At 47.6% G+C, this 128,287-nt stretch overlaps 2 protein-coding genes across 5 annotated transcripts; one reads left to right on the forward strand and one right to left on the reverse strand.

Moving 5' to 3' along the window:
- Window positions 1–4,365: 4,365 nt before the first annotated feature.
- On the reverse strand, window positions 4,366–51,523 carry PSMA7 (proteasome 20S subunit alpha 7). Its single transcript, XM_068119084.2, has 7 exons — window positions 51,030–51,523; window positions 40,801–40,927; window positions 22,374–22,498; window positions 18,680–18,802; window positions 5,574–5,693; window positions 5,204–5,266; window positions 4,366–4,569 (listed from the first exon to the last, which is right to left on the reverse strand). The coding sequence occupies exons 1-7, from the start codon at window positions 51,129–51,131 to the stop codon at window positions 4,471–4,473; spliced, it is 759 nt and encodes a 252-aa protein (XP_067975185.1). The 5' UTR covers window positions 51,132–51,523; the 3' UTR covers window positions 4,366–4,470.
- A 4-nt stretch (window positions 51,524–51,527) lies between these two features.
- On the forward strand, window positions 51,528–119,772 carry MTG2 (mitochondrial ribosome associated GTPase 2). 4 transcript variants are annotated; one of them, XM_078781034.1, is made up of 8 exons: window positions 51,528–51,664; window positions 76,111–76,205; window positions 77,413–77,514; window positions 89,752–89,899; window positions 90,048–90,163; window positions 110,491–110,709; window positions 118,688–118,826; window positions 118,951–119,772. In XM_078781034.1, the coding sequence occupies exons 2-8, from the start codon at window positions 76,137–76,139 to the stop codon at window positions 119,301–119,303; spliced, it is 1,146 nt and encodes a 381-aa protein (XP_078637160.1). In that variant the 5' UTR covers window positions 51,528–51,664; window positions 76,111–76,136; the 3' UTR covers window positions 119,304–119,772. The 4 variants fall into 4 exon arrangements, with proteins under 4 accessions (XP_078637160.1, XP_078637162.1, XP_067975182.2 ...); XM_078781036.1 differs by lacking the exon at window positions 76,111–76,205 and adding an exon at window positions 76,206–76,291; XM_068119081.2 differs by having other exon boundaries at window positions 51,588–51,668.
- The last annotated feature ends 8,515 nt before the right edge of the window (window positions 119,773–128,287 follow it).

The following is a 128,287-nucleotide window of genomic DNA, read 5'->3' on the forward strand; positions in this document are numbered from 1 at the left end:
CAAATGATACAAAGTTCAAACGACACATCCTCACGCTGTCGCTTGAGGCTGGCAATAGGTTCCATGGTTGGCCTGAGGGGAGAAACAGAAACCAAACTAAGCACCAGGCACGCATGTTCTGACCATGAAAACTACAACGTTGTATGATATACTGCAACAGCCCTTAAATGATCGAATAAGCGCAGGCAGTGTTGGCCCGGGTTTTAATCTTATTCTCAAAGACACAAAGTAAAGCTTCTTCAAGACAAAACATCTAACCGATATCACTAATTCATTAGTGGTAGATACATTAGGCACTCATCGTCAATGCCCATGCCCTGCCTGTCTTTTTGCTACTGTTAGGTAAATGTACATGTATGTAGGCCTGCCTATGATGTGAGATGTCAAGCATACATTACACATTTGTATGTACATGTATCTCACCAAAGAAGAATGCATTCCTTTACTTTCATTTGATTTTATATTTCATTTTTTAACAATCTTAAAAAGACCCTTACCTGTACTCCTGAAATGTTTAATGCCTGATGCCTAGGGTACGAACTAGATGGCTTATGCTAGGCTATTAGATTCATTCTTCATCATTAAGGGTCTATTGAAGAACACCCTGCTCTGTCTGAATGGAAATGATTTGACAAACATGGCAAATGCATTGGGGTCAGAAAGATGAAGCCACTTTCACTGTTGAGTGAAAGGGATGGTTTCAAGTGCAAGTAACTGTTACGTCATTGCAAGACTTTCGCACTCATTGACCTTTGACCTATGTTGTTTACCGGTGACATTTAGATTCTGTCTTTATAAAATCTATCTCTAGACCATCAATAGGAGCATAAAAACTCTGCCCCATTGTGCATTTAGAGGTTAAACTGCAAGCAAATTACGCAAAAACTAATTGTCGCCCCTTACAGAGATAAAGGCAAATGAGCATAGATGTGTCCTCACGTTTTCCTTTAAAAATAAGATTTTGAAAAGCTTTAGCAACCTTACTAGACAAAATATTGTAAAATAATTGAAATGTACAGATAGGGGATGTAAAATAAAGCATTTTTTCAAAAAAATTGAATTTTGCACTCATTGACCTTTGACCTTGATTAGTGACCTAATTACGCATTTTTGGGCTTGGCAAACAACAGATTCATATTCAGCATGAAAAACTACCCCAGAAAAAGTGGTTTGTTTGCTTTTACTCAAAAATGCCTCAATCATTCTATAAAGGCACATTTTCAGATTTTTTGACTAGGCTATAAGGATCTTTTCCCAGTAGTTGAATCTGCGTTGCATTAATGAAATAAGAGTAGGTCCCAAAGTTCCCTTCAAAAGCGGTGCGAGTGGTTTTCTACCTCCCCACAAGACGCCATTGCCCATGTGCTTCATCTCAGAGAAGAAGGGGGAGGAGCCGCCAGATCACGGGCGTGGCACACCGACGCACCACCTGAGGCGAGGCGAGCGAGCCCCCACCAGCCAACCAGGGCTGACGAAGGACCATCGCGGGCGTGGCTCCATGAAGCGCGCATTGATTTGCAACACGCGTAATATAAGCGCGGGCGCGAAGCCTTTTTAAGGGTCGGGTGAGAAGGTGCGGTTGAGGAGTTGGAAGGAGAAGGCAGAGAGAGACGTGATCCAGAGTTGGGTGAGAAGGTGCGGTTGTGAGTCAAGTGAGAAGGAGATAAACGAGAATCGACTTGAGTTGGAGACAGCGCTTGGTGGGGTCTGGCTGTGAGAGACGGAGCTGCTTCAGAAAGCCCCTACCGCATGAAACGAATACGTGCTCGCTGCCTGCCGGGGTTTCCCGCCACGACACGAGTCGACTCCTGGAGCCGGACCTCGACGGCACCGTCTGCCTGGGCCTTCTCATCCTTTCTTCCAGTGACTCCTGCCTGCTATTCCCTTGTCGTGTAAGTCTGTTGTCTGTCCTGTTTGTTGTCCTGGGGAATAATATAAGATTGTTTTAAGGTTTGCCCTGTGTATCTGCTTTTTCCTCCTTGTAAATGCCCTTCTTTCGTTTCCTCTTTTAGTATAGAAATAAACCTGTGTTCTTCCTTTACCCTTGTTGGTTATTTGGCTTCCTCTCATCTGGTCGCTTTAGTCTTTTCCCCATTGAGTACCTGTGGCGCGATTTTGGCCAACGCTCAGGATCGGGTTAGTCAATTGCTAACGGCTCGAGCCGCGGATTGCTAAACCGCTCGGCAAATACCATCTTGTCCGTGGTTCGAGCGGCACTCGTCTCCCTGCTTTGCGGAGGGATTGGTAAAGGTATTCGGGAGAACAGCTTGACCAAAAACCCTGATCAATTCCACCCCGCAAAAGAGCGTTACAAGTACAAGGACGAGAGACGGCCAGCTTAACAGGGCAAGGGGATTAACCCCCCCCCCCCCCTTGCTAAGGGGAGTGCCGTCTCTGGGATCCGTAACAATTGGTAGTCAGGAGTTGGGATCTGTAAACTGGGACTAAATTCGGTTAGACCAAATTTTGGACACCAATTGTGCTTTTGGCCGTAACAATTGGTGTCGGGGAGTGTGATTTGAAGCCCGAACCAAATTTTAATCCATCGAAAAAAAAATGGTCAAAATTACGAGCAGCCAAAATTTATTATAATATCCAAATTATAATCGTGCCATGGATGATCGAGGCGGTCGGATGTCGGTGGGGGAGATAGAAGAGGGGTTAGAAGCAACCCAGGACCCTAGGGAAGAGGTGGGAATAATGGAGGAGGAGAGCAATGAGGGTGCGGTAGCGGGGGTTGCAGGTGCACAAGATGGCGGCGCCTCGCACATGGTCGCGGCAGCCGAGCCCGAGATGCCAGGGTACATGCGAGCCTTCATGGCGCGATGCATGAAAGCACTAGGGGAAATAAAAAACGAAACCCGGGAAACGAAATAAATGATGATGGGGAGGGACATAGACCGCATGTCAGGCGGGAAAAGCACATTGGTACGCGACGAGGTAACGCGACTTGAGAAGCGCGGGGGAAGCGAGTGTGAGCAAAGCGCAGGTAACTGGACCGGGGTAGAAATCGCGACCCGGGGTATGGGGAAGCCGGCGACCGCCGAGGTAGAAAAGGAAATTTTATTCGGACCAGCGGTCGCCGAGGGAAAGAAAAAAGAAATTCAAATCGAATCAATAGTGGTGGAAATTGGAATTGGAGAGACCGCAGACGTAGAAGTGCACTGGCGGGGTGAAGGAATGGAAATTGCACAAAGTCTGGATTCGCATCGTGATGCTGTGCTTATTAACCAAATGGAAAGTTTGCAGGTGTTGGAGCGAGGAGGAAGAAGCGCACAGGTGAGTTGGTCTGTGTTTGGTGCAAAAAGAATTTTCGCGTGCTTGGGATCAAGGCGTAACCTGGGCGCTCGTAAAAGGTCCGTGGTGCGCGTTATGGATGGCAATGGCACGCGTGTGAGGAAAAAGTGTGCGTCGAAGAGTGAGTGTGTTACAAAGTGTGGGAGTGATCCCGAGTGCGAGCGAGAATGCACGTCGGAGGGTATGTGCGAAACCGAGTGTACGGAGTGTGACACGGAGCGAGTTGGTGGTGGCGCGGGTGCGGGAGAGCACATCGGAGCACGTGATGGGGAGTGTTACAGAGGATGTAACCGGAGAGTGTGCGCAAGAGTTGGCGCGAGAGTGTGCGGTGATGATTGGGTGTGCAGAAGAGTACACACCCGTGGTGAGTGTTACGGAGGACGTAATGGGGGAAGAAAGGTGTGGAACGAAAGCCCCTACTGCGTGAATTAAGTAGTGACATTGTACAAGTAGTAGGGATGTAGAATAGGTTAGAATCTAACCTATTCTATGTCCCCACTACTTGTACAATGTCACTTGTACAATAAACCGCACCACAAACACACTGCATCATCTGATCTACCTGGTTTTCCCTCTAACTTAGTGCTTCCCATCTTCCCTTATACTATTGCACATCCCACGTCATTAACATCCATCTAACCATCTAACATAATAATGATATAACTACGAAGAGGTCCTATGGTTCGCTACGTGTTGTTCATGGACTAACTAGGGTGCGATCTTTAACAAGCCAATTGATGGGAATATTTACAGCGGAACATTTATAAGGGACACATTTACTAAAATTTACTAGTGAAGGTTCTAAAAACCGTAACAATACACACACACACACACACACACACACACACACACACACACACACACACACACACACACACACACACACACACACACACACACACACACACACACACACACACACACACACACACACACACACACACACACACACACACACACACACGAGACTTGCATGAAAACCAAGTTGGAGGCTTATGTTAGAATACGTCATCCTCTTATCAGAGAAGCAAGCACACTCATTTGAGCAAGTTCTGAATGCAAGGCAAATCCTGATTCAAATGTTTATTTTGGTACAAATAAGGAAATATTCACTGTAACATAACCAGTGAACAGTGCAGGCCCCCCCCCAAAGAAAACATATCAACTTGTACTTCATGCTGAGGCCTTTTTCTGTTTCTTCTTCTCTGCCTCTTCTTCCTTCTCCTTCTCTATCTCCGCCACAAACTTTTCTATCTCTGCTGCACCCAGAAGCTGAAAAAAGGAAACAGATTATCAACTTAAAATGAAAGTAATCACCTGATAATAAAAATTTAAAAAGGTAATCATATGTTGGACAGAATTAACTGAAAAGTTTGTTGGTATAATCTTTATTTTTATTTTTATGAAGACCATCCAAATACCTTTACACAGCGTTTGTCTAAGGTGGAAAAGACTCTGGGGGTGGGAGGTGGGGATGAAGTTGCTACCTCTGTCGTAAGGCCTTTAGTCCCACTGACAAGTTTAGACAAGTAACGACTGAATGCATCGCAGTCAGACAGACAGAGACACCAAATTGAGTATTTTAGTACGAGAACGTGAACATCACAACAGATGCACAGGGTAAACAAACAAAAAACATTGCTTCCCAATTGTCCTGGTTTCCCAGGTAATGATCGTTTTAGAATTGCAATTGCATCATGAAACTGCTTTACACACGATCGTCGATATCGTTTCCCAATTGATCATTGCGGGAGCATGCTTACACGTGGATATATTTAATTGCTGCGAGAACATTTCACATGATGACAATGATCTCATCTTGGCATAACGAGTCAGTAACGGTAATGTGTGTGGAGTACTAAAATGGAGGCGAGATAACACCGTGGAACTTGTGAAGGACAAGTACCTTTACACTTTCATTTCTCTGCATCACAGCAAGCTCCATGTTCTTCCCTCCAGACTGCACAACCTACACAAAGACAAACTCCGCATCAATATGCTCTCTTTAGCAATGTGAAATTTGAGTTGAAACAACCATCACATATCATTGAGAGATGGGATGGCATCGGGGTTGACATCCCAAACATGCTCGTCGACAAGCCAACATGTAGGACAACAAATTGGGGAAACCTAATGAAGTTTGTGGAATGAGCCATTCAAGTCCCAGAAATCACCAAGACAACAGCGCCTTCATTGCTACAAAACAAGGGTACCATGTCATTACTAGCACAAGGATGTACACAATATGCAGGATGTTAAGACCACACTCACTGTACCTCAAGAAGAGCACGAATTGCCAGCTTTATAGTGCTATCATAGGTCTCAATGGCCTCGTCAGAGTAGTTCTTCTCCAAAAATTCCCTTACGGTCTTGGCACTGCGTCCAATGGCATTTGCCTGCCCACGTGATACCAAAGATAAGGTGTGAAACAACAATGATCAAAACAGCCACTTTATACTGAGGGGGAGAAAATGCTCTGTTATGTAGTACGTTGGCAAGGCAAGCACGATAGGCCGCAAAGAAGAGCTTTTACTGCACATCAAGCTGTTCACAAAGCGTGAAGAAGGAGAGTCAACAAAGGGTGGGCACAGGGCGATGGCACAATCATAATCATTTACACTTTGAAAATCAAACAACTACATTAAACTTTTGGACAAACAGCATCAGCAGTGTAATCAACATTAACAGTTAGTGTTGTACAAGCAAAATTGGTGTTACTAACGTGGGATGCCTTAAGAGCTTTCCTGCAAAAGGAGGTGATCGGCACCGGCCGATGATGGTGCCGAAATTCAAAAAAAAAGAATATATATAAACTGAACATCAAAATAAACTTATCACTTTCATTTTTTGAAATGTGCAGCTTTACAAACCTGTTTCTTCAATTGTAATGGCTGATTATGTAACGGGAACTTCACTTCAATCACCTGGTTGATCAACAATGGCATGCTTAAGTGGTTCTGTATAGGGATCTTTCCCATTAAATAATGACCCTCATAATGAAATCCTTCAGTTCTCGTGGTTAGACATTAATTTACTGCTGTCTATTGGCAAGAGTCCCTGGTGTTGGGCTAGCGGCTAGGGTGCCGGCTTAGGATCCTGGGTTCGAATCCCGGTCAATCGCTGAATTAACGCCAGGGGGGTTGACTCAGCCTGTCATCCTTCCGAGGTCGGCAAATTGAGTACCAGCTCACTGGTAATTCCCTGCTTGTCGTTAAAGGCGGCAAAAAGGGTTGGCGTCAGGAAGGGCATCCGGCCGTAAAACATTGCTTCAAAAAGGGGACCGAAAAACAACAACAACCACAGTTCCCGAAAAAGGCCAACCCCCGCTTGCGGGGAAAAATGGCCTCTAAAGGTGGTTTTTTTTGGGTTTTTTTTGTCTATTGGCACTCTACGGGAACTGAGTTTTGGGAAATGAGTGGCGTGCTGACGAGGAGGTGAGTGTCGTTGAAGCTGAAGGGAAAGGTGTATGCTGCATGTGTGAGAAGTGTTATGATTTATGGGAGCGAGACATGGGTAATGAACGTAGAGCAGCAACGAAGGCTGGAAAGGGTGGAAATGCGAATGGTTCGGTGGATGTGCGGAGTATCGTTGAGAGAGAGAAAGACAAATGATGAATTGCGAAAGATGATGGAAATAGAGCCTGTGATTGATGCTGTGAAGAGAAACAGGTTGAGATGGTTTGGTCATGTGTTGAGGAAGGATGAAAGTGACTGGTTGAGAAGAGTGATGGAAATGAATGTAGAAGGAAGTAGAGGACGGGGAAGACCGAGAAAGACTTGGCTAAAGATGATGGAAGAAGAAATGCGGGCAAGGGGGTTAACAAGGAGAGATCCAGAAAATAGGGCAAAATGGAGAAGATTGTCATGGGGACCGCAAGGCTAACCCCCGCTCTTGCAGGGAAAATGGCCTTAAAATGCATGTTGTTGTTGTGTTGTTGTCTATGGTCACTCAAGAGGCTTCTGACAGGGAAACAACAAGAAATGGAACAGTGAATGATGGTCCATGAAGAGGAAGACCACGGGTGACCACCCCAAACAAAGACTGCTGGATTGTGCAGCAGCATCTTCATGATCGTTTTCTTTTTTTCTTTTTGTATACAACATCGAGGCTCGTGAAAGAGCTAGCATCAATCACATAAAGGGACAAACGGACACACATTACATACAATAAAGGGAGCGGGAGACAAGATGGGGAGAGAGAGGGAAGCACACAAGTACAACAGCAGAGAACAGGGACAAGGGAAGATCCGTGGGAGAGAGAGAGAGAGAGCTTGGGGGGAGGAGGCATGGGAAGGCGGGGGAGGAGGGGTGGGAAAGGTATAAAACACATAGACACTGCTAGAACTTCCAGGAAAGAAAAGTCGGGATTTCCCCCCCCCAAAAAAGTGGATCTGTGGTGAATTAACTGGGGCACAAGAGATCAAGGTTTTGGATGGGGGAAGACAAGAGATGGTGGTGAACAGCTGTTTTAAAGACCTGGAGGGAGGAGTGGGATTAAAGAGAGTGAGGAAGTTTGTTTCAGAAGCAGGAGTAAAGAGGAATGAAGAAGTGAAGGTGAGCAGAGGGTCTTGATTTTGGCAATTTCACCAGAAGAGGGTTGCTGGCAGATCTTGTGCGACCTGTAGAAATATTTGGGGGACATAGCACAGATAGAGCTGGGGGAGCGAGGCCAGATAGGAGTCAGTGGAAGACAGAAAGACCACCTACCTGCCTGCGGTGAGTGAGTGAAAGGCCCTCGGAGTTGGCTTCATCGCAGGAGATTCCAATGATTCTGAAAGCTTTGGTTTCAACAGTGTTAAGACGAGCTAGGTGTGAGGCAGGAGGACCAGCCGCCCAGAGGGGAGAACACTATTCCATTGAGCTGCTGCTGAAAGCCTTGTATGTGGTGAGGAGCTCAGGTGTGCCAAGGAAGGACTTCGCATGACGGAGGATGCCCAGATGGCGACTGGCTTTCGAGGCCAGCTTGGAAATGTGGTTTTCGCAGGAAAGATAATGGCAGATAGTGAGACACAAAAAGCTCAGAACTTCTTGGAGAGGATTGTTGAGAAAGTAGATGGGAGGGTTTTCCAGTCGTCCTTTTCGGAGAGATATAGTAAGAGTGTGAGATTTGTCAGGATTGAAAGACATGTTCCACTTGTTTGACCAGTCTGTGATTTTGTCCAGGTCTGCAGAGAGTGAGTAAGCTGCAGACTGCCAATCTGAGGGATGAGGAATGGAGCGGTAGAGAGTTGAGTCATCAGAAAAGAGATAGAGAGGATTTTCAAGACAGTCAGTGAGATCATTGATGAAGACCAGAAAAAGCACAGGGCCCAGAACACTGCCATGGGGAACTCCAGCCTGAACAGGAAGGGGAGATGAGAGAAACCTATTCAAGGCCACACGTTGACTACGACTAGAGAGGAAGTCCGCAAACCATGCGTGGAGATTTCCATGGATACCATAGGAGGAGAGTTTGGTGAGCAGAGCGGGGTGGCAGATCGTATCGAAGGCACGTGATATGTCAAGGGAGACCGCTTTAAATTCCTGTTTGGCATTGAGGACCTCCATCCATTGTTGAGACAGCAGAAGCAGCATGTCCAGAGTAGAGTGACCTGGGCTGAAACCAAATTGATCGTCAGAGATCAAGCCATTGGAGAAGAGGAAAGATTTGATATCCGAAGCAATGATGGATTCCATGACTTTGCTGATAATTGGGGGAAGGCTGATTGGTCTGTAGTTGCAAGGATCTGTTTTTGCACCTTTTTTTTTTCCCCTGCCCTGCGACGCAAACTGCTGCGGTGACAAAAGGTCGCCACAACAACCGCATCAGTTTATCTACTGTGCGAAGGCGCTTGAGAAGTCGGGGCCTGGTGGCAAGATGGCCTTGCAGAGGTCCAGTGTTGAACCCAGTGCATCGGCGGAACAGACTAAGAAGATGTCTGCGGCATCACCGCTGGACACAGTAACGGTGGAGTGCAGTCTTGTTCAGCGATGAGTCCAGATTTTGCCTCCATGCTGCTGATGGGCGTCAATGGGTATGGCGCAGAGGTGGGGAAAGGTATGCATAATGCTGTATTCGCCAGATCCATCGTTGGGGAGGACCCAGTGTGATGTTATGGACCGGCATTTCCACCCGTTTCAGGACACCTCTGGTCGTCATCGAAGGCAATCTCACTAGTCAGCGTTATGTCAATTAAGTTTTGAGACCTCATCTGCTGCCATTTCTCCAGGCTCATCCTGACATCGCAGTTTTCCAGCAGGACAACGCTCGACCCCATGCTGCTCACCTGACCACCAACTTCCTCCAGGAACAGGGTGTTGAAGTGATGCCTTGGATGCCTTATTCCCCTGACCTAAATCCCATTGAGCATTCATGGGATGAGCTTGGTCGACGTCTTGCATCGAGGACATCAACGGCTGTCAATCGGCAAATGCTCATTCAAGGCTTGCAGGAGTGGGACAGACTTCCCCAGGACCGCATCAGATGCCTGGTACAGAGCATGCGTCGGAGGTGTACAGCCTGCATCACAGCTCAGCAAGGACACACACAATATTGAAGACTGCTGTCATTCTGTCCTCGACTGTTAGGAGTGTTGTGTCCATTCCTGTGTCATTTTGTTTTGACTGTATTCAGGTGCCCACCTTAGTGTTGCAGTGCTGTAACTTTTGTTGCACCCCAAGTGATGTTCATGCTTTTTGTTTTTTATGATTGAAGCAACCTCTTGTTTATTGACATGTGTTTAGTAAAGATAGCTGAACTTTACCTCTATGTTCAAATATTTTTCATTTTTGCATGGAGGATTTCAATGAGTGTCCTTCTAAAGATTTGATAAGTTTCTTTTGATGTTGAGTATATATGTACTGTATATGTATATATGCACGCAATAAAAATACTTTACTTCTCGTGATGCAGCTTGATGACCAAAGGGTTCCTGGTTTTCAGGATAAAAGACCAATAATTGAAGGATTTTGGACTGGTTTTTAACAACATCCAGTACACCCACTCCCCATGGAAGTAGGAGGAAGGGTCCTCTCTGGGGTATATCGATTGCAGTATATTTAGGCTCAGGTCCGGTTGTTTGAGGGGGATGCGATAAGCAGAGAATGTCTCGAGCATGTCAGGATTCCATTCAGATTTATTCAGTTTCTTCAGAACAACAGTAGAGACTGCTTAAAAAGGTAATCACACTTATTTGTGCTTTATAATATTTATAAAAGCCCTATAATAAAATTTACCTCCATAAGGGAGTTGAGGGCAATAGCACACGTCACAAAAACCCCTTTCTGAGGAGGGGATATTGGTTTGTAATAACATTAGAAATGGCCTTGGTAAAACACCACGATAAGCCTTAACATGGCGTTTGTCCAAGAAGGAAAAACCCCTTAGGAAAGGGGGGGAAGGGGGAAGTAGCGATCTTGTAAAAAGGCACCATATGTTATTTATACACCTTAACATAAGAGTTCATCCAAGGTGGAAATCTTCCTTGGGGAGTGGGGCAAATGAAGTCGCTACAACCTCCATGTGACCCTTAATCCTCCTGCCAAGTTTAGTTGAGGTTGGGTAACTCATGGCAGAAGGTATGGCGCTCAGACACAGACAGACAGCAAATTGCGTATTTTAGTATGAGAAGATGTAGGGCGCAGACCCCACTGAAGATTTTTTGTTTTATACATTTTCTCATTTAAAAAATGACGAGTAGCAGACTAACTGGAAAGAAATGCTGCTGTTTGCAAGTGCACGCTACTTTTCTGTGTTTGGAGTGAATAGTATTTTGTGTTAAATTAATTTGTTAATTCAAGTTCAACAATTTTGTGTAATTCTCATTTTTAAGCGGTGAAGCTGCTTCAACATTTGGTTATGTCCTTCCTTCCATCTGTCAAAAATGAAGAGGAAGAGCCTTTCTATCCCACTGTGTTTAATTCTAAACGGTTCTAAAGGGTAATTCTAAAAAGTTATAAAGGTTAAATCTAAAGTAAAGGGTTTCATTCGTTTCTAAACTGTGCCTTTTTCATATTAAAAAAATGCCAAACTGAACCGCTTTCTTCAGACCTGGGTGCGATTTTCTATGATGAAATTGTTTAATCAAATGCACATAAAAAATTTTAAAAACCACCTTTAGAGGCCATTTTTCCCCGCAAGCGGGGGTTGGCCTTTTTCGGGAACTGTGGTTGTTGTTGTTTTTCAGTCCCCTTTTTGAAGCAATGTTTTACGGCCGGATGCCCTTCCTGACGCCAACCCTTTTTGCCGCCTTTAACGACAAGCAGGGAATTACCAGTGAACTGGTACTCAATTAGCCGACCTCGGAAGGATGACAGGCTGAGTCAACCCCCCTGGCGTTAATTCAGCGATTGACCGGGATTCGAACCCAGGATCCTAGGATCCTAAGCCGGCACCCTAGCCGCTAGCCCAACACCAGGGACTCTAATCGGTATTATATCGATCAGCGCCGCACACCGCTGCTCTCTAAATATCGGTATCGCCAATATAAGTATCTCACAATATAAGTCCCCACCCCTGGGGTAAAATCCAAAAGATCATTAGATTTCATGCGTCCCCCAATGTTGATTACATATACAGTAAAATTTTCATTTAAAATGGGAGAGGGGTCAAAAATAAAAAATGACACCGCTCTTACACCTTCTTGCTATGTGGTGATGGAATTTCTGCCCAACAGTTTAGGAGGAGATAGCGTGACGATCAGACAACAGGCACACAAAAAGACACTAGTACAATACGATGTGTCTTGGCTTCCAAATCTCGTCTCAAAGCCCTCACTCCCTACACCTCCCCTACCTGCTCACATCCAAATGATCCTGGATACCGTGTCTTTCTCACTTAAGAAAGTATATGTAGATGGTAATGAAAGTAGAGCAGCAACGAAGGCTGGAAATGGTGGAAATGCGAATGGTTCGGTGCATGTGCGGAGTATCGTTGAGAGAGAGGAAGACAAATGATGAATTGCGAAAGATGATGGGAATAGAGCCTGTGATGGATGCTGTGAAGAGGAACAGGTTGAGATGGTTTGGTCATGTGTTGAGGAAGGATGAAAGTGACTGGTTGAGAAGAGTGATGGAAATGAATGAAGAAGGAAGTAGAGGACGGGGAAGACCGAGAAAGACTTGGCTAAAGGTGGTGGAAGAAGTAATGTGGGCAAGGGGGTTAAACAAGGGGAGATGCAGAAAATAGGGCAAGATGGAGAAGATTGTCATGGGGACTGCAAGGCTAACCCCCGCTCTAGCAGGGAAAATGGCCTTTAAATGCTTGTTGTGTTGTGTCTCACTTAAGAAGGTGGTGAGGTTTCTAGCAAAACTACACTCTAATTCCGTGACAGGCCCAGAAGGCATCACTGCATGTCCTAAAAAGCTGCACTGCTGCATTTGCTCATCCACTTTTTTCTCTGTTCACTCGATCATTCTCTCTGGGGCAGTTTCTGTCTGTCTGGAAGATAGCAATCATCACTGCAATATACAAACATGGTGCAAAACCAGATCCTCTTTATAGCTACAGGCCTATGAGCTCGCCTCCAATTATGAGCAAAGTCATGGAATCTATGATTGCAAATGACATTATGATGACACTCTTTTCTCCCAGGGCCTGATCACACAGATCATCAGTTCGGTTACAGACGCAGTCATTCTACCCTGGACAGACTGCTTAAACTCTTCCAACAATTACTCCGTGTCTCTCGATATATCTTGAGAATTTAAAGTGACCTCACAACACCAGGCTTGAATGAGACGACACAGAAAACTCCACAAAAGTGCAACTGATATTCTGTGAAATAGCAGTCGAGGGTCAAAAAGACTGGAATATGCAGTCGGCTCAAATCAAAAGCAAAACCAGTTAGTCTTTACATTGCCATGTCTTTATTTGGCAAATCCGAAATTCTCAAAGTTGACAAAGCCTTTGTCTGAAGTTCCAAGGCATACTTCTCTCCTTTGTAGGAGCATACCTCCACTTCACAAATGTATCTCTCCTTTGGATGTTGCGGAGTTCAAAGCTTTCAAAATTATTGCCATTCATGTCAGGAGGATGTAGGCTAGTGGCCAAATTAAAAAAGGGGCCTAAAATGTGAGAAACCCCTACCCACGGTAGAACAAGTCACAACCTATTTTTTCTTGAAGAGGGATGTTTGGGGAGTTAGAAAATCATGGTTGTGAACCTGAGATCATTGCACAACATTTTGAAAATCACGTTTACATATGTACCACTGCAGACTGCAAAAATGGATTTAATCGCCACAGATTTTGGCTCATTTTGGCTCATATATTTGTTAATACTGGTGCTACAAACACAAATTTGGTACCAAAATGTGCGGAATGATGACATATATATCTGTAAAAACCATTTGTGATGTAACAAAGGCTTTTGTGTGACCTACAGGCAAAAATAGTGGAATTTTGCGCAATAAATCAGCTTCGGGTTTACCAATAAATATCAACAAAACAATTAATTTCTTCATAAGTATTTGAGTTGTATTACTACATATTACATCAAAATAACCCTCTATCATTCTCCTTTTTAGAAATATAACTCATAAAGATAAATCCGTTGAATTAATAGAGTTATTACCGAAACCATATGTCACCCACCCTAAAAGTAACCGACATTGATTAATTTATAATACATGTATATGCATTAACCAAACAAGAATGATTTTAAATCCAGTTGCAGAAAATCAATTTTGAGCTTGATTGCCTTTTTCTAAAACTACTGATATATACTTATCTTTAATTATTTCATTTCAGATGCTTGTGCTGACAATTGATCTGCAATTATGGATCTGGAACCACCTGTTGTGAAGCGTCGTAAAATTGACACTGACCACTGCATCATATGCTTTAAACCCCTCAACCCTAAAAAGCAAGAAGTTGTAACGAACCCAACATTTAATGGTTTGAGTGCAATCTTCAAAGCAAGTCAAATCAGAAAAGATGACGTTTATGAAAGTATCTGGCCTTTGCAACAAGACATATTGAGTCTTGATTTGAAAGTATCATTCCACAAATCGTGTCGGGCCAAGTATACCAGCAAGTCAAATATCTCCACATCCAACCCCAGTGAGAGTGACCAGCAACCATGCGCGTCTGCGGCAACAGAACACACAAGAATCAGCAGAAATGAAACAGCTGGGTCTGACATCAGGACTAACTGCTTCATTTGTGGAAAATCCAACACTTCCAGAAACAAGCTTACACCGGTATCTACAGGAACTGGACAGTCCACCAGAGAAAAAGTTCTGGCAGCAGCTGACAAAAGACAAGACAATAAAATACACATGTGCATGCTTGCCTTTCCAGATTTGTTCACCTATGATGCCAAGTACCACAGGTTATGCTATTCACACTATATTTCAGAACGGAACATCACTGCTGCAATTCGTAAATCAGGAGAGGAAACAATGGGCACATTACATGATGAAGCTTTTGATGATCTGAAATGTTATCTGGAACAAACTGTGTTCTCCAAAACTAAGACAGTGACACCCCTCGTTCACCTGAAAGATGAATACGTTGGATATTTGGTTTCACTGGGTACCACGAATGCAGAACAGTATAAAACTTGGAAGTTGAAGGAGCGATTAACTAAATATTATGGTGACCAAATAGTCTGTGTAACATTTGATGGCCACACTGACATCATATGCTCTTCTTCTGTGACCTTAGGTGATGCCCTGAGAAAAGCCACGATTCTGCAGAGCATGACTGATGAACCAGAATATGAAGACATCCCGTCTGATGTACCATCAGCCATAGATAGTGAAATGCATACTTTGCATGCTGCAGCTGGTATCCTGAGGAAGCACATGGCTGATATCGAGCATGTTGGAAATATGTATGCACCTGTCGAGGAAACAGATATTCAGCACTGTGCAGAATTCGTTCCTAATACACTCTACGACTTTATTCAGTAGTGCACCAGTGAGAAATCACACACGAATGTAACCAGCTGTAGTGATGAAGGTGTTATGAAGAACAACCTGAGGACGATCGCCATTTGTCACAATATAATATCACAGAGCCGTCGAGTGTACTCCACAATAACGCTTGGTTTAGCCTTGCAGGTGCATCATGAATTGGGAAGCAAGCATCTCATTGACATGCTTCATTAATTAGGACACTTTGTGTCCTATGATGAGGTGAGACGTTTCCTCACGTCTGTGGCTGTTGATCAAACTGCCTCGGAGGGTATTTACATGTCAAAACCCATGAAAACCAACAAACGAGATAAATTGATGGTGGATTCAGAAGTACTTTTCCGGCGGCTGCTTGCTGTCTCAAAGAAACACGATGTCAGTTTGGAACAAGTCCTGACACATGAACTGGCTCCTGTGCCACCGTCCCTCTTCAACAATGATGGGACAATGCGAAAAACCAACAAGGAGGATCTGGCAAAGAAGTTAGAAGCTAATTGCGAGGATGTCCAGGTGCTCGAACCCTCTGACCAACATGATACTGCTTATGTCATTGATGGGATGGCACTACTTCAGGCACTTGATGAAGCCCAGTTTGACACATTTGACGATCTCGGACGTACCATAATGCAGAAGATTCAGTCACTGCTTGCTAGTAACCAAGGTGTGACATTAGTTACATTGGTTTTTGACAGGTATGATGTACCACTCTCTATCAAGCAGCTGGAAAGAGAACGTCGCACTGGTGGAGAGTCAACACCCAGATATGTCACCGATGGACAACGCACAGTTCCAAACTACAGGAAGTTCCTGAAGAACACCACAAACAAATCAGCGCTTGCCGATTTCCTCTGCAGTTACTTGACAGTAGCCGCCCAATTGCAGCTTGAGGAAAACCAATCTGTCACACTGGCAGGAGGCTTTAACGATGGCCTGCTAGTTAAAGTTGTGGATCATAGAGGCATCCGGGAACTACCTGAATTGTTCAGCACACATGAGGAGGCTGGCACACGGCTCCTGCTACATGCTATCCATCTCGCCAGAGCACACTCAAGGGTCATTGTACGATGTGATGACACTGACGTGTTGGTCCTACTCATCTATTACTGTGGGAAAGGCATGTTTGGGGACACCAAAGTGTACATGAATGCAGGTCACTGTACAAAAACAACGAATCGTCAGAGATTCATTCCTGTCAACAGAATAACGGACGACATCGGTCAGGATACGTCAAGTTGCTTGCCAGCATCACATGCTATAAGTGGCTGTGACACAACCTCCTCGCTGTTCAAAGTCGGGAAACGCACTGCATATTCGAAACTCAAGCAAAACATTGCACACTTGGCACCACTGTCACGGTTAGGCCAAACCAGAGATACAACCAATGTCGGCAGCACTGCCACAAAATATGCTCTGTCGTTGTATGGTTCAAAGTCAAGTCACACACTCGACCAACTTCGTTATGTTTATGCCTGCACAAGTGACAAACCAGCATCTCTCTTCCCACCAACAGACGATGCTTTCGAACAACATCTGAAAGCAAGCAAATTACCAGGTGGCGATATGGGCCCACAGCCATGTAGCGAAGCCTGTACTTTGGAACCCCGATGGTAATGGATGGCAGGTCAGAGACAACAAACTTGAGCCTGTCATGTTCCAAAAGGATGCAGCCCCAAGGGAGGTTCGAGATCTCACGCATCTCTACTGCACCGACGATGACTGTAGGCAGAGCAGAACATGTCATTGTATCTCTGCAGGACTGACCTGCACTGAATTCTGCTCGTGTAGTGCAGACGATTGTCCAAATGTTGATGATTCTGTTGTCTTTGACGACGGCACTGATGAAGAGCGTGACTGAACTTTTAAATGTATTACATGTATTACTTCATGTAATAGATGTACATAAGTTACAGTGCATGTTATGAATTCATTATCGTCATATGTGAAATAGCTTATATCAACATGATGTCTATAAAAGTCACTTTCACAATTGTGTCAGAATCGTAAGTCAATTCTTCATGTTGCATATCTGCTTCGGGATTTCTATCGGTTAGCATCAGTGGGGCGACATATGATTTCAGTTATAACTATATCATTTCAGTGACAATTATATCATTAGATATATTTTTCAAAGGGTAAATAAACTTGGATTATGTTGATGTAACAAGTATGACTGCAAGTCCAATATTTTTGAAGTAATTAATGTTTTTGTTGATATTTATTGGTAAACCCAAAGCTGATTTGTTGAGTAAAATTCCACTATTTTTGCCTGTAGGTCACACAAAAGCCTTTGTTACATCACAAATGGTTTTTACAGATATATATGTCATCATTCCGCACATTTTGGTACCAAATTTGTGTTTGTAGCACCAGTATTAACAAATATATGAGCCAATATGAGCCAAAATCTGTGGCGATTAAATCAATTTTTGCAGTCTGCAGTGGTACATATGTAAACGTGATTTTCAAAATGTTGTGCAATGATCTCAGGTTCACAACCATGATTTTCTAACTCCCCAAACATCCCTCTTCAAGAAAAAATAGGTTGTGACTTGTTCTACCTTGGGTAGGGGTATGCCACCCAAAACCTCATTTGGCCACTAGCCTAATGAGGCAAAATACCTGTTGCTCTTTCAATGCAGACAGGTTGTTGGCCCCTCAATTTTCCACCAACCACATTGGGTTGAGCTCTGCCTGCTCTTTCAACTCTTTCCCTTCACAACCTTCCCAGATGTAAACGTACTTCTCGTAACTTCGCGATGCAACTTTTCAAACTCGACGTTAATGCTCACCCCCACCACCTTGTTCCTATTTTCTCTTACCAATAGAAATGCCTACCTGAGACAGTCAAATCCAAATCCTCCCTCCAAGGCTTCATTGTGGCAGCCAAATACAATCATTCATCCAATTTCTTGTTCTAGCTGCTCCCCATATGATAACATTATACCCTGTCATTCTGTTCTTCCATGAGCCTCGACCTCATATACAAAAAAAAATAAAATAACACCTACAATACTAGAACGGCACTCGGTGGAGCGCATGCCTTCGCCAGGCTGAACAGTTTACGTTTTGTAGCCTACTGCTAGGCCGGATCTGCATCCAGACCTGAACCAAAATCTAATCGGCTTTTTATTGTTACCTACCCAAATAATCCACCATGTCCCCCCCGCCCCCCCCCCCCCAACCACCCCAAACTCGTCCACGTTTTAAGATGTTGTGCAAATATATCGTTTTTTGCAATATCTCTTGATGGTGAAGAATCACTTTTTTTTAAATCTCGTATGCGGATCCAGATCCAGATAATCACCAGAATCTAAACAAATTGTCCTCGTTATACACCCAACATACCCACCAAGTTTAATCCAAAACTTTTTGAGATACCCTTCTCACAAACAGAAAAGGGGGTGGTATACATAACCTCCATCCACCTTCAGTGGCGGAGGTAACTAAGTAACAAATGATTGAGTGAAAGCAGTTGGCAGTCAGTACCTTCCATGCATGATATGTCCCAGAAGGGTCAGTTTGGTAGAGACGTGGCGTTCCATCATAATCAAATCCCACAAGGAGAGCAGAGATGCCAAATGGACGACGGCCATTACTCTGAGTATATCGCTGAAATAAGACAAAGAACAATTCCAAACCAAAGTTAACATTGGAAAAAAATGTTTTGCAAGGACTGTATTAATCAGATGTCAAAAAAACTGCATGTTCATAAATGCTAAAAATAGGGGAAATACCACTGGTGCTCGCCTGGTGGAATAAACAGTATACTACACTGACTAAAGGTATTTTAAACCAATTTCAATGGTTTCTCGAAGACAGTGCAGCATGTAAAATCATACTAACATAATCACAAGACTTCAACCAAACAAAGAAAAAAATAACTACTTTGGGGGGTAGTTATTTTTATCTACCCCTAATAACCCCCAATAACCCCAAGTTAGTTAAAAATAACTAACTATAATAATAAATAAAAATAACCCCCCCCCCCCCCCAATATATTTTATTAATATCCCCTTTTATTTCCCTCATTTCTCCCTCCAATCGTTCACTGTTGATATTCATTTCATTTCCTCTTTCATTTCATTGATTATTTGTTCTTTCATTCCCCTCATTTCCATTAGTAATTGAACCAAGACCTGGTCGGGCATCACACCTGTTCCCCGCGTCTCAGACTCCAACATTACGGGGGAGGGAGTTCAAACGCTCAGGATGGGTGAGGTTCCAGCCCTACCCTCGTAAAAATGTACCCCCAGCCCGCTTTCTTGCGCTTCGGAACCTTCGAGCTGCTGCTCCATTTCATACACATCCACCATTACGTGACAAGGAGCTTCTCCGCACGATGTCCAGAGGAAACACGATGTGGACCCAGTCCACCACCGTCGATGCTGTGCCTTGTAGTTCCAAACCGCTGTTTCTCACAAGCACTTTCTCAAGAGCACACACGAACCAAAGACCACACGCCCGCGACCAAGCCGGAACAAGAAGGAAATGCGACTACCTCCAACCAGCGCCAGGACAGAGAGAGAGACAAAATGGCGAGACCTCGTTCTTTTTTTTCCCAGTTCTCGAATGTTCCACGATGACGTCACACTGTCTATCCAATCACCGAGCGCAACTCAATCACGAAGGCCGGGGCGTGGCCTCCCTGTTACGATTCTTTGGGTGGTGGAGTCAAATCTCTCTTAGGGAATGTTCGATGACGTCGAAGGCCGTGAGACGGGATTTGACTGGCTCGATCGCCAAATGTGCCTGGTTTGTCGGCATTGTGAGTGAATGAGTCCATTTGCAGTGCGATCGTTGTAGTTATTGTAATTGCGGCCCTTTTTGATGCAATAACAGCGAAGGGAAAAATCACAGGGCAATTACACACTGGGGTTTATCCTTAAGCCCTACCTAATTAGCATAGCTTCACCCCTCGTATGGAGACACATATACAACCTTACCCGGACAGTTTAGGCTATGAGCCAAGGGGTTGGTCAGTACCATACAGATGGAGTAAGGCTCATTGTGATTTTTAGCAAGACATATGTCCCTAGATATGAAAAAAAAGTGATAGCAGTGTATAACTCTCGGCCATCTCTGTGTTATCACCCAAAATATTATTATAGGCTATGAGCCAAGGGGGTTGGTCGGTACCATACAGATGGAGTAAGGCTCATTGTGATTTTTAGCAAGATATATGTCCCTAGATATGAAAAAAAAGTGATAGCAGTGTATAACTCTCGGCCATCTCTGTGTTATCACCCGAAATATTATTATACGCCTGCTTCGCTTCGCCAAAAAATGTGATATTTGCTAAAATTGGAATAAATATGTTTTTAAGGACCACAGAGTGCCAATAATTTGCATACTGGATGCCAACTAATATAGTAATAGAAATATAGAACATTTGTGGGGGTTATTTATCAAAATATTGATATAATGACAAAAAATATGTTAAATTTAGTGAAAAAGTGGTCGAAATCGCTTCGAGTTCAGAATTCACATTGTACATTTTTGTCAATATTTCAAAAATGAAAACTCCCAGAGTAACATTTGACCCCTCAAAATCTTTGCAAGGAGGAACCACTGCATTGGAATACTGTATATCATTACTTTGTAATATGGTGGTTGTTTGGGGCACATATTTTGGCAAAGTTCAAAATATGTTCAACCATACCCCCTAATTTTGATATTTTGGAACGAAACATAACTTTTGAACATTTTAGGTTTATTCGTCTACTACTTTTGGTATCTCTGTGTAATTTTTGGTATTAGCTAGTATCCTAAAGTAGGTTTGTAACATCAGCTACATTATATTTCACAATGCATGCAAACCTGCTCCACACTCTAGGTTTATCATGATCTCTCGAACAAATACGATCTAGATCTCGATCTCGGCACTCTGTGGTCCTTAAAAACATATTTATTCCAATTTTAGCAAATATCACATTTTTTGGCGAAGCGAAGCAGGCGTATAATAATATTTCGGGTGATAACACAGAGATGGCCGAGAGTTATACACTGCTATCACTTTTTTTTCATATCTAGGGACATATATCTTGCTAAAAATCACAATGAGCCTTACTCCATCTGTATGGTACCGACCAGTCAATTTGGGGGGTCTGGCTCATAGCCTAGTTGGCCTACTTATATACATCGAGGTGGGTTCTTCGCGGCATACAGAGCATTTTAATCTACACGATTCTATACTTCATTAAGGTATTTCATCCATACCCCAAAAACATAACTGTATATATATGTACGTGCACACACACACACACACACACACACACACACACACACACACACACACACACACACACACACACACACACACACGAAGGCGGAAGTGGCGACTCAGAAACAGACATTTTGGCAGGAAAGAGGAGAGCTCCTGAACATTCGCTGTGACACATTTTATCGATCACAATAAATTACCATACATTTGCACTGACATTCATGAATAAATATCTATCCCATTTTACTCCCAAGACCAGATACATAACATGAGTGAGTGAGTGGTTAGAAAGCGCAGTTATATATTAGATACCGTGTTTACAAGATTATAAGTTAACAAAATGAGACGTTTTTATTTCAGTGTGCCTTCACATTTAAAAGTAAAGTCGAGAGACAATAGAGAGGCATAGTGCCATGTCTCCCTGGAAGAGAAAGAGAAAGGCAGTGGAGGAATGAATAGAACACACTTCATCAGAATAAATAAAGAGGAGCAATTCATCACTTGTATCACTGATCTCATTTTATGATTTTTTTTTTCTAACATTTTAATTAAAATGTCTATAAGTTAGAATTTGTGTGAACTTTAAATAAAGATGCACCTTACATTTGTAAGTATAGTGCATTTACTTTTTCTGAAGAAAATTTGACAGGGGCTTGAGATTTGGTGGCACTTTAGCATTGAGCAAATACGGTATTTCTCCGTGTCGATATGCCCCACTCTCTCCCCATATATCTACGTCTCTCAATATCCCTTTCCCCGAATCTCATCAACAGGGGATCACAACCATTTTTGATAACCATAGAAACATTCTCTTCAGAAAGGTCACAATTTTTGAACAATGGGTAACACAGCAAGGACTAACAAGATACAACAACAACTACAGGCATTTTAAGGCCATTTCCCTGCTCGAGCGGGGGTGAGCCAAGGACTAACAAAATATGTTATGATTATCACAAGTACCTGCTTGAGGCCAGCAATGTAGCGAGTAATATACTCCACAGTGACTGGATCTTCCACAGTAAGTCTGTGGCTCTGGCATTCGATCCGCGCTCGGTTTATCACGATACGTGCATCTGCTGTCAATCCTGTGTAACAGCCAAAAGAGGGAATGTATTTTTTTTTTCTCATGAATTATGCTTCAAGTGCACTCATGCACAACAAAACAATATTATATGGCAAAAGGCTGCTTCAACCCCACACTTCTAGAACAAAGGAAATCAGATGTTGATTGCGAATACAAATATTTTTTTTTCATTCAACACTATTTTTCCTGGGTACATGGATATTAAAGCGAGACTCGGTGGCGTTCCAGTTGGATCAGCCGTTCTGAGTCTGGGAAGTTTTATTCAACCCTGGTCAAGTTACACCAAAAACTTCTTTAAAATGGAACGTGCCGATTTAACGCCCGATGCTGAGCATTTGGTGGATAAAGCACGGGCAAATCCCATCACATGGGGTGATAAGATTTCACCTTAAAAACCCCCCAGTGACAGCGGAACAAGAAGAATCACCACAAGATGGCACCGTCAGCACCCAAGGTGTTTCAGAGTGTTACTTGCCCCCTCCACTCCCCTTTCCCATGAGAAGACCAGTGATTGCGTTTAACTAAGTGTGGCCTGGTGTGTACACATGTATGTGCGCATTTGTGCTACTACCCTTTGAGGGTCTGACCACATCAAAGCGAAAAACCATGTTGGAAAAAGATGACAACATGCAGACAAACTCTGTTCATCATCCAAAGCAGAACTTCAGATGGCACCTGACCACACACACACTGCCATGGTGCTACAGTGAGCTCTGTTTGTTATCAACCCAAAGCTCTGGAACAATCTTCCTATCGATGAGACATTTAAATCGAAGACTTAAAACATCTATTTTTTTTTAAGAGGAATTTTTAAAGAGGGAGAAAAGAGGAACACTCACAAAATAATATATATTTTAAATTGACAGTAAGGTGTAAAATACATTTACTAAACTAGAAAGCATCTGAAAATGCAAGGATTTATGCAGCCTTGACGTTTGACCTTTAGATCTAAAAAAACAAACAAAAAAACAAACAAACAAAAAACAATCGGCTTCTTGCTTTTGATTGGTGAACCAATTCAATTACCCGTTATGCAAATTCATAAAATTCCAAGTCATTCGATGAACATTGTCGATTTTGTGATGCTGACCTTTGACCAAATTATTAATTAGTCTTCTCCATAGTCTCATAATAAAGCTTTAGAAAATTTGGTGATAAAACTCAAGTGGTTAATCGAAATTTCAGGTCAATTGGATGAAAATTGAGGATTTTAGGTGATGCCAACCTTTGACCTTTTGCCAAAATTTTTAATTTTGCTTCTCTATATTATCAACACAAACCTTTGTTGAACATTTGATGACAACAGCTCAAATAGTAAAAAAAAGTTACGGCCCAGACAAACACAGAGAGACAGACAGACAGACATACAGACAGACACACAGAAGTGACTGCAAAACCCCGTCTCACGCTGCGCGGGCGCCTGTACCATTACAGGTACAGTCACCTGTAATGTACCATTACAGTCACCAGTCACCAGTCCGGTAATGTACCAGTCACCTGTAATGTACCCCCTGTACCATTACAGGTACAGTCACGCGCGACTGTACCTGTAATGAATCTACTTTTTGTGTGGATGCAATGGATAAACTTAGGTACGATTTTAGTGCTTTTTACATATTAATCATTTTAGGGCTACGTCATTTTATGCCTCCGCCAACGAAGTCGCCGGACGCATTATGTTTTCAGATTGTGCATCCAGCTGGTATGTACGAGGGTTGCCCAAAAAGTTTTGCAACACTTTCTATACTTAAGTCAAAATCAACAGGAAATGTCTGCATCTTATTCTGTGGTTAATTTTGAATGTCCCGCTTACTACTGTAACGCCGCAGAACAATAAGTTTTCTAGCACATGTGCAGTGGGTCGTCAAAATGGCGGAGTGTGGTGATGAGCGTTTAAAACAACGGCCCATTATTGCATTTCTTGTGGCGGAGAAGGGATCAGTAACGAACATTCACAGGCGGTTAAAATGATTACGGAGTCAACGCTGTTGATAAAAGCACTGTTAGTCGTTAGGCTTCACGAATTGCGGGTTCTGAGAAAGGCCAAGCTGAGCTCAGTGACGCGTCTCGCTCTAGCCAGCCAACAACAGCAGTTACTTCGGCGTTGCTTCAACGTGCTGATGAACTCATTCGAAAGGACCGACGGATTACAACCAGAAGGCTTGCAACTGAGCTCTCAGTATCCAAGGGAAGTGTGAACAACATTATTGATGCCTTTGGATGTTCAAAAGTGTGTGCACGTTGGGTTCCACGAAGCCTAACCGACGATCACAAAACTTTGCGGAAAGAGGTGTGTTCAGATTTGCTCTCCCGTTGCGAGGCTGATGGTGAAAGCTTTTTGTCACGGATCGTCACTGGGGATGAAACATGGATCCATAACTTTGAACCAGAGACCAAAAGACAGTCAATGGAATGGCATCATCCAACTTCTCCTCAAAAGAAGAAGTTTAAGGTTACCACTTCAGCAGGGAAATTCATGGCCACTGTTTTATGGGATGCAGTAGGGGTGATTTTGGGAGACAATATGCCACATGGTCAAACCATTAACTCAGATCTGTGCATTCAAATTCTTTAAAAATTGCAGAAGCGTTTTAGGAGAGTTCGACCTCACAAAAATGTTGCTGACATCCTCATTCAACACGACAACACACGACCACACACAAGTTTGAAAACACTAGAAGCAATCCCAAAACTCAGATGCATCGGAAGATGGTTCCCCACCCACCTGAGAGCCCAGATCTTGCTCCTTCAGATTTCCACCCCTTTTAGTAGGGTTGGTAGAGGGGGTTAGCGTGCACCCCATGAAATCAATTTCTAAAGGACATTTTTATATTGGAAAAAATGTGTAGAAAACGATTTGCTTTGTTAAAAAGTCGTCAGGGTGTCCCACGTGCCATTTTTATGCAAATTAAGCCGCCATTATGGATAAATCTGTTATTCACCATATCTCCGCCAATATTACAGATAACTGAAAAAACAAGGTGTCTAGACCCATATTTTGAGGGTCAAAGATCATTATAAGACCAGTCTTGAAGTGACCACATGTGTCCTTGGCATGTAAAATATGCAAATTAGTGCCGCCATCAAACACATAGGGTGTTTGAGGGTTATTGATGGAAACGCATGTAATTTCACAAATAGTGTTATTTTAAAATGTTTATTATTATGGTCGTCTTATTATTGGTGACTAGGCCTACTCTTTCTCATTCCAGAGTAACAGTTGTGGTAGAAGTGGCCATAAGTCATCATGCCCAAACGAAAACGTGATGGGAGTGCTGATCCTGCAGTCCCCCAAAGCACCTGCAAAACACCCTCTCCACCTACATGCATGCTTCATGTGCTATCCATGTCTGATCATGGCCCTTTTACAACCCTGAGTAAAATCAAAGGAACTGCAAGTGAAAAACTACAGCACCTTCATAGGATCCGGGACCGACGTCTCCGCCAGTCACATGAGTCCCCCTATCGTATGCAATCAGTGTGCGAACAGATCCCCACAACTCTCCCCAATGACCTGGAAAGTACTGGGCATCACCGTCAGTGTTATCAGCGTTTTACTGGCAACCTGCATCTTCTGGGAGATGAGATCGAACCAGAAGCATCAACCTCGCTAGTGCATTCACCCCGTAAACATTCCGATGGATCCGTCTTCCCACCAGAGTGAATTTTCTGTGAGAAAGTAGAGATCAAGGGTGTTGATCGCAAAACTGAGCGAGCTGAAAACTTCTCATCTTGGAAGAACAAAGAAAATGCATGGGAGCAAATTGAATCATGGGCCGAGAAAATGGGTCTATTTCGACTCCATCGACTGGTGAAAAACACAGACCTCTTTGCTGTTGAGGCCAAACACCATCCATCATGCTTGAGATCCTTACGCACATCATTCGCTAACTACGAGCGCGGGATTAACAGAGCAAAAAAACCAAAGTATACTGAGCACGCTCACATGTCAGCCGCCCATGAGAAGGCACTCATCTCAGTACGGGAGCACATTCAAACTCATGTCGTCCAGCAGAATGAGGTCCTACGGCTATCTTCCTTGCGCTTGCTATATATTGAAGAACTGAAACGGAATGGGTACGAGAATGAGAACTATCGCTCTGAAAAACTACTAAAACGCCCACAAAATGACCCAATCAAGGATCATGTCTCCTTCATGAAGGTCGATCATGACAAATTTGATGCCATTTCATTCTGGCTCGTGTACAGTTCGAATATCTCTGTTATTGATGCTCTTGCACGAGCTTACACTCTCGGAAGCACAGACAAATACCAAAACGCCGCTCTCCTTCTTCGTGGTAATATTCTACAGGCTTTCAGGGAGTCCCAAAGCCTACCTTGGCCGCCAACATCCGACGACATGGAGCTCAGTTCTGATAAGCTTCTACCTTCAGACCTCGTCGGGTTCCTCAGCATGGTTATGTCCCCAAGGAAGATATGGAGACGAGCGAAAAGATGAAGCGCCTGGTATTCTCCATCGGGCAAGACACATGCCGTGCAGTGTCAGAGGGAAAATGGAAGTTACCAAAACACATGCTTCTCTGTGTGACTGTCAGGCACTTGTTCTGTAGCAAGCAGCTCACCAAGATATTGCACAGGCTTGGCCACTCCGGGACCTACCATTTTGGTTTGGAGATGGAAACCGCCCTGGCCAAGGCCCTAGATGAAGTCTCAACCTATCTGACGCCCCAAATCGTGACGGGAGAGGGCAACGTGGTATTTCATTGTGAGTGGGACAACTTGAATAAAATCACTACGAATGTGCACGGCAGCAACATTGTCAACAGTGCTGGGGGAATCATGGTGCAGGAGGTCAAGCCTGGGACCCAGAGCCCCAATGTCTGAACGATGCCTAAAATGGACAAGTCGCAACAGCGTAGCCTGAAAGTTGATACACCAAAGTCGTGATTCTTCTGTGGATGTTGTCCGAGCCAAGCTGCTCCGCAAGATGGTAGGCGAGAACGAGAAACTCACTTCCAAGTCTAAGGTCGACCTGGCTCGCCTTCCTCCCTGCCAGTCCGCTTTGAAGCCGCATGTCCAGCGTGTGAATCACCGCGTCTGCTTGTACAAACGAGCTGACGTACCCATTTTGGAAAAGCCTAAACCCTACGATCAGGGGCAAGGATGGATGAGGACTGACGAAGGAGTGTTGGAACCATTGTGGTCATGTGGCCAGGTGCTACCAACGTCACCGGTTGATCTGCTGGACACTATTGATCATGAAGAGGAAGAGGATGATGATGAGGAGGAGGGAGAAGAGGACGAATTTGACTGACAGTTTTGATGAAAGCGATGATGAGTGAAGCATGTGATAGTGGAGAACACTGAAATTTCGGTCGAGATAGAGCGTCAATTCAAATTTTCGATAATTCTGGCACTCTTCATTTCCATGTTAACATGCCAAGGACACATGTGGTCATTTCAAGACTGGTCTAATGATATTTGACCCTCAAAACATAGGTCTGGACACCTTATTTGTTCAGTTATCTGTAATATTGGGGGCGATATGGTAAAAAATAGATTTTTCAGAAATGGCGGCACTAATTTGCTTATTTTACATGTCAAGGACACATGTGGTCACTTCAAGACTGGTCTTATAATGATCTTTGACCCTCAAAATATGGGTTTAGACACCTTGTAGTAGTTTAGACTACAGTCTGCCAATTCCCTATCATTATCCGAGCCCTCCCTCGGCTAGCTTCGGTGCCCAATGGAGGAAACCATTGCTGGCACCTCCATGTGCCTATCACTGCCATCCCCCTAAAATAATGCTCATGGGCCCTGGCCGTGTGAGGAATGGTGACACCACCATCCCCCCACGTGGGGGGTACACTACTCTCATCCGTCTGCTACACTTCGAGCCTCTCCATCTATGGAGGTACGTCGTCACAGCTCGACCTTGAGGGGCCGAGCGATCCATGCAGGTGGTTGGTCTCCTGTATGGGATGTCCGTCCGGCATTTCCGATCCAGGGGAGGAGGTATGGATGGGCCGAGGTGCAGGGCTCCATCCCTGTGCGGGGCCTTGCGGTACCACGCACGGTGACCCAACCTGCCACGGTCGGAGCCCCGCACCCACTAGGGTGCGCGGCTCCGAAATCTCCTACCTCCCCTTGAACCTCGCCAATTGCCTTTGCCGCCACAGCCCAGCACCAACCATAAGGTGCGGGGGCCAGCACGAATTGTGCACACCGGTCCTTCTGAGACCAACGCGGCACCGATCCCTGCTGCACAACACTCACAGGGGGATCGCATCTGCTATCCGTCTCACTAAACGCTACCCCGGTCGGTGTCGATGCTTGAGCCGCGTCCTCACACCTCGCGACCCACTCCACATTCGCACACCCAGGTGTCCCCACGCCTCCCATACACTCCGATACTGCACACTCTCCTTCCACATTCTCTGGTGTGCATTCTCCCTCACACTCCGTACTCGTACCTGCACACCTAGGCGCACTCACGCCTTTCACATACTTCAGTACACACTTTTCCCCGCACAGTCTGGTGTGCATTCTCCCCCGTACTCCGTACTCGTACTCGTACTCTCTGGTGCACACCACTCAGGCGCACTCGCACCTTTCACGCTCCTCAGTATCGCACACCCTGCCACACACACTTTCGTTACACACTCCGTAACACCCCCAGGGTGTGCACTCCTGCACACACTCTGCAACACGCTCTGGTGTGCACTCCTGCACACACTCAATCACCGCACACCCTGGCACACACTTTTCTCACTCACGCTTTGGCGCACACTCTCTCTCGTATCGCTTCGGCGCACACTCTCTCGCATACTTCGTGCCAGTCGCCCTCGTACACCGCACAATGGGCCTTCCGCGAACGCCCGGGTCTCGACTCTGTCCCAAGCGTGCCAAGAACCGGTTAGCGCCAAACACATTCGCGCCATTTTTTCCACTCACCTCGGGGTCCTTCTTCTCCGGCTTTTTCGCCAGCACCTGTAAACCTTTATTGGGGTTAGCAAGCATGGCATCATGGTGCAAATACAGACTTTGCGCGGATTCCATTTCCTTCTCCCCGATTCTACCGTCTCTTCGGCCCCAATTATTTCTTTTTCCTCGACAATCGTCGGCCCCCCCGCAATTTTATTTTCCAATTTGATGATCGTCGGCTTTCCTGCAAGTCGTGTCGAGATTCCCATAGCCCACACTGTCAACTTGGCTAACCTTTGCTCAAGCTCTCTCCGTGCGTTCCCCGTATCGCTTCATCTCGTCGCGTGCCACCGCAAACTTCTCGCTCAACATGCGTCCAATGTCCTCCCCTTCCTCTTCCATGTCCCTTCTGTATTCCTCCTTTCTTGACTCTTCTATCTTTTTTTCCATTTCCCGGGTTGATTTGTCCCCCAATTCTTTCATTTGGCCACCCATTGTGCTTTCCAACTCTTCCATGTTACACCTTGATTCGATTAGTTCGGTGTCCATTTTTCCACTCATCTTTTCCCTTTCACACCTCCTTTCTCTCATTTCCCTGATTTCGTTTTCCAACCCTTCCTTCATTTTTTTCGTTTGTGCTAAGATTTGTGTCATGAGTAACTGCATGTTGGAACTACTTGCACAACGGGTTTGGCCTCCGCCGCCGCCACGTGCGAGGTGCCGCCATTTCCGTTACCAGTTGCCGTACCCTTTTCAGCTTCCTCCACTACCGGCTGTCTCTGCAGGTCCTGAGTCATTAATTTCTCTTCTTCTACCCCCACCGGCATTCGACCGCCTTGGCCAGCCATGGTACGAATATAATTTGGCTTTTAACACTAAATTCCGTTCGCTCGTAATTTGGAGCCAATTCGTCCAAATTTTTTTTATTAGGGTTCAAATCCCACTCCCGGACACCAAATTGTTGCGGCCAATATGTACAATTTGGTGTCCAAATTTTTTTCCAGGGTTCCAAATTCCACTCCTGACAACCAAATTGTTGCGGTTTTGCGAAGCCCGTTCCCTTACAAAGGGGAGATTAAGCCCCTTTTTCTCTCTGGGTCTTCGAACCACGAGACTGAGTCGCCACTTCCGGGCAGACGTGGAAAAGGGTCTTGGGACAATTTCGCATGTACCTAAGTACCCACGCCGCCGCGGAAGTGGGGATCGAGTCTCGCACAAACCACGCCTAATTGAGTACACCCGAGCGGACGGCGTACCACGTGGTCCGTGCTGTTACCTTGCTATTGGAACCCGATCAGAGCGATCTAATTCGTACCATGCCAAGTCAATGATGGAGAGACAAAAGCGGTCGAATCAAAGGAAGAACAGATTTAATTATTATTTCCACAATGTACATTGGTAGAAGAAGAGACACAGGGCAGTCTTAACTTATTTACCCAGACAATGGGCCCACTCACACACACAGGGAGATGAAGGAAGAATGTTCATGCGCCGAACGCGCTGGCTTTGGTCCTCCAGGAACAGCTCACCCGGCGTGGCCCTCTGGCGGTCACCGCACGTATCCCGGCGAAGGCAGGCGGGTAAAATCCTCGCGGCGCGTATCTCGGCAGAGGCAGGCAGAAGGCAATATGCGCGTCTATGGCCCGGCACGGCTGTCTTTCACAGCGCAATTAATACAACTGCGCGGAGCGCGGGGAGCAGGGCAAAGTTTGTATACCAACGTTCGTACCAACTGAGAACTCTCGTATATGGCCCCGACTGATAACTCGTCTGCCTTATAACTCAACTCATTTGCCCCGTAACTCAACTCAACTGATTTGCCCTGCACGCATCGCATAACTCAACGGAGGAGTGAACACAGCGCATCCCTTCTCACAACTCGTAACTCATGCGCATCTCCCCTCATAACTTAGTGCTCCGAACCGACTGATGGGCTTGCCTCATAACTGAGGTGGGGGCTCTGGGCACAGGACTATATCGTCCCGCCCTGGCCCGACTCAAATGTTCCAAACCCCGCCTTTTGCCGCAGTGGTAAGTCACTCCCCTCGAGCCCTGATTGGCGGCTCGCGCTTAACGTTGCTCCTCCTCCGCCTTCCTTTGGCCTTGATCGACTTGTTCAGGCCGGCCTCGTGGTATTTCGTGCCAAAACCTAAAGCATCGAGGCATCGTAAAGGACCTAACTCTCATTGTCCTACTCAACGCAAAACTAAACACAGGAAAGGTCTACGCTTACATTTACTATGAAATAACTGAGCTTTAAACGAGGCTATGTGTTGTAGTGTAATAAACTATGAGGGAAAATTAACCTTTATTATAAAAACACAAAACCGCAACACTATATTTATATATGATATGACTTTTCATACACCCATATACACATATGTATTAAAAAGATTTAATACATAGAACTTATAAGAATGATGTATAACCCTCACTGATTTGAACTTTCTCTGACCCTGTTTTTCTCTTAGAGATTGAGAAAGAACCAATGTCCTCAGTCACGCTAAGGCATATTATCTGTAAGAAGCAGTAGGCTTTGTTTATTTTGTAAGATGTTTGAAATCTCTGTTTTCTCATTACTTGACATATGTTGCCGAGAGAGGTGAAGATAACAAGGAAAGGCTGACCCAAGGAGTTGGAGACTCACGCAATGCTTGCTATCTTTCTGAACCTTACCTAACCTCCCTCTTTGTTCTTTGACCATAAATAGCCATGCTGCTGACGATCGGGAAGCTATTGGTTCAGTTGTAATGTATTAAATGTAGTGTGTTGACCTTTGTTGAATGTAGAGTAGTGATTTCGTTTTATTCGTGTATGTGTAACTCGAATGGAAGTGTTTTCTGTAAATGCCTTTGGTACCAGTGAATCAAGAACTCACATGTGTCATTAAATCAGTATATTGTCTTCTGAAACGAGTTTGGACATTTAATTCTCTTGAGTCTTATCAAATCATTGAAGGCCAATATTAAATTAATTAAAAATCCACGACAGTATGCAGTCATGAATTAATTCAAACTTTCATAGTGGGCAACTTATCTCCGGTAACCAGTTCTTAATCCATAACACTTCAGAAGGTTACCGATGGTGCATGTTCAAACCATCTGGTCCAGCTGAGTTGTACAGGTTGAAGTCCGACCATGCCAGTCGCGTTGCAAGTCCTCCCGGTGAGCTTGATCTCAGCGAAGCAAGCATGTCAATCCTGTGCCCCCAAACAAAGCTGAGTGACGTCGAATACAGAAAAGAATGCTGTTAAAGGACCCAATGCGTACCAGCTGCTGAACAATGGGGAGAGAGGAGTGAGGATGAAGGAGGAGTGAGATCAGGCAACACTCTCAGTGCTGTCGCGACGTGACCAGAGAGGAGTTTCTTGTCTGGATGTTGTCTCCACGACACAAGGCAGCATTCGGCGTATAACAGCCAGTAGGTAAGATGACCAGCATCAACAGGGATGCAGCTGGTTCGTGAACTAGGCATTGGAGTGTGGAACCAGTCATGGTCTACATGCAATACTCATGTCCCTCTTCACTGGATACTGGTTTGAATATAGACTTTGCCAGGATGAAATGCACACAGGCGATCCCTCTCTCAGCAACCTGCCTCACTCCTGCCCCGGCAAGGAGAGTTTTCCATCTGGTGTTTCATCTCCCTCTCTCCCTTCTCCTGCTCTCCTGAATCTCCAGCTCTCCGTGACTATTTTACATGTTTCACCCAAAGCCGATGACCAGTCCGAGCCGCCCTCTGGCATCTGTGCTTGCATCCCCCAATCCAGTGTAGAGGTCTGCGGCCATGATTCAGTTCAGCGTGTCCCATAAAAAAACATCTTTTCCCCGTCGATCTCTCTTTCTTGTGCGAGTACAATTTGAACCTTAGCCTCAACACAGCCCTGTTCTCTGCTCCTTGGACAATGAGCACACACTTTATTTTCCTTATCAGCAGCACATTTTGGCAGTTATCTGGCCAAAGTCTGTTTGGCCTTGAGATCCCTCGACTCCACAGCAGCCCAGCTCCACTTGACTGCTGGGTCGGAGGCTGACATGGATTAAACAAAGTGCCTTTTATTTAATTTCAGGTATCCCTCTTTAATCACAGTACAATTGACTGAACTGCACCCGTTTCATTTCAAACCACATTTTTCATTTAAAATGGTATATTATTTCATAACACTGTAGACAGAGACACAGACTGCTTAACACCACTTTATGATTCACGTGCGGGATAAAAAAAATGCAAACAAAGATCATCTAACTATAATTCACCAAATGTCCATCGTTCGAAGGTACCGCAAAAACGGCTGAACCGATCGCAACGATATTTTGGGTGGGTAATCCTGGGATCCCCCAGAGTAAAATAGACTATATTGTTTTTCCAATTTCAGCTTTGGCCTCCAGCATTTTCAGCGTTGGACTCCCGCATAACGTTCGCTTCGCATCGCAGTGACTGCGAGCACTAACATGGCGGCTGTAAGATTAACGTGTATGTACATCTGATTACTTGATAAACGTAGCAGAAAAAACAAATAGTTTGGGCAATGGGCTCTCCAATATTCGATGTGATCACGGTTTGAATTACGTTACGTAACGTTTGTGACAATGTTTTCATTGTGACAATGTTTGTGTTTACGGTAGTGTTTGACGTGACGGTGTGAACGTAATTTTGAAATGCTTTTCGTTTTTATTTTCGTAATCGTTTAATGAACGTTTAATGTTTAATGAACGTTTAATGAGAGTAAGAATAATGTTTAATGATCATTAAATGAATGAATGAATGAATGAATGTAATGAATAATGCCATGGCATCACGTTGGCAGCAGTGACAATATAAAAATGTTTGCCAAGAACTTCAAAGAGAGAAAAGGAACTTTTATCACCCATGTCATCTATCCTGAAGTTCTAAGCTGAAGAAGAGGTACAAAATCATTCCATTTTTTTTTCCTAAAGAAAAGCGTACAGTTGATATCACGATTTGAAACACGATGGAATAATGTTTACCGATACGAACAGTGATTTTCTTTTTTTATTGAAGTTTTTAAAATACCATTTAGATTTTGATGATTTGCGTGTGATATTTAATGGATGTTTATATAAATCGTTTAAATAATCATTTGCACCTCCCAAAAGGTACCCGCCCTTAGGGCGGGTACCGTTGCTAGTATAAATTATTACGTGTGTGAAGCGAAAAGCGGGGCTAGGCATCTGTATTTTCTACAAATTTGCGTTCAGCATTTAAAAGGATAGAGCTTGGACAATCCTCATTGGTTGGGATCCATGGGGAGGGGGAAAAGCCCGGCTGAGTATGGTGAGGAAAGCAGCGCCATTGTCGGTACCAGAGTATCCCGGGAAGTGAAGGCAGTGAAGGCTCACTGGCTGTGTTAAGTGTTTGTGTGTGTCTGTGTCTGTGTCTGTGTCTGTGTCTGTGTCTGTGTGTGCGCGCGTGCGTCAGCTCCATTAGGAGCCTTAGGCAATGTATAAAAATAAAAAATTAAATATTTGGTTCACTTTGTCTACAAACATCAACTTCTGATCGAGGCACAACCTGATTTCAATTGAATGTTATATTTTGAACACGAGTCGGAAAACGAACCTGTAGTTTAGCTGTACGTACTGTATTTTGACTCTGAAATCTTCCAGATCGCACGTGTGCAGAGGGGAGTGAGATAATTTATTACCTCCACCACCGAAGGTGGATGGAGGTTATGTTTTCACCCATGTCTGTCTGTTTGTCTCTCTGTTTGTTTGTTTGTCAACAATATATCTCAAAAAGTTGTGGACGGAATTGGACGAAATTTGGCAGAGGTAGCCTATGTGACAAGGACGAAATGATTAGATTTTGGCTCAGGTCCGAATCCAGATCCGGCCATTCAGTGGAATACAAAACATAAACTGTTCAGCCTGGTGGAGGTATGCGCTCCACCGAGTGCCGTTCTAGTCAAGTCTGTCTCACTGTTTGACAGACAAACAAAATTGAAAACCATCGCCAACAGGAACCTTGCTGTTTTTAAGGACATCATAAAGGGCACAAACAGGCATGCATAACTAATGTAACATGTTAAATAAGGTGGTGTATAAAACACCAAGTGGCGTATAAAACGCCAAGTGGCGTATAAAACGCCAAGTGGCGTATAAAACGCCAAGTAGCGTATAAAACGCCAAGTGGCGTATAAAACGCCAAGTGGCGTATAAAACGCCAAGTGGCGTATAAAACGCTAAGGTGGTGTGTAAAACGCTAAGGTGGTGTGTAAAACGCTAAGGTGGTGTATAAAACGCTAAGGTGGTGTATAAAACGCAAAGGTGGTGTATAAAACGCTTAGTGGTGTATAAAACGCTTAGTGGTGTATAAAACGCTTAGTGGTGTATAAAACGCTTAGTGGTGTATAAAATGTTAAGGTGGTGTATAAAACGCTAAGGTGGTGTATAAAACGCTAAGGTGGTGTATAAAACGCTAAGGTGGTGTATAAAACGCTAAGGTAGGTATAAAACGCTAAGGTGGTGTATAAAACGCTAAGGTAGGTATAAAACGCTAAGGTGGTGTATAAAACGCTAAGGTGGTGTATAAAACGCTAAGGTGGTGTATAAAACGCTAAGGTGGTGTATAAAACGCTTAGTGGTGTATAAAACGCTAAGGTGGTGTATAAAACGCTAAGGTGGTGTATAAAACGCTAAGGTGGTGTATAAAACGCTAAGGTGGTGTATAAAACGCTAAGGTGGTGTATAAAACGCTAAGGTGGTGTATAAAACGCTAAGGTGGTGTATAAAACGCTAAGGTGGTGTATAAAACGCTAAGGTGGTGTATAAAACGCTAAGGTGGTGTATAAAACGCTAAGGTGGTGTATAAAACGCTAAGGTCATGTATTAAACGCTAAGGTGGTGTATAAAACGCTAAGGTGGTGTATAAAACGCTAAGGTGGTGTATAAAGCGCTAAGGTGGTGTATAAAACGCTAAGGTGGTGTATAAAACGCTAAGCTGGTGTATAAAACGCTAAGGTGGTGTATAAAACGCTAAGGTGGTGTATAAAACGCTAAGGTGGTGTATAAAACGTTAAGTGGTGTATAAAACGCAAAAGTGGTGTATAAAACGCTAAGGTGGTGTATAAAACGCTAAGTTGTGTATAAAACGCTAAGTGGTGTATAAAACGCTAAGTTGTGTATAAAACGCTAAGTGGTGTATAAAACGCTAAGCTGTTCGCCCCGCCCCCATTATCTCCTTGCCATCCACCTTTTGCCCTGTCCACGTGACTCGTGGTGGTCCCTCTCGGCTCTCCCCCCGTTGGTACTTTGTGCATATAAGATTGTTTACGGTTCTGTTTTAATATTATTTAAATATGTATAAACTTTCCCCTTCAGTGTTATATTACAACACGCTGTTTTTCTTCCTATTTAAAAGGCTTTTTTCAAATTCTTCTCCATCTCATTCCATGTCAAAAAAAAGAAATTCAATCTCTTAGACGTCTCCCTCACTACATGGTCTAAATTCACATTCATTCCATTCCACCCCTCCTCCATCGTTCTGAATCGGATTGCTAACTTGAAAATCACAACAAACCCAATTTGTTATCAATGTTCGTCTTTCATTAATCATCCACTTTCGAAACTCCCCTCTTGCCCCTCCCCTCCAAATCCCCCCCTTGCACCTCCACTCCTAAACTCCCCCCTTGCCCCTCCCCTCCTAAACTCTCCCCTCACTCCTCCCCTTCAAAACTCCCCCCCAACCCCTCCCATTCAAATCTCCCCCCATACCATTCCCCTCCAATTCTCCCTCCTCCCCCCTCCTCCTCAAAGCTGCCTCCTCCCCACTTCGTCTCCCTTCTATCTCATACCTCCACCCCCCCCCCCAACCTTCTACTTTCCTCTGCCCCCCCCCCCCCTCAAACAACCCCTCACTGTGCCTCATCCCTTCACCATCAAACCTTTCATCCTCCTCATCCTTCCCTTTCTTGGAACTCTTCTGTAATCTCTGACACACTATCAACTGCTATCCCTAACTCCCCCTCTCATCCCTCATCTTACCCTACTCCTCCCCTCCCCTGTCCTGTACCCGATGCTCCCCCTCTCTCTTCATTAACGGTATGGACCTCAAACATCCAGGGCCTTCGCTCAAACCTGACTGATCTCTCCATACAGGTTGCTTCTGACAATCCAGACTTGATCTGCTTAACAGAGACTTTCCTCCTTCAAGATGTCTCTGATTCCTTAATATCTCTTCCTGGTTACTCCCTCCTCCGGTATGATAGACCTGAGCCTCGTCCTGGTGGTGGGGTGTCTATCTTTATCAAAAACTCTCTTCCTCACTCTCCTTGCACTGCCCTCTCTCCTCCTCACCCCCAGGAATACCTCTGGCTACGGCTTCCTCTCCGATCCCACCTTTTGTTCATATGTGTTCTGTACCGTCCTCCAAACAGTGATGACTCCATTTACATTTCACTGTCTGACAACATGGACCAACTTCTATCCACTCATCCCAACTCTCTCTTCCTCATATGTGGTGACTTCAACTGTCATCATGCCAGCTGGTTGGGTGTGGGTTCCTCTCTCACCAGTCATGGCACCTCAGCAAAGGACTTCTGTGACTCACTGGGATTGACACAATCTGTCAATTTCCCAACCCGGATCTCAGCCAATGGAGTATCTTCTCTTCTAGACTTGGTTATGACTAACTTCCCTGCTAATGTCTGCTGCTCTTCTTCTGCTCCAATCGGTTCTTCTGATCATGTGCTTGTCAAAGTGGACATCTCTCTGGCCATTCTCAGAGAGCCTCCTCAGCGTCGACGAGTCTGGCATTTCACTCAGGCCGACTGGGACGGTCTTCAAGCAGCCATCAATCGTCTGGATTGGTCTCCCATCTCCACTGCCTCTGACATCAATTCTTCCTGGGAATTCTTCCAAAGCAAACTGCTCTCTCTCATGCACAGATTTATCCCATCTCGTCTTCAGTTGTCTTACCCTTCATCCCGTCCATGGTACACTGAATCTTGTGGTGAGGCAGTTGCCCTGAAACAACTTGCCTTTGCCTCTTGGAAGGCAAATCCAACTGAAGGCAATCTCAGTTCCTTCCACCAAGCTCGGAACAAGTGTGTGTCTACCCTCAGGAGTGCCAGGAAGCACTATCTCTCCACACTCAAGAATGAACTCTCAAACCTGTCTCCTTCCTCCAAATCCTGGTGGCGTCTGGTCAAATCCGTTTCTGGTTTTTGTTCCCCCTCCATCCCCTCCCTTACCTCAAATGGCCACACAGTTGACATCGCACGTGACAAAGCCGAATGCCTCAACTCTGTGTTTGCCTCAAAATCTTGTGTCCCAAACCCATCCCTCTCTGTTCCCACCCTTCCCAGTCGAACCCAACTGCTCCTGGACTCTGTGTCCTTCTCTCCTGACAAAGTGGAGGAGTTTTTGTCTAACCTCGACTCCGATTCTGCAACTGGACCAGACGGCATCAGCCCACGGGTCCTAAAATCCTGCTCTGCTGCTCTATCTCACCCTCTCTCTGTCCTTTTCACCCTCTTTTGCTCAAGGTCATCTGCCAGCATCCTGGAAATCAGCAAACATTACCGCTTTACACAAAAAAGGTGCAAAAACAGATCCATGCAACTACAGACAATTCAGCCTGCTCCCAATTATCAGCAAAGTCATGGAATCCATCATTGCTTCGAATATCCCTCATCCCTCAGATCGGCAGTCTGCAGCCTCCTCACTCTCTGCAGACCTGGACAAAATCACAGACTGGTCAAACAAGTGGAACATGTCTTTCAATCCTGACAAATCTCACACTCTTACAATGTCTCTCCGAAAGGACCGACTGGACAACCCTCCCATCTACTTTCTCAACAATCCTCTCCAAGAAGTTCTGTCGCTCAAGCTTTTGGGTCTCACTATCTGCCATGATCTTTCTTGGGAAAACCACATTTCCAAGCTGGCCTCCAAAGCCAGTCGCCGACTGGGCATCCTCCGTCGTGCGAAGTCCTTCCTCAGCACACCTGAGCTCCTCACCACATACAAGGCTTTCATCCGCAGCTCAATGGAATACTGTTCCCCCCTATGGGCCGGTGCTCCTGCCTCACACCGAGCTCGGCTTCACGCTGTCGAAACCAAAGCTTTCAGAATTATTGGAATCTCCCGCGATGAAGCTATCTCTGAGGGCCTTTCACTCACTCACCGCAGGCAGGTAGGTGGTCTTTCTGTCTTCTACCGACTCCTCTCCGGCCTTGCACCCCCAGCTCTCTCTCTGTGCTCTGTCCCCCAAATATTCCTACAGGTCGCACAAGATCTGCCAGCAACCCTCTGATGGTTAAACTGCCGAAATCTCGGCTCTCTGCTCACCTTCACTCTTTCATTCCTCTTTTCTCCCGCCTCTGGAACAAACTCCCTCACTCCCTTCAATCCCACTCGTCCCTCCAGGTCTTTAAAACAGCTGTTCACCACCATCTCTTATCTTCCCCCATCCAAAACCTTGATCTTTTCTACCCCCGCTAATTCACCCCAGATCCACCTTGTTTGAAATTCCAACTTCTTTCCTGGAAGTCCTGGCAGTGTCCATATTATGTTTTATACCTCTCCCACCCCCCTCCCCCTTCCCATGCCCCTCCCCCCCCCCAATGCCCTCTCCCTCTCACAGATCTCTCGATGTCTCCATGTCTCTCGGTCCCTGTTCTCAAAATAATATTGTGTTTGTATCCTTCCTCCTCTCTCCCCATCTTGTCTACCGCTCCCGATGTTATATGTTTTATGTGTCGGTTTGTCTTTCTGTGTGATTAATGTTCGCTCTTTCACGAGGCTCGATCTTGTATACAAAAAAAAAAGAAAAAAAAAGAAGAAAAAAAAAGTGGTGTATCAAACGCTAAGGTGGTGTATAAAACGCTAAGGTGGTGTATAAAACGCTAAGTGGTGTATAAAACGCTAAGTGGTGTATAAAACGCTAAAGTGGTGTATAAAACGCTAAGGTGGTGTATAAAACACTAAAGTGGTGTATAAAACGCTAAAGTGGTGTATAAAACGCTAAGGTGGTGTATAAAACGCTTAGTGGTGTATAAAACGCTAAGGTGGTGTATAAAACGCTAAGGTGGTGTATAAAACGCTAAGGTGGTGTATAAAACGCTAAGGTGGTGTATAAAACGCTGCATCAGCATTGTTAAACTTCCCGGAATTTTTTTTTTCTACAACCTATAAAGTCTTTTATTTCAATTGAATTATATACTTGAACACGAGAACACAAATAGCCTTTTTGGCACTTTCAAAAGCCTTCAGTTTAGCGGTACTTGGACAAAATATTACAGCATTTTACATTGCCTTGCCCAATCAAATTTGCTGCTCGGCGACCCCGCCGCACATGTCCTTTTTTCTCAAGACTGCACGGGCTAAGGTGTGCTATGAACTCTCTATGTATGCAATGTCAGTAAATGCAAAATGTTTGAGCATGGTTGCGTACCTGCAAATGCCATGCAGACGTGCTCATCCAGGGCACATATCTTACGTACAGTCCGCTCTTCCTGCAATTTTGCCACCGATTTCTTCTCTACAGCCAACACAACCAATTCTTTTCCACGAATCCCAACCTGAAATGCAACCAATACCACATGGGTACGGGGTTCGGGTGAAGGGCAGAAGAGAATTGAAGAATTAGGTGACAAAGAAAGCACTTGGGTTAATTGACTGGTGAATACAATCGTACACTACTATGGGCAACCGCTGGGAGGGGTGCACTCTCTGGAGCGCCGAAGCATCATGAGCATCCATAGCCCTGTGATGGGTAATTACATGGTCAAGCTGATACGCAAGGCTGGTGGACATATTGGCCTTCACTGCAGAGCCGTCTATTCTGAACAATCCACAACCCAATATGATGTTCAAGGCCTTCGCAAAGAAGACCGTGGTATACAGCTCCCCACTGTCGGCTGCTGCAAAAGCTTCCCATCTTGATCCTCTGAAAGAGGTCAAATCCAAGGTCCTTTTTGTTGTTGGCCTCTCTTTGCAGGAGGCCGAGTCTCAGGGTCTGTTTCTCGATAACAGGGTGTTGGCCTATGTTATGTGCCACTTCCTTTATGGTCTTATTCCATCCATCCTCTATTTCCTCCACTCATTCTAAGCCAATCCAATCACCGCAAAGTCACACACATTTCCAGAAATGTTAATCAAGTTACTCGTTACTCCTATTAAAGTCCAAGCTTGATGCTTACCTCCTCCTTCTAAGACCCCCAAATAATATCTGTCCCCCAAATAGTCCTGCAGGTCGCACAAGATCTGCCAGCATCCCTGTTCTGGTGAAACTGCCAAAATCAAGACTCTCTATTCACCTTCACTCTTTCATTCCTCTTTTTTCCCACCTTTGGGAACAAACTCCCTCACTCTCTTCAATCCCACTCCTCCCTCCAGGTGTTTAAAACAGCTGTTCCGTTTTCCTTCCTGAAACTCCTAGTAGTGTCTATCTTGTTTATCCTGTGTACCCTGCCCCAGCCCTCTCGCTTCCACAGATCTCTCGATGTCCCCGTTCTCTACTGTTGTTGTGCTTCCCTCCCCCTCACCCTCTTGTCTCCCTCTCCCTTTATTATATGGTCTATGTATGGTTTATGCGTTGTCTCTTATATGATTGCATTATATACAACGTTTCATTTTAAAATGTGGCTGTAGCGGCTGCCGCTGGGTTTTCACAATCGCCTTGCACCTATCAAGGACGCGGAGCGATCACCATGCCGGGCTCGTCCAGGATGCCCGGGCAGGCCCGCGCTCAACTTGCCAGGCCTCGGTCGGGACGCCCGGGCATGCCCGGGCGTGCCCGGGCAGGCTCGCCCTCAACTTGCCAGGCCGCAGCCAGGACGCTGGGCCACGCCCCCTGGCGCCGGGCCTGGGCAAACGCTCCGGGTTAATAGGTATATATATTGCCGCCCGATAAACGGGTTTTCAGAGTGCCTGAGTGTTTGATTTGATTAAAGCAACTCGGATGAATTCCAGCTTTTTGTCGCGTCCATTCTTCCGATCGACGTGGGAGCCCCAGCTCCTTCATTGGTGACCTACCGACATGGACACGGCAGTCGCCCTTAAACTGCCTACCTTCTGGGAGGCTCACGCGGCGGTTTGGTTCGCACAGGCGGAGTCCCTGTTCGCCCTGCGAGGCATCACGGCCGACGACACCCGCTTCCACCATGTGGTAGCTGCGCTCGGTTCGGCTACCGCGGCCCGCGCCCTGAGCCTCCTCGAGAGCCCGCCAGCCGCTGACAAATACGGCGCGATTAAGAAGCTTCTCCTCGATGCTTTCGCCCTCCCATCGGCGGAACGCGCACGGCGCCTGCTCGAACTGCCTGAGCTCGGCGACACGCGCCCTTCCGAGCGAATGGACTACATGCTTTCACTGCTCGGCGAGCACTCTCCGGCATTCCTGTTCCGGGAGCTGTTCCTCCGTCAGCTGCCTAACCCGGTACGCCTCGCCCTGGCAAGCACGACGATCACAGATCCCCGGGCCCTTGCCAGAGAAGCCGACAAGATCTCCGCCGCAGGTCAGCGCATCGCAGCGGCGACATGGGACCCACCGCCGTCCGACGCAACACCCATGGCGCCCGAGCACCCGGCACGGTCGACGGCCGAACTGCCGACGCAATTGGCGGCCGCTACACCGAGCCGACCACCTCCAGCACGACGACCGGGGCCTCCACCTGACCAAGCGTGGTGTTACTATCATGCCAGGTTCGGACAGAAGGCCCGGACATGCCGACCCCCGTGCACCTTCGGCAGGCCGGGAAACGGCCGGGCCGGCGTTCATTACCAGCCATGAGCGCCGGCCACACGGGCAACTTACTGTTCATCACGGATAAAGCGTCCGGTCGGCGCTTCCTGTGCGACACCGGCGCCCAACTGAGCGTCATACCCGCCTCTGACCAGGACAGGCAATCCGCGGTTTGCGGCCCCTCCTTGGTTGCGGCCAACGGATCGACCATCCGCACCTTCGGCCCGCGCAACGTCACCCTCTGCTTCGGCGGCCAACACTTTGCTTGGACGTTTGTAACCGTAAACGTGCCCATGGCTCTGCTAGGCGCCGACTTCCTCTGCGCACACGGACTGCTAGTGGACGTCCAACGGCGTCGTTTAATCAACGCCGAAACCTTCAGCTCCCTGGGATGCACATTGAGCAGCTCCGCGCCGACCGAGCTGGCATGCACCGTCCCGGCGGCGAACGAGTTTGCTCGCCTGCTCACGGAGTTCCCGGCCCTCACGCGGCCGACGTTTTCGGCCGTCGCAGTACGGCATGGGATCGAGCACCACATACCAACCACGGGCCCGCCGGTCTACGCCAGGGCCCGCCGCCTCGACCCAGCCAAGCTCGCCGTAGCGAAGGCCGAATTCGACGCGTTGGAGCACCTCGGCATCGTGCGGCGCTCCGATAGCGCGTGGGCCTCGCCACTGCACATCGTGCCAAAGCCGGGGGGTGGATGGCGCCCGTGTGGCGACTACCGCCGTCTCAATGACGCTAGCACCCCCGACAGGTACCCGATCCCGCATATCCAAGACTTCTCCGCCCGTCTGGCGGGACGGGTCATTTTTTCGAAAATTGATCTCATACGGGGATATCACCAGGTACCTGTCAGGGCGGCCGACGTCCCTAAAACGGCAGTCATCACGCCGTTCGGCTTATTCGAATTCTTGCGGATGCCGTTTGGTCTCAAGAACGCGGCTCAGGCGTTCCAGCGCTTGATGGACGGCGTGCTGCGTGACCTGCCGTTCCTTTTCGTTTACCTGGACGACATCCTCGTCGCCAGCACGTCCCGGGCCGAGCACCTCCTCCACCTCCGAACACTGTTCGGGCGCCTCAGCGAGCACGGCCTCATCGTCAACCCGGCCAAATGCCACTTCGGCACGACGGCCGGTGATTTTTTGGGCCACCACATCACCAAGAACGGGGCCGTGCCGCTGCCAACCAAGGTCGAGGCCATCACCACGTTCCCGCGTCCCCGCACCATAAAGGCCCTGCACGAATTCCTGGGAATGGTGAATTTTTATCACCGCTTCGTGCCCCGCGCTGCTCAACTCATGCGGCCCCTCTACGAAGCCCTCCGGGGCAAGCCGGCCAAGCACGACATCGCCTGGTCCGCAGCAATGGATGCGGCCTTCCAACGCTCAAAGCGGGCCCTCGCCGACGCAACACTGCTCGCTCACCCGGTGCTCAACGCTCCCATCGCCCTCACCACGGATGCCTCCGACTACGCGGTGGGCGCCGTACATGAGCAATGGGTGAACGGGGTTTGGCAGCCACTCGCTTTTTTCAGCCGGCAGCTCCGGCCGAACGAGCTCAAATACAGCACGTTTGACCGGGAGCTCCTCGGTCTACACCTGGCCGTCCGCCATTTCCGCCACCTCCTGGAGGGCCGACCTTTCACGGCGTTCGTCGACCACAAGCCGTTGGTTTACGCCATGGCCAAGGTCACGGAGCCATGGTCGGCCCGCCAACAGCGCCACCTCTCCGCCGTGTCGGAGTTTACCACGGACATCCGGCACGTCGCCGGCAAAAACAACGCCGTGGCCGACTGTCTTTCCCGGGCCAGCGCGAACGCGGTCCGCCTGGGCGTGGATTTTGCGCTTATGGCGGCGGACCAAACCACCGACACCACGGTGCAAGCCCTCCGGGCGGCGGACACGGGCCTCCGCCTGGCCGACATCCCCTGCGCGGACACTGTCCTGCTCTGCGACGTCTCCCAAGGCCAGCCTCGCCCCATCGTGCCCGTCACCTGGCAACGCCGCATCTTCGCCTCCCTCCACGGCCTTTCCCACCCGGGCCGGAAAGCTTCCCAGAAGCTGGTGTCGGCGCGTTTCGTCTGGCACGGCCTTCGTCGGGACGTCCGCGATTGGACCAGCACCTGCACGGCCTGCCAACGGGCCAAGGTCCACCGACACACCCAGGCCCCGCTGGCACCTTTCACCGTGCCCGAACGACGTTTCGACCACGTCAACGTGGATCTGGTGGGCCCCCTCCCCCCGTCACAGGGGTTCACACACCTGCTCACCATGGTGGACAGGACCACCAGGTGGCCGGAGGCCGTTCCCCTCGTCTCCACCACCACCGCCGACGTGGCGCAGGCTTTCATCGCCACCTGGGTCGCCCGCTTCGGCGCACCGGCGGACATCTCGTCAGACCGCGGACCACAGTTCACCTCCGAGCTGTGGGGCGCGGTCGCCCGCAACCTGGGGGTCAAGCTCCACCGTACTACGGCCTACCACCCCCAAGCAAACGGGTTGTGCGAGCGATTCCACCGCTCCATGAAGGCCGCGCTCATGGCCGGCCTTCAAGACGGCGGTTGGGCCGACCGGCTGCCGTGGGTCCTTTTGGGCCTTCGCACGGCCCCCAAGGAGGACCTCCAGGCATCCACCGCCGAGCTTGTCTATGGCCAGGCGCTACGCGTCCCAGGCGAATTCGTGCCCGACACTACCAGTCCCTGGTCCGCAGCTCACCAGCGCTCGGACCTCCAGGAGGCCGCCCGACGGTTTGCCCCCGTGCCAACATCCCACCACGGTGACCCCCAGTCCTACGTCCCCCCAGCACTCCGCACAGCGGAGTATGTTTTTGTGCGTCACGACGCACATCGGTGGCCACTCCAGCCGCCGTACGACGGGCCCTTCCGGGTGCTGCAACGGGACGACAAGTCGTTCGTCATCGACATCGGCGGCAGGTCGGACCGGATTGCGGTGGACCGCCTCAAGCCGGCGCACGTGGACGTCGACCACCCACCACGGGTGGCCCTTCCGCCGCGGCGAGGCCGCCCCCCGTCCACGGTGCCCCCCACTCGACCGCCCACCACCTCACCGGACCCCCTCCCACGACCCGCCAGGGGTCGCTTCGGCCGGGTCATCAGGACCCCCCTCAAATTGACCCTGCCGGTGCAAGTCGATTCTGGGGGGACGTGTGTAGCGGCTGCCGCTGGGTTTTCACAATCGCCTTGCACCTATCAAGGACGCGGAGCGATCACCATGCCGGGCTCGTCCAGGACGCCCGGGCAGGCCCGCGCTCAACTTGCCAGGCCTCGGTCGGGACGCCCGGGCAGGCTCGCCCTCAACTTGCCAGGCCGCAGCCAGGACGCTGGGCCACGCCCCCTGGCGCCGGGCCTGGGCAAACGCTCCGGGTTAATAGGTATATATATTGCCGCCCGATAAACGGGTTTTCAGAGTGCCTGAGTGTTTGATTTGATTAAAGCAACTCGGATGAATTCCAGCTTTTTGTCGCGTCCATTCTTCCGATCGACGTGGGAGCCCCAGCTCCTTCATGGCCATAATTGCATTTTCCAATATTTGCGCTTCTGACCAGGAGGCTGGGGCCAAAATAACACTGTTCTTGCACATTCTTGCCATGTGAACACAATTGCCACATTTGGTGAATTTCCACACAAACATTTAGGAGATAGTGTGACCGACAGATGGACATACGACAATACCCCCTGTATTTTTTTCAAAAAACATGGGGATGATCACAGGTCGCACGTGCTAGTTTTCTGTTGTTTATGAACGACCTGAGCATATGCAGATCACAGAGTATAAATCGATGGCAATACAAACATTTACAACCCTGCAACAATCGTAACAACTATTCATCCATTCAGGATGCCCGAGTCCAAGTAGCAGAGTGATCTCAGTGACGCCATCTTCCTTTCAAACAAGATAAACGCAAGACCCTTCATGTTGGGAAAGATGCCGTCAACGAGTTACAAGATGGAAACGGAGTTGAGCTTGAAAATGTTGTCGAAAAGGATCTAGACATCACAATCGACAATCCATCATTTGATTAGGTCTCCTCTGAAGTCACCAAGGTGACCCAGATGCAGTACAGTAGTTGTGCTGATAAATACAGTAGTTGTGGAGTATCGTTGAGGGAGAGGAAGACAAATGATGACTTGCAAAAGATGATGGGAATGGAGCCTATGATGGATGCTGTGAAGAGGAACAGGTTGAGATGGTTTGGTCACGTGTTGAGGAAGGATGAAAGTGACTGGTTGAGAAGAGTGATGGAAATGAATGTAGAAGGAAGTAGAGGACGGGGAAGACCGAGAAAGACTTGGCTAAAGATGATGGAAGAAGAAATGCGAGCAAGGGGGTTAACAAGGTGAGATGCAGAAAATAGGGCAAAATCGAGAAGATTGTCATGGGGACCGCAAGGCTAACCCCCGCTCTTGCAGGGAAAATGGCCTTAAAATGCCTGTTGTTGTTTGTTGTTGTATTTGTGCTGATAAAACTACCTTCACAACCTTGGATGAAGTTGCACTACCATTGCTTTTCAGGTCTGTTGTCCAACCCAGATTGGAGTATGGCAACCTGACATGGCATCCTAGATACGTAGCCGACAGCAACAAACAAGAAACAATAGGTACAAAGGAGTGCAACCAAACTAGTCCCGACCACATGTCATCTCCTCTACCAAGAGAGATGGAGACACCTGAACATGTACTCTCTACAATACCGATGCAGATGGTGACAATATGCAGGTTTTCCAGATCATGCAACGACTGGACCACATCAATCCCCACAACTTCTTCACTCCTGCAGCAATCAACGCCACCGCGGGTCATAATAAACGCTACCGCGGGTCATAATAAACGCTACCGCAGGTCATAATAAACGCTACCGCGGGTCATAATAAACGCTACCGCGGGTCAGAATAAACGCTACCGCGGGTCAGAATAAACACTAACACGGGTCAGAATAAACGCTACCGCGGATCAGAATAAACGCTACCGCGGGTCAATTAATATAATATAATATTGTTGCGGTTTTGAGAACCCACACAGGTAACATCATTAAAGGCTAAAGGTTGCGCCCCATAGCTAGTCCACATGCAACACGTAGGTCACCTTAGAACGTTAGTTATTTCATAGTATGTGTTTAGGATAAGGCTATTTCCAATAGTTGCATCTACGTTGTGTAAAACAAATAAGAGTAGGCTCCGTCCATTTTGCAGCCTCCCTCCACCCGACTCCATTGCGCCTATCCTGTCTGCGCCCCATTGCCCCTCGCAGTTTGTTACGCTTTGGCTGCCAGCAGCGTTTGCTGCTCTTGCTCGCTCAAACCAGCCCAAAGGCCACGAGGTAAAGCCCGAAAAGGGGGGCGGAGCGCAAGGGTGGGGGTGTGGCCACGTCAAGCAGCCATCAAGGGCGGAGCCGGTAAGACCCCATCAACCAACCAGGGCTCGCGGGAGATCGCCTGCCAGGGTGGTGGCGAGAGATTCGAGAGGGTTCGCTGGGCGTGGCAATAAAACCCTTCGCGCTAGGCCCCCACCTCAGTTATGAGCCGGGGTCCTCTGCTGAATGAGTTTGAGGAGAGACGCGCCATGGCAAGCATTTGGAAAGGATTGATTGCATTTTACAAAGGGCTGGCGAAGGACTGTAGCGTTGTGAAGGACTTGTGAGGGGAGCCAAGCCTTGGCATTCGGGCAGAAGGACGTTGGTGGAAGGTGCTTCGGTAACATCATTGGGGGAGCGGCGCATTGTACATAGCGATACCGGGAGCGCGTATAAAGGCGCCGGTACAACTATAACGTACGCAATATAATCGCCACTTACCGATCCCCCGATATCTAATTGTCCGCCTTGCGCCTACGCCACGCGGAGAGCTGCATGCCATCTTCCATCACCTGCACGGTACGAGTCGGGGACCAGACGAGCTGTGGACGCCATCTTTGGACCCTCAACCCAACCATCTACAAACCCCGTGTGAGTGAGCCTGAGAGTGAGTGAGTGTGAACGGGCCCGTGTCCAGGGATAAGTATAAGACTGTATGAGGCTGCCCTGTGTATCTGCTTCTTCCTCTTCATTGTACATTGCTCTTTCTCTTCCTCTTCTTCCTGTGTAAATAGTTAATAAAGCAATCTGTTCTTCCTGTCTTTCCTGATTCGACCGTCTTAGTGATTTCTCCATTGGGTAAGCGTGGCACGACCATAACCGCTCCAATCGGGTTAGTTCCTGATAACGGCCCGAATCGCGGCTCGCTTCGCTCGGCGTGTCCACTAACGCCATGGTTCGGGTGGGGTTATTTCCTTGCTTCACGGGCGGTGTTAGTACTTAGGTAATATAACTAATTCGACCAAAAACCCTATTTAACACCGACGGGAAGGAACGTGATAGCCCCGGATCACGTCGGCTAGTAAAAAGGACAAGGGGATTAATCCCCCCTTGATAAGGGCAAGGCCGATGTTGGAGATCCGCAACAATATATAATATATAATATAATAATATATTATATAATATATATAATATATAATAATATATAACATATAATATAATCAATAATATAATAAGTCAATAATATATATAGAATATAGAATGATCGTTTTAAGGCCATTTTCCCCGCTAGAGCGGGGGTTAGCCTTGGGCGCCCCATGACAATCATGATTCCCTGTTTGAGGCAATGTTTTTTTTTATGGCTGGATGCCCTTCCTGATGCCAACCCTTGATCACGCTCTTACGATGCGCAGGGATACGGTGTACCTATTCTAAGCCGGGGTACACACCGGGATCATTCATCCCAGCAAGCTGGTACTCAATTTGCCGACCTCGGAAGGATGACAGGCTGAGTCAACCCCCCTGGCGTTAATTCAGCGATCGACCGGGATTCGAACCCAGGATCCTCGGATCCAAAGCCGGCACCCTAACTGCTAAGCAAACACCAGGCTTATTAATAATATATAATATAATATAATATATAATATAATCAATACCAGGGGTCGTCCCCTCCGCCAGGGGTCGTCCCCTCCGCCAGGGGTCGTCCCCTCCGCCAGGGGTCGTCCCCTCCGCCAGGGGTCGTCCCCTCCGCCAGGGGTCGTCCCCTCCGCCAGGGGTCGTCCCCTCCGCCAGGGGTCGTCCCCTCCGCCAGGGGTCGTCCCCTCCGCCAGGGGTCGTCCCCTCCGCCAGGGGTCGTCCCCTCCGCCAGGGGTCGCCCTCTCCGCCAGGGGTCGTCCTCTCCGCCAGGGGTCGTCCTCTCCGCCAGGGGTCGTCGTCGTCCGCCAGGGGTCAACTCCACCAGCGGTCAACCTATGAAGGTATTCAAACGCAGACAGACGTAAACTACCTCTCAGAAACGGCTTCTTTAGCCGAAATGTTATCGAGTGTTGGACCAGCCCAACATACCTGGTGGAGTCGATACCTGCAAGAACCTTGAAAAAGGAAATCAAACAAAATGTGTTTAAACCCACCAGCTACCAACCAATACGGACGTGTACACACTGATTCATAATCATCCATCTACCGCATACCATACATCCATGACCATGATGACATAACACAATTTAAATTCAACTGAAGTAAACACGAAAAATTCATCAACAACCCTGTGACCGACGCCTCGGTTTACGTGCGAACGTAATAAACAGATGGCCACAAATCAAAAATCGCTATTCCAAAGGTACAAATCGAAAAATTGCTCTATTGCGCAGTCATGACTCATTACATTATACATGCGAAAAATATATAAAGCTCAATTTTCGAACCACAATTCTGTCCAAGGACGGCAATAAAATGCAAGACATGACACAGCACGATTCAATGGACGTTGACGAGAGCGTTTGCCTAGATGTTGTGCGGAAACTTGAGAGCAGCCCTCGGATGGTAATCTAACCGAGACCAAGAAAGACAGTAGGCCGAAGACAGGCCGTAACAATATTGTCAGAAATAAAAACGCAATCAGAAGACGTACCGCCGTGGATCCTTTCTTTACAGCTTCCTGCGCATATTCAACCTGAAAGAGATGCCCGTCCGGCGAAAATACCGTGATGGCACGGTCATAACGAGCTGTCATGGCGCACCAGGCACCGGGGATCCTCCTCGTCTGTATGAGCTATGAGATGATGAGATCCTGACTTAATCAGATGTGAGGAATGAAAAAGATACGTCTTTCATGAAACACACAACTCGCTCCTTCATGAAATATTTTAACAATATGAACACTATGCCAGAAATGGAACGGACTATTCTTAAAAAAATAATGAATGGAAAAAAGTCGAAGTAGCAAACAACGTGTCAAGTTGTTATACACCGCACTATTCTTGTTACATTTCTCTCAGAAAAACAAATCACGAACATGGATATTATTTCGATAAAGACGAGACAAAAAAACATTCTAACATGTACAAAACTGATAAGTAAAGCACATGTGTAAAAAGATATGTATATATATATATATTTATCTATAAGTAGATGAGAGTTGCAACTTGCAAATGCGACTTCCTTTCGCCGTGATCGATCGTGTACCATAACCATACTGAGGGCTCAAGTACTTCGTGAGGATACACATTGTGCTGCAAGTCTTTGGTTTAAAATCTCATTACACGTGTAAGTACGTACTTCACATTACGATGTAATAAACACAATAGGTTGTCCACAAGTGCACTGTACATTTACAATGACGTTTTCCTCGTACACACGTTTTGTCGTTTACTGCATGGTATTACATGTACAGTACCTTTATTAATAACTAGCAGAGTAACCATCACATTGGGTGTTTCGACTTTATGCATCACTTGCTGAAAAAAGTACAGTCTGTGTTTTGCAAGAAGATTATATATGTAGTAGCTGGAAACCCGTGGTAAAAATACCGCAATGGAAAAGTAAACATAGGGGCAATACCCTTGGTGCTCACCTGGTAGAATAAACAGTATACTGCACCGACTAAAGGTATTTTAAACCAATTTCAATGTTTGCTAGAAGACAGGGGAGCATGTAGAATCATACTAACACAATCATGACTTTAAACAAACAAAGGAAAAAAAATGCCTATTTTGGGGGCAACCCCCCTCCCCCAACCCCATATACCTCCAAACACCCCAATCTTTCTAATGCCTTTATCAAACATTGGTACGTCATGGGTGATTACGGTTGTGGTGAAGTTTCATCGAAATTACGTGTGTAGTTTCTGAGAAGAAAGCAAATACCTATTTTGGGGGGCAACCCCTCTCCCCCAACCCCATATACCTCCAAACACCCCAATCTTTCTAATGCCTTGATCAAACATTGGTACGTCATGGGTGATTACGGTTGTGGTGAAGTTTCATCGAAATTACGTGTGTAGTTTCTGAGAAGAAAGCAAATACCTATTTTGGGGGGCAACCCCTCTCCCCAAACCCCATATACCTCCAAAGACCCCAATTTTTCTAATGCCTTGATCAAACATTGGTACGTCATGGGTGATTACGGTTGTGGTGAAGTTTCATCGAAATTACGTGTGTAGTTTCTGAGAAGAAAGCAAATACCTATTTTGGGGGGCAACCCCTCTCCCCTAACCCCATATACCTCCAAAGACCCCAATTTTTCTAATGCCTTGATCAAACATTGGTACGTCATGGGTGATTACGGTTGTGGTGAAGTTTCATCGAAATTACGTGTGTAGTTTCTGAGAAGAAAGCAAATACCTATTTTGGGGGGCAACCCCTCTCCCCCAACCCCATATTTTTTTTTTTTTTTTTTTTTTTTTTTTTTTTGTATACAAGATCGAGGCTCGTGAAAGAGCGAACATTAATCACACAGAAAGACAAACCGACACATAAAACATATAACATCGGGAGCGGTAGACAAGATGGGGAGAGAGGGGGAAGGACACAAACACAACATTTGAGAGCAGGGACCGAGAGACATGGAGACATCGAGAGAACTGTGGGAGGGAGAGGGCTTTGGGGGGGGGGCGTGGGAAGGGGGCGGTGGGAGAGGTATAAAACATATGGACACTGCCAGGACTTCCAGGAAAGAAGTTGGAATTTCAAACAAGGTGGATCTGGGGTGAATTAGCGGGGGTAGAAAAGATCAAGGTTTTGGATGGGGGAACATAAGAGATGGTGGTGAACAGCTGTTTTAAAGACCTGGAGGGAGGAGTGGGATTGAAGGGAGTGAGGGAGTTTGTTCCAGAGGCGGGAGAAAAGAGGAATGAAAGAGTGAAGGTGAGCAGAGAGCCGAGATTTCGGCAGTTTAACCATCAGAGGGTTGCTGGCAGATCTTGTGCGACCTGTAGGAATATTTGGGGGACAGAGCACAGAGAGAGCTGGGGGTGCAAGGCCGGAGAGGAGTCGGTAGAAGACAGAAAGACCACCTACCTGCCTGCGGTGAGTGAGTGAAAGGCCCTCAGAGATAGCTTTATCGCGGGAGATTCCAATAATTCTGAAAGCTTTGGTTTCAACAGCGTGAAGCCGAGCTAGGTGTGAGGCAGGAGCACCGGCCCATAGGGGAGAACAGTATTCCATTGAGCTGCGGATGAAAGCCTTGTATGTGGTGAGGAGCTCAGGTGTGCCGAGGAAGGACTTCGCACGACGGAGGATGCCCAGTCGGCGACTGGCTTTGGAGGCCAGCTTGGAAATGTGGTTTTCCCAAGAAAGATCATGGCAGATAGTGAGACCCAAAATCTTGAGCGACAGAACTTCTTGGAGAGGATTGTTGAGAAAGTAGATGGGAGGGTTGTCCAGTCCTCCAAATATACCTCCAAAGACCCCAATTTTTCTAATGCCATTGGTACGTCATGGTACGTCATGATCAAACATTGGTACGTCATAGGTGATTAAGGTTGTGGTGAAGTTTCATCGAAATTGCGTGTGTAGTTTCTGAGAAGAAAGCAAATACCTATTTTGGGGGTCAACCCCTCTCCCCCAACCCCATATACCTCCAAAGACCCCAATTTTTCTAATGCCATTGGTACGTCATGGTACGTCATGATCAAACATTGGTACGTCATAGGTGATTAAGGTTGTGGTGAAGTTTCTTCGAAATTGCGTGTGTAGTTTCTGAGAAGAAAGCAAATACCTATTTTGGGGGGCAACTCCCACGCACACCCCCTTGGACCCCGATTTTCAGCTCACCTGGAACATAGTTCTTTGGAGCTTATGGGATGGCGCGTCATCCATCCGTCAGTCTGTAAACACTTTCAAATTCTTCTCCGAAACTGTTGATAACACTGGTCAACAGCCAAATTGGTTCTGACTCATTTTCAACTGTTTATAGCTAATTTGGTGCCCACGAATCCGCATCCGACCTTAAAATTTCGCTATCACCTAACCTTGACGTAGTACATCATAAGTGTGGAAAAAAAAATCTTTAGAGCATGCGAGTTTCTTGATTGTCTCAATAAGTCTATTTATTGTCACAAAAAATAATATGAATTAAAGTTTTTATTTACATCACATAAAAAAATGTAAATCTCCAAAAATAATATGAACTTTAAAAAATATCACAAAAAATAATATGAACGTAAAGTTTTTATTTACATCACATTAAATGTGTTTCTGAACTTTACTTTTGCGTTTGTAGGAGCAATCACTTTCACGCTGTAAAGTCCAACAGTAGTCGCCCGTCATGTTTGGATTGAATCGGCCTCGATATCAAGTCTCCATGATGGCAATTTCCTGGTGAAACCTTTCTCCATGTTCATCACTGACATCGCCAAGATTTTGTGGAAAGAAGTCCAGATGAGAATGGAAGAAATGTACTTATCTTGAGTGACATTCGAGCACCGAGCGCCTGGTAACTCTTCAACATCTTGTCCACAAGCTCTTCATCATTTGGTGCTCGAAATTTTCCAAGGTAATTGTTAGCAAGAGCCACAAAGCTATCCCAAGCAACGCTTTACAGCTCAGATAGTCTCGTTACGAAGTCCTGATTGGTGAGTACAAGACGAATTTGAGGACCATTGGAAACACCCGCCTTTACTTTGGCCTCAGATGCAATGCCTTGGAACTTCATTAGCAAGTAGTGGAAGCCAGCACCGTCTTGATCCATGGCCTTCACAAAGTTCTTCATCAAACCAAGTTTCAAATGAAGTGGTGGTAAGAATACCTTCTCAGGGTCAACAAGAGGTTTGTGAAGACGGTTGAACCTTCCAGTCATATCTTTCTGTCGCACCGGCCATTCCTTTTGTGTGCAATGCTTAGCGTCTGCTCTGCTGTCCCATAAACAAAGAAAACACATGTGCTTTGTGTAACCTTGCTGAAGTCCTAGAAACAAGCTGATCACCTTCAGGTCCCCACAGATGTGCCATTGATGTGTTTTGTAGTCTATAGCAGCCAACAGCGTCCTCATCGTTTCATAACTTTCATTCATTTCATGGGCACGTGCAATTGGAACAGAAGGAAGCTCATTTCCATTATGGAGAAGGACTGCTTTAAGTGTGTCTTCCCTGAATCTATGAACAACCTCCATTCTTCTCTTTGATAAAGACGAGACTTACAAAGGTGTTCCATTAACGACAACATCATGACAGTAACAAAGCTTGTCGGCCATCTTGAAATACATTGAGAGCTCCACATGTCTGAGGCGGAAACTGGTGGTACGAACTCCATCTTGCAGTAGGTTCCATTGCTTGAGTCGAGATCCAAGGATTTCACTTTTCTCCTTGGGAAGGTTAAGGTCCCTTATAAGGTCATGCAGCTCTACCTGACTGATAAGGTGGGGCTCCCTGCTTTTTGAATCTTCTTGAAAGCCGGCATCCATGCAACTGTCCTCCTCACTAGATTCTGATTCGCTTGTGCTATTTAAAGTAGGATTTGGAACTGGCAGCTCAGGGCAATGGAGTACTGGCTTGAGAGCAGAAGGTACGTTAGGATACTTGATCTTAGACGGGGTTTTCACTGAATACCCTTTGGTGTTAGTGAGGCAGAAATAGCAGTCAGAACAGTGATCCTTTGGTTCACGCCAAACCATTGGTATGGTGAAAGGCATACCGGATGGACGTTTACCACACATCCATTCATTCAAGTGGTTTACACAGGCCTTGCATGCTATGTGGGGTGCCCACTTCTTGTCTTGATCACCAACAGGGCATTTGAAGTAATTTTTGTACGCTCCTTTAACACTCCTTGTAATTGGTTTCTTCAAGCTTTTAGGTGTAAAGAGCCCACAGATGTAGCAAAAAGTGTCCGATGCATTCATACAGTGACGGCGCTCCATTGCAATCCAAGACAGATCAGGTAGTAGTATGTACAATCTGAAATGAGATGTATGTTTAACTAAGCTTTTAGTGTGTGTGGGTGGGTGTGTGGGTGTGTGTTTGTGTATATACGGTTGCGGTTCTGAGAATGTACATATATGATTAATAACGGTTAAAGGTTTGCCCCCATAGTTAGTCCACATGCAACACGTAGGCCACCTTAGAATGTTAGTTATGTCATAGTATATGTGAGAATAAGGCCATTTCCAATAGTGATACCTGCGTTGTGTAAAATAAATAAGAGTAGGTCCCGTTCATTTTGCGGCCCACCCTCTAAATCGACCTCGTTGGGCAGCATCCATTTCGCGCCCTGATTCAGCTAATCCACCTCCTTTTCCAGCAGCGTTCGCTGCTCTTGGGCTTTCGCTCGAAACCAGCCAAATGCCATGAGGTAGGCCTGGAAAAGGGGGAGGAGCGCGAGGTCGGGGTGTGGCCACGTCAAGCAGATGTCAAGGGCGGAGCCGGTAAGAGCCAACAACCAACCAGGGCTCGGGTGGAATGGCGTGAGGGGCGTGGTAAGAGCGCGGCTGGCAAATTCCACAGGGTTCGCTGGGCGGCGATATATAAACGCGCACACAAAGCCCTTCCACAGGACTGGCACGATTCGCGCATTACAAAGGACTTGAGGACTGCCCTTGTGAAAGAACTGCACTCGTAAAGGACTGGCCAGAAGGAATCTATGAGCACTCGTTGGAAGTGTGGCTTATTGAGGACGGTGCAAAGAGGCCTCATGAGGAAAACGCATTACGGAGCGCGTTCGAGCTGCCGATTATCATGTACACGGTTGAGCCGCGAGTGCATTTATTACATACGCGACCGTGGTCGCCAGTAACCACCAGCCTATCTTTCGCCGCATTCCGCCCTGTAATTGTCCGCCCCGCGCCAAACGACACGAGGCGAGTTCCTGGCCGCTGCCGCCTGACCATCTGCTTCGCGGTACGAGTCGGGGACTGGAGTGAGCTGCCTGGACGCCATCATCCCTGGACCGCCTCTCATGGGCCTGCTCGCCCATTTCTCCACAAGGCACCAGATGCCGAATCGGCACTATAGTTTCTCGGCCGTCTGCTAACTGGACGTGCGCATATTCGGGATTCACGTCCAGCACGTTTACACGGTCCACAAACGGTTCATATTTGCTCTGGCGGACAGTACGTTTTAGTAAAGCCGGTCCAGGCTCGGCTAACCACGAGGGTAGGGGCTGACCGCTGGAGCTACGACGTTGGTACTTGAATAGTCGCTCGTGAGGGGTAGCGTTAGCGGTGGTGCACAAAAGACTCCTGATAGCATGCAGTGCTTCAGGAAGCACCCTTTCCCACATGCTCGGGGGCAGACCACGGGTATGCAAGGCCATCTTACCTGCCCTCCAGGTAATCCCGTTGAAACGCTCGATTTTTCCCGTTCCCTTGTGGATTGTAGGCGGTGGTATGGCTCAAAGCGATCCCACGCTCGAGGGGAAATAGTTTGATCTCCTGTGACATAAAAGCCGTCCCGCGATCGCTGTGTATGAATGCCGGATATCCAAACATCAAGAACAGTTGCCGGAAGCAATGGATAACGGCAAGGGACGACGTGTCCGAGCACGGGAATGTGAACGGGAATCGAGAATATTCGTCCACTATTGTCAGCATGTAGCGATTAGGCCCCCCCACTGGGCAGAGGCCCCTTGAAATTGATATTCAGTCGCTCCCACGGTCACCCAGCGTGTGAGTGTACCTATAGGTGGCTTGTAGAAGGTCGGCTTTAATGCAGCGCAAATCTGACAAGTCTTACATAACTGACGTATATCATCCACCGAGAAAGGCAGGTTGCGACTTCTAACAAAGTGGGCCATTCGTGCGATGCCCGGATGACTTTGCGTGTATTGACCATAGTTCGTTGACTGTCATTCCGGCGCAGATGGGCCGAGACATAGCTTCGGCTGCATGGTTGTCTTTACCTGGCCTGTACACAATTTCAAAGCAATAGTCAGCCAGTTATATGCACCAGCAAGCGATCTTCTCGTTCTTAATCCTTTGAGAATGTTTCCTGTCGTACATGAACGAAACTGACTGTTGATCAGTGATTACTGTGAATCGCTTCCGCAAGAGGAAATGGCGCCATCTACGGACCGATTCCACCACCGGCGCAAGCCTCCTTTTCGATGGAGGAGTAGCGTCGCTCACTGTCGTGAGAAGAAGTTAGAGAGTGTGAGAAGAATGCTACCGGTCGCCCCCCCCCCCCCTTGACTCAGTGTTGCGGCTACGGCGCAATCTGATGCATCTGTTTCCACCACAAAGGGGACCATCTCGTCAATGGAAGTCAACAGTGCTGGCGACATCACTTTTGAGTTGCCGAAAAGCCGTTTGAGCTGCCATGTCAGTGGAAATGTTTTGCACTTGACAAGCGGTCTTATCTTCTCTGAGAACCTTGAGACCCACTGACTGTAATGCGCAAATAAGCCCATACCTTGCTTCAGAGCCACTTAATCGATGCGAGGGGCAAGGTCGAGTTGAGCCTGCAGCCGAGCCGGATCGGGCCTTATCTCCCTTCCAGTCACCGTGTAGCCCAAGGGATTTATGGTTTTCACAGAATAGCTGCATTTTGACTCATTGAAGGTCAACCGGTATTTACGGGCCACTTCCAAAAAGCGCCGCAGGTTTGAGTCATGGTCCTTCTGATTCCAGCCGTAACGGTCACGTTGTCTACATAAACAAAAACTTATTTCACTTGCTCTTTTGCCCAAATCTAGTCTATAGCTTGTTGAAAGCATGCAACGCCGTTCGTAACACTGAGTGGTATTCTACGGAATTGGTACAGCCGCTGTCCAGACTTTAAGGCTGTGTGGGGTCGATCGGCTGCCCGTATCGGAATCTGATGATACGCCCTTCGGAGGTCAAGAGTGCTAAATACTCTATATTTAGATACCGCCCGAACCATGACATCCATATGGGGGAGCGGGTACGCATAGAGTTGTAACGATTAATCATTTGTGAGTAGTCCACGACCATCTGTTTGCAATGATTTGGGCTGTTTACGACCAACACATGTGCTCGCCATGGAGAACGGCTGGGTTTGATGATGCCTTCGAGCAAAAGGTGTTTAGTTTCTTCGGCTATAAAGATTACATCTGGCTGGGAATACCGTCTAAATTTAATGGTGACGGTCGGCAATTAGCTGTTAAGCTCGGGAATAGTTGAGGCAGTTCGACCATTATCTCTGCCAGGCCGCACACCAGTGCCGGCCCGGAGCCCACGGAGAGAGTGTGAATCCCGCCGAATTGCATCTCTAATCGCCTATGCCGATTCAGAAATTTGTGCCCAAGAAGGACGTCCGAGCAGAGGTTAGGGAGCACCAACAACTTAACATCGGAGTAAGTCACGTTATTAGTCGCAACACATAATCCGCGCGCGAGCTGCCACAGGGCTCCCAAGGCCATGTGGAGTCGCTGAGTCGCAGCAATGGTGGGCCACCCTTGACGCTCGACAAGATGATGGCTGATGTCGCTCCGATCGCTTCACGTGTCGATCAGCGCTTCCACAGACTGGCCGTTGATCTCCACCGGAACCACAGCATGTGCGAGGCTGATCGGAGATCTTCTAGTTCCCACGGACATGCGCACTCCCACAAGTGTCGCCCGTGTAGTTTTGGCTGATCGGCAGACCTCAGCAAAGTGCCCTCGTTTCCCGCAATTGTGGCAAGTCGTCTCCCTTGCAGGACACAATGAGCGAGGGTGACGGCGGTTCCCTCAAAAGTAGCATTTAGCTGTAGACCCAGCAGGTGCGGCTGCGGTGCTCGGCTCGCTCTCCTCGTCATCAGAGCTCTCTGTGGGGTGCTCAGTGCACGGCAGCACCCACGGGCGCTCGCTCAGTGCTCGCTTCAGAATCGCCACGGTCATTCACGTGGGCGGTAGCACAGGCAGTTACGAAGGGCCGGCCATAAGTTTCAGATATGGCTTGGGCCGACTGCAGAACACGGGCTTGGTTGAAAGCCATTTTGAAATCCAGCGTATCGTTCTCGAGAAGACGTTGCCGGATCGCAGGAGACTGAAGCCCGGCAATTAAGGCATCGCGAACCAGGTCATCCATCGTCTCCACGGCCGTGCAGTCCTGAATCGCGCAGTCCCGGCCGAGCTGCCATAAAACCTGGCCGTATTGATCCAGGGATTCCATACTTTCTTGTCTGTGCGTTGCCAAGAGGTGCCGAGCGTATATGGTGCTGCGAGGTTTGATAAAAGTGCTTTCAAGCCGTCCACAGCAGCGGCGTACATCTCACAGTGAGAAACATATCTATAGATGACATGTGACACGTTGCTGGACTGAACATCGAGTTTCTGCGCTTCCGAAATGTCCGGAACCAATGCTGTAAAAAGCCTCAGGGAGTTGAGCCAGTGGGTCAGCTGGTCGGCCGCGTCACTCGCATTCGGATCCCCACAGAAGCGTTCAGGTCTTATCAGCTTCTCCATACTCCTTGGTTGTTCCAGAAGTCTAATACAATAAATTGCAGTGACAATAAGACTCCAAGACCTCACTTCGAAATATGAGGCTTTATTGTATTCGACCTGGCATTCACCTACATAAACACAGCAGTCATCGTATTAGCTCTACAAAGCAAATGGATACACATCGAAACCATTAATAAGATGGTCTAAGCCGGTGGTTCTCAAACTTTTTTGGACTACCGCCCCGTTCTGCCCTCTTGGACCGGCCCAATGCCCCCCTTGTCCTATCGTTCGTGGTCGGACACCCAGAATTTATGTAGATAGGAAGCAAAAATAACAGAAGCCAAATATTTTCTGAATATTTTACTTTATTTTACTTTACTTTTTATTTTATTTTGCACGACCTACAATGTTTCAGCAGAACAGGTCCAGGTGAGGCAAACTGGGAATCTGTTATCACAGGCCCAAATATCGTTAGTGTGAAGGTTGGGCCTGGTGACTCGCTGCAAGATTCCGAATGTCTGGCTCCATCTCAGTGAGGTAGAGACGCAGATCGCCCCTCTTGGTAATGTCAAGGCGGTTTCGATACTTGGTCAGCAGCACCATCACGGCGCTGAACCCTCTTTCAACGAGGTATGATGTGGGGAACGCCATCAGCAGCAGTTCTGCCTCTATCCACATTGCGGGGTATTCGCCCCGCTCCAGAATCCAGAATTTGCCGTATTCATGCTGCGATTCATCATCATCATTGTGGAGGTTGATAATGTCGTCCTGTAATTCGCTCTTCACATCTTGAATGTCACATTTGAATGGGTTGATCACCCATGCTGGCACCCACAGTTCTAACATGTCTCTGAAACGCTGCTCCATATCTCCACGAATCGTCTAAAGGTGATTGCAATAAAAGAGCAGCTCTTCATCAGAAACAGCATTTTCCTTTGCTGTTTCTTCGCAAAGGAAACTTTGCGAAGATATTTGATGACATCACATATGATGACACCGGGGAAAGTGGTACACATCTCTGCGGCCGAGGGTTTCCCTGTGCAGAGTCGCCTTGGTTACGAACGCGCCGATCACTTTCTTTGCTTTAATCAGCGTCATATGGTCACCCTGGAGTTGTTTGTTGACATCATTCAGTATACTGAATATGTCCATGAGGTAAGCCACATCATGCGCAATCGCATTCACTTTCTCCGATAGCTCCGTATCAATTTCCGACAGAAACCCGACCACTGTTGAGAAGAGGGCATGGAAACGGGTCAAAGAAGCGCCTTTGGACAACCAACAAACTTTGGTGTGCAACAGGAGCCGCGCGAATGCCTCATCGTTCTCCTGGCAAAGCTGACAAAACAGCTGATCATGCAGAGATGACACCTTGATTTTATTCACTGCTTTGATTACTGTTTGGAGTGATGTATGAAGTCTGGTGCTGAGAGCTTTTGCTACAAGATGCTGGCGGTGCACGACACAGTGAATGGCGAACACGGACTGTACCTGGTTCTTCAGAAGCGCAATAAAACCACGCTGGCGGCCAACGATCGCTGGTGAACTGTCCGTCGCGCAAGCGAGAATGTTCTCCATCGGTATGTTCTTATCAGTAAAGTACTTCTCCAACGTTTGGAAGATGGAAGAACCCTTCGTATCGGTCTGGAGAGAGCGGGCAAACAACATTTCTTCCACCATTTCCTGATCACGGATGAAGCGAATGTAGCAGAGTAACAGAGCTTCACTGTCACGCAAAGTGGACTCATCCAGCTGGATGGCAAAGTGTGTGCTTCAGCTCACTACACAGCTTATCTTCTACATATGATGACATTTCATCAATCCGCCTGGCCACGGAATCATTGGTGAGCACAATCGACGAGAGAACTGGATTCGGATCCTGGCCCATAACGGTTTTTATCACTTCTCCAACAGCTGGTTTGATCAACTGTTCGCCGATTGAATACGGTTTTCCAGATCTGGCGATGAGCAATGACAGCTTATACGACGCTTCCAGTCCTTTATCTACGAGCTTTTGGCTCCTTTGAACATCGTCGTTACCGTCGTTACCGTTACCGTCACCCCAAATCCACTTTTTTGAAATACCAACTTCTGTCCTGGAAGTTCTTGGTGTCCTTGTGTTTTATACTTCTCCCACCCCCCCCCCCCTCCCCTTCCCGCACCTCCTCCCCCCAAGCCCTCTTACTCCCACACATCTCCCTGCTCTCAAATGTTGTGTTTGTGTGCTTCCCCTTCTCTCCCCATCTTGTCTTCCACTCCCTCCTTTTATATATTTTGTTTGTCTGGTTGATTTGTTTGTGAAATAAATGTTAGCTCTTTCACGAGCCTCGATTCAGTATACAAAATTTTTTTTTTAAATCGTGGATTGCTTCTCAAATTTCTCTTTCAGCGATTGGAAATAGCTGACCTCTGCGCGAGCCTTATCACTGTGCTTTTTACTCAGGTGCTCGCTCAGTCGAGATGGTTTCATTGGACTGCGTGATACCACACAAACACATCGGTAACTGTTTGTTCGTTGGAGATGGAATGAATCCATACTTGATGTATTCAACGGAATATTGACGACACATTTTCTTTGCCGACATCTTGAAGCCGTCCGGGCGTGAAGCTTTTTTGAATAACAAAATCAACACGCCAAAATGTCGAAAGACTAACACCAGCACTAACACTGACTGTTCATACCTTCCCAAATGTCTGTGCTGGCAAGGCCAGGCTGTAAAGTTGAACCAGGCACGTTGAATAGTCCAGCACGAATAGAGTGTATTATATCCCGCATAAAATGATTCTTGCAAGCCGATTGGTTGAAATGGCACCACGTCACAAAAATTAGTGTTGTACTATTGGCCGCATTGGCGGCCAATAATATTTCGCTGGTGTCATACACTATCATGTTTGTTGCATGAGCATGTGTGAATGATCGTTTTAAGGCCATTTTTCCCCGCTAGAGCGGGGGTTAGCTTTGCGGGCCCCATGACGATCATGGTTCCCTGTTTGAGGCAATGTTTTTATGGCCGGATGCCCTTCCTGACGCCAACCCTTGGTCACGCTCTTACGATGCGCAGGGATACGGTGTACCTATTCTAAATCGGGGTACACACCGTGGTCATCCATCCCAGCAAGCTGGTACTCAATTTGCCGACCTCGGAAGGATGACAGGCTGAGTCAACCCCCCTGGCGTTAATTCAGCAATCGACCGGGATTCGAACCCAGGATCCTAGGATCCCAAGCCGGCACCCTAACCGCTAAGCCAACACCAGGCTCTTATTTCAACTAAGCTAAAGTGTTTCAACTAAGCTTAACGCCAAGCCTATAAGCATGTATGGACAAGAAAATACCTACACGACATCAGTGAATATGTGATCATAAAAACCATGCGAAGGGGGAAAGAAAGTGGTCGTTGATTGGATGGCCAATTTGCCTAATGGCGCCGTCTCCAAATCGCCGCTGCTCCTCTAAATCGCCAGTGCCCCCCAAATCATTGCCAGCGCCCCCCTACCGCCCGTGGACTCTCGAGCGCCCCCCTGAAAGTTCCCAGCGCCCACTGGGGCAGGCGGTATGGACCACTTTGAGAACCTATAGTCTAAGCAATCTAAATCACGAGTCAAAGCCTGTAATAAATTCTCACCATGATCTCTCAGAATTAATAGCAGCACTCGGCAGTGTTAATCCTTTCCGCTGGTTAAGTACTTAGCCGCTTACATCAGCAGGTCTCTGCCCATAGCAGACAGTTGTGTTTATTCCGCTCGCGCAACACGCCCCCTTCTTCTTCCGATTTCATCACAACACAACAAATATCATTTGTGCCAAATTTGGTCGCAATCACATCAGCAGTTTCGGAGAAGAAGTTTTAAGTGTTTACGGACGGACGGACTGACGGATGTACCATCGCATAAGTTCCCCTGAACTTTGTTCCAGGTGAGCTAAAAAATAAATATATAATGCAGTTTCTTCCTTTGTACACACTTTTGCCCTTCCATTGCTTTGGTAAAGGTTTATCTTTTTCTTATCTGTCCATAAAACATTGTTCCAGAACTCACTGGCTCACCTCTGTACTTCTTCGCAAATGGTAATCTGGCCTTTCTATTTTTGGTGCTGATGACAGGTTTGCATTTTGTGATATATCAATCCTTTGTAATTCTGCTGTTGAAGTTTTCTGTGAAGGGTAGATTGTGAAACTTTCACCCCTGCACTCTGGAGGTTGTTGGTGATGTCACTGACAGGTGTTTTAGGGCTTTTCTTCACAGCTCTAATGATTTTTATCTCACCTGGAACGAAGTTCAGTGGAGCTTATGTGATGGCGCATCATCTGTCTGTCAATCCATCCGTCCATCCATAAACACTTGCAGCTTCTTCTCCGAAACCGCTGATGGGATTGCGACCAAATTTGGAACAAATTATATTTGTTATGTTGTGACTAAAGTTTGTTCACGGCATTAAAAAAAATTGGGGACTAAGGGGGCCAACCAGGGGTCAAAGTGGATCCAGGTTTGACCCCCTAAAATATGAATTTGCTTTTTCCTCTGAAACTACACACACTATTTAGATGAAACTTGACCACAACCTTCATCACCCGTGATGGACCGAAGTTTGTTCACGGCACGAAGAAAATAGAGGTCTGAGGGGGCCTACTGGGAGTCAAAGTGGGTCAAGGTCTGACCCCCCCAACATAGATATTTGCTTTCTTCTCTGACTACGCACACGATTTCGATGAAACATGACCACAACCTTCACCACCCATGCTGTACCAAAGTTTGTTCACGGCATTTAAAAAATTTGCCCCTTCGGGGATCTATCGGGGGGTTGCCCCCAAAATAGGTATTTCCTTTCTTCTCAGAAACTACACATGCAATTCTGATGAAACTTTTTTCTTTTTTTTAATATAAGATCGATGCTCGTGTAAGACCTAACGTTAATCACAAAAAAACAAACTGACATAAAACATGACAAAGGGAAAGGGAGACAATACGGGGAGAGAGAGGAAAGCACACAAGTACAACAGTAGAGAACAGGGACATCGGGAGATCTATGGGAGGGAGAGAGCTTGTGGGGGGGAGGCATGGGAAAGGGGTGGGGGGGCAGGTGGGAGAGGTATAAAACACATGGACACTGCTGGGGCACTGCAGGAAAGAAGTCGGTATTTCAAAAAAGTGGATCTGGGGTGAATTAACGGGGGTAGAAAAGATCAAGGTTTTGGATGGGGGAAGATAAGAGATGGTGGTGAACAGCTGTGTTAAAGACGTGGAGGGAGGAGTGGGATTGAAGAGAGTGAGGGAGTTTGTTCCAGAGGCGGGAGAAAAGAAGAATGAATGAATGAATGAGTGAAGGTGAGCGGAGAGTCTCGATTTTAGCAGTTTCACTGTAAGAGGGTTGCTGGCAGATCTTGTGCGACCTGCAGGAATATTTGGGGGACAGAGCACAGACAGAGCTGGGGGGGCTAGCCCGGAGAGGAGTCGGTCGAAGACAAAGACCACCAACCTGCCTGCAGTGAGTGAGTGAAAGGCCTTTGGAGTTAGCTCCTTTGCCGAAGATTCCAATGATTCTGAAAGCTTTGGTTTCAACAGCGTGAAGCCGAGCTAGGCGTGAGGCAGAAGCACCAGCCCAGAGGGGAGAACAGTACTCCATTGAGCTGTGGATGAATAATAATAATAATAATAATTCATTTATTTTGTATAGCGCTTTTCCAGAAGCCCAAAGGCGCTTTGACAGAGTGGAAAACATAATGCATAACAATACATGAAAACAACAATTGCAAAAAGACAAGAATCAAGAAAACAAACAGCAGCGATATACGGCATATATATAAGACAAGAATCAAAAAGACAAGACAAGAATCAATAGGGAAATATTTAAAGCAAAAGGAGGGAGAAGGAGAAGAGATAGTCAGGGGTTAAATGCTGTGGGTTGAATGTTGAATGCAGCGTTGAACAGGTGGGTCTTTAGTGATGTTTTGAATGTGGTGAGTGAGGAGGAGTCTCTGATGGTGTGAGGTAGTGAGTTCCAGAGGGTGGGAGCAGCGATGGAGAAGGCCCTGTCCCCCCAGGATCTGAATTTGGTCCGGATGGAGGGGGTCAGGAGGTTGGTACCAGCAGAGCGGAGGTTGCGGGTGGGAGTGTGTCTGGAGAGGAGGTCAGCCAGGTAGGATGGGGCCAGGTTATGGAGGGCTTTGTATGTCAAGAGGAGGATTTTGTACTGGATTCTCTGGGGGATGGGGAGCCAGTGAAGCTTGTAAAGGACGGGGGTGATGTGGTCACGGGTCCGGGAATGAGTGAGTAGACGGGCAGCGGAGTTCTGAATGTATTGGAGTTTATTGGTGATTTTTGAGGGTGAACCATAGAGGAGGCTATTGCAGTAGTCCAGACGGGAGGTGATGAAGGCGTGGATGAGGGTTTCTGCAGCCGTGGAGGAGAGGGATGAGCGGAGACGGGCAATGTTTTTCAGGTGAAAGAAGGCTGACTTTGTGATCTGTTTAGTGTATTTGTCGAAGGAAAGGGTTTGGTCAAAGATGACGCCAAGATTCCGGATGTGAGGGGAGGTGGATACTGGGATACCGTCGATGTTGAGGGCAAAGTTATGGGTGGATTTTGTGAGCGTTTTTGGGCCAATGATGATTATTTCAGATTTATCACAGTTAAGCTTGAGGAAGTTGATTTGAAGCCAGGATTTTATTTCAGTGATGCAGTTTGTCAGGATAGAGTGGGTGTCGGTGGAGACGGACTTGGTGGAGATGAAAAGCTGGATGTCATCGGCGAAGCAGTGGAATTGGAGACCATGACGGCGGATTAAGTGACCGAGCGGGGACAGGTAAAGGATGAAGAGGAGGGGGCCAAGAACTGAACCTTGGGGGACACCTTGGGGGAGGGGAGCAGTGGGGGATTTGCAGTTATTGATGGAGATGAACTGGCATCTGTCAGAGAGGTATGATTTAATCCAAGAGAGGGCAGTGCCGGTGACGTTAAAGGTGGATTCAAGTCGGGTGAGGAGGATAGTGTGATCGATGGTGTCAAAGGCAGCGCTGAGGTCGAGGAGGACGAGAATGTTGAGGTTGCCAGCGTCAGAGGAGAGGAGAAGGTCGTTGGTGATTTTGAGGAGAGCAGTTTCAGTACTGTGGTTGGAGCGGAATCCGGATTGGAATGTTTCATACAAGTTATTGGCAGAGAGATGATGTTTGAGTTGAGTGGCTACAGCGCGTTCCAAAACTTTTGACAGAAAGGGTAGGTTGGAGATGGGTCTGAAGTTGTTTAGGGTGTCAGGGTTTAGACCAGGTTTTTTTAGAATGGGGGTAACAGCAGCAATTTTGAGGGAAGGTGGGACGATGCCTGTAGACAGGGAGGAGTTTATTGTTGCAATGATAAGTGGAGAGAGAGCAGGGAGGGAGGCTTTGACAAAGCTGGAGGGGATGGGGTCAAGAGTGCAGGTGGCAGTTTTCATTCCTATGAGGAGTTCAGAGAGGTCAGTAGGAGAGATTGGGGAGAACCGAGACAGGGGATGGCAGGACAAGGGGGGGCAGGTGGTTGGAGGGGGAGCGGGTGCGGCGGTGGTCAAGCTGTTGTAGATGTTGTCAATTTTGCGTTGGAAGAAAGAGAGGAAGGAGATGCAGTTGTCTACTGTGAATGACTGGGTGGTGGTGTTCAGGGGGCGGAGGAGTTTGTTTATTGTCGAGAAGAGTGCTTTTGGGTTTCCGGAGCCAGAGTGGATAATTTGAGAGTAGTAGGCAGAGCGGGCGCGGGAGAGGGCATCTTTGTAGTGTTGTATGTGGTCCTTGTAGGCTTGGGAGTGAACTGTGAGACCCGTTTTATTGCGGAGTCTTTCAAGTTGGCGAGCACGAGTTTTCATCAGGTGGAGTTCAGGGGTAAACCAGGGAGCAGAATGGGTGAAAGAAACTGTTTTGGTTTTTACAGGCGCAAGCTGGTCAAGGCAGGAGGAGAGAGTGTGGTTGTAGTAGTCAGTGAGGTCGGAAGGGGTGTGGAGGTCAATGAAGGGAGAAGTGGACATTTTTTCAGAGAGGGTGGATGAGAATGAGGTAGGTGAAAGAGCGTTTAGCTTACGGAAGTTGATTGTGCGATAATGCCTTGGTGTTGGGGCGGGGATGTTGATGGTCAGAGTGATGGCTAAGTGGTCAGAGAGGGTGAGGTCGGAGCCATAGAGATGGTGCAAATTTAATCCAGTGGAGCAGACAAGGTCCAAAATGTGACCACGGATATGGGTAGGAAAGTCGACATGTTGAGTGAGGTTAAAGCAGGTGAGTAAATCAGTGAAGTCAGTGGTTATTGTGGAGTCAGTGGAGTCCATGTGGATATTGAAATCACCAAGGAGGAGGATTGAGGGGGAGAGGGAACATAGCTGGGTCAGAAAGTAGGAGAAGTCAGACAGGAATGATGGGTGTGGTTTGGGAGGGCGGTAGACGACAGCCATGACTGACTGCGTGTGACCAGAGAGTTTTAAAGCCAGGTGTTCAAATGATGGAGCAGATGAGATGGAGATGAGGTTGGTCTTGATGTCTTGACGGTGGATAACGGCAATTCCACCACCTCGGCCCTCCGAGCGTGGTTTATTGACGTAGGAATATCCATTGGGTGTGGTGAGGTTGAGTGTGTAGTAGTCCAGAGGTTGTTGCCAGGTTTCGGTGAGACAGAGAAAGTCCAGTTTGTTATCCAGGATGTATTCGTTCAGGATGAGGCATTTATTGTTGAGGGACCGGGTGTTGAACAGGGTGAGCTTGATGTTGTTTTGAACAGCAGGGATGAATTCAGGTGATTTAGCCAGGGTTCGTAGGCAAGAGGTGCGATCGTGTGGGTTGCTGTGACCAGGTGCGCTGGGACGAAGAGTGAGAGTGCGCTGAGCCGACCAGAGGACGGGGATGGAGTGACCTGATTGCAAATAAACAAACTTGCGACCGGAGCCACGGTGAATGTACCTGGGTCGTCGGAGGAGTCCATTTGATTTGATGGCAGAGATGCATGATGGGGTGGAGCGGGTATTGAGCAGAAGAAGCCTTGCGGCGGAGTACTTCAGAGCCATGCCAGGCAGGAGCGAAGGGACGAGTACGAGGCCAAGGTCGAGGAGGCAAAGCGGCAAACGCAGCGGCAAACGCAGCGGCAAACGCAGCGGCAAACGACTGCAGCCGCTAATCAAGACCACAGCGGCAAACAAGGCCACAAGGCCACCGGCAAACAAGGCCACGGCCACAATCAACGGGAGCGGGCCTTTCGAATTCCGTATTCCGTACCATCAAAAGCAGATTCCGTTATCCAGCCGGAGAACACGCGGCACGTGCGGGTGTGAAAAGGCAGGACAGGTGTGAGATGTCAGGTCAGAAAGGTAGAAGCAGACCCTGTACATCCATCCAGTCGGAGAAGCGGCGAATATGCAACGCCAGCGTCCTCTCGCAACAGAACCCGGAACCATTGTATGTGGTGCAATGAAAGCCTGTATGTGGTGAGCTTAGGTGTGCCAAGGAAGGACTTCGCATGACGGAGAATGCCCAGACGGTGACTGGCTTTGGAGGCCAGCTTGGAAATGTGGTTTTCCCAGGAAAGATCATGGCAGATCGTGAGACCCAAAAGCTCGAGTGACAGAACTTCATGGAGAGAATTGTTGAGAAAGTACATTTTTAGGGTTGTCCAGATGGTCTTTTCAGAGAGACAAAGTGAGTGAGATTTGTCAGGATTGAAAGACATGTTCCACTTGTTTGACAAATTTGTGATTTTGACCAGGTCTGCAGAGAGTGAGGAGGCTGCAGACCGCCAAACTGAGGGATGAGGTATGGAGCGGCAGAGAGTGGAGTCATCAGCAAAGAGATAGAGAGGATGTTCCAGAGAGTCGGAGAGATCATTGATGAAGACCAAAAAAAGCACAGGACCCACAACACTGGCTTGAGGAACTCCAGCCTGAACAGGAAGGGGAGATGAGAGAAATCCATTCAGGGTCACACGTTGACTGACCATAGAGGAAGTCCGCAAGCCATGCATGGAGATTTCCATGGATACCATAGGAGGAGAGTTTGGTGAGCAGAGCGGGGTGCCACACCGTATCGAAGGCACATGATATGTCAAGGGAGACGGCTCTGATTTCCTGTTTGGCATTGAAGACCTCCATCCATTGTTGAGACAGCAGAAGCAGCACGTGCAGAGTAGAATTACCTGGTCTGAATCGAAATTTATGATCTGAGATCAAGCCATTGGAGAAGAGGAAGGATTTGATGTCAGAAGCGATGATTGATTCCATGACCTTGCTGATGATTGGGAGCAGGCTGATTGCTCTGTAGTTGCAAGGATCTGTTTTTGCTCCTTTTTGTGGCAGATGACCTTGAGCAAAAGAGAGGGTAAAGAGAACAGAGAGAGGGTGAGATAGAGTGGCAGAGTTTGATTTTAGGACCCGTTGGCTGATGCCGTCTGGTCCATTTGCAGAATCAGTCGAGGTTTGACAAAAACTTCACCTTGTCGGGAGAGAAGGACACAGAGTCCAGGAGCAGCTGGGTTTGACTGGGTAACGTGGGTACAGAGAGAGATGGTTTGGGACACAAGATTTTGAGGTAAACAGAGTTGAGGCAATCGGCTTTTTCACGTGCAGTGTCAGCTGTGTAGCCATTTGAGGTAAGGGATGGGATGGAGGGGGAACAAACGCCAGAAACAGATTTGACCAGACGCCACCAGGATTTGGAAGAGGGAGACAGGTTTGAGAGTTCAGTCTTGAGAGTGGAGAGATATTGTTTCCTGCCACTCCTGAGGGTAGACACACACTTGTTCCGGGCTTTGTGAAAGGAACGGAGATTGCCTTCCGTTGGATTAGCCTTCCAAGAGGCAAAGGCAAGTTGTTTCAGGGCAACTTCCTCACCACAAGATTTGATGTACCATGGATGGGAGGAAGGGTATGACGACTGAAGACGAGATGGGATAAATCTGTGCATGAGAGAGAGCAGTTTACTTTGTAAGAATTCCCAGGAAGAGTGGATGTCAGAGGCAGTAGAGATGGGAGACCAGTCCAGATGATTAATGGCTGCTTGAAGACCGTGCCAGTCAGCCTGAGTGAAATGCCAGACTCGTTGGCGCTGAGGAGGCTCTCTGAGAATGGCCAGAGAGATATCCACTTCAACAAGCACATGATCAGATGAACCAATTGGAGCAGAAGAAGAGCAGCAGACATTTGCAGGGAAGTTTGTCATAACCATGTCTCGAAGAGAAGATACTCCATTGACTGAGATCCGGGTCGAGAAATTGAAAGATTGTGTCAGTCCCAGTGAGTCGCAGAAGTCCTTTGCTGAGGTGCCATGGCAGGTGAGAGAGATACCCACACCCAGCCAGCTGGCATGATGGCAGTTGAAGTCGCCACATATGAGGAAGAGAGAGTTGGGATGAGTGGATAGAAGTTGGTCCATGTTGTCAGACAGCGAGATGTAAATGGAGTCATCACTGTTTGGAGGACGGTGCAGAACACGTATGAACTAAAGGTGGGAGTGGAGAGTTAGCCATAGCCAGAAGCACTCCTGGGGGTGAGGTGCAGAGAGGGCAGCTCAAGGAGAGTGAGGAAGAGTTTTTCATAAAGATAGCAACCCCACCTCCAGGATGAGGCTCAGGTCTGTCATACCGGAGGAGGGAGTAACCAGGAAGAGATATTAAGGAATCGGAGAACACAACTTGACCTTGACCTTAATCTTGACTTAACCACAACCTTAATCACCCGTGTTGTACCACAGTTTGTTCCTGGCATTTAAAAAAAAAAAAAAAAAAAAAAAAATCAGAGTCTGAGGTGGTCTATGGAGTGTTGTCCCCCAAAATAGGTATTGTTTTGTTTTTGTTTAAAATCTGATGATTATGTTAGTTTGATTCTATATGCTGCCCTGTCTTTTAGCAACCATCGAAATAGGTTTTAAATACTTCTCGTCAGTGCAGTATACTGTTTATTCCACCAGGTAAGCACCAGGGGTATTATTGCCCCTTTGTTTCTGTCATCAACAGCAGTTGTTTTCCTTGGCCGACCTGGCCATTGTCTGTCGCTAAGTCCATGAGAGTGGTTTCTTTATTTTTCAAGTCCAGGAAGGGCACAGCAGAGTCCAGGAAGGCTGCAAAGAAAGAGGTAGCAAAGGCGCAGGAGGCATGTAGGAAAATGTTCGGAGAACGCTTGGATTCGGAAGAGGGTCAGAAAGCAGTATTCAGGATTGCAAAGCAGATAGCGAAAGAGAGGTGTGATGTGATGGGGGTGAGCTGCTTGAAGGATGAAGTGGGTTAAATCGTCGTCGACCCAGATGGAATTAAAGGAAGATGGAAAAGATATATGGAAATGCTGTTGAATACAGAGAATGAATGGGATGGCAACATAGAGAGTAACCTAGTTTTACGACCGGCAGAGAAGATAACTGAGAAGGAAGTTGAGGAAGCGATAAAAGCAATTAAGGGTAGAAAAGCGGGAGGGCCGACGGGAGTTGTGGGAGATATGTTGAAGGCAGCAGGAAGTTGGGGTGTGAAGAGAATGACAGAGATCTGTAATCTGGTGGTGAAAGAAGGCCGCATTCCAGTGGATTGGGAACTGAGTATCCTCGTCCCTCTATACAAGGGGAAAGGTGACCCTCTGGAGTGTGGCTCGTACCGAGCGATAAAGTTATTGGAGCATGGAATGAAGGTATTGGAAAGGGTGTTGGAGAGGAGGATAAGGAAGAAAGTGAAGATCGACGAAATGCAGTTTGGATTTATGCCAGGAAGAGGAACGACAGATGCGCTTTTCATTGTGAGGCAGTTGCAGGAGAAGTACATGGAAAAGAGGAAGAAGTTGTTTCTTGGGTTTGTTGATCTGGAGAAAGCATTCGATAGGGTTCCACGCAAAGTATTGACATGGTATTGAGGAAGTTAGGAGTGGAGGAATGGTTGATCAGAGTAGTGAAGGCAATGTACAAAAGAGCGCGCACAGCTGTAAGGACGAAGGACGGGAACAGTGGTGAGTTTGAGGTGAAGGTGGGAGTGCATCAGGGGTCGGTACTAAGTCCACTACTATTTGTAGCTGTGATGGAGGTGCTGGCTCAGAACGTAAAGGAGGATTTACCATGGGAGTTGTTGTATGCAGATGATCTGGTGTTGATTGCGGAAAGTATGGATGGACTGAAGGAAAAGATGAACAAGTGGAAGGAATGTGTGGAGACAAAAGGTCTGAAGGTGAATATCGGAAAGACGAAGGTGATGGTAAGTGGTAAAGCATGTGGTGAGGTGGAAAGAACTGGGAAGTGGCCCTGTGCTGTGTGTCGGAAGGGTGTCGGAGTGAACTCTATTCAATGTACAATGTGCGCTGAGTGGGTTCATCAAAAATGTAGTGGTTTGAGAGGGTCATTAACCAGTGTGGCAGCTACATTCAAATGTAAGATGTGCACAGAGGGAGCTGCAGATGGAGGAAATGTTGAGTTGGATCTTGGAGACGGTGTGAAGCTGGAAGGTGTGAAAACATTTTGCTACCTCGTGGACATGCTGAATGGAGAAGGTGGATCAGACTCGGCAACGGTTGCTCGAGTGAGATGTGCATGGAAGAAGTTTCGGGAACTGAGTGGCGTGCTGATGATGAAGGGAGTGTCGTTGAAGCTGAAGGGAAAGGTGTATGCTGCATGTGTGAGAAGTGTTATGATTTATGGGAGCGAGACATGGGTAATGAACGTAGAGCAGCAACGAAGGTTGGAAAGGGTGGAAATACGAATGGTTCGATGGATGTGCAGAGTATCGTTGAGAGAGAGGAAGACAAATGATGAATTGCGAAAGATGATGGGAATAGAGCCTGTAATTGATGCTGTGAAGAGGAACAGGTTGAGATGGTTTGGTCATGTGTTGAGGAAGGATGAAAGTGACTGGTTGAGAAGAGTGATCGAAATGAATGTGGAAGGAAGTAGGGGACGGGGAAGACCGAGAAAGACTTGGCTAAAGATGGTGGAAGAAGAAATGCGGGCAAGGGGGTTAACAAGGAGAGATGCAGAAAATAGGGCAAGATGGAGAAGATTGTCATGGGGACCGCAAGGCTAACCCCTGCTCTAGTAGGGAAAATGGCCTTTAAAATGCATGTTGTTGTTGTTGTTGTTGTTGTTGTTGTTGTTGTTGTACACCCTCCCGAGAATTGTTCCAAAAGGGTTGCCCAAACAGACTATACAGTCAAATATTTTATGTGCTGTGGGTTGAAGATTACATTTTGTCCAGGCACTGCTCCTGCACTGTAATTCATGGTTAGCCAATAGGATGACTAGCCAATCAAACTGCATAGCAGATCTCATTGGTGCCTTCCACATAGCCACTATCTTCCTTCAATGGACATGGACTAAAGTTTGGGAAATCTGGGTGTCGGATGCTCGCGCATTGCCATTTATCACTAGCAATAAAATTAAAGAAAAAGTCATTTCACTTTTGCTATTTGCCTATCATGCACATCACCAACAGAGTGCCATTTTGAGTGTTGCATTGTAAGTTTTGGTTGTTCTTGATCGCCAATGTGGCCGTTTGGTTACGTGACGAGGTGGTTTGCACCGGGCAAGGTGGTTTGCACCATAAAATTGCACCGGGCATCATTTCTGGCGATAATTTGCAATTCATAATGGAGGCTACAACTTCTCTGTCTCCTAGAATGCATTTTGATTGCTCACCTTCGAGAAACCCATGAGGACCATCTTCGGTGCATCCGTGGTAGCTCACAATATACATCCCTTATTAGCTACGAGAAGGAGTATCCGGCGTTGCCCGGGAATGTTCTATTTCTGTTGGCATTAAAAATAATCTTCTTTTTTTTGTCTATTTACTTGTGGTTGCCAAAAACACTTCCCTGCACCCACTGAGGAAAATTTATATTATTTATATTTAACATTATGACACACACACACACACACACAATCTTGAAAAGATCCCTTGGAACAAAACTCTGAAAAATTTGAACAGTTTGGTCCATGAACCATGATCCCTTACCGAGGTGGAGATGGACACTTTGCGTCCTGGGAGGACTCCTGTCCCCTCCTGAAACCCGCAAATGGAGGTGACAACCAATGACACACACACTAATCGGGTATAATTTAATATTACCTTTCACATAGCTACAAAAGCTCAAGCACTATAGAGCGATTTATATATTTTTTTTTTTTATCCAAAAAACGAACTATTTTCTTTCAAATTTTTCAAAAAAAAATTTCCCATAAAACACTCCCCAGCACTCTGAACCTCTGAAAGGTTTGATGAAGATCCGTTTAGCCATCTCTGAGAAAAATGGCAACACACACACAGACAAATGGCCCTTTTATAGTATAGTATAGAATATAATGTTGATCCTCAAATCAAGCTGAGCACCTTGTTTAAAAAAAAAAGAAAAACATTTTTGCTATAAAAACCATGTTTATTATTTGTATTTCTAATAGTATTGTACTGATGTCATTATTCTCCCATCCACAAGGATATGCTGTGAGTATTTGAGGGCAAATGGCATCACTGCGCAGGCTGTTTGGTGTTGGGTGTTGTTATATTCCTGCTGCTGCATCTCCAAAACAGGTATGGATCGATCTTGCTGCTCCTATTCCTGTGACTTGACTTGACCACCTGAAGTCCACTGCAGGATGAAGGCCTTTCTCAACATGGTCCGTTTTGTTTTTATTTAATGCAATTTGAATATAACAGAATGGAACGTGCAGGCTGAATGAATATACCATTGTGGGAAGGGATGAGTAGCTAATACAAATGTGATCTGATTTATTGATAAAATCGTAGAATGCATGGGTGAGATGCCTTGTTATGCCTTGTATTTTTGTGTTTAAGTTTTCAGGTTGGCATTTTTTTTCGGGTTGTCCATCCAGCTGAGACCCCGAAGACCCAATAGACCCAAAATACCCATTAGACTCCAATACTGAAGATCCCCAACACCCTTAAGACCACTTTTACCTTTAAGACCTATTCAATACTTTAGACCTTTAAATCCCTCCACCCTTCTGACCTTTAGAGCGCATACCTCCGCCGGGATTAACAACCTATATTTTGTATCCCAGTTAGCCTGCTGTTGGCTTAGTGGTTCGGGTGCCGGCTTGGGATCCTAGGATCCTGGGTTCGAATCCCGGTCGATCACTGAATTAACACCAGGGGGGTTGACTCAGCCTGTCATCCTTCCGAGGTCGGCAAATTGAGTACCAGCTTGCTGGGATGAATGATCCCGGTGTGTACCCCGGTTTCGAATAGGTACACCGTATCCCTGCTCATCGTAAGAGGTGACTAAGGGTTGGCGTCAGGAAGGGCATCCGGCCATAAAAACTGCCTCAAAAAGGGAACCATGAGGTCATGGGGCCCGCAAGGCTAACCCCCACTTTAGCGGGGAAAAATGGCCTCAAAAACGATCATTCATTCATTCATTCATTTTGTATCCCGTTGTTAGGCCGGATCTGATTCCAGACCTGAACCAAAATGTAATCGGCTTATTCTTCTCACCAACACAACTCATCCACCTAGTTTTGTCCTAACTCATCCATAACTTTTTGAGATATCCTGCTCACAAACAGACAGACAGACAAGCAGACATGGGTGAAAATATAACCTTTGCCCACCTTTGTTGGCAAAGGCAATGGAGGGAGTGTATCGGCAATGTGTAACATTTACATGTTGGCACAATTTGAAAAAAATTGCCATCATTTTAGACACCATAGATATAGCAACAACACTTTATCAGCCAAAAATGTCTCATTGTTCTGTTTTGTTTACTCCAACTGTTTAGATGCCCTTGAGACTTTGTTGCAAGATACATGGATCAACACACCCAAAGATGGGGAGAATTCAAACGGTCAAAAGGAAGCCAAACTTGACTGAGAAACAGCTGGTATGTGCAAGGTTTCAAAAAGACTGATTGTTTTTGGGCCTTGACTTGCAACACAAATGCTCAGATGCATGAGGGAGATTGGATTTCCCAGGTCCTTCCAGTTGTGCATCTAAAAGATCCCTTTGTTCTGTAATTGGGGGAAAAAAACCTTTTGGGCCTTTATGTAACTAGGGCATTGCCCGTACGTGGGTGCCCGTTCCTTGCCAAAAAAAAAAAAAAACGCTACCCGTACGCTCTACCCCGCCCGTACGCCCGTAAACAAAAAAAACAACGCTCTTCGCTTCCGCCCTTCGCTCTGACTGAATTGGGAGAAATAATGCGCATAAGAAATCGAATTACGTACCGTAATGGCGGGCAGCTCGTAACGCGCTCAGCTCCGCTCGTCTCACATCGGCCACGCCTACGCAACAAAGCGTTCTGTGATTGGCTGCCGGAAGTGAAGTCGTCACTGTCCGGAAGTTCGCAAATCGCAGTTACGATGAATCGTTTTAATTTAATCGCAGTTTGAATTCGTTTTAAAACATAGTTTAACGGCAACATAGTTTTCCAACGTGAAATAAATGAATACGCTGTCAAATGTGCCGTCCGAGGCAGAGTCTGATCGCCACGTTCGGCACACGTGATAGCTCGCTGCTCTCTGATTGGTTGAAGCGTTTTTTGGACATAGCTCGGTAAGTACTTGTCCGATTAATTTCAAACCTTGAAAAGGCACATCCTCGGGTCCCCAGCAATATACCTGGCAAGTTTCAAGTATATGGGACCGGTAGTTGTCGAGAAATCGTTGTCGCATACATACACACACACATACACACAGAGATTAATGGAATTATAGATAGACTAGGGCATGCCCGTACTATATATATGCCCGTACTATATATCTATCTAAAATTATATCCCCCCCCCTCTATTTACATGAAATGGTTTGGTCCATTCGCAACGCCAAAGCGAACGGCGAACGGCTTGCGAGTACAGTGACAATCCCCCCCCCTCTATTTACATGAAATGGTTTCGTCCATTCGCAACGACCACAGAACCCCCCCCCTCTATTTACATGGAATGGTTTGGTCCATTCGCAACGCCAAAGCGAACGGCGAACGGCTAAATCGCCATAGCTCGGTAAGTACTTGTCCGATTAATTTCAAACCTTGAAAAGGCACATCCTCGGGTCCCCAGCAATATACCTGGCAAGTTTCAAGTATATCGGACCGGTAGTTGTCGAGAAATCGTTGTCGCATACATACACACACACATACACACAGAGATTAGTGGAATTATAGATAGATAATATTCTTACAGAATCGGTGGCCGGGTCACGAGTGGCTTCTTGGACTCGCTTCCCATCCTTTGAGCCTGAAGCCAACGAGCCGCAGATAACTCCGCAGCATGATTGGTTGCTAAGCAACCATGGACGCCATCTGAGACGATTAATTTAGGTAGGGTCCTCACAATCAGATTCCCGTGTTGCCTTCCCGGCAAATTGATCTCCCCAGATAAGGAACCATGCTCTTGACACCCCACTACTGCAAATCAAGAATGGCCGAGCAATTCCGTAAGTGGGATATTGAAGGAGCTGGGGCTCCCACGTCGATCGGAAGAATGGACGCGACAAAAAGCTAGAATTCATCCGAGTTGCTTTAATGAAATCAAACACTCAGGCACACTGAAAACCCGTTTATCGGGCAGCAATATATATACCAATTATCCCGGAGCGTTTGCCCAGGCCCGGCGCCAGGGGGCGTGGCCCAGCGTCCTGGCTGCGGCCTGGCAAGTTGAGGGCGAGCCTGCCCGGGCATGCCCGGGCGTCCCGACCGAGGCCTGGCAAGTTGAGCGCGGGCCTGCCCGGGCGTCCTGGACGAGCCCGGCATGGTGATCGCTCCGCGTCCTTGATAGGTGCAAGGCGATTGTGAAAACCCAGCGGCAGCCGCTACACACGTCCCCCCAGAATCGACTTGCACCGGCAGGGTCAATTTGAGGGGGGTCCTGATGACCCGGCCGAAGCGACCCCTGGCGGGTCGTGGGAGGGGGTCCGGTGAGGTGGTGGGCGGTCGAGTGGGGGGCACCGTGGACGGGGGGCGGCCTCGCCGCGGCGGAAGGGCCACCCGTGGTGGGTGGTCGACGTCCACGTGCGCCGGCTTGAGGCGGTCCACCGCAATCCGGTCCGACCTGCCGCCGATGTCGATGACGAACGACTTGTCGTCCCGTCGCAGCACCCGGAAGGGCCCGTCGTACGGCGGCTGGAGTGGCCACCGATGTGCGTCGTGACGCACAAAAACATACTCCGCTGTGCGGAGTGCTGGGGGGACGTAGGACTGGGGGCCACCGTGGCGGGATGTTGGCACGGGGGCAAACCGTCGGGCGGCCTCCTGGAGGTCCGAGCGCTGGTGAGCTGCGGACCAGGGACTGGTAGCGTCGGGCACGAATTCGCCCGGGACGCGTAGCGCCTGGCCATAGACAAGCTCGGCGGTGGATGCCTGGAGGTCCTCCTTGGGGGCCGTGCGAAGGCCCAAAAGGACCCACGGCAGCCGCTCGGCCCAACCACCGTCTTGAAGGCCGGCCATGAGCGCGGCCTTCATGGAGCGGTGGAATCGCTCGCACAACCCGTTTGCTTGGGGGTGGTAGGCCGTAGTACGGTGGAGCTTGACCCCCAGGTTGCGGGCGACCGCGCCCCACAGCTCGGAGGTGAACTGTGGTCCGCGGTCTGACGAGATGTCCGCCGGTGCGCCGAAGCGGGCGACCCAGGTGGCGATGAAAGCCTGCGCCACGTCGGCGGTGGTGGTGGAGACGAGGGGAACGGCCTCCGGCCACCTGGTGGTCCTGTCCACCATGGTGAGCAGGTGTGTGAACCCCCGTGACGGGGGGAGGGGGCCCACCAGATCCACGTTGACGTGGTCGAAACGTCGTTCGGACACGGCGAAAGGTGCCAGCGGGGCCTGGGTGTGTCGGTGGACCTTGGCCCGTTGGCAGGCCGTGCAGGTGCTGGTCCAATCGCGGACGTCCCGACGAAGGCCGTGCCAGACGAAACGCGCCGACACCAGCTTCTGGGAAGCTTTCCGGCCCGGGTGGGAAAGGCCGTGGAGGGAGGCGAAGATGCGGCGTTGCCAGGTGACGGGCACGATGGGGCGAGGCTGGCCTTGGGAGACGTCGCAGAGCAGGACAGTGTCCGCGCAGGGGATGTCGGCCAGGCGGAGGCCCGTGTCCGCCGCCCGGAGGGCTTGCACCGTGGTGTCGGTGGTTTGGTCCGCCGCCATAAGCGCAAAATCCACGCCCAGGTGGACCGCGTTCGCGCTGGCCCGGGAAAGACAGTCGGCCACGGCGTTGTTTTTGCCGGCGACGTGCCGGATGTCCGTGGTAAACTCCGACACGGCGGAGAGGTGGCGCTGTTGGCGGGCCGACCATGGCTCCGTGACCTTGGCCATGGCGTAAACCAACGGCTTGTGGTCGACGAACGCCGTGAAAGGTCGGCCCTCCAGGAGGTGGCGGAAATGGCGGACGGCCAGGTGTAGACCGAGGAGCTCCCGGTCAAACGTGCTGTATTTGAGCTCGTTCGGCCGGAGCTGCCGGCTGAAAAAAGCGAGTGGCTGCCAAACCCCGTTCACCCATTGCTCATGTACGGCGCCCACCGCGTAGTCGGAGGCATCCGTGGTGAGGGCGATGGGAGCGTTGAGCACCGGGTGAGCGAGCAGTGTTGCGTCGGCGAGGGCCCGCTTTGAGCGTTGGAAGGCCGCATCCATTGCTGCGGACCAGGCGATGTCGTGCTTGGCCGGCTTGCCCCGGAGGGCTTCGTAGAGGGGCCGCATGAGTTGAGCAGCGCGGGGCACGAAGCGGTGATAAAAATTCACCATTCCCAGGAATTCCTGCAGGGCCTTTATGGTGCGGGGACGCGGGAACGTGGTGATGGCCTCGACCTTGGTTGGCAGCGGCACGGCCCCGTTCTTGGTGATGTGGTGGCCCAAAAAATCAACGGCCGTCGTGCCGAAGTGGCATTTGGCCGGGTTGACGATGAGGCCGTGCTCGCTGAGGCGCCCGAACAGTGTTCGGAGGTGGAGGAGGTGCTCGGCCCGGGACGTGCTGGCGACGAGGATGTCGTCCAGGTAAACGAAAAGGAACGGCAGGTCACGCAGCACGCCGTCCATCAAGCGCTGGAACGCCTGAGCCGCGTTCTTGAGACCAAACGGCATCCGCAAGAATTCGAATAAGCCGAACGGCATGATGACTGCCGTTTTAGGGACGTCGGCCGCCCTGACAGGTACCTGGTGATATCCCCGTATGAGATCAATTTTCGAAAAAATGACCCGTCCCGCCAGACGGGCGGAGAAGTCTTGGATATGCGGGATCGGGTACCTGTCGGGGGTGGTAGCGTCATTGAGACGGCGGTAGTCGCCACACGGGCGCCATCCACCCCCCGGCTTTGGCACGATGTGCAGTGGCGAGGCCCACGCGCTATCGGAGCGCCGCACGATGCCGAGGTGCTCCAACGTGTCGAATTCGGCCTTCGCTACGGCGAGCTTGGCTGGGTCGAGGCGGCGGGCCCTGGCGTAGACCGGCGGGCCCGTGGTTGGTATGTGGTGCTCGATCCCATGCCGTACTGCGACGGCCGAAAACGTCGGCCGCGTGAGGGCCGGGAACTCCGTGAGCAGGCGAGCAAACTCGTTCGCCGCCGGGACGGTGCATGCCAGCTCGGTCGGCGCGGAGCTGCTCAATGTGCATACCAGGGAGCTGAAGGTTTCAGCGTTGATTAAACGACGCCGTTGGACGTCCACCAGCAGTCCGTGTGCGCAGAGGAAGTCGGCGCCTAGCAGAGCCATGGGCACGTTGGCGGTTACAAACGTCCAAGCAAAGCGTTGGCCGCCGAAGCAGAGGGTGACGTTGCGCGGGCCGAAGGTGCGGATAGTCGATCCGTTGGCCGCAACCAAGGAGGGGCCGCAAACCGCGGATTGCCTGTCCTGGTCGGAGGCGGGTATGACGCTCAGTTGGGCGCCGGTGTCGCACAGGAAGCGCCGTCCGGACGCTTTATCCGTGATGAACAGTAAGTTGCCCGTGTGGCCGGCGCTCATGGCTGGTAATGAACGCCGGCCCGGCCGTTTCCCGGCCTGCCGAAGGTGCACGGGGGTCGGCATGTCCGGGCCTTCTGTCCGAACCTGGCATGATAGTAACACCACGCTTGGTCAGGTGGAGGCCTCGGTCGTCGTGCTGGAGGTGGTCGGCTCGGTAGAGCGGCCGCCAATTGCGTCGGCAGTTCGGCCGTCGACCGTGCCGGGTGCTCGGGCGCCATGGGTGTTGCGTCGGACGGCGGTGGGTCCCATGTCGCCGCTGCGATGCGCTGTCCTGCGGCGGAGATCTTGTCGGCTTCTCTGGCAAGGGCCCGGGGATCTGTGATCGTCGTGCTTGCCAGGGCGAGGCGTACCGGGTTAGGCAGCTGACGGAGGAACAGCTCCCGGAACAGGAATGCCGGAGAGTGCTCGCCGAGCAGTGAAAGCATGTAGTCCATTCGCTCGGAAGGGCGCGTGTCGCCGAGGTCAGGCAGTTCGAGCAGGCGCCGTGCGCGTTCCGCCGATGGGAGGGCGAAAGCATCGAGGAGCAGCTTCTTAATCGCGCCGTATTTGTCAGCGGCTGGCGGGCTTTCGAGGAGGCTCAGGGCGCGGGCCGCGGTAGCCGACCCGAGCGCAGCTACCACATGGTGGAAGCGGGTGTCGTCGGCCGTGACGCCTCGCAGGGCGAACAGGGACTCCGCCTGCGCGAACCAAACCGCCGCGTGAGCCTCCCAGAAGGTAGGCAGTTTAAGGGCGACTGCCGTGTCCATGTCGATAGGTCACCAATGAAGGAGCTGGGGCTCCCACGTCGATCGGGAGAATGGACGCGACAAAAAGCTAGAATTCATCCGAGTTGCTTTAATGAAATCAAACACTCAGGCACACTGAAAACCCGTTTATCGGGCAGCAATATATATACCAATTATCCCGGAGCGTTTGCCCAGGCCCGGCGCCAGGGGGCGTGGCCCAGCGTCCTGGCTGCGGCCTGGCAAGTTGAGGGCGAGCCTGCCCGGGCATGCCCGGGCATGCCTGGGCGTCCCGACCGAGGCCTGGCAAGTTGAGCGTGGGCCTGCCCGGGCGTCCTGGACGAGCCCGGCATGGTGATCGCTCCGCGTCCTTGATAGGTGCAAGGCGATTGTGAAAACCCAGCGGCAGCCACTACAATATCAGCTAATCAATGATCATACCGAAACGGCAAGGCAAAACTCCCATCCACTATTTTCATACACTGTCTAACCAATGGAGGAAAAGATAATCAAGCTTTTTATGTTGAAGGCTCCAAGCACGGACTATATAGTCCTCATCGAGGCCAGGCCTAAATAAAAGAGCTGCATTGATAGAAAAGTGAAGAAAGAGAGAATAGTCAGAGTTTTTGAGAAAGTGAAAAATTTGCTTTTTGAAAAGGGGAAGGTCATAAGTATTTGGAAAGGCATTGGAAGGTGAAGAGTTTCCAGAGTTTGGTCGTGGAAGGGAAGAAACAAACATCATAATGGCCCACCCTTGAGTTGCCAATAAAAATAAAATAAAAAAAACACCTTTAGAGGCCATTTTTCCCCGCAAAGTAGGGGTTGGCCTTTTTCGGGGACCGTGGTTGTTGTTGTTTTTGGGTCCCCTTTTTGAAGCAATGTTTTACGGCCGGATGCCCTTCCTGACGCCAACCCTTTTTGCCGCCTTTTTACGACACACAGGGAATTACCAGTGAACTGGTACTCAAAGTTGAGTTGCCAATAGCCACACAATAATCATGAGATGTAGTTGCTTGTCGAGTATTCCGTTGTCTCGCTAATGGCGAAGGTACGTAAGCAGCAAGTTCTTGGGAGCAGAAACCGAAGTAATATCTGTCGAAAATAGAAAGAGATCCAACTTTGCGGCGTATTTCGAGTGGGTCGAGTTTTGAGGTCAGATTGGGAGAGTTGATAAGTCAGATTACTTTGGATTCAATTCTGTCCAGGAAGTATGTGGAGCTAGAACCTCCCCAGATGTGAGAGCAGTAATCCATACAAGGACGAATCAATCCTTTATATAGTTGAAGCAACTGTTGAGGGGAAAAGAATGTTCGACATCTAAACAGGACTCCCAGTTAGAGGCAGACTTCGCTATTTACGTGATGTGTGGATTCCAGAATTCGTTTGATGCAAGTGTAAAACTTAGTAGGTTTATTGTATCAATTTAGCAAAGGACACATATTTACAGGCAAAACAGTTATGCATGGAGCAAAAACAGTGTCACAAAGAAAGATTTTACAAATATACACACAAGTCCCTTAGTCGGTCAACTTACCATGAATCTCCACACACAGGCAACCCAGACACTCCGGGGAAACGAGATATGCAAGAGGGAGATAAAGAGGGCAGGGTTTGGTGGTGACCCCTCGCCCACCGTATGTAAGCCTGTGGGCCCACGTCGGTCCTATTGTGAAAAGGGGGAGAACGAGAAAGAAGAGATGGTGAAGGTGTGTGTGGTGTGTCGTGTGGGGAGATGCGGTGAATGCTTCATAATGCAACAGAATAGATAGCAGAGCAGAGAAATTGTGAATGTGAGTCAGTAACCCAGCCCTGAATGGCTTGAGGGTGCAATTGTTGATTTCTCTCATGTGGTCCAAGTGAACGAATTAGAAATAGGGACAGAACGAGACCGATTGTGCGAGTCAGTGTGTCAGTCAGCACGTCAAGGGAAAAACTCCGCAGATTGTCATCTCTTGCTCTGTTGCACCTGCCCAAAATGCTCCCAGCGACTCGTCTTTGCAGAGGCAACGGCTCGCTCTTTGCAGGTTCAGCTCGACTCCACAATGTTCTCTGGACATTAAAACAACATCTTCGATGTTCCCTGGATACAAAAACAGCTAGCAGTCCTCGGATGCTCGGGATTATAACGTCATCCCGGGCATGATCTGGCACCTTGTGCACCTTGGTGTTCACGGACTTTCCAATGGTGCACGCCTGCTGCCATGCGGCTCTCATTGGCTGAGCTCCTGGCTCAGCGATGCCGTCAACTGGCAACCCCGCCCATATGTGGTCCTTCGTTCGGCTGCTTCAGCTCTGCTATGTTGTTGAGGAGATTCGCATTCCCGATCTGTTGGATTTGAAATGAAATGTGGGTTGTGAAAGAGTAGTGTTGTATGTTGAAATGGGTGTATGGATGTGCTTAAATGAGGATGGGAGGGGGGGGGGGGGGATAGAGAAGACAGAGAGGAGACAGAGAGGAGACAGACAGACTTTTGAGGGCCTTTTATAACAAAAGTATAAAAATAAACAAGTAATAAACAATTCCAGTCAATGTAAGTCGATACATCAAGGAAATGAAATCCATGCGATATTAATTAAGGCAGCAAAGATAATTGATCTCCCTCCAACTTACACAAGACTTCAACTTTGCACCATTTCTGAATTAAGTGATTATACTGAGAAATCTCTCGGTTAAAAATGAAATTCCGTTTTAAGACGGGCAAGGCAAACACAGAGCCTTTAAACGCTAACAAAGCACTGAATTCTTGTGAACGAACTCCCGACGCCATTCTCTTCCACGTAATGTATATCGTGAGTTTTGCTTCAGCAAGCAGGAAATTTACAATTTGAAATCCGACATTCTCGTAAGATAGACATCGAGTACACAACATGATGGAAAGAAAAACAAAAAACAAATTTCTGGAAAATACATTTCAAGAGTTGAAAAAGTGGAGCCAGCCTTTGGCATCCAAAATAAGCATGGAAAATGTCCTCGGAGTGATGGCAAAAAAGGCATTCATCAGATTATTTTTTTTGTATACTGAATCGAGGCTCGTGAAAGAGCTAACATTTACTTCACAAACAAATCAACCAGACAAACAAAATGTTTAAAAAGAGGGAGCGGAAGACAACATGGGGAGAGAAGTGGAAGCACACAAACACAGCATTTGAGAGCAGGGAGATGTGTGGGAGGGAGAGGGCTTGGGGGGAGGAGGCGTGGGAAGGGATGGAGAAGTATAAAACACAGGGACACCAAGGACTTCCAGGACAGAAGTTGGTATTTCAAAAAGTGGAATTGGGGTGAAATTAGCGGGGGTAGATGACACGAGGTTCAGTCTTTTGACTGTGGGTGTCTTCTGATACCTCAGGGAGATGGATGCCCCTGCCTTGCATAACTCCAGGTGTGGGCAAGGTGGAGTACCTGTTGGACCCCCTTACCAGGGTAACCGTCTGCAGTTTAATGGCTCTGCACATCTGGTGGATGAGAGTCCAGTCGACTCCAACAGCACGGGCGTAAGAGGTTGAATTCCCCAACGGCCCCAGCAGAGAAACAGAGAGGAGTGGTGACCCCCGTCTATACCACACACTTACCTGTGTGTACCAGCCATAGAAAGGCAATGCCATCATTGCCCAAGGAAACTCAAAATCATCATCAACATCATCATCATCAGTCTTTGGCTTTTGCGGTTGGCAGAAATACCATGAAGACATTGCACGTACAGAGCAGCCTTTGTGCAGGCTCATAGAGGCTTTGTGGAGGGAGCACCGGAAAAAAGAAAAATCAGGGAAGTCAGGGTGCATTGTACCTGCATATTGAACATTATGTGATGGTGGCCACGATAAATTAAAAGAGTTGAACACTTTAACAATTGAACGAAGAAGTTGTCCAATTAGTCGAGCTGAGGTAACATTGCAAACTTCCAAAATCTGGTGAGGGGTCTGCCATCCAGAATAAGTATGGTTAACAAAGTCCTTGACAAGGAAAAAACCAGATTCAATAAAGGATTGAATTAGGGACCTACTTTGGCAGTCATGACAAAATAGGCTGTTGTAGAAAACGGGTTCACACATTAGGTTCCAAAATTGATACGTATCCTTGTTTCATACTGGAAGGAGGCACTGACCGGCATTCACGAGACTTCGATAGAAGGAGGGCAGCAAGGAGATGTCTATTCGCTGCAGATCGAGTAGAAAGAGCTCAGGGCCACACCTGAGCTTACCAGCTTGCTACAACAAGCAAGAAGCCAGGGGCCGCCAAGACACGACTTCCTTGTACAGAAGTTGGCGCAAGGTGGTTAGTCGAAAAGCCAGTATTTTACTGGTCATGTCCACAAGTCCTTGACCCCCTTTATCCAGAGGGACACTGAGAAGATCAGCTCGAAGCCGGTGCATGCCGTTCCAGAAAAAATTAACAAGGATACGCTGCAAGTTAATGACTAGCGATTTGGGCGGTTGTAAGACAGCCATCCGATGCCAGAGTTTGGAAGCAGCCAAGTTATTAATTATCAGCACTCGACCTCTATAAGACAGTAGGCTGGACAATCTTTTCCAACGATTAAGGATATGGGAGATGTGATCAACCATCTGATCCCTGTTTTTTTAGGAGAAGGTCGCATTCCCAAGAAACACACCGAGATGTTTAACACCATCATACCTCCACTGCAAAGCATTAGGCAGGGAAGGTGGGATAAATAACCCAGAAGGACCAAGACACAAGGCTTTACTCTTACTCCAATTGACAGTAGCAGAAGATGCCAGATTGAATTCATGTAGAACACTTGAGGGCAACAATGTGAGACTGAGTGTTAACAATCAAACACAGATCGTCAGCATACGCAAGCACTTTAACAGGATTAGCAAGAGGTGTCACCAATAAATCAGCTTGTGGCGTAAATGAATCGGCAAGGGTTAAATGGAGAGTGAATACAGGTACGCGGAGAGAGCAACCTTGTCGAATACCTCGCTGAACAGGAAAAGGTGAACACAAACTGTTGTTGACGTTCACTGAACTAAAATTGTTGTGATACAGCAGTTTAATGCAAGAAGTAAAGTAAGGAACAATCCCCTTCAAAACTTCAAATAAATACGAATGGTCAACGATTGTCATCCTGTACGATTAGTACCAAGTAAATTGTTGCTGCATCAGATGTTGCAATCTCCAAATGTCAGTTAACTTGAATCTTGAGATTGAAATGAAGCGAAAGAGAGATCGAAACGAACTGTCTGCATGTGGCTCAGCTCCATTCCTATCAAGGGAGGGGGGGGGGGGGGGATCTAGTGTGCAATTAAAATATCATCCAAGACATAGAAAGTGATCAGGGGGAACACCAGCAAGATACGAGTCGCGACAGTCAAAAAAAGGAAGCTCTTTCAGCATTTGTACTTGGTGCGTACACGTTGACTATTGTGAAAAGCTGCTGACCAACAGAGAAAGTCAGGGAATCGAAATATCCCTTCACAATTTCTTTAAAGGAAACCAAAGTTAGAGGAAGAGATTGCCGAAAAAAGATGGCTATCCCAGCAATTGGGCTTGATAGATCACTAAAGAACCGGTGCCCTTTGAGGAACAACTCCCACTCAGCTGAAGAACCTTTGGTAGAATGAGTTTCTTGCAATAACAAGATGTGAACCTTGTTACACACAATTATCAACCTTGTTTTATTTATATTTAAATATATATATATATATACATATATATATATATATATATATATATATATATATATATATATATATATATATATATATATATATATATATATATATATATATATACATGATCAAGGCACCTCCTAGCTTTAATGGTAAGCACCAGCCACGGATTATGTCTCACACGGTAAAAACCGCATAACCCGCAAGGAACCAACAGCTTGTCTGCCACACAGACCATCGTTCCCGCCAGTGCAAACCAAAACCAGGGGGTGCGGTGCGATCGGCAGAGATAATAATCAACGACATAACAGCGTGACGAGCGCTGTCCCGATCTCCTGTGGACCGAAATCCTAGACGAAAGCGTCACCTCCATCCCGGAGGCCTCAGCCCAGCCACTCTGTCAACAGACAGAGATTTATTCTTTGGTCCCCTTTGGCTAAACATCAAATAGAGCCGCCAATCCAGATTTCGGGCTTATTCACCCTCATCAGGACGGCATACTGCAAACAATAAATCTGTCTATTGACAGAGTGGCCGGGCTGAGGCCTCCAAGACGGAGTTGACGCTTTGGTCTCCGACTTCGGTCCACAGGAGATCGTGACAACGCTCGTCACGGTGTGTGTGTGTACGTGTGTGTACGTATGTACTTTTTTTTCTTTTTCTTTTTTTTTTTAGGATAATCCCTGCTGAGATTGATTGACTATGCTACTCCGCTTAACTTAAAGTTCACATATTATGAAAATATTCCCAGTTTCCCTGTAATTTTCTACCCACCATCACTTCCTCTACTGCATCTGTTTCTTTCCCATTCACTCGTCGTTGTCTACCAGTCTAAATACTTTGTAGATGAGCGGGAGGTATTGGTCTGTGGTGGCCTTGGTGGAGATGGAGCCTGCTGCTTTCACAGTGAACCCAAAAAGGAGAGAGGAGGTCCGGACGGTGGGAATGGTGGGAATGGGGGTCACGTGATTTTTCAAGGTAAGCAGGGCTGGTGTCATCAACCAAAGAGGTCGTCCTTTCACCCATGAGAATCCCAGCGTATGTGTGTATCATCCCTCTGCAACAAGCATTCCATTGTGATGACCATATGGTCATGGTGTCTATCTTGTGCGTCTTTCTTTCCTAGTTGATGCAAACGCACATTCCTTGGTGGGGTTGCCATCTATTTGTCGCGGACACGATGGCCAATCTGGCAAAGCAGATAACTGCTATGGACGCAATGGACGGAACTTCATAGTGAAAGTAAGTATCTGTCATTGTTGTTGTCCAGTTTACCGAGTTTGATAATTCTCATTCAATACAAAGTGAATTTGTGTGCACAGCTCACATAGTTTACTTTAAATTGTGGTGACAAACACACATTGCGCACCTTGTTCTGTATGCAGCACATAATAATAACAATAATAATAATAATGATAATAATAATAATACATTTATTTTATATAGCGCTTTTCAAGAAGCCCAAAGACGCTTTGACAGAGTACAAAAAACAAGTGCAAAAAGACAAAAATCAATAGGTAAATAATCAAAGCAAAAGGAGGGAGAAGGAGAAGAGATAGTCAGGGGTTAAATGCTGTGGGTTAAATGTTGAATGCAGTGTTGAACAGGTGGGTCTTGAGTGATGTTTTGAATGTGGTGAGTGAGGAGGAGTCTCTGATGGTGTGAGGTAGTGAGTTCCAGAGGGTGGGAGCAGCGATGGAGAAGGCCCTGTCCCCCCAGGATCTGAATTTGGTCCGGATGGGGGAGGTCATGTGGCCAGGATGCAGCCACATGGCTGCAGGTTGCATCATTTTCTGGCGTCCCGGCCCCTCTCATCTCCCACTGCATCCCGGCCCTTCTCATCTCCCACTGCATCCCAGCCCCTCTCATCTCCCCCTGCATCCCGGCCCCTCATCTCACCCTGCATCCTGGCCCCTCTCATCTCCCACTGCATCCTGGCCCCCCCTAATCTCCCACTTTATCCCGGCCCCTCTCATCTCCCCCTGCATCCCGGCCCCTCTCATCTCCCCCTGCATCCCGGCCCCTCATCTCCCCCTGCATCCCGGCCCCTCTCATCTCCCCCTGCATCCCGGCCCCTCTCATCTCCCCCTGCATCCCGGCCCCTCTCATCTCCCCCTGCATCCCGGCCCCTCTCATCTCCCCCTGCATCCCGGCCCCTCATCTCCCCCTGCATCCCGGCCCCTCATCTCCCCCTGCATCCCAGCCCCTCTCATCTCCCCCTGCATCCCGGCCCCTCTCATCTCCCCCTGCATCCCGGCCCCTCTCATCTCCCACTACATCCCGGCCCCTCTCATCTCCCCCTGCATCCCGGCCCCTCATCTCCCACTGCATCCCGACTCCTCTCATCTCCCACTGTATCCTGACCCCTCATCTCCCACTGCATCCCGACCCCTCTCATCTCCCACTGTATCCCGACCCCTCTCATCTCCCACTGCATCCCGACCCCTCTCATCTCCCACTGTATCCCGACCCCTCTCATCTCCCACTGCATCCTGGCCCCTCTCATCTCCCCCTGCATCCCGGCCCCTCTCATCTCCCCCTGCATCCTGGCCCCTCATCTCCCACTGCATCCCGACCCCTCTCATCTCCCTCTGTATCCCGACCCCTCTCATCTCCCACTGTATCCCGACCCCTCATCTCCCACTGCATCCCGACCCCTCTCATCTCCCACTGTATCCCGACCCCTCATCTCCCACTGCATCCCGACCCCTCTCATCTCCCACTGTATCCCGGCACCTCTCTTCTCCCCCTGCATCCCGGCAACTCTCTTCTCCCCCTCCATCCCGGCAACTCTCTTCTCCCCCTGCATCCCGGCAACTCTCTTCTCCCCCTGCATCCCGGCAACTCTCTTCTCCCCCTGCATCCCGGCAACTCTCTTCTCCCCCTGCATCCCGGCAACTCTCTTCTCCCCCTGCATCCCGGCCCCTCTCATCTCCCCCTGCATCCCGGCAACTCTCTTCTCCCCCTGCATCCCGGCAACTCTCTTCTCCCCCTGCATCCCGGCAACTCTCTTCTCCCCCTGCATCCCGGCAACTCTCTTCTCCCCCTGCATCCCGGCAACTCTCTTCTCCCCCTGCATCCCGGCAACTCTCTTCTCCCCCTGCATCCCGGCAACTCTCTTCTCCCCCTGCATCCCGGCAACTCTCTTCTCCCCCTGCACCCCAGCAACTCTCTTCTCCCCCTGCACCCCAGCAACTCTCTTCTCCCCCTGCACCCCAGCAACTCTATTCTCCCCCTGCATCCCGGCAACTCTCTTCTCCCCCTGCACCCCGGCAACTCTCTTCTCCCCCTGCGTCCCGGCAACTCTCTTCTCCCCCTGCATCCCGGCAACTCTCTTCTCCCCCTGCATCCCGGCAACTCTCTTCTCCCCCCTGCATCCCGGCAACTCTCTTCTCCCCCTGCATCCCGGCAACTCTCTTCTCCCCCTGCATCCCAGCCTCTGTCTTCTCTGCTTGTGTCCCACCCCCTCTGCTTCCCTAGTGATCCTCATTTCTGCTTTCTCAGCATTCCATCCCCTTTCTGCTTCCCTGGCATCCCATGCCCTTTCTGCTTCCTCAGATTTCCCCTCCCACCACAACCACCTCCTTTTTGTCTGTGAGCTGCACCGTCCTCAGAACAGGAATGACTATTTACAGCTCCCTCTGTCAACATGGACCATTTTATAACCAACATGGAACATAAAATCAGAACTCTCTTCCTCATATGCGATGAATTCAACTGTCACCATGGCAATTGGCTGAGAGTTGGTACCCCTTTATGCAACCATGGCATTGCAGAAAAGTATTTCTGTGACTCCATGGGCCTCACCCAATCTATACATTTTCGGACACGAATTTCTTCCAATGGCACATCCTTCCTTTTGGACTTGGTAATGACGAATTTTCCCACCAATGTCTCCAATTCCTCTTCTGCTCCAATGGGTTCATCTGATTATGAGAGTCATAATCTCTGGCTGTTGGCGGAGAGTGGCCTCGGTGCCATAGAGTGTGACAGCCCACCAAGTTGACTGGCAGGTACTGCAATCTCCCCTCTTATTTCAAGACTGGTCCTTCATTTCCACCTCTCCTGATATGAACACTGTCTGGAAATCCTAATCAGATGATTTGCTGCAACTCTTGAAGACACAGTATTTACCTATTTGAAGAAGTCTTGTACAGCAACAAGTGTTAAACCAATGTTCAATGTCTGAGGTCATCACATATCACAAGGAAATCTCACCACGAAGGGGTTGTGGGATAGCTCACAAAAAAAGCTCAAAAAATTGTTTCTGTTAAGTCAACATAAATCTTTCACACTTACATTCACACATAAATGAGTGTTATCATTCGAAATGCGCTCAAATTATGGCAGTCATCTTTTATTGTGTAAACTGCTCCTTTTCAATTGGCATTCGGATATTCTGGTAGTTTGTTTGGTTGTTCCCTCAGGTAGAATTGACATTAGCATTTTATTCATGCAGAACATGTTACATTGTGGAAATTCACACACTCGCACGTTTGCAAAAAGGCACGTGAAAGACTGGGAGCATGAGGCAAAAGATTCTGTGGCTTGATGAGACGAAAATTGAACTATATGGCCTGAATGCAAAGTGCTACGTCAGGTGGACACAGAGCACAACTCATCACCCACCTAACAGCAACCCTATTGCGAAGCATGGTGGTGGCAACATCATGCTATGGGGATGCTTTTTAGTGGCAGGGACTGGGAAACTTGTAACGATAGAGGGGACAATGAATGGAGCCAAATACAGGCAAAACCTTGAGGATAATCTGCTTCAGAGTGCAAAAGACCTTGGACTGTGGTGAAAATTACATTCCAACAGGATCATACAGCTAAAGCATCCCTGGAATGGCTTCAGAACAAGAACGTGAAAGTTCTTGAGTGGTCCAGCCAAAGCCCAGACTTGAATCCCATTGAGAATCTGTGGAAAGACTTGAAGATTGCTGTTCACCGACGCTCCCCATCCAACTTAACAGAGCTCGAGCAAATCTGCAAGGAAGAATAGAAGAAACTCCCAAAATCCAGATGTGCAAATCTGATAGACATTTCCCAGGAAGACTCGAAGCTTTCATCGCTGCCAAAGGTGCCTCGATGAAGTATTGACTCAGGGGCTTGAATGCTTGTGTAAATTAGATATTTGTGTATTTCATTTTAATAGCGATGTTTACCGTGACGTCACATACCCGATCACGTGACCGCGCTCTTTGTTTTGGTTGGCAAAACACCAACCGTCCACCCTCCCGTCGCACCGTCCACCCGCCCGTCGCACCGTCCACTAAATAAGACCAGTTCTCTTTGTTAATCCAGTTGGTGGTTTATTGCAACTTCAACAATGAACACAGTCTGAAAGACATAAGAACAAACATAATGATCAGTAATGATTAAGAATCCTCTATCTCCCCCCAAGTCTTTGGCATGGAAAATATAAGTGTGTAACAAGTGTGTGTGTCTTTTGGCATGACAAAGACTGAGAATATGAAGAATATATGTAACTAACTTTGAAGCTAATGGAAGAACTGGTGAACCAGAAACCAAACACAATGTCAGTAATGGTCAATGCCAGAATCACATGTCATAGTCAGAGTGCCAGGCAGGCTTGCTCGTGCTTCGGCTGGACCGTCTGGGTGCAGCAGCTGGTTTGGTAACCGTATTGGGTTAGGGATCACTGACTTGAGGAGGTGACATTGGAGGCACTGCACTCATATGCCGAGTTATCTGCGATGACTTAGCCATAGATGGGGATTTGTATACTGAATCGAGGCTCGTGAAAGAGCTGACAACCGCGAGGGAAAGACAGCACAGGGGGACCACGACGGAAAGACAGCACAGGGGGACCGCAAGGGAAAGACAGCACAGGGGGACCACGAGGGAAAGACAGTACAGGGGGACCGCAAGGGAAAGACAGTACAGGGGGACCACGAGGGAAAGACAGCACAGGGGGACCACGAGGGAAAGACAGTACAGGGGGACCACGAGGGAAAGACAGCACAGAGGGACAATGAGGGAAAGACAGCACAGGGGGACCACGAGGGAAAGACAGTACAGGGGGACCGCAAGGGAAAGACAGCACAGGGGGACCGCGAGGGAAAGACAGCACAGGGGGACCGCGAGGGAAAGACAGCACAGGGGGACCACGAGGGAAAGACAGCACAGGGGGACCGTGAGGGAAAGACAGTACAGGGGGACCATGAGGGAAAGACAGCACAGGGGGACCGCGAGGGAAAGACAGCACAGGGGGACCGCGAGGGAAGGACAGTACAGGGGGACCGCGAGGGAAAGACAGTACAGGGGGACCGCGAGGGAAAGACAGTACAGGGGGACCGCGAGGGAAAGACAGTACAGGGGGACCGTGAGGGAAAGACAGTACAGGGGGACCGCAAGGGAAAGACAGTACAGGGGGACCACGAGGGAAAGACAGCACAGGGGGACCACGAGGGAAAGACAGCACAGAGGGACAATGAGGGAAAGACAGCACAGGGGGACCACGAGGGAAAGACAGTACAGGGGGACCGCGAGGGAAAGACAGCACAGGGGGACCGCGAGGGAAAGACAGCACAGGGGGACCGCGAGGGAAAGACAGCACAGGGGGACCACGAGGGAAAGACAGCACAGGGGGACCACGAGGGAAAGACAGCACAGGGGGACCACGAGGGAAAGACAGCACAGGGGGACCACGACGGAAAGACAGCACAGGGGGACAATGAGGGAAAGACAGCACAGGGGGACCACGAGGGAAAGACAGTACAGGGGGACCGCGAGGGAAAGACAGCACAGGGGGACCGCGAGGGAAAGACAGCACAGGGGGACCGCGAGGGAAAGACAGCACAGGGGGACCACGAGGGAAAGACAGCACAGGGGGACCACGAGGGAAAGACAGCACAGGGGGACCACGAGGGAAAGACAGCACAGGGGGACCACGACGGAAAGACAGCACAGGGGGACCGTGAGGGAAAGACAGTACAGGGGGACCACGAGGGAAAGACAGCACAGAGGGACAATGAGGGAAAGACAGCACAGGGGGACCACGAGGGAAAGACAGTACAGGGGGACCGCGAGGGAAAGACAGCACAGGGGGACCGCGAGGGAAAGACAGCACAGGGGGACCGCGAGGGAAAGACAGCACAGGGGGACCACGAGGGAAAGACAGCACAGGGGGACCACGAGGGAAAGACAGCACAGGGGGACCACGAGGGAAAGACAGCACAGGGGGACCACGACGGAAAGACAGCACAGGGGGACAATGAGGGAAAGACAGCACAGGGGGACCACGAGGGAAAGACAGTACAGGGGGACCGCGAGGGAAAGACAGCACAGGGGGACCGCGAGGGAAAGACAGCACAGGGGGACCGCGAGGGAAAGACAGCACAGGGGGACCACGAGGGAAAGACAGCACAGGGGGACCACGAGGGAAAGACAGCACAGGGGGACCACGAGGGAAAGACAGCACAGGGGGACCACGACGGAAAGACAGCACAGGGGGACCGTGAGGGAAAGACAGTACAGGGGGACCGTGAGGGAAAGACAGCACAGGGGGACCGCGAGGGAAAGACAGCACAGTGGGACCGCGAGGGAAAGACAGCACAGGGGGACCGCGAGGGAAAGACAGTACAGGGGGACCGCGAGGGAAAGACAGTACAGGGGGACCGCGAGGGAAAGACAGTACAGGGGGACCGCGAGGGAAAGACAGTACAGGGGGACCGCGAGGGAAAGACAGTACAGGGGGACCGCGAGGGAAAGACAGTACAGGGGCACCGCGAGGGAAAGACAGCACAGGGGGACCGCGAGGGAAAGACAGCACAGGGGGACCGTGAGGGAAAGACAGCACAGGGGGACCGTGAGGGAAAGACAGCACAGGGGGACCGTGAGGGAAAGACAGTACAGGGGGACCGTGAGGGAAAGACAGTACAGGGGGACCACGAGGGAAAGACAGTACAGGGGGACCGCGAGGGAAAGACAGTACAGGGGCACCGCGAGGGAAAGACAGTACAGGGGGACCGCGAGGGAAAGACAGCACAGGGGGACCACGAGGCAAAGACAGCACAGGGGGACCACGAGGGAAAGACAGTACAGGGGGACCGCGAGGGAAAGACAGTACAGGCGGACCGCGGTTCTTCCCCCGCGAGACCTTTAGCGGTTTCAGAGACGCGAGATTTTCAGAGACGCGAGATGTAGCATCATCAAAGAGCTGATGGCGGCCAGGAGGGCTCCGGTTGACCCTGGGTGATTCAACAGGAAACGTAGCAGGTGGCTGCGGTGGAGTGGTGTCAGAGTTGATGGTGGGATGTTGCGGTGGCATTGGACTAGTAAGGGATGGGCCACAAGCCTCCTTGTGACTGGCCGCGGTTGTGGTGTGCACAATGCATGGGTGTGGGATGTTCTGCCGAACCATTGGTCTCTGCACTCCAATATCACCATCGATTGACAATCTTGGTAGGGGCGTTAGCACAGGAATGTACTTTCGCAGGAATTTCCTATTGCGCAGAGTAACCCTTCCTGAACCGTCAACTCTTACCACATATTTATCAAACTGGCGAACCTCGATGATGATGCCGGTTTTGTCCCATTTGAGGGGGTGTGGCCCAGTCTGATTCTGGATGCGAACACAGTCCCCGACAACAAGGGGCAAGAGTCTCTTGGTATGTTCAGACCAGCGCTCAGCGTCTCTCATGTGGCGGTTGCGAAGTGCTTCCTCCCGAGCCTCCAGAGTCCCACGCCAGGTGTTATGAGGTTTGTATCTGCCAGGTGGTATTGGGATGAAGTCTCGAATTGGGTGGCCAAAAATGCACATCGCTGGAGAGAGTTTTGTGTCTCTGGCTGGAGTATATCTATACTGGAGCAGTGCACGTTGGAATGCATCGGTATCAAGGCCTCCATTAGGGCTAGTGTTCATGAGAAGACGCTTCACAGTCTTGACACCAACTTCAGCACGGCAGTTGCTACGTGGATAAGCTACTGAGGAGAGTCGATGATGTACACCCCAGTCCTTGAGGAATTGACGTGTCGCGACAGCTGTGAATTCAGGACCACCATCGGAAGCTAATTCATCAGGGATACTAAATGTGACAAAGGTACGTCTTAGGCAAGCGATGAGTCCACCTGCACCATGTGAGGCTCTCTCAACTATCGGCCAGTTAGAATACCGGTTGACCACTACCAAGTAGTTGCATCCTTTGTAGTGAAAGTAGTCAGCACACATGCATTGGAATGGATAATCTGGAGGTGTCAGAGGAGTGGGTGGTGCACTTGGATTGGAGGGCGCAATCCAATTACAATGGTAGCACCCAGCACGAAGGGCCGCAATGGCAGGGGCGATGCCAGGCCAGAAGATGGAAGACTCGGCTCTCGCAGTCATCGAGGTGACCCCTTGATGGGCAGCGTGCAGAGTGGCTAACACCTCGTCCCTGAGAGACGGTGGTATAAGGACACGATCCTCGTGGAGTATGACACCATCAACTGTATGTAGACTATCTCGAAATTGGAAGTATTCGCGTAGGGGTCCAGGGAGCTCATGACGGAATTCAGGGATACCTGACTCGATAAGGTCAACAAGGCTTTGCATGTTATTGTCACTCGCTATTGCGGTTCGAACCCTGTCCCATGTTACAGATTTGAGGCTGAGTGAGGCGAGGGAGGACATAGCAGACGTGGAAACATACTCGTCGGGGGTTTCTGGTGCTGATCTACGGAAGCCACTCAGGAGGGTTTTGGAATGCGTCAGGATGATGGGTGTGGAATCAATGGCCGCCATATCGTCAGTGAGGGTCAGTTTCACAGGCTCTCCAGTCGGGTGGCATGAGATGCAGTCTGTGGCGCGATGTCTAATCCCCGGCACATGGACCATCCGGAACCTGTATCGCAGGGTCTTCTCCTTCAAGTTCCTAAGTCGAGCGTTAGAGATATCCTCTAGACTTTGATCATTAAAGATCCTGAGCAGAGGTTTGTGGTCAACAGCGATTATGAGGTCTTCACATCCCAGAACAAAGTATCTGGCCTTGGCTAGGGAATCAGCAACTGCTAGGGCCTCACCCTCAACTGGTGCATAACGTGATTCAGCAGGGTGGGTGAATCTGCTGCCAACAAGTGTGATTTTCCATCCTGTGTGACAACAGAAGGGTTTTATGTTGGTGCAGGTACAGCGTTTCTGTAGTAGCCAGAAGCTAATGCCAGTCTTGGACCAGTCTGTAGCGAGGCACGTTGGCCTTCTTGGGTCGAATATCTGGACACCCTCCTCGATCTACCTGGCAATGACAGCTTTCGACTCTTCAAATGCATCTTGGAGGTGCTCATCCCACTTAAACAGTGTACTAGGTTTAAGTAGTTGCCGGAACGGCAACATCTTCTCAGCCATACTGAAAGCGTATGACACTTGATTGACAAGTCCAAACCAAGAACGTACATCTGTGATGTCCTTGGGTGTTGGGAAATCGAGGATATTTCCTGCAAGGACGGACACTATTGGGAGTTATTTCGAACCCAGCAAATTCCACTATATCTTCGCCAAACACAAACTTGTCAGGGTTCAGGGTGATTCCATTCTGTCCACAGGTGTCAAGCCACTGAACAGCCTGGAAGAAACTGTCTGCCAGCGAGTCAGACCATAGCAAGACGTCATCAACGCATTTGGTCTTATTGGGGATGTCAGACACGATCTCGTCATAACGTCTTGTATATCCATCACCAGATGCAATATACCCTTGAGGGGCTGTTTTATAGCGGTATCTACCCCAGGGTGTGATGAAGGTGGTCAGGTGCCGGTCTTCTTTGCAGATGGGCATGCTGTGGTAACCGATCCATGCATCAAAGACCGTCTTCTTCTTAGCGTTCGGAACCGATCTAGCCTGATGAAAGGGTGATGGCGTGCGATGTGTTTCCCGTGTCGCATGGGCGTTGAGGGCCTGGAAATCAATGGTGCGGCGTGGCTGGCCATTCTTCTTTGCACAGACGACCATTATATGGCACCAGGTGATGGGTTCGCCAATGGGAACTGGTTCAAGCACACCCAACTGTACATCGTGGTCTATCCCAACTTTGACCACATCCCGCCAGTGTAGTGGGACTGGTACCGGTGTGTGGTGTGCCACTGGTTCAGCATTAGGATCCACCATCAGTTTCATGGGCGGGCCATCCATTAGAGGCAATGTTTGATGCTCACAAGTGTTAAATGTGCTTGACTTATAGTATTCAAGGAGATACTGTTGTAGCTTCATGCGATTAGCATCAGTTGTGGGGAACGGCAGCTTTGTCTGGGGTGGTGGGGGTCGACGACGCTGAGGGCAACGGCATGCTGTAGTGGGGTCTTCCTGTAAGACTGCTGTTGCGTCCGGCTGCTGTGCTGTCAGGTCTACACCAATCTTGGGGAAACTATCCGGGATGATGTCAAGGGCGACACAGGCTTCTTTGCTAAGGAAGAGCTTGTCAGAGCTTTCTGTGACATAGGTCATTTGCTTCGTTTCAACAGCCTGACCCCGTTTGTCTTTGCCCGACAAGCGGAGTACAGTGGCCCCAAGGATATTGATGCCTCCATTGTTGGCAGTGCGCATTCTCATGGTTACTGGGATGAGGTCAGATTTGCACAAACCAAGGTGGTGGATGACCTTTATACCAGCAAGGCAACTCTGGCACCCTGTGTCTGCCATCGCGGGGACATGGCAAGTCATGGTCTGGGTGGAAAGGTCAAAGCCAAGGGCTGCGTAGTCTTCGCGCATGATTTTGACAGTCACACTAACAAATGGTTGAGGTTTTGAACCCTTCCTGATCCATGTATTGGAGAGTTTGTCATAAACATGGTGGTCAAGGGTGATGGAACGCTCACTGCGTGATCGACCCGAATTATTAACATTGTCAAACTCATTACATTCATGCCCAGATATGTTAGGAGTTTCATTTGACTGTTGTTCTGATACGTGGACAGTACATAAAGTATCAAACACAGCATTTTCACTGTTATTAGAAGAGGCACTCGTGCGTTTGGGTTTGTTCCTACTGCGACATACACTCTCCATGTGATTATCGCGATTGCAATGCCCACATCTGTGACCATATGCCTTGCATTCTGTTTTGCGAACGTGGGCTGGGGCACTCTTCCCGTGTCCCTTTTTGCCACAGTAGGAGCATAGGTCGTTTCTGTCCTTGATGGTTACTTGCTTGGCCTTTTGATATGTGCTGCTAGCTAGCTGCTTCCACTGAGTGTGTGTCCAGTAGTGTAGATGCGAAACGTTTGCCAGATTCTTTGGCCTCAATGAATTGGAAAACGTTCTCCAGGATCATGTCCTGGTTCTTGTCACCAAGGAGGTCAAGCTGGATTTCAGGGTCAGCAATTCCTCGTGTAAGAACATCACACAGGATCGCTTCTGTGTAGTTAACTTCAGCATCACAACTAGGGCATTTCATTAGGAATTTGCATATTCCTGCTTGACCACGTAGGCGAGCCCCGAAGCTGCGCACTGTCTCATCATGGTTTTGACGCATATTATTTAGTGCTACTCTGGGAACCATAGTGTTCTCTCCGCGAACAGCAAGTTTTTTAATGGCTGCCATTACCACCTCGATGGGTTTGTTTGAAAGGCTACCACCTGTCGATCTTGTTATATCCTTGCGCAGAGGTTCGTCACAGCACTCTAGTAACTGCACTACTTTATCGCGGCCAGTGATTTTGGTTGCATCGACGTATTCAGACCATCATGACTCAAAGTAAGCCCACTCTTCACTGGAGCCAGCGGCGACAATTGTGGGCCTTTTGACTTTTTCAACCTTGGCGGCAGGTCCAGGGGCGTGTATGGCACTGTGGGCAGTGATGAGTGCAGCCACGATAGCAGGATCGAGGTCTTCAGTGGTGTAGTCACATCCGGCGATTGGGCATCCCACAGCAGGCATCGTGGCTTTGGTCAACTTTGCACCGTGTTCATAAATAAGACCAGTTCTCTTTGTTAATCCAGTTGGCGGTTTATTGCAACTTCAACAATGAACACGGTCTGAAAGACATAAGAACAAACATAATCAGTAATGATTAAGAATCCTCTATCCACCTTCCACCCGCCCGTCGCACCGTCCACCTTCCACCCGCCCGTCGCACCGTCCACCTTCCACCCGCCCGTCGCACCGTCCACCTTCCACCCGCCCGTCGCACCGTCCACCTTCCACCCGCCCGTCGCACCGTCCACCTTCCACCCGCCCGTCGCACCGTTCACCTTCCACCCGCCCGTCGCACCGTTCACCTTCCACCCGCCCGTCGCACCGTTCACCTTCCACCCGCCCGTCGCACCGTCCACCTGACCTTCCACCCGCCCGTCGCACCGTCCACCTTCCACCCGCCCGTCACACCGTCCACCTTCCACCCGCCCGTCGCACCGTCCACCTTCCACCCGCCTGTCGCACCGTCCACCTTCCACCCACCCATCGCACCGTTCACCTTCCACCCGCCCGTCGCACCGTCCACCTGACCTTCCACCCACCCGTCGCACCGTCCACCTTCCACCCGCCCGTCGCACCGTCCACCTTCCACCCGCCCATCGCACCGTCCATGATTCTTTTCACAAGCAGACCAGGTGCAGTCGTTGACTTCCTTGTGAAAACTTCATGTGCAATACTCGCAGTAATGCGACCCCTCCTCTGCTCCGACCAGAGAGGACACACAGCCTGACCCCTGGTAACTTTCTCCAGTTGTGCAATCTGGTCACAGGTTATTGAGGTCAACCTGCAATATAGCTGGTCACGCTCTGCCTGGAGATGAGACTGTGACCAAGAGGAATACTCCTCCCTGTACAGTGAGGTTCGGGGCTCAGGTAGATACATCTCGTCTTCCTCTTCAGTAGCGGAGTCTGTCTCTTTTTTTTTTTTTTTTTGTATACTGAATCGAGGCTCGTGAAAGAGCTAAAACCAGTTTTGGAATGAGGCTAAAAAAATGCTGCATTTGGACAGACAGCTTTAAGATCTTTTAGCATATCCAAATCAGGGAGTGTTTGTCTGGGCTGGCATATAACAGTTTTGACTTCTTTCTGGCGGTTACGTTTGGCCAGCAAGATGGATTGTTTTGCCATCCTTTCAATGCAAATGGATCCGGAAGAATATCCTCACCATTCCTATAACTCAACTTCGATTTGTACCGAGATTTTGCAACAGTGTCAAGACTATTAAAATACTCCGAAACGATCACATGTGTGTCGAGCGACGCCATTGTGTAAAACGAAAACACGGCGGTTTTGCCAACCAGGCTGCTGCGCATGTGCGGATATGGTGGGTTTGTTTATAAACAGTGAACATCGCTATTATTTTGGAATGATTTCTTTTAAAAAATCATCTTTGACATTTAGGAGTATTATGTGTGGATCAGTGACAAAAAATCTCAATTTAATCCATTTTACATTCAGGCTGTAACAGATTGTGACAAAAATTCAAGGGGTCTGAATACTTTCTACAGGCACTGTAAGTCCATCCTGAGTCATTCAGAGATCATTACAGTGCAGAAGGCCTTCATTTGAAGTATCATGGAGTTATGAGACCCCACTCTTAGCTGCTGCAGCTGCTTCCCTTTGCATCTTGATCCCCTGGAGGCTATTGAGTTCAAGGTTCTCTATTATTGGCATATCTTTGCAGGATCCTGAATCCCTCCCACACCTGTCTACCCACCCCAATTCTAAATGTAATGCCCACCTATATTTGCTTAGATCTTGTCGACATGTGTGAAGGACTAAAAATAACTTTAGACACGAAATCAGCACAGATACACTTGCAGCTGTCATATTGCACTTCTTCCACATGGATTCCAGAAAGCTTTGCCTTTATGATAACAATAAGTCTTTTTGACAACATGGCCAGAATCAAAGGGAGGTGCAAAGCGCCCTCCATTTATATATATGGGATCGTTTCTCTGTATGCAACTTTAACATGGTGACTGAAAATACGTTTCTCAGCTTCTACTGGATGAAATCGGCTGCAAATTTCAGAAGTAAAAGCTTTGTACGTCAAGGTAATATGTTCCAAATTTCATCAACATCCGTTTCTGCATTCTTGAGTTTTATTTCGAAAACCCTCAATCACGTTGGTGTCTGTCCGTCCGTCGATCCATCCGTCTATCCATCCGTCCATCCGTCTGTCCATCTGCCCAAAATGTGTTGGTGCTCATATCTCAAGGACTATACATTGAAAGTAGCTGAAACGTGGAAAATACATCGGCCATAGGTCCAGTTAATGGCTTTCAAAACAAATTCCACCTAAGTGCTATAGTTTTTGCCTTAAAATTAAATTATATATAAATATAAATATATACACACTTTATACCTCTTTCCAAATATTATTACACAAATCTAACGTGCTGGCCCAGTGGCCTAAAGGATAAGGCATCAGACTCCCAAACTGGGGATTGTGAGCCTGAATCCCATCTAGGTTGAATCTTTTTTTGACCCCCCTTACTTCTTCAAGTGTTTTATATCATCTTGAATAAAGTCTTGTACGATGAGCAAATGCATTTTGTTCGTATTTTAAAAAGGTAATTATTCTTAAACCTGAATTTCGGCATCATTGTGAGTATTGCACCACATCAAATTGTTTATTGAATGGAAATCAAGTGAGGTGCAAAGCGCCCCTTCCTGTTTTTGGGATGGTTTCTCTGTATGCAACTTTAAAATGGGGACTGAAAATTCATTTCTTGGCTTTTACTGGTACATTGTATTTATAAATATACATACTGTATACGTATATACACACTTTATTCCCATTAAAAAATAAAAATAATAAATAATTCCAACGTATTGGCTCAATGGCCTAATGGATAAGGCATCAGACTCCCAAACTGGGGATTGTGAGTTTGAATCCCATCTGGGCTGAATTTTTTTTTTTTCTTACTTTTATTATTTGGGCTGAATTTTCTCAAGTCTTTTATATCGTCTTGAATAAAGTCTTGTACGATGAACAAATGCATTTTGTTTGTGTTTAAAATGTATCTTGTGAAAAATGCCAGGGGCACAGAAAAGGCCTCTTTATATTATATTATGTGCCATGTGTCAAACTATAGAAAATAAGGGGCATTCAAAAAACCTCGTGTGCATGCTGTACTTCCCTTGTGTTCTGAGGAACCAAGTAATGCTCTAGAAAAGTTAATATTGTTGTGGTTTTGGAATAAAGGCAACCCCCCTTTTAGTTAGTTGCACCACAACATGTAGCCTCGCTTTAGCCAGTTATTTCTTATTAAATGTGAAGTATAGTCTCCTTCCCAGTGTTAGTATGTGTTGAGGCAGGTAAGTAAGGGTAGGCCTCATTGGGCCTGGAATGCCATGGCCTGGGCCTAGGACAAGTCGAGGAGGCCCAAGGGAGAAGTCGGAGGGAGTGGCTGGTAAGCAGCAAACAGCCAATGGGAGCTAAAGGGGAGTGGCCAGCAACGGCGGCCAATGAGGAGTAAGGGGAGTAACTGATGGGGGGGCTATCACGACACGTGCCCTCCGGCGGCCAGTGGAGGCCTTTGGAACATTCTAGTGGGGCTCCGGGGGGATATAAGCCCTGCCCGGACACCCGAGCAAGTCTAAGCTAGAGGTCTCTCTCTGCGTTCTGCCCCGCTCTCTGCAGCCCCCGTTCTCCCTGGCTCTGCTCTCTTTTTTGCCCTCGCGCTGTTGGGAAACGCTCTCGCAGGACGATCTCTCTCGTGGCCCTATACTCAGGCGATCTCCCTGCCTGGACTCCCTGCACGTATGCTTTTGCCTCGCCGACTTCGGGACACGCTGCGGAGATTCCCGTACGTGCACGGCTGAAGCCGACGTCCCTGCCGCGAACATCACCAAGGGGGAACGCCCAACGAGCCGTCCGGGGCGAGCTGCACCAGGCGGCCGCGCTTTGAGCGCGTCCTCTTCTTCCTCCCTTTCCCCGAGTGAGTCAGAGGGTCAGTTCCCTTGTCTGGGAACGTAAGTAAGAACGGTTAAGTTTCTCTCCTGTGTCTCTTTTCTCTGACCATTGTACATTTGCTAATAAACCCGTGTTTCGTTTCCAACTTGGCCGTTTCCGTCTTTTCACCATTGGCCTCGCATTGCACGAGATGAAACTGCTCGATCGGGTTCCTAGTGATTAACGGCACGAGTCACGTGACACGCAAACTGCTCGGGCATATCAGACCAGCATGACTCGTGTGAGGTTCAGCCCCCGTCCTCGTGTGTATCGAAGCCCCCGTCCCCGTTCAGCCCCCGTCCCCGTCCTCGTGTGTATCGAAGGTACACGGGTTATTGACCGGAAACCCTTCCACGCGCTCGCTGCGGGTTTGGCGGCTTGAATTGCTCAGCAATCCGCCCCCACGAGTGTAAAGTGGGTAGCGGCCTCGTGGACTCGAAGCTCGAGGGGGAGAAGGGCTTAACTCCCCCTTAGTACGTCGACCGGCTCGAGATCCGGAACAATATAAATGGGTGCCAATTTGATTCATACACCTGCATGAAGAAGTAATATTGGGGGGGGGGGGGGGGAGGGGGAAGTGGACACCTGTAGGATTTTCATGAGAAGGTGCCACCTATTTTAATTCATTATCTAGGTACAAAAGTACATGAAAATGCATGTTGCCATTTTTGGAAGTGTGGCAGACGGCAACCATCTTGGATTTCAAAATGGCCGATGTTTTGCCACTTTTTCGCTTGGTTAGTTTCAATGAAAGTATTTTACCTCAATTTTGAAAGCATAATGATAGGTTTTCATTGTTGCTAACACTTCAAAATCAATGTAAGTAATATTTTGTTCAAATTACATATGATATCACCCATCCTGAAATTCAAAATGGCCGCCAAAAAGTTACAAATTGCATTAAAATTTAAGGGCCATGGTCCAATCAACAGCTTCATCCTAACATTGACCCCCAGATTTAACCGGACGTGGTATAAATTTTGATATGAGAAGAAAGCTGCTATTCTTCTCATTGACCCTGTGAAATTGTAGGGCTGCAAGATGTTTAGTTTGGATTTTGTACGCCAAAACTTGCTTACTATTGGTCAACCAATTAGTTGAACCACAGTATTCCATGGGGCTTGCAAATGCACATTTTTAGCTCTCTTTTCAAAACGATTGAAATACCAGCATGAAACTTCACAGGTGGGGTAGAGGGTCAAAGCCATTCAATCAATGTGAACATATGTGTGAACAATGTGAACATATCTAAATAGGTGGCAACTTCTCATCATGAAAGTCCTACGGGCCCATTGTCTAGGACAACTTGCCCCCCCACTATAAATGTATTTTATTTGCCAGACGTAGGGCGCCCCTTTTTATTAACTTTTCTAGAGCATTACTTGGTTCCTCCTCAGAACACAAGGGTAGTCCAGCATGCACACGATATTTTTATGAATGCCCCTTATTTTGTATTGTTTGGCATTTTCTACAAGCTATGGAATGTCCCTTCTTTTCTACCCTTTGCCACATGGCACATACCCTTATATAAAGGGGCCTTTTCTATGCCCCTGGCATTTTACCCAAGAATGGCTTTGGGCCCCACTCCAAGAAGAACCCCCTGAGGATCTAGAAACCAAAAGCTCCATGACAGAATGAATGAATCGCTGGATGAAATAACAATATGGCTTTTCACCCCTCAGCCCAATGGGCTAAGGGGTATTGTCGTCCGGGCGGGCGGGTGTCCGGGGTTTCTTTTGGTTTCCGTCAATTTCGAGCAGAACGGCTTGTCCGATTAAATTCATTTTTGCAGTGTGTGTTGGGGTTGAGTAGAGGAAGGTTCCTTTCGAAAATGGGCGCGCAGCGATTTTCAATATGGCCGCCACGGTAGTCATCTTGAAATTGGTTTCCGTCAATTTCGAGCAGAACAGCTTGTCCGATTAAATCCATTTTTGCAGTGTGTGTTGGGGTTGAGTAGAGGAAGGTGCCTTTCGAAAATGGGCGCGCAGCGATTTTCAATATGGCCGCCATGGCAGCCATCTTGAAATTGGTTTCCTTCAATTTCGAGCAGAACGGCTTGTCCGATTAAATCCATTTTTGCAGTGTTTTGAGGTTGAGTAGAGGAAGGTTCATGGGCACGCTGCAATTTTCAATATGGCCGCCACGGCAGCCATCTTGAAATTGGTTTCCGTCAATTTCGAGCAGAATGGCTTGTCCGATTAAATCCATTTTTGCAGTGTGTGTTGGGGTTGAGCAGAGGAAGGTGCCTTTCGAACATGGGCGCGCTGCGATTTTCAATATGGCCGCCACGGCAGCCATCTTGAAATTGGTTTCCGTCAATTTCGATCAGAACAACCTGTCCGATTAAATCCATTTTTGCAGTGTGTGTTGGGGTTGAGTAGAGGAAGGTTCATGGGCGCGAAATGGGCTAATGGGTTCATGGGCGAAAATTTCATTACTCGCAGTTCCTACTCGGTACACAACTTCGCTTCAAATAACAAATTTATCATCAATGCTTCTTTTCACCATGCATGGCTGAGGGGTTACGCCCGCTTTGCGCTGCTATTTATTACCTCTGCCACCAAAGGTGGATAGAGGTTATGTTTTCACCCCTGTCTGTCTGTCTATCTGTCTGTTACTTGCGAAAATCGAAGATTTTTCAAGTATATTGGTTAGTCATGTGCGTTATTCTGTTTGTATGTCAGTCGCTTACAGGTCACAATTTTCAACCAATCTTCACGAAACTTCACCAAATAGTTAAGTTCGTCATAGGCAAGAAGCCTATTCTTTTTGGGGTCAAAAGGTAAATAGGTCAACATAGGCCAAAAGGTTAACATATGCCAAATTCTAAAATCCTCAATTTTCATCCGATTGACCTGGAATTTTAAGAGGATTTGCAAACCAGGTCACTGAATTCAACTACCAATTATGTTTGAGGTCATCATGGGCCAACAACTTATTTAGGGCCTTCGCAAGTATCGTGCTATGCACGACATATTTCTTCTTACTTGCAAAATCGAAGATTTTTCAAGTATATCGGTCAGTTGCGTTTGTTATTCTGTCTGTCTGTTTGTTTGTTTGTCACTGGCCTACAGGTCACAATTTTCAACCAATCTTCACGAAACTTCACGAAGTTGTAGAAGTCGTCACAATTGAGAAGCCTATTGATTTTGAGGTCAAAAGTCCACATCCTTCCCGCTTCCGGTTTCTCGAGCGAGGGGGCGATTTTTGATCTCTCCACGGCATCAAAGTTGAAGTACTTTTTACCAACTTCTTCACTGGAAGTCCTTGCAGTGTCCATGTGTTTTATACTTCTCCCACCCCCTCCCCCAGCCCCTTCCCACACCTCCTCCCCCCAAGCCTTCTTCCTCCCACAGATCTCCCGATGTCCCTGCTCTCAAATGTTGTGTTTGTGTGCTTCCACCTCTCTCCCAAACTTGTCTACCGCTCCCCTTATTAAATGTTTTATGTGTGTTTGATTTTTCGTGTGATTAATGTTAGCTCTTTCACGAGCCTCGATCTTGTATACAAAAAAAATAATAAAAATAAAATAAGTCATCTGGAGGTCAAATTTCTAAAATCACCATTTTAAATATGATTTGAAAATTGAACAGCATTTGTATATTAATAATAATAATAATACATTTATTTTATATGGCGCTTTTCAAGAAGCCCAAAGACGCTTTGACAGAGTACAAAAAAACAAGTGCAAAAAGACAAAAATCAACAGGTAAATAATCAAAGCAAAAGGAAGGAGAAGGAGAAGAGATAGTCAGGGGTTAAATGCTGTGGGTTATGTCACTAAATTGGGAAACCAACTATTTTTGAGGTCAAAAGGTCAAAGGTCAACTCAAGGTTAAACTTCCAAAATCAATTTTCATCTGAATAACCTTCAATTTTCATCCGAGAGACTTGAAAATAGAACAGCATTTGCATAGTGCGTCACTGAATTAGAAAACCAACTTTTTGACGTCAAAAGGTCAAAGGTCAGCTCTAGGTCAAACTTCTAATATCAATTTCCCTCTGAAAATCGTCACTTTTCATCCTATTGACCCGTGCTTTGATCAAGATCGTCAATTTTGATCTTGCGTCAATTTTGATCTTTATGAAATGCCAATTTGCTGGATCAATTGCAACCTTTTTTCAGGGGGGGTGGGGGATGGCAGGGGGGTGGATTTTGCAAGTATTGTGCTCTGCATGACGTCTTCTTTCGTGTTTGTTTGTTTGCCTGTTTGTGAACAAGATATCTCAAAACGTTGTAGATGGATTCGGACGAAATTTGGCAGAGAGGTAGTTATGTGATCAAGAGGAAATTATTCGATTTTGGTGAAGATCCGGATCCGGATCCAGCTAGTGGAATTTTTAAAGTGATTCTTCACCATTGGGAGATGGGGCCAAAAACTATATACAGCAGGATATCTCAAAAAGCTGTGGATGTATTTGGACGAAACTTGATGGAAAATGGTAGGTGTGTGGCAAGACCGAATTGATTCGATTTTGGTGAAGATCTGAATCTGGATTCGGATTGAAAAATCTGAAGGTTTCCGGATTGATCTGAAATTCGGGGCAAAAAAGATTAAAAATGAAATACTTTAGATATATTAAATAATTTCCTACGGTGCGTGACTTTGTGGACACCCTCGAGTTTACATATGTGGCTAGGGTGTAAGACCTTGTAATTACAGTTTGGATACTTTTGATAACCATTGATCTGTGTCCAGGTTCCAGTAGGAACATTTATCCAAGAAAACGAAGAACTGGTGGTGTCGTTGGAGGAACATGGTGTGCAATGGGTGGCTGCTCGAGGTGGAGCAGGTGGTCTGGGGAATCGTGCGTTCCTGTGCAATGAGCTCCGTGCACCACTCACTGCAACACCAGGACGAAAGGGACAGGAGCGGCACCTCTTACTCGAGCTTCGAGTCATGGCAAATGCAGGCCTGGTACGGTATTTTTAACATAGCAAAATATGCTAATTATTTATACTGGCGTGATTCGGCCCACTCGGTGTGCCTCACCACACATCGTTTCAGAGGGATAGGCCTCTTTGACCATGTCTGCTTTCTCAGGCAGTGAGGGATGGTGGGTGGGGGTTAGTGGTGGTGATGGTGGATTGGGGATCGTGGGGGGGGGGGGGGGGGGAGGAATGGTGGAGGGGGGATGGGGTGTATGGGGATGGTGGGGAGAATGGCCAAATTGGGTCTTCAGGGTATTGTGGGTCTTTGGGGTATTTTGGGTCCTTGAGATATTTTGGGTCTTTGTGGTATTTTGAGTCTTCAGAATATTTAAGGGTCTTCGGGGTATTTTGGGTCTTTAAGGGTCTTTTCGGTACTTGTGGTATTTCGGTCTTCAGGGTCTTTTCGGTATGTTTGGCCTCTGGGGTATTTTGGGTCTTCAAGGGTGTTTGGGGTGTTCAGTGTCTTTAAAGGTGTTTTGGGTCTTCATGGTGTTTTGGATCTTCATGGTGTTTTGGGTCTTCATGGTGTTTTGGGTCTTCATGGTGTTTTGGGTCTTCATGGTGTTTTAGGTCTTCATGGTGTTTTGGGTCTTCATGGTGTTTTGGGTCTTCATGGTGTTTTGGGTCTTCATGGTGTTTTGGGTCTTCAAGGTGTTTTGGGTCTTCATGGTGTTTTGGGTCTTCATGGTGTTTTGGGTCTTCATGGTGTTTTGGGTCTTCATGGTGTTTTGGGTCTTCATGGTGTTTTGGGTCTTCATGGTGTTTTGGGTCTTCATGGTGTTTTGGGTCTTCATGGTGTTTTGGGTCTGCATGGTGTTTTGGGTCTGCATGGTGTTTTGGGTCTTCATGGTGTTTTGGGTCTTCATGGTGTTTTGGGTCTTCATGGTGTTTTGGGTCTTCAAGGTGTTTTGGGTCTTCATGGTGTTTTGGGTCTTCATGGTGTTTTGGGTCTTCATGGTGTTCTGGGTCTTCATGGTGTTCTGGGTCTTCATGGTGTTCTGGGTATTCATGGTGTTCTGGGTATTCATGGTGTTCTGGGTATTCATGGTGTTCTGGGTATTCATGGTGTTCTGGGTCTTCATGGTGTTTTGTGTCTTTATGGTGTTTTGGGTCTTCAGGGCCATTTGGGTCTTCAGGGTATTTTGGATCCTCTGGGCCTTTAATGGTATTTTGGGGTGTTTTGGGTCTTTGAGGTTTTTTTTTTTCTTTTTCTCCCCCCCCCCCCCCCCCTCCCCCAAAAATCAAGTTTCGTGTAGGAGATAATTTAATTAATTTAATAATTTTATTAATTAATAATGTAATTTCATTAATGACCAAAAAACCCCCCAAAAAACCGGACATATAAGACGAGATAAAGGGAGTGGGAGACAAGATGGGGAGAGAGGGGAAGCACACAAGTACAACATTTGAGAGCAGGGACATCGGGAGATCTGTGGGAGGTAGAGGGCTTGGGCAGAGGAGGCGTGGGAAGGGGGGGGGGGGGGGGGATGGCAGAGGTAAAAAAAAAAAAACACATGAACACAATTGTGTTTTGGGTCTTCAGGGTCTTTTGAGTGTTCAGGGTATTTTGGGTCTTCAGGGTATTTTGGATCCTCTGGGCCTTTAAGGGTATTTTGGGTCTTTGGGGTGTTTTGGGTCTTTGCCGTGTTTTGGGTCTTTGGGGTGTCTTTGGCTATCCCTAACCCTTTGTCGGAGAGTACAATATCAGACCGGTTTATCACTTCGTTTGGGCGCATTAATTTTATTGTCATAGCGTTTGTTTTTTTCTTTCACGTTTTGAAATTGGTTTCTTTCACGTCTGCATTTCCAGTATACCTGCGTGTGTGTCCTGATGAGTCTTTCATGGCTGCATTTCCAGTATTCTTGCGTCTGTGTCCTGACGAGTCTTTCACGTCTGCCTTTCCAGTATACCTGCGTGTGTGTCCTGATGAGTCTTTCATGGCTGCATTTCCAGTATTCTTGCGTCTGTGTCCTGATGAGTCTTTCACGTCTGCATTTCCAGTATACTTGCGTGTGTGTCCTGATGAGTCTTTCACGTCTGCATTTCCAGTATACCTGCGTGTGTGTCCTGATGAGTCTTTCATGGCTGCATTTCCAGTATTCTTGCGTCTGTGTCCTGACGAGTCTTTCACGTCTGCATTTCCAGTATACTTGCGTGTGTGTCCTGATGAGTCTTTCACGTCTGCATTTCCAGGATACCTGCGTGTGTGTCCTGATGAGTCTTTCATGGCTGCATTTCCAGTATTCTTGCGTCTGTGTCCTGACGAGTCTTTCACGGCTGCATTTCCAGTATTCTTGCGTGTGTGTGTCCTGATGAGTCTTTCACGGCTGCATTTCCAGTATTCCTGTGTGTGCGTCCTGATGAGTCATTCATGGCTGCATTTCCATTATTCACGTCTGCATTTCTGCATTTCCAGTATTCTTCTTTGTGTGTCCTGACGAGTCTTTCATGGCTGCATTTCCAGTATTCTTGCGTGTGTGTCCTGACGAGTCTTTCACGGCTGCATTTCCAGTATTCTTGCGTGTGTCCTGACGAGTCTTTCATGGCTGCATTTCCAGTATTCTTGCGTGTGTCCTGACGAGTCCTTCACGGCTGCATTTCCAGTATTCTTGCGTGTGTGTCCTGACGAGTCCTTCATGGCTGCATTTCCAGTATTCCTGCGTGTGTGTCCTGATTCCTTCATGGCTGCATTTCCAGTATTCTTGCGTGTGTGTCCTGACGAGTCCTTCATGGCTGCATTTCCTGTATTCTTGCGTGTGTGTCCTGACGAGTCCTTCACTACTGCATTTCCAGTATTCTTACGTGTGTGTCCTGATGAGTATTTCACGTCTGCATTTCCAGTATCCCTGCGTGTGTGTCCTGACGAGTCTTTCACGGCTGCATTTCCAGTATTCTTGCGTGTGTGTGTCCTGATGAGTCTTTCACGTCTGCATTTCCAGTATTCTTGCGTGTGTGTGTCCTGATGAGTCTTTCACGTCTGCATTTCCAGTATTCTTGCGTGTGTGTCCTGACAAGTCTTTCACGTCTGCATTTCCATTATTCACGTCTGCATTTCTGCATTTCCAGTATTCTTGCGTGTTTGTCCTGACGAGTCTTTCATGGCTGCATTTCCAGTATTCCTGCGTGTGTGTCCTGTAGTCCTTCACGGCTGCATTTCCAGTATTCTTGCGTGTGTCCTGATGAGTCTTTCACGTCTGCATTTCCAGTATTCTTGCGTGTGTCCTGACGAGTCCTTCACGGCTGCATTTCCAGTATTCTTGCGTGTGTGTCCTGACGAGTCCTTCACGGCTGCATTTCCAGTATTCTTGCGTGTGTGTCCTGACGAGTCTTTCATGGCTGCATTTCCAGTATTCTTGCGTCTGTGTCCTGACGAGTCTTTCACGGCTGCATTTCCAGTATACCTGCGTGTGTTTCCTGACGAGTCTTTCACGGCTGCATTTCCAGTATTATTGTGTGTGTGTGTCCTGATGAGTCTTTCATGGCTGCATTTCCAGTATTCTTGCGTGTGTGTCCTGACGAGTCCTTCATGGCTGCATTTCCAGTATTCTTGCGTGTGTGTCCTGATTTGTTTCATGGCTGCATTTCCAGTATTCTTGCGTGTGTGTCCTGACGAGTCCTTCACGGCTGCATTTCCAGTATTCTTGCGTGTGTGTCCTGACGAGTCCTTCACGGCTGCATTTCCAGTATTCTTGCATGTGTGTCCTGACGAGTCTTTCATGGCTGCATTTCCAGTATTCCTGTGTGTGTGTCCTGATGAGTCTTTCACGACTGCATTTCCAGTATTCTTGCGTGTGTGTCCTGACAAGTCTTTCACGTCTGCATTTCCATTATTCACGTCTGCATTTCTGCATTTCCAGTATTCTTGCGTGTGTGTCCTGATGAGTCTTTCACGTCTGCATTTCCAGTATTCTTGCGTGTGTGTGTCCTGATGAGTTTCACTACTGCATTTCCAGTATTCTTGCGTGTGTCCTGATGAGTCTTTCACTACTGCATTTCCAGTATTCTTGCGTGTGTCCTGACGAGTCCTTCACGGCTGCATTTCCAGTATTCTTGCGTGTGTGTCCTGACGAGTCTTTCATGGCTGCATTTCCAGTATTCTTGCGTCTGTGTCCTGACGAGTCTTTCACGGCTGCATTTCCAGTATACCTGCGTGTGTGTCCTGACGAGTCTTTCACGGCTGCATTTCCAGTATTCTTGCGTGTGTGTGTCCTGATGAGTCTTTCATGGCTGCATTTCCAGTATTCTTGCATGTGTGTCCTGACGAGTCCTTCATGGCTGCATTTCCAGTATTCTTGCGTGTGTGTCCTGATTTGTTTCATGGCTGCATTTCCAGTGTTCTTGCGTGTGTGTCCTGACGAGTCCTTCACGGCTGCATTTCCAGTATTCTTGCGTGTGTGTCCTGACGAGTCCTTCATGGCTGCATTTCCAGTATTCTTGCGTGTGTGTCCTGACGAGTCCTTCACGGCTGCATTTCCAGTATTCTTGCATGTGTGTCCTGACGAGTCTTTCATGGCTGCATTTCCAATATTCCTGTGTGTGTGTCCTGATGAGTCTTTCACGACTGCATTTCCAGTATTCTTGCGTGTGTGTCCTGACAAGTCTTTCACGTCTGCATTTCCATTATTCACGTCTGCATTTCTGCATTTCCAGTATTCCTGCGTGTGTGTCCTGACGAGTCCTTCACGGCTGCATTTCCAGTATTCCTGCGTGTGTGTCCTGATGAGTCTTTCACTACTGCATTTCCAGTATTCTTGCGTGTGTGTCCTGACGAGTCTTTCACGGCTGCATTTCCAGTATTCTTGCGTGTGTGTCCTGACAAGTCTTTCACGTCTGCATTTCCATTATTCACATCTGCATTTCTGCATTTCCAGTATTCTTGCGTGTGTGTCCTGACGAGTCTTTCACAGCTGCATTTCCAGTATTCTTGCGTGTTTGTCCTGACGAGTCTTTCATGGCTGCATTTCCAGTATTCCTGCGTGTGTGTCCTGAAGAGTCCTTCACGGCTGCATTTCCAGTATTCTTGCGTGTGTGTCCTGACGAGTCTTTCACGTTTGCATTTCCAGTATTCCTGCGTGTGTGTCCTGATGAGTCTTTCACTACTGCATTTCCAGTATTCTTGCGTGTGTGTCCTGATGAGTCTTTCACTACTGCATTTCCAGTATTCTTGCGTGTGTGTCCTGACGGGTCTTTCACGGCTGCATTTCCAGTATTATTGCGTGTGTGTCCTGACAAGTCTTTCACGTCTGCATTTCCATTATTCACATCTGCATTTCTGCATTTCCAGTATTCTTGCGTGTGTGTCCTGACGAGTCTTTCACGGCTGCATTTCCAGTATTCTTGCGTGTGTCCTAATGAGTCTTTCACAGCTGCATTTCCAGTATTCTTGCGTGTTTGTCCTGACGAGTCTTTCATGGCTGCATTTCCAGTATTCCTGCGTGTGTGTCCTGAAGAGTCCTTCACGGCTGCATTTCCAGTATTCTTGCGTGTGTGTCCTGACGAGTCTTTCACGGCTGCATTTCCAGTATTCTTGCGTGTGTGTCCTGACGAGTCTTTCACGGCTGCATTTCCAGTATTCTTGCGTGTGTGTCCTGATGAGTCTTTCACGTCTGCATTTCCAGTATTCTTGTGTGTGTGTGTCCTGATGAGTCTTTCACTACTGCATTTCCAGTATTCTTGCGTGTGTCCTGACGAGTCCTTCACGGCTGCATTTCCAGTATTCTTGCGTGTGTGTCCTGACGCGTCCTTCACGGCTGCATTTCCAGTATTCTTGCGTGTGTGTCCTGACGAGTCTTTCATGGCTGCATTTCCAGTGTACCTGCGTGTGTGTCCTGATGAGTCTTTCATGGCTGCATTTCCAGTATACCTGCGTGTGTGTCCTGATGAGTCTTTCATGGTTGCATTTCCAGTATTCTTGCGTCTGTGTCCTGACGAGTCTTTCACGGCTGCATTTCCAGTATTCTTGCGTGTGTGTGTCCTGACGAGTCCTTCACGGCTGCATTTCCAGTATTCTTGCATGTGTGTCCTGACGAGTCTTTCATGGCTGCATTTCCATTATTCCTGCGTGTGTGTCCTGACGAGTCCTTCACGGCTGCATTCCAGTATTCTTGAGTGTGTGTCCTGACGAATCTTTCACGGCTGCATTTCCAGTATTCCTGCGTGTGTGTCCTGACAAGTCTTTCACGTCTGCATTTCCATTATTCACGTCTGCATTTCTGCATTTCCAGTATTCTTGCGTGTGTGTCCTGACAAGTCCTTCACGGCTGCATTTCCAGTATTCTTGCATGTGTGTCCTGACGAATCTTTCACGGCTGCATTTCCAGTATTCCTGCGTGTGTGTCCTGATGAGTCTTTCACTACTGCATTTCCAGTATTCTTGCGTGTGTGTCCTGACGAGTCTTTCACGGCTGCATTTCCAGTATTCTTGCGTATGTGTCCTGACAAGTCTTTCACGTCTGCATTTCCATTATTCACATCTGCATTTCTGCATTTCCAGTATTCTTGCGTGTGTCCTGACGAGTCTTTCACGGCTGCATTTCCAGTATTCTTGCGTGTGTGTCCTGACGAGTCTTTCACGTCTGCATTTCCAGTATTCTTGCGTGTGTGTCCTGACAAGTCTTTCACGTCTGCATTTCCATTATTCACATCTGCATTTCTGCATTTCCAGTATTCTTGCATGTGTCCTGATGAGTCTTTCACTACTGCATTTCCAGTATTCTTGCGTGTGTGTCCTGACGAGTCTTTCACGTCTGCATTTCCAGTATTCTTGCGTGTGTGTCCTGACAAGTCTTTCACGTCTGCATTTCCATTATTCACGTCTGCATTTCCAGTATTCTTGCGTGTGTCCTGACGAGTCTTTCACGGCTGCATTTCCAGTATTCTTGCGTGTGTGTCCTGACAAGTCTTTCACGTCTGCATTTCCATTATTCACATCTGCATTTCTGCATTTCCAGTATTCTTGCGTGTGTCCTGACGAGTCTTTCACGGCTGCATTTCCAGTATTCTTGCGTGTGTGTCCTGACAAGTCTTTCACGTCTGCATTTCCATTATTCACATCTGCATTTCTGCATTTCCAGTATTCTTGCATGTGTCCTGATGAGTCTTTCACTACTGCATTTCCAGTATTCTTGCGTGTGTGTCCTGACGAGTCTTTCACGGCTGCATTTCCAGTATTCTTGCGTGTGTGTCCTGACAAGTCTTTCACGTCTGCATTTCCATTATTCACGTCTGCATTTCTGCATTCCCAGTATTCCTGCGTGTGTGTCCTCATGAGTCTTTCACGTCTGCATTTCTGCATTCCCAGTATTGCTGCGTGTGTGTCCTCATGAGTCTTTCACGTCTGCATTTCTAGTATTCTTGCGTGTGTGTCCTGACAAGTCTTTCACGTCTGCATTTCCATTATTCACGTCTGCATTTATGCATTCCCAGTATTCCTGCGTGTGTGTCCTCATGAGTCTTTCACGTCTGCATTTCCAGTATTCTTGCGTGTGTGTCCTGACAAGTCTTTCACGTCTGCATTTCCATTATTCACGTCTGCATTTCTGCATTCCCAGTATTGCTGCGTGTGTGTCCTCATGAGTCTTTCACGTCTGCATTTCTAGTATTCTTGCATGTCTGTTCTTTGTTATTTCAGCTGCTCTGACTATGTCTAATTTTTGTTCTTCCAAACGTTTACTCATAAAATATAAAATGTGGTAAACCTCCAAATTGTTCTGACCATCAAACTAGTAAATTAATATTCTCAAATATTCTCGCATTTAGCCACCAAGACACACGTAGGACACAAAACAAAGTTCATTGTTGTATGAAGTAAGGCTAACCGCCGCTCTAGCAGGGAAAATGGCCTTAAAATGCCTGTTGTTGTTGTTGTTGTTGTTGTTGTTGTTGTATGAAGTTGGTGAATCTGTGCCCTTTCATTTTTCTGAATGTGAGTCTTCTTTAATTTGATCATTCATACAACTTGCAGGTTGGTTTACCCAATGCTGGCAAGTCGACTCTATTAGGCACGATCTCCAAGGCACGGCCAGCTGTTGGAGCTTATCCCTTCACAACCCTTCGTCCCCATGTTGGGGTCATTACTTTCCGAGATCACAGTCAGGTTTCAGGTCAGTGAAACCACTTCCTTGATCTTTATTTAGTTCTTCCTATCACCTCTACCCACCCCACCCCCTCATTTGCACATCTGTATGTGATATGTAGATGTCACCTTCCCTTTTGTTTTCACTCCAGTGGCTGACCTCCCAGGTATTATAAAAGATGCACACCTTGGCCGTGGCTTAGGATTGTCCTTCCTCCGCCATATTGAGCGCTGCAGATGTCTCCTGCTCACTGTTGACCTTTCTGCTCCTGATCCATTTCATCAGCTCTCTCAACTCAGGACTGAACTGGCCAAATACAGACCTGAATTAGCTCATCGCCCACAGATGATCATCGGAACAAAGCTTGACATTACATGTGCAAGAATGGCAGCTGCGCAGCTGTACTCATGCATAGGCAGTCAACCTTTCATACCGTTATCTGCACACACTGGGGAAAATGTACATGTGCTGTTGGACTTTCTGCAAACGCTCGTGGAAAGATAGATTGTCCCTTTTCCTGTTCATGGTCATTTGCAACATGGGTAAAGTACAGACCTTGCATTTGGACAGGCATCCATATCTGCATATATAGTTCTCTCTACAATTGACATAAATTGTGCGGCTATTTCACAGACAGCTCACAAATCTTCTTAAAATATGATGTAAGTACTCCTGCCACTTTAAGATGACTCACCAATCTGACAGATTTTAAATGGGTCTGGATTCAAAACGTAGATTAGACAACTCACATAGGCCAAGTTGCATACATTGTGTGATGGTCATGTCTGTGTTTGCGTTTGATTGGTTGTTTATCTGTCGGCCGAATAACTGGACAAGGGCAGCTGGAATCACAAAATATGGCACACAGCTTCATATTGTGAATATCTCGGACGAGTTTGAGCTAACAAGGAAAAAGACAAAACTAAAATGAGTACAGGACTATATTTTCTCTTTCTCTCTTTCACTTTCTCTTTCTCTTCTCGCTTTCTCTTTCTCTTTCTCTTTCTCTTTCTCTTTCTCTTTGTCTTTCTCTCTCTCTCTCTCTCTTTCTCTCTCTCTTTCTCTCTCTCTCTTTCTCTCTTTCTCTTTCTCTCTCTCTCTTTCTCTTTCTCTCTCTCTCTCCTCTTTCTCTTTCTCTTTCTCTTTCCTCTTTCTCTTTCTCTTTCTCTTTCTCTTTCTCTCTCTCTTTCTCTTTCTCTTTCTCTTTCTCTCTCTCTTTCCTCTTTCTCTTTCTCTTCTCTCTCTCTTTCTCTCTCTCTCTTTCTCTCTCTCTCTCTTTCTCTCTTTCTCTCTTTCTCTCTCTCTTTCCTCTTTTCTCTTTCTCTCTCTCTTTCTCCTCTCTCTCTCTCTCTTTCTCTCTCTCCTCTTTCTCTCTTTCTCTCTTCTCTCTCTCTTTCTCTCTCTCTTTCTCTCTTTCTCTCTTTCTCTCTCTCTTTCTCTTTCCTCTTTCTCTCTCTCTTTCTCTCTCTCTCTCTCTCTTTCTCTCTCTCTCTTTCTCTCTTTCTCTTTCTCTCTTTCTCTCTTTCTCTTTCTCTCTCTCTTTCTCTTTCTCTTTCTCTCTCTCTTTCTCTCTTTCTCTCTCTCTTTCTCTTTCTCTTTCTCTCTCTCTTTCTCTCTCTCTCTCTCTCTTTCTCTCTCTTTCTCTCTCCTCTTTCTCTCTCTCTCTCTCTTTCTCTCTCTCTCTTTCTCTCTTTCTCTTTCTCTCTTTCTCTCTTTCTCTTCTCTCTCTCTCTTTCTCTTTCTCTTTCTCTCTCTCTTTCTCTCTCTCTTTCTCTTTCTCTCTCTCTTTCTCTTTCTCTCTCTCTCTTTCTCTCTTTCTCTCTTTCTCTTCTCTCTCTCTTTCTCTTTCTCTTTCTCTCTCTCTTTCTCTCTTTCTCTCTTTCTCTCTCTCTTTCTCTTTCTCTTTCTCTCTCTCTTTCTCTCTCTCTCTCTCTCTTTCTCTCTCTCTCTTTCTCTCTTTCTCTTTCTCTCTTTCTCTCTTTCTCTTTCTCTCTCTCTTTCTCTTTCTCTTTCTCTCTCTCTTCTCCTCTCTTTCTCTCTCTCTTTCTCTTTCTCTTTCTCTCTCTCTTTCTCTCTCTCTCTCTCTCTTTCTCTCTCTCTCTTTCTCTCTTTCTCTTTCTCTCTTTCTCTCTTCTCTCTTCTCTCTCTCTTCTCTTTCTCTTTCTCTCTCTCTTTCTCTCTCTCTTTCTCTTTCTCTCTCTCTTTCTCTTTCTCTTTCTCTTTCTCTCTCTCTTTCTCTCTCTCTCTTTCTCTCTCTCTCTTTCTCTCTTTCTCTTTCTCTCTTTCTCACTTTCTCCTTCTCTTTCTCTCCCTCTCTCTCCCTCTCTCTGCGGTTATGATATAGTGTATGGGAGTGCTCTCTGGGGTAGTATCGCACTGAGAGAAAACAACGCGTATGCTCAACATATCCTTTGAGTGCATTCTAGTTTTATTCGGTTGCAAATTGAACTTGGCAAATTTAATTTCTTGAATATGCCCATCTCGACTATGAGAGATGTTTGTCTGTCTGTGTGCCTATGTGTCGCCATTTTTCTCAGAGTCGGCGAAACGGATCTTCGTTATACATTGAGGTTCATCATTGAGTGTTTTAGGCCAAAAATAAATATAAAACAAAAAGTTGGATTTTTTTTTTTGATTGCTCTGTCGTGCCTAAGCCTTTCTAACTACAGACTTGGCATTTAATATGGAATATTTTTGGGGGGGGGTGAACTTACTTTTCAAGATGACTTAGAACCAAAAGTTCATTGGAATTATGTTGAAATTTTTCTCGATTTTGTTAATGTGACCTTTAAAAGCAACAAAAACCACATTTGACATTTCAAAACAAATAAATTGATCCTTGAAAGTGATGTAAACTGATATCGAACTCAATTCACGGACAGTACTGTGTTAAACTTCTGTGCGTTTTCCAGAAGTATCTCTTTATTTTGCACATTAGCCAAAAAAAATTTTCAACAAAAACATAAGTTAAATTACGACTGGGATTACGGACAGTAAAATTACAGTTCAGTACTTCGTGTAACCCCCACGAGCATTCAGGAGAGCACGTACACGTTGAGGCATGCTGTTCACGGGATTTGCCAAGGTTTGGACAGGAATCGCTTGCCATGCAGTGACAATAGCCTGCTGCAATTCATGCACAGAGGTGGGCTGCTGGTCCAAGTGGTCGATTTGACGCGTTAATTCTGCCCACAAGTTCTCTATCGGATTCATATCCGGGGACATGGCAGGCCACTCCATATGCTCTACACCACGGTCAGCAAGAAATTGTTGGATCATGCGAGCACGATGAGGCTGTGCATTGTCATCTTGGAAGACAAAGTTTCCTCAAAAGGCTGCACGAGCAAATGGAAGCAATGTTTCTTCCAGAATGGCCCTGTACTTGAACTGGTTCAGGTTTCCATTCAGAACAACCAGGTCAGTTTTGGCCCCTGCATGAAAAGCAGCCCAAACGGTCACCCCACCATCTCCAGCTTGGACTCTTGGCACTATACAATCTTTGTTGTAGGCTTCATGCACTTGTCTGCGCACTCGGACGAGGCCATCTTGACGATAGACCAGAAATCTAGACTCGTCACTGAAGATCACATGATTCCAGTGTCCTGGCTGCCATTGACGGTGCTCTCTGGCCCACTGCAATCGGCGCTGGCGGTGTTGCCTGGTCAGGCGTGGATTTCTCAGGGGACGCCTGGCACGATAGCCTGCTTGAACCAGTCGTTGGTTGACTAGCCTTCTGGATACGGGCACATTTGTCAGTTGCTGCCACTCAGCCCTAAGCCGATTAGCTGACTTGGTACGGCCATTGCGGACTAACCGGTGCAGCTGGCGATCATCCCTCTTTGTGGTTCTGCAGGGACGTCCTGGCCTCGGTGTTGGAGAAGGGACACCTCTCTGAGCATTTCGTTTCAGGATCTTTGACACCTGACCTTGAGTGATGCCATACTGCCGAGCAATAGCACGCTGTTTCATGCCGTAATTTCTTAAAGCCACCACTCCATGACAAACGGCATTGTCGAGTTGACGGACCATCTCCAGAGGAAGCGGCAATAACTTTTGTAGACGTGCAGCAGTTGTTTTCCGCTAATACAGAACGCAACAACCCTTATATACCCGACTGTGAAGCCAATCATCAAATGTACCTGTCTGTACATTTTGCCATGCCACCTGTGATTTTTTTTTTTTTTTTTGTGTACAGAGTCGAGGCTCGTGAAAGAGCTAACATTTATCAAACAAACAAATCAAACAAACAAGCAAACAAAATATATAAAAAGGGGAGCAGTCGACAAGATGGGGAGAGAAGGGGAGGAAGCACACAAACACAACATTTGAGGGCAGGGACATTGGGAGATGTGTGGGAGGCAGAGGGCCTGGGGAGAGGCAGGATAGGTATAAAACGCAAGGACACCAAGGACTTCCAGGAAAGAAGACAAAAGTCACCTCAAAGAAGTGGATTTGGGGTGAAATTAGCGGGGGTAGAAAAGATCAAGGTTTTGGATTGGGGAAGATAAGAGATGGTGGTGAACAGCCGTTTTAAAGACCTGGAGGGAGGAGTGGGATTGAACAGAGTGAGGGAGTTTGTTCCAGAGGTGGGAGAAAAGAGGAGTGAAGGTGAGCAGAGTGTCTTGATTTTGGCAGTTTAACCATAAGAGGGTTGCAGGCAGATCTTGTGCGACCTGCAGGAATATTTGGGGGACAGAGCCGAGAGAGAGCTGGGGGAGCAAGGCCGGAGAGGAGTCGGTAGAAGACGGAAATTCCACCAACCTGCCTGCGGTGAGTAAGTGAAAGGCCCTCGGAGATAGCGTCATCGCGGGAGATTCCAATGATTCTGAACGCTTTGGTTTCAACAGCGTGAAGACGAGCTAGGTGTGAGGCAGGAGCACCAGCCCAGAGGGGAGAGCAGTATTCCATTGAGCTGCGGATGAAAGCCTTGTATGTGGTCAGCTCAGGTGTGCCAAGGAAGGACTTCGCACGACGGAGGATGCCCAGTCGGCGACTGGCTTTGGAGGCCAGCTTGGAAATGTGGTTTTCCCAGGAAAGATCATGGCAGATAGTGAGACCCAAAAGCTTGAGTGACAGAACTTCTTGGAGAGGATTATTCAGAAAGTATATGGGAGGGTTGTCCAGTCGGTCTTTTCGGAGAGACATCGTAAGAGTGTGAGATTTGTCAGGATTGAAAGACATGTTCCACTTGTTTGCCCAGTCTGTGATTTTGTCCAGGTCTGCAGAGAGTGAGGAGGCTGCAGACTGCCGATCTGAGGGATGAGGAATGGAGCGGCAGAGAGTGGAGTCATCAGCAAAGAGATAGAGAGGATTTTCAAGAGAGTCAGAGAGATCATTGATGAAGACCAGAAAAAGCACAGGGCCCAGAATACTGCCTTGGGGAACTCCAGCCTGAACAGGAAGAGGAGATGAGAGAAACCCATTCAGGGCCACACGTTGACTACGACGAGAAAGGAAGTCCACCAGCCATGCGTGGAGATTTCCGTGGATACCAAAGGAGGAGAGTTTGGTGAGCAGAGCGGGGTGCCAGACCGTGTCGAAGGCACGTGATATGTCGAGGGATACAGCTCTAATTTCCTGTTTGGCATTGAGGACCTCCATCCATTGTTGAGACAGCAGAAGCAGCATGTCCAGAGTAGAGTGACCTGGTTTGAAACGAAATTGATGATCAGAGATCAAGCCATTGGAGAAGAGGAAAGATTTCATATCCGAAGCAATGATGGATTCCAGGACTTTGCTGATAATTGAGAGAAGGCTGATTGGTCTGTAGTTGCTAGGATCTGTTTTTGCACCTTTTTTGTGCAAAGCGGTGATGTTGGCTGATTTCCAAGCAGATGGCAGTTGACCTTGAGCAAAAGAGAGGGTGAAGAGAACAGAGAGAGGGAGTGAAAGAGCGGAAGAACAGGATTTTAGGACCCGTGGGCTGATGCCGTCAGGTCCAGTTGCAGAATCAGAATCAGAGTCGAGGGTTGACAGAAACTTTTCCACCTTGTCAGGAAGAAAGGACACGGGAGTCCAGGAGCAGCTGGGTACGACTGGGTACGGTGGGTACAGAGAGGGATGGGTTTGGGACACAAGATTTAGAGGCAAACACAGAGTTGAGGCATTCAGCTTTTTCCCGTGCGGAGTCAGCTGTGTAGCCGTTTGAGGTAAGGGAGGGGATGGAGGGGGAACAAACACCAGAAACCGATTTGACCAGACGCCACCAGGATTTGGAAGAGGGAGACAGATAAGAGAGTTCGGCCTTGAGAACGGAGAGATATTGTTTCCTGGCTCTCCTGAGGGTGGACACACACTTGTTTCGGGCTTTGTGAAAGGAAATGAGATTTCCTTCCGTTGGATTTGCTTTCCAGGAGACGAAGGCAAGTTGTTTCTGGGCAACAGCCTCACCACAAGATTCCGTGTACCATGGACGGGAGGAAGGGTATGACAAATGAAGAAGAGATGGGATAAATCTGTGCATGAGAGAGAGCAATTTACTTTGGAAGAATTCCCAGGATGAGTTGATGTCAGAGGTGGTAGAGATGGGAGACCAGTCCAGATGATTGATGGCTGCTTGAAGACCGTGTCAGTTGGCCTGAGTGAAATGCCAGACTCGTCGATGCTGAGGAGGCTCCCTGAGAATGGTCAGAGAGATGTCCACTTTAACAAGGACATGATCAGATGAGCCGATTGGAGCAGAAGAAGAGCAGCAGACATTTTCAGGGAAGTTAGTCATAACCAAGTCCAGAAGAGAAGATGCTCCGTTGACTGAAATCCGGGTCAGGAAATTGACATTGTGTCGGTCCCAGTGAGTCGCAGAAGTCCTTTGCTGAGGAGCCATGGCTGGTGAGAGAGGTACCCACACCCAGCCAACTGGCATGGTTGACAATTGAAATCACCACATATGAGGAACAGAGAGTTAGGATGAGTAGACAGAAGTTGGTCCATATTATCAGACAGCGAGATGTAGATGGAGTCATCACTGTTTGGTGGACGGTACAACACATATGAACAAGAGGTGGGAGCGAAGGGGAAGCCGTAGCCAGAGGTATTCCTGGGGGTGAGGTGGAGAGAGTGCAGTGCAGGGCGAGTGAGGAAGAGAGTTTTTGATAAAGATAGCAACCCCACCTCTAGGACGAGGCTCAGGTCTATCATACCGGAGGAGGGAGTTACCCGGGAGAGATACTAAGGAATTAGAGACATCATGAAGGAGGAAAGTTTCTGTTAAGCAGATCAAGTCTGGTTTGACAGAAGCAACCTGTATGGAGAGATCAGTTGAGTTTGAACGAAGGCCCCGGATGTTTGAGGTCCATACCGTTAATGAAGAGGAAGGGGGAGCATCGGATACAGAACAGGGGGGAGGAGGGGTAGGGTAAGATGTGGAAGAGGTGGAAGAGGTCGGGAGAGCTGTTGAAGGTGTGTCAGATATTTCAGAATAGCTCGGAGAAAGGGAAGGATGGGGTGGACAAAAGGTTTGATGGTGATTGGGTGAGGCACAATGAGGTATAATCCTGTTGTTGATTTCTTGCTGCGACAGACAATCAGTGACGTGGTTCTTTTAACAAATAAATCACCGAAGTGTAAAAGAAACTCACCAGATTGATATACTGAGTTAAGAAAGTAAACCCAAGTCAAGAAAAAAAAAAATTCCATCTTAAATGCCAAGTCTGTATGTAAAAGCTGTATTAAATGATCCCGGAGGGAAAGGAAACGGGAGACAGCCGATGCACGGACAGACACCAACTTGTATAATAGATTTGTTAATACTTTATTTATTTACTTTTCAACACTTGTACTGTGAGCTATAAATAGTCAGGTTCACTATGTTTTTTCGTTCAAAATTTTTGGAGATTAGAAAAACTACATTTTTGGAATATTCAGAGCATGAGGAATCCAAAAATTAATGTTGGCATTTGTGTAGACACCTGCATGGCCGCCATTTTGAATTTTCAAAATGGCCGCCATAAAATACATAATTTGTGCTATCTCGGCTTCTAGTCAACCGAGAATCTTATTTAAATATGCTAATCCTATGTTTTCTGGGTCAAGAAAACCACTGGTTTCCAGATGTTAGTGATACAAAAAATATTCCGCTCACATCTTCCGACCTATAAACTTTTCATTGAATATGCCTATTCCATGTTTCCAGAGACAAGGAATCCAGTTGTAGTATAGCTAGACTCCTAATTATTCTAACACGTGATTCATTTTCAGGAAATATGTATCTTGGCAGCAGTTCTGTTGATCTTTCTAACTGAATTAACACTTATCTTGACTTGGCTTGCAACTTGAGACACAACTTGGTTTGCACAGACTTTTGTTTGTGTGGAAGTGACTGCGAAAATGACGCGGACTGTAATGCCGAAAATGACACCCAGGACAGTGATGAAGATCTGTAAAAGCAAATTCCTGAACGGTGTAGACCTATTAGATCCTGTGTATAGGACTTATAGTTCAATCTGATACTAACAAGGCTGCTTTCTTGCTTTATAAACCCATACCTATAACTTCAAAGGACTTGCAATATCATGTATTATGTAATACAGTTATATCACAAATATAAAGACAGCTTAGACAGCTATCCCGGTGTGTACCCCGGTTTAGAATAGGTACACCGTATCCCTGCGCATCGTAAGAGGCGACTAAGGGTTGGCGTCAGGAAGGGCATCCGGCCATAAAAAAAACATTGCCTCAAACAGAGAACCATGATCGTCATGGGGCCCACAAGGCTAAACCCCGCTCCAGCGGGGGAAAATGGCCTTAAAATGATCATTCATTCATTCATTCATTCAAAGACAATGGTTTTCAATTACCTTTGTTTGTTGCTTTTCTTTAACCCTGAGCACTATTTTGAGGCCTTTATTGGATTCCTTGACCCAGAAAACATGGTATTAGCATATTTAATTAAGTTTCTAGGTTGACTAGAAGCCGAGATGGCGCAAAATATGTATTTTATGGCGGCCATGCAGGTGTCTGTGCAAATGCCAACATTGATTTTCGGATTCTCCATGCTTTGATGATTCCAAAAATGTATAGTTTTGCTAATCTCCCAAAATTTTGAACCAAATTATATTTAACATCGTGAACCTGACTAGTTTTAACATGGTCTGAGAACAGACATCACAATATTTACGAGTGCGTTCAAACGGGGTTAATGCTAAAAGATTGATGGCGTGTTGTTTGGATTGAAGGTTTTTTTTATCATTATTTATATATTGATGTTCGCAAACATTGCAATATGTAACAATCATTTTATAATAACAGTTTTTTGTACAAAAAATCTTTTTTTTTTGGAAATTATAATATTTATTTTTTTTCGAAATTTTAGAAAAACGTAATTTTTTTGAAAATACAATTTTTTTTAGGAAATTTATTTTTGGGAAAATCATTTTTTGAAAAAAAAATGTTTATAAATTTTTTTGGGGGGGAAATCGGGAAAATCGGAAATTTTGAAAAGTTTTTTTTTTTTTAGAAAAATTAATCAATAATTAATTATTTTTATTTAA

Source organism: Myxine glutinosa, chromosome 6 (assembly GCF_964187855.1).
Source record: "Myxine glutinosa chromosome 6, kmMyxGlut1.1, whole genome shotgun sequence".
NCBI classification, from domain to species: domain Eukaryota; kingdom Metazoa; phylum Chordata; class Myxini; order Myxiniformes; family Myxinidae; genus Myxine; species Myxine glutinosa.

Excerpts from the sequence above, each read along its gene's own strand:
- PSMA7 (XM_068119084.2), bottom strand. The coding sequence starts at position 51,131 with ATGACAGCTCGTTATGACCGTGCCATCACGGTATTTTCGCCGGACGGG. Across the intron at positions 18,803-22,373 it reads ACATTGCTGGCCTCAAGCAG|CGATATACTCAGAGTAATGG; the intron begins GTACTTGTGATA and ends GTCTTATTTCAG. Across the intron at positions 5,267-5,573 it reads CAATTCGTGCTCTTCTTGAG|GTTGTGCAGTCTGGAGGGAA; the intron begins GTACAGTGAGTG and ends GTCTTTGTGTAG.
- MTG2 (XM_078781034.1), top strand. The coding sequence starts at position 76,137 with ATGGCATCACTGCGCAGGCTGTTTGGTGTTGGGTGTTGTTATATTCCT. Across the intron at positions 77,515-89,751 it reads ACTTGACTGAGAAACAGCTG|TCTAAATACTTTGTAGATGA; the intron begins GTATGTGCAAGG and ends GTTGTCTACCAG. Across the intron at positions 110,710-118,687 it reads TCATGGCAAATGCAGGCCTG|GTTGGTTTACCCAATGCTGG; the intron begins GTACGGTATTTT and ends TACAACTTGCAG.